At 42.9% G+C, this 119,210-nt stretch overlaps 1 protein-coding gene across 3 annotated transcripts; it reads right to left on the bottom strand.

Moving 5' to 3' along the window:
* Positions 1–12,077: 12,077 nt before the first annotated feature.
* Positions 12,078–101,746, bottom strand: bnc2 (basonuclin zinc finger protein 2). 3 transcript variants are annotated; one of them, XM_085459101.1, is made up of 7 exons: positions 101,199–101,746; positions 99,841–100,194; positions 54,084–54,186; positions 52,040–52,275; positions 20,959–23,357; positions 15,333–15,406; positions 14,178–14,239 (listed from the first exon to the last, which is right to left on the bottom strand). In XM_085459101.1, exons 1-6 carry the CDS (start codon positions 101,199–101,201, stop codon positions 15,376–15,378), a joined length of 3,126 nt encoding a protein of 1,041 aa, XP_085315227.1. In that variant the 5' UTR covers positions 101,202–101,746; the 3' UTR covers positions 14,178–14,239; positions 15,333–15,375. The 3 variants fall into 3 exon arrangements, with proteins under 3 accessions (XP_085315226.1, XP_085315228.1, XP_085315227.1); XM_085459100.1 differs by lacking the exon at positions 15,333–15,406 and having other exon boundaries at positions 12,078–14,239; XM_085459102.1 differs by lacking the exons at positions 15,333–15,406; positions 99,841–100,194; positions 101,199–101,746 and adding an exon at positions 96,140–96,219 and having other exon boundaries at positions 12,078–14,239.
* Between the last annotated feature and the right edge of the window lie 17,464 nt (positions 101,747–119,210).

Raw genomic sequence — 119,210 nt, 5'->3', positions numbered from 1 at the left:
TGCATGATTAAAAAAATATATGCTCACTGAGGCGAGTTTTAAGCCTTTGGGTTTTTACATTTTATTGTCTATTTCCTGTAGTATGATGTATGATGATGTAATCAACTTAATATCAGCAAAAATAAACTAATAAAAAAACAACTTTGGCATAATCCTTAAGTGAATTCACTTAGCATTTATATATAAATTAGAAGAAACACAAAACCATAATTACAGTTGTCCAAATCTGTAAAGCCTGAACCATAAAGTAAAAATTTATTAAACCCTTAAAAAAGGAAAAATAAATCAATTTGCATGTATGAGCTTTAATTTGTATCATTTCTGCTAAATCTGAGATATTTGTGCAATTTATTTAGTGTTTCAGGGAAAACATTCACACTGATGATGTAGAGGTCACAAAAACCTCCATATTAAATGTGATACCCTCGGTGTCACAGGGTAAATGTTTTACCAAAGACATCAACAACACTAATGAAGTAAGCTTTTTTTGTTCGTTTGTTTTTTTGATATTTAAAAGACTCTTGTGTTATTTTCTGGGTGATGAAACAGCATTTTTACACACACACACATAAAAACCTTTCCAAATAAGCAGCAGGGAAATTAGAATAACAAATTAATATTATAAACCTTTAGTGGGAGACCCATTTTCAAGTCTTCTTTTCTTTTCAGCAGTACCTGCTGCTGTTTTCACATGGTTGCTGCTGCTGTCAATAATCCCGTCTTCTTCTATCCATCATCTGCAAAATAAACACAAGAAACCCCCACCTGTGCCCGACTTAGAGGGGCGAGGACCTGTTAACCTGCTCTCACAGGCCACCGGCTGGGGCTGCCAATTCCCGCCTCTCTGTTTAGATTATTTCCACGGAGGCGGGTGACTCTCCTGTGTCACTGATAAGAGCGCAGTGGGGTGGTGGCAAGAGGGTCAAACCACAAGGGGAATAAAAATAGTTTAAAAAAATCGCTTTATCCTCAGGAAAAAAAGTACTTTTACCCCCTTAAACTTCTTCACCATGGCACAGGGCTATTACACTGATAGAAATTCTTCTCCCTCCTCGACAGTCTGGCCCTGAGCATGCGAGGGGCCAGAGTCTTAGCCACATCTCAAGCTAATTTACAAAGATCCCAAATTATTCTCTTATCTTGGGCTTTAAAGGTTGTAAGGTTGATTAACAAGGTCCTGTCCTGTTTATCAGTTTGGGGCTGGGTGTGGAAAATAGCCTGCGATAAGTGCACAGACCATTAAACATTCTATTTCCCCTAATATTTGTCGGCAACCATCTGCTTAACTGATCTCCCTTCACTTTAATTAAAAGGGATTCCCGTCTTGTTGGGGTCATTATGTACTGGCGGACGCCAGGAGAGGGGTTTGTGATGAGTTCAGCGTTCCCTCTGTCCCTGGGTTGCCAGAGGGCTTTTTTCATCCTCCCTTCCACCCTCTTCTGAGTTAACCCCTTCCTGTCCTCCTACACTTCCAGCTCGTTATTTAGCGGGTGGGGCAGACTAAAAGCCTTAGTAAGTCCAACAATTCCAACAGAGATCCAGAGTCTGCTGGTGCAAACTTTTCTCTTGGCTGGGGAGGTACATAGATATTCACACTATCTCCCTCAACGCTGGGGCATGAGAATCTGGCTGTAATGGTTTGATTTGCCCAACACTAGTTGGATCGATGCGGCTGTTTACAGTTTCTCCCTCTCTCATCCCTTTTGTCTTTTTTCTAATTTAGTGTTCCCAAACCATGGACAGGGGTCTGAGTCTGTCTGCTGTGCTTGCATCTTCACCCTCCTCCCCACTCTCCATCACTGTCCATTGATGTTTTTCCCCTCTCTTTCTTTTCTCCTCATCCTCTCTCCTTCCTTGGTTGGTCTTGGAAAAAGAGCTGCATGCCTCCACACTTCTGGACAAGACTGATGGCTCGTCAATAGCATTAGCCAGCATTGCAGGCCTCACTGGTGTAGAACCAAATCAATAAGGCTCAGTAAAAAGTCTTAAACGTGTATGCAGTCCATTTCTGCCAATGCTCATGTTACCACAGATGAGTTTTTATAAGAATTGAGGAGTAGCCATCTATTTCATTCCCTAATTCCACATTTCCTAAGCAGTTCAAAAGAAATCAAATAAATAAAAAAATAGTTTCTGCTTACAATTACCCAGTCTCCATAATGCTTTCAAAAAGAAATGTTGGTGTTTATTGTTACTCTAAATATGAATATTTCAATTTTGCAGGTTTGCATTGACATATAAAATGGTTTCTGCCTTTATTCTTTAAATTCTGGTCATTTACTTGTTTATTTTTTAATTTCTTCAATTAGTCCTCAATGAAAATTAATTTCTATTTCAAGGCTATGGCAGGATGGTATTGGATTCACATCCTGTAAAAAGTAAAATTACATTCAATATAGGGTCTTATTTAAACTATAACAGTGACAGCCACAATGTTAAAACCACTTGACAAATATTTTGTAGGCCAAGGCATGAATATGAAACTTGTGGAGGTGTTTTTTGTTGTCTGGCAGATGATCCTTTGGGTGCTGTGGATTGTAGGGTGTGGGTTCTGTGGATTGGGCCTATTCCACTGCATCTCCGGGATGCTCCGTCAGATTTTAAAGTTTGGATGCTTTATCAGCGCCTTGGGTTGTTTGTCATGTTTACACAATAGGGGGGTCCTATTTCACTGCAGGGCAACCTGCACGTGGCGAATAAAGCCTTGATTGATTGATATATTGATTGATTAGGTTGTTTGTCATGTTTACACAACCTTCAGCTGTTTTTATGGTAGGAAATGATTGCCATTGCCATTGCCATGGGTCTGCAACAGTATAGGTGGGTGTCACATGAGTAACATGAATGTCAGGATCCAAGATTTTCCAGCAGGAGATTCGATTGTATTGTGGGAAAAACAAAACAAAACAAAAAACACACCAGTGGTGTGGGGATGGAGAGCTTGAGACCTCTACTGCTAAGAGGTCAAATCTGACAGTGTGACCCTGGGAACTGTTTGGGAAACAGTTACATTCAGAAAGGCCTTCAGGTTCATTATACTTAGAGATGTGTGTGTGAGGTCATTAAGAAACTGGTTTATTTACATTTACTTAGAAAAAGATTCAGAGCTGTTAATCCATTCGACATATGTGGCTTACCAGTGTAAAGATGGGCTACCAAGAGGAGATGCAATCGAATCAAGTTCATTTCATAGGTGTAACACACTCACACTAAGGTGCCGTTTAGGCCAGGAGTGCATGATTAACCACAGCATACAAAAAATTCCAAAAGCAGCCAGCCAATGTCACTTTCAGACCCTCAGCTTCTGAATGAAAACAAAAAAGTTATGAATATTTCTAAAACCTAAGCGTGAATAAATACATTATCAATAAAATAAGCTATTTCTGTAGTTAACCCTGCTATTGCAACACACTGGTGAGCCACAGCTATAAAAAAGGCATCCTTCCAGCGGTGGAACAAAAATTTAAAAGAAACAAAATTCACAAACCAAGAATAAACTAAATGACTTAGAGTTTGGCACAAAACAAGACCAGATTTCAGTAGTTTGAGGTAGTTAACCACACACCGTTTACTCTAAATTTAACAGCAAACAATTGAATACTCTGAGATTATGACAACGACCTTTCATGTGCGGCACACATTTTTCTCTTGGAAGGGCTTGAAGATTTGACAGATTGCACTAAATTCAATAAAATGTTTCAGAGTCACCGCTTGAGACTAAGTTGGCTGTGAATAAAGCAAAAAGCCGACTGTAATGTCCAGGTAATTACTGAAAAGGGGAACAAACTATAATGCAACACAACCCAAATGAAAGAATGGAAACAATGCAACACTCAAAACAAAAAGTGAACGAAGGAGCTTTGCTGGGGTGTAGGTCAGAGTAGCAGTACAGCTTTGCTGTAGGGCTGTGAGCCGCCAACTTAGTCATTGTGAGACCTCATAAAGCAACAATGACACCAAAGATGATGAACAACAAACATGCATCCAACCTTGCAACAACTAATGATGCATACAGAAGGCATCTTCCGATGCAGGAGGGAGGCGGTTTATACGAGGTAATTATGCTATGACTTGCAACCAAAACACCTGTTTCTTTTAACAGGATGTAACCTCGAGCACAACTAGGCTCAGAGAGGGGCAGCCATCTCCCACAAAGTGATTAGATACTGATCAGGACAATAACACGCAAAATAATTATATAATTATTATTATATAAACTGGGGTTAGTTTTTTGTCCACCAAATTGAATGAAAGGAGCATCCACAGAGGAAGCGATTTGCTCATCCTGCATCACTTTGTCGCTGATGATTGGACATTCAGGGCTCCAGTTGACTAGACAACCCTCTATTTTCCACCTTGTTATATATGTTAATAAACTGGATCATTTGAGGTCCTTGCAACTTCAGTTGCTTTCCTTGATGCTCCTATTTCACCTAAGGTCACTTGAAGTTGCCGAATGTTAATGACTTTCCAAGGTCTTTGCTTTGCTACATCGGTATGGAGCCCCATCTGCGCCCAACACCATTCTCCACTGGCAGTGCGCTGGCAGGCCGTAAGGAACTAGGGACAGCGTGTCTAGCTGCTGAGAGCATCTGCTGCCAAATCGATGCAGTGCCCAAAGTATGTGGTTCAACCAGTCCTCTGTGGGAAATGCTTGCTTGTGCTTTTGTTGGTAAAGCAGTCACCTGTGGAGAAGAGAGCAAAGTTATAGCTGAGATGGCACTAAAAACCTTGAAAAGTGTCTGCTTTAGCCACAGTTTGTTCTTTTCATGTACTTTTTTTAAATCTTTCATGTTTTTGGTGAACTCTGCTGTCACTTCCTTACCCGTCAGCCAATCACCATTTGACCTACGCTATGCACTGATGGGTTTTCACAGGACTTCCGAACTTCCGACTTCCGAGGTCATCCGAACGTTTCCCAACCAGAAGCCGTGGGTGGATAAAAACATCCGTGACGCTCTGAGATCACGCACCGCTGCCTACAATGAAGGGCTCGTCTCCGGTAATATGGACCTATACAAGGCTGCGTCCTACAACGTGCGCAGCGCGGTCAGTCACAGCTACGACAGTGCGACTCTAGGAGCCTGTGGAAAGGACTGCGGACTATAACGGACTATAAACGACCAGCTTCTTCAATGATGAATACCGATGCTTCACTGGCTGATGAGCTGAACACGTTTTATGCTCGCTTCGACGCCACAGCAATTAAAACAACAAACGGCTGCGCGCGCTCGGAGTGCACCAGTGAAGAAAATGCATTCGTCATCACAGAGCATGCCGTGAGGAACACCTTCAGGAGGGTGAACACCATGAAGGCAGCAGGACCAGATGCAATCCCTGGCCGGGTCCTTAGAGCCTGCGCTGACCAGCTAGCACCGGTGTTCACGGAGATCTTCAACCTCTCCCTGGCCCAAGCTGTGGTTCCCACGTGCTTCAAGCAGTCCATTATTGTTCCTGTTCTAAAGAAACAACAGCCCACTTGCCACAATGACTACCGTCCAGTAGCACTGACTTCAATTGTGATGAAGTGTTTTGAAAGACTGATGAGAGATCACATCACTTCTTCACTTCCTGCCAGCATCGACTCACTTCAGTTTGCTTACCGGACTAATCGTTCCACAGACGATGCCATATCTCACCTGCTCCACACATCCCTGAGTCACCTGGGCACTGGCAGAGGTAATTATGTTAGGATGCTGTTCGTGGACTACAGTTCAGCATTCAACACAATAATTCCCTCTAAGCCTTTTACCAAGTTGACGGATCTAGGACTCAGCTCATCACTGTGTCAGTGGATCCTCAACTTCCTCACAGACAGACCCCAATCAGTGAGGGTGGGAAAACAAGTCTCCCCCTCCATCTCACTCAGCACTGGAGCGCCTCAGGGCCCCCTGCTGTACTCACTATACACTTATGACTGTGTAGCCACATCAGACACCACCTCCATTGTCAAGTTTGCTGACGACACTGCTGTTGTGGGCCTGATCTCCGACAACATCGAGACGGCCTACCTGGAGGAGATTAGGAACCTGGAGACCTGGTGCCAGGAGAATAACCTCCTCCTAAACATCAGCAAGACTAAGGAGCTGATCGTGGACTTCACTACAAAGCAGGCGTGGAATTACAAACCCCTCATCATCAGTGGCACGCCAGTGGAGAGAGTGGACAGTTTCCGATACCTGGGTGTCCACATCACTCAGGACCTGTCATGGTCCTGCCACATCAACTCCCTGGTTAAGAAAGCCCGTCAGCGTCTCTTCTTCCTCAGAAGACTTAGAGACTTCCATCTGCCACTGAAGGTGCTCAAGAACTTTTACTCCTGCACCATCGAGAGCGTCCTGACGGCAAACATCTGCACCTGGTTTGGGAACAGCACCAAGCAGGACAGACGAGATCTGCAAAGAGTGGTGCGCTCAGCCGAACGCATCATTCAATCAGAGCTCCCTGACCTGCTGTCCATCTACACCAAGCGGTGCAAGTCCAAAGCTAGGAAGATTATGATGGACCTCTCCCATCCCAACAATGGACTCTTCTCACTGTTGAGGTCTGGGAAGCGCTTCCGCTCCCTTAAGGCCAAAACAGAGAGAATGAGGAGGAGCTTCTTCCACCAGGCTATTCGGGCCCTGAACCAGGTGTAGGACTGGACTCTCCCACACATGTCACTATAAGACTGGACTCTCACACACACCACAACACGCACCACCACACATTTCCTATAATCCTATAATTCCTATAATTTATAATCTTTATAATCTTTATAATCTCTTCTGCTATTTGCACATTATTTACTGTAAATTCCTAAGTTAATTTGTAAATTTTGTAGTAAACTGTAAATTGTAAATATTGTAAAACTTTTCTTCTGTCATTTAATGGTCGGGCATTGTACAGCTACAAGCATTTCACCCCCATGTCATACTGTGTATGGTTGTGTGTGTGACAAATAAAATTTGAATTTGAATTTGAATTTGACTGTACAGGAGCACATTGGCATGGGTTGAAAATCTTTCTTCGTAGGCTCTCTGTAGGCAAACTACTAAAATGGGCACAGCTGTGGTGCCATAAAAGAATCATTAAGTGTGTCTTAAGTTGAATTAATCATAGGTCTTTTAGGACATTTTTTTACACATTTTTTACACATTTTACACAAAGGTTTCCTTTGGACTATGTTGATGTACCCTGTAGAAAAGACAATTCTACTACTAGGTTTACAGCTCAGACTCTGATTTCTTTCTTTGAGCAGTTTTGTTTTTTCTCAGTTGCACGAGGCACATTCGGTTCTACTGTATTCTATTCTTACCTTAAAATTTGGAACCAATTTTAAGTCTATCACAGTATTTTAGTTGCCTGAACTGCTTTTTAAATGGTATCAACCTGACACAGATAGTGAGTCTGGCTTCTCTTTTATCTTCTGTGTATAGCATGTCAGTGCTGAATATATAAATAAATATAAAACAATCACCTGATAAAAGCATGAATATCAATTTGGCTACACGTGTAACTGTACTGCATCATTTTTCTGCCTCGAATGTTACTGTCAGTGATAGTGCACATATCATCTATCAGCTAGCTGCCACACAACCAGAACATTGTTGAATCCTGACTCTTCTACCAAACGCATTTGGCTACACACTGGACTAACTAATTATTAATCACACAATTTTTATCGTCAGACAGACAAATGAGGTGATGGACATCCTTGCCTTGTCAGCTGTTCCACATTTTACAGTTTAGACACAGCTAAGCTCACCCTGGCTCTCTTTCTGTCTCTGCATCTCAAAGGTTAGCAGAGGGCTGCTGTGTTTGTCAGGCCAATCGATGGCCTGTCGCGCCCGGAAATGTGCTCAGTTATGTAGCGGAGTCAGCCTAGTGACCTCTTTGCGACATGGTGAAAGATCATCACCAAGAAAGGGACCGCATGCGTGTGTGTGTGTGTGCGTTAAACATGGGTGGATATCTGTCAGAAGCAGGTGGGTATCACTTACTAACTCTGCATATAATCAATACATTTCAAAGCTATTATTCTGAAAAGTGCATGTGCGTGGTGCACTTATTAACAGCAAGGGAATCAAAGAGCTGGTGTGTGACAAAGAGGACTGGTGTCTAATTCAAGGTCAATAAGGCCTGTGTCACTCCTGCACTTTCACAGACGGGAGGGAGGAGGCATTATGTTCTTGTTGGTTACCAGAGCAAACACGACATCCCTGCTGGAGCTCATATCAATTTGTAATTCGACCCTCGGTCACATCAGAAAATGTCAGCACAGGTTGCTTGTGCAAAACAACGCCGCATTTGTCCAGTGCTCCTATCGGTTATCCAATGCTGTGCCATTTAAATGTTTTGCCTTTGTCTGTTGTACACATTCACAGAAGTAAATATTCTTCTCTACGTTAAGTTTTAAGCTGCTCTATTATGTATTTCAGCCCATTAGTAATTCCATCAGCTGTTCTCTTTTAATTTAATTTCAGCATATGATCAGACAAAGCTACAGTGTGTCTTTTATTTTTCTCTTTAAGTGACCATCTTACTTAATTTGCTAACACCAGCAGTACCTTCTCCTCATGCCCGTACATATTTAACTCTATTAATCTAATCGTCTACTAATTGGTCAAGATAGCCTTTTCCCTAATGATTTTTATCATGGGGTAATTAATGAGCGTGGTAAAGCTGAAATCACAGTGTCTTGTTAAAATGGCTTGATTGACACATTGTTTCTGGGGTGCCATTTTTCACTTTGTAGCATGCTTCATTCGAGCTACTTTAGGTAAATAACTGTTTAAAATTGATACTATTTTTAACAAGACTTTATGCGTCCTTCGCCTTTGAAAATATGCAATGACAAAATGCCAGTGAATGATAAATCTTTAATATAAAAATTGTACAAGAATTCTGATACAAATTACAAGAGGTATTTGGACAAAATATGAATAAAATTCCATTTACATCCCAAAACCCTTATGCATTTTATGCAAAAACCATAGACAGTTATGATACAGAAACAAATACAAGAAAGGCTTAAAAGAAAGAAAAAGAAGTCTCTTAAAAAGGATCTTTTTTTTTCCTTCTGTCTGTCTGCTAATGGGGAACACCTCTTTGGGTAACATACAGTATTCGTGAGGCTTCCAAATCACCACTTTAACACCAAAGTGACACAAGCTCCTCCGCTCTGTTTGTTCTTTGCAGTGCAACCATGTAGCCATGCAATGCTGTTGAGTGCCCGTGCTGCAACACGGGCTTCTTAAGACACAGACACAAATGCATTAGATACACACACACACACAAAAAAAAAAACAAACAAAAAAAACAAGTGAAAGTTAAAATCTAAGTTCACTAGCTCTTCAAGCTATTTATACTTTAAGACTGTAAAATATATTTGAAAATACAATGGACAACATTTTATGGATTTACAGCATTTTTTTTTGTTCAGGATAACTGACATTTCACAGGTTCCAGTTCAAATTAACGAGGGCATCCTTTTTAGAACATAAGACATGAGACTGAAGCATCTATACAAACCCACGTGTGTAATTTTTATCTAACTGCATATTTCTAATGACATCCTGTTAAATATTTTAACCTCACTTTGTTCCATAAGCTACATTAACTGAACAGGTTGCACGCGTTGTCACCGCTCGTTCTCTCAGCTCGCATCTTCTACTCTATCACTCTGTGACGTGAACACAATGGACAGCGATTAACGGGTCAGGCATTTCCGCCCTTTGCCATCCTTTTCATCCTCAGTGTGCTCGGTAGAATTGCAGAATAATTGATGACTGATGCTGCTCTTATCAAATATTTAAGATTCGCTCCAGCGGTCTGGGCTGATGAGCAATCTAAGTGATGTGTTCCTGCTGTCCCAAAGCATGGCCACTAGGTAGCACAGTGCACCCAGACCCATGTGGTTAAAGAACTAAGAAATTCAAAGACTGGATTTCTCTGAAGACAGAAAGGAGAGGAGAGCAGAGTGTACAGGAGAGGGGTGGATCGACTGCTCTCCAACAGGCAAAGAAGAAGAACCTAGCAACTTGTCCTGGGGAGCTTTTTTCTTTTGTCTTCAACTTTTTACCCTGCTTTGTTAAGTGACTGCTGCAAGGTCCAGCCTCACCACTTTTTAAACCCAGTTCCCTCTCCAGCATCCCGCACTTATCTGTTCAGCTGGGGACAGCACAGTCATTTGCATTTTTTTATTTCAGCCCTGTTTCATGACCCTTAAACCTCTGCTGACATAGCTGCAGCCATCCAAGACTCTGACAGAGCCTGAAGTAGTTAGTGGACGGTGTAGTAGGGGAACTTCTTCCTCTGATGTTCAGTTTTTTTTGGTATGTGAGACAGCTCTGCACTTGATGATTAAGAAATGGACAATATAGAGCAGAACCTAAGGAACATGTTTGTCTGAAGCTGAGGTTGGTGACAAGAGCACATTGTGATGTGTGATGATTCTACTGAATTCAAATCAATCTGTCAGCTTGCTGACCTCTTCAATAGACTTAAAAAAATAATGTTTTCAGGAGATTCATATTGTCTGTGTTAGACTTTATTCCAACTTGCATCAATAGTGTGTCATTTCTGCTGTGAGAATATGTTTCTATGCCCCTTTTTTGTCTTTCACTGGAGGTTAACAAGTCACCTAGGTCTTGTTGTGTTTCTGCGTGTGTGCCACTTTCATCTGTGTGTGTGTGTATGGTTGTGTGTTAGAGAGACAGCTGTCAGCAGGGTTCCTGGAGTAGCACTTTTTTATTTCTGGCAGAGTGAGGGCCGTGGGGATTGAATGAGTGAATGAGGCAGCAAGTGCCTCAGTGAAACCCACTCCTGGGAGAAGGCAGGGGTTCCTGTACTCAATTTTCCCTTCACTTGGGATAAACAGGCAATTACCCATCCCTTTTTCCTATGCCATGGCCGTCCACTGAACTTAAGCATACACTATTAGCGTGTGTCCCTGTAGGATCTGCGCTGTGGCGTGTAGAGGTGGTAAGTGAGTGGCGGATTGAAGAAATGGGTAAGGCGGTTGTTAAATGCCTGCGCTCTGACAGACAAAGAGAAAAACAGAGTGAGAGAAAGGAATTGAATTACCGGCGACCTTGACTAAGAATAAGCGTGCAAAGAAAATGATCAGATGAATTGAATTACACTTAAGCGAATGAGTCAAATTAAATTGTTCAAAGCACGCTCTTTCTTCTTTTTCTCCCGTCAGTGTCACAGTCTTGTCAGCAACCTTGGCGTCTGGCAGTGTAACGTAGTGACAAGTGAGTTATTAGACAGAAGAAGCAGGAATGGCGGGACGCCTCCAGGTAACAGAGAAACAGCACATTTTTAATGATCGTTTCTGTCATCCTTTCCTCCCTAGTCAGCCTCCCACCTCCGCAACCTTTCCATCAGACTCAGCTCTCTCTGTCTCGTGCTTTTTTATCTCTGAGAAGAGAGAACTAAAAACTGCATGTGTCATATGGGTGGAGTCTTAAAAAAGACATGAAATATTTCAATAGAATAGGTCATGTCTGTATTGCAAAATGGCCTAAGTATGAAATAAGTGGAACTGAGCACTGTTATGGATGTAAGGTGTTGTGAATACTGTACAGCACACCGCATAACACTGCATATTTTCCCACTGTGTGTAGCACCAGTCAAGTAAGAGTAGATCTCCTTGTACAGTAACACATGGCATTGCTAATACATTGAGAAATAAGTCAAACTGAGGAACGATCTCTACTTTTTTGTCTTTTTACAAAGAAAAATATAGCGGACAAAAAACATTTCTATGGAGATACATCACCCTCTAATAAATACCCCTTCCCTTGGCTACTTTGCCCAATTACTGGAAATAGTTGTACCGTAAGACACTCATGGACATGTTACAAATCGGTGCAACTAACAGCCAAAAAAACAAAACAAAACATGGCAACATTTTTATGCTCAGCAATGGAAACCAATGGCGCAATATCACAGCAAAATGTTTTAAGACTCAAGTGCATCATATCAATCAAACAGGGCATGATTTAAGTACAATGTCACACTGAAAGAGCTTCTTTTTTCTTTTTCTTTTTTTAGCAAACACTTATCTTTTGGTCACAGTTGAAGGACTATTTTCATTTTTCCTCTCCTTTTTTTTTTTTTTTTTTTTAAATCTGTGGGACTGTATGTTCCATTAGGATGCTTTTTGTAAGAACAAACACCAGCTCTTGCACTGACTAACATGCTTTCTTCTACAGAAAGCAAGCGTTAAACCCCACATTGCTTCTTTTAAGGAAAGAGAGACTTTATCAATATTTACTCCCTTGTGTTTATGAAACAGCAGTTCATAATGATCAAACCTGGTTTTGTTTTGAAGTCACTTTTGTCACCTTCTGAATAAATGGTTCGGCAATGAGGGCAGATCTCAGGTTTTGTTCAGGGAGGCGAGATGTTTTCTGTCATCAAACTGGGTTTGACATTGAAACGCGTGCAAAAAGAAACTGGCACAAGTTGAATGTTGAAGGTACTGTCACTTCCATTGGCACCGCAGCCATCGATGACCCCAAACAACACCTAAAACTCAGCATTGCAAAAAATCCTCATTATATTAATATTACACATCCCCTTGTATAGATGCAAAGTGCAAAAACTGAATTGGTATACTAAAGCTCATAAACATAACAGACAAAAAAAAAAATCAATAGAAATACAGAGAATGATATCAGTGTAGGAGCCTAAAAAAGCATGCCGGCAACCTCTGAATATCTAACAAGTAGATAAAACAAGTCACGTGATATTCATTTTTTTCCTTAGGACTCAGTTTAAAATGTGTCTTTGAAGCTAACATAAATGAGTCAAGCTAGTAAGATGCTACCGCTTTCTTGCCTATAGCTGGAAGTATTTTACTGGACTGTAACATAAAATCCCAAAAAGGGAGAAAAAAAAGAAGCAAACAACCATCAACACAACTCTTTTACACCAAAAGCCTTTTGGGACATTATTTACAAATGAAGCTATCATGCTTTTGTAAGGGGTTCATTTAAAAGCTATCATTACACAAATACAACGAGAACATTTTAAGTTTTTTTTTTCAATACTATCATATCTGAAGGCAAAGTCACAAATAAGAGTTTGAATGGATCCTTTGGAGATGGAAATAAACACAAAGTGGGAGAAGTTAGAAAGGAAAGGATGGAGGGGGCTTATGAAAACACAACTCTCCATGCTCTAGAGTGTTATCCTGTTCTTCCAAAGAAGGAAAAGTCAAAGGACACAATAATAAACTGTATTTAGAGTCAATTAATTTTATACATGGAGATAGAAATGTCTCGCAATGACGTTCAAAGGACGGTCATACAGGCATTTAGCTTGTATTTGATGGTCTTGGGCTGGGGTTAAAAGCTAATTTGAGGAGGAATAAGGATGAGGAATGAAGGGAGTAGCGGGCATTCTGACAGGAGGGCAGAGTGACAAGTCATTTCTTTAGTCTATTATTGTAGAGAAGGGCATATTTTTATGGAGGTTCGGGTTCTGAGAGTGTCGGTTGCGGCTGCGTACAGAGCTGAACACCATGTTGCAACCGGGGATTTTGCACTTGTGCATTTCGCGTAGGTGCACAGTCTTGTAGTGCACACGCAGGGTCCCTTTGTTGCTGTACATTTTGTGGCAGATGTTACAGAGGATCCCACTGTTGCTGCCATTACTGCCTCCAGAGGACGAAAGGAGGAATGGTGAGGAGGAAGGGTCCAACCCCTCACTTTGTCCATCTTTTAGTTCTCTCATCTCATCCCGATATGCCCCATCAGCCCGCCCGATGGCACGCTGGGAGAAGTCCTCTCCCTCGCTGTTGCCCTCATCCTCTTCTCCCTCTTCCTCCAGATCATCCAATAGGATGCCTTCATCGCTTCCCTCATCTGACTCGTGTGAGGAGTGGATGCTGCTGCTCGATTGAACGCTGGATGTGGTACTCAGGTCCAAAACCATGTAGTCGTCTGGCTGGCTCCGAGAGAAGCCATTGGTATGGTGGTTTCGAAAGTCTTGGTTGAGAGGATGGTGAGGATGATCATTACTCATGGGGGAATAGGGAATGTGGTTCAGCCCGGCAGGCCCGAGACTGGCACCTCCGAGGCCCATGCCGGCCATGGGGTCCAAGCCCATGTAGTGTCCAGCGTAGATCTTGGCCAGTAACTCAGCTCGCAGGTCCTTGGGCAGTGGCGTGAGTTGGGGGTCCAGGACAATGTCGTCCAGCTCTTTGGTCAGCAGTTTGCGGTGCAGGTTGATGTTGGAGCTGTGCCTAATGTGCAGGGGGACAATTAGAGATATAACTCAGAATGCTGCCAGTATATCAATAATGTAGATTACATCTCAAATAGAAATAGGAACACAGTTGAAATACACGCATTTGTATTTACAGTCATATATTTTAGATACAAGTTATTTTACTTCTGTGAAATGGTGCCAAGCTTAGAAGATTCAATATCTTTGGAAGCACTCTGTCTGTAATTATTGTTTCTGTCAGGAAAGGTACAAAAAAAGGCCCGCACACAGACAGAAATCCATCCGATAGCTCTCCACTGAAAAAGTGTACTAACATAGCAATGAGAGAGAGCATCCTGCTAGTGTTTACCACTGTCAGCATGTCTGCACTGCACAGCCCTCAAATCCAATAGAGTCTGACTCAATTAAATACTCCACCATATTGAATGGGAGTTTATCAATTGATTCGAGCTGTGGTAATGTGATAATCGAGGGGAACTGGATAGCATATTAGCACTAGGCCCTGACAGGATTATCGCATTCGTTCCCTATTGGAGGTGGCTTAATCGAGCACCTCAATGAACATGTCTTTATGTAGCCTTGGATTTAATTAAGATGGGCATTTTTTCCAAAAACAAGGTGCTACAGCTCATGAAGGAAACCAAGTAACAAGTGCCATGCTTAAGCCAGGATACAATTAGTGGGGATTTCAGTTAGCACACAAGGCCATGCTAGAGGATGCAAAGTGAAATGGGCTTGAAAATCAAATGTATTCCCTTTATTCTATTTATTCCCTTTAAGCTCGTATTTCACAGTTGCAAAGTGACACCATGAGAAAGGGGACCAACAGCACACACGTCACAATAAAACTGTGTAACACAGAAAAGAAATTTAAGGACCCAATTACCAGTGCCATAATATAGCATACACACGGCCTCTCTTCTCACATCAGGCCAACAATTAATTAAAATAAAAATATGCAATCACTCAGTGCCTTTAATGTGAAGGGTTTCCATGCAGGGAGGGCACATGTGTGTAAAACAACACAAAAATTGAAAAGAAAAGGGAAAAAAAAGGTCGTCCTTAGCAGGACGGGCGAAAATGGAGTCACAATGGATAGTAGAGCTTACCAGCAGTGGCAGGGTTGATGCAGTCAAAAAGGGTCCCTTTCCTTTAATTATTTACTTCCCTATCCGACATTGTCCTGCAAGAGGTAAAAATACATTCATTTGCGGGACCCTTTTCTGTGAACCAAGCAACCAGGAGCCCGTCCACTCGAGCATCGTCAGCATTGTGGAGAGCGTGGCAAATCGATTGGCTGTGGCTCTCACTGTGTGTGTGTGTGTGTGTGTGTGTGACCATGTGTGTCTTTGCACGTTCCTATCTCTGTTTGTGCGTGTGGAAAAACAGAAAATATATTCCGTTTTCCACGTCCTGCAATCAAAAAGATTTTATACATCCCTTGTTCTTTTTTTTAATCCTTTGAATATGCAGTTGGCGTTTAACTAATGGCTGAAATACGGCCGTCGTGATTCAGTGTCTGCGTCTCTAAAACGCATGTGTGGATGTTTGTCTGTGAGAGACCACAGTGTTTCTGCGTACAGCAAAAAAATAAATAAAAAATGCTGTAATCAGTGATCAGTGTAATCGGGAAAAAGGCCACAGTTTGTGCAAGGGTGCCAACCAACACTGAGATGTGACGAGGGGCCACACAGATTTGCTCTGTTAAGCCTGAGGTTAAGAATGCTGTTGATGATGCTCAGGTAGGCAGGTCCTTTGCAACATGTCTCCATCTGTATTACAACACCTTCTCACTGCTAATAAGCTCTAAATTAACCATGGCTATCTAGTCATACATGCAGTAAGTAGACTGCAAAATTAGCTACACCAAATCTCTTTAAAGCTATAGCAGTTAAATGAAAAATATTGACAATTACCACTAGAATCTTATCCATTTTACTGAAATCCTCAAATAAATTAAACTGTTACTTTGGGTCATTTGTAACCATTTACAAAATTACAAGAACTGTAGAGGAGAAAAAGAGCCAAGTTCATCTTCATTATTATTTAACCCTTTTGTTTGCAGTGCCTCCTTGCCCTAAATACTCAACATAAGTCAGCTGAATCCACACACAGTGGACATAATGCCCTCATCCCTTCATTTATCAGATTTAGACTTTCTGCCCCATTTCCCACTCCCCTCCGTCCCTCCACCTCCATCACTCCTCTTCACTGTGCTCTATTTTTCCTCCCCCAAAACCAACTCCTCAGTTCCCTCCTTCCTCCATCTCCACCTCCCTGTTGGCCAGTAATGCGGCTTGCAAACCAATTTGACAGTCTCATCTTCGCCCAAAAGACGGGGGAGGCCTCCAGAGAGCCCATTTTTGACTGTGCAGAGGAGGCAGAGTGAGAGTGTGCCTGTCCCAATCGGCGTTAATCATCTTTAGGTTCATCTGATGGCCCTTGCCCTTGCTTTTGTGTCAGCGCTTATGTGTGTATATACACGTGTGTATGTTTGTCTAAATGACTCATAATGTGTAAATGAGATAGAAGGCTGAGTGGCACCAGTGGTTCTTTGTCTTTCCTGTCATTTGGGGTACATTATGAGGTTTTGGGTGTAAGTGGGAGGACAAGAGTTTTAGTAACATTTATCACTCTCTGTCACTGTTATAGCTCCAGCCTCTCGAACGGCGCAAGCTGCACACAATGATTTTGAGTACTCCTGAAGAAATGAGTGAGTGGAAATTAAATATGCATTTGATACCAGATAAAAACAACAATTTATTGTACATGTTCATGTTTCAGCTTGAAATCGCTTGCAGTTTTAGAACTCGTTCTGATGATGACAGTCAGCTTGCATGGGCGTCTCTGTGTTATTCATCTAAGAATAAAATAATTTCCCTTTATTCTCCTCAAAATGAATCACAATTAAGCTGTCAGTATAAACCAAGGGGATGTAATGCTTGAAGCTTTTTATTCAGCAGATAGTTTAATGTAAGTGGCTTTTGCTAACATATTCTCTCTATTAGCAGCATGCCCTTTGTTTAAAAGGAGACAAACAGAGAGCTGATTGTGGAGTGGAGGAGCCAGGCCCACATGCTGTGAGGGGACCAAGGGAAAAGGAGGGAGACAGAGAGAGGAAGAAGAGGGGAGGAAAGAAACTCTCCAACATAATTAACCTTCACTCTCTCCATTTGCAGTGGCCCATGCAGGGACCATGTGCTGCGCATGGTTGCACCATGGGAATGCGAACGAGGGAGATCACCTGCTTGCTGCAGCGACAAAGAAGGAGCAGGTTAAAATGTTTCAGGTGAAGGTTTAAAATAAAACTAGCGTGGGCTGATTTTTATTTAAAAAAAGAAAAAAGAAAGGTACGGCAATCTTGTCACCAGATAAAAATGATGATTAAAAAGGCTAATAATGGTGATGATTACTGGTACCTGCCTTTCAAGCAGTTAATTATGCAGCTTCTTCAACACTTGTGCCGACGCTGCTCACTCCCCACAATAAATATGCAATCATTTACCCCCGTGCAGCAGGCAGCCAGGAGGCTGAGGGAAAACACCCCGCTTTAAAATCACTCTCGCACACGCATATGCACACACGCACTGCATATTGCTCTGTTTAACACTTAAAAACACACACATTACATGCTTGCTCAAGGGCACTTTAAATGATCCTGTTCAATATGTATGTACAGCATCCACGAGCAGGGATGTTTTCATGTGGATTTGTATGTCTCGCTGTTTATTCCACATTGCCTGAACACCAGTGATATGTTTTTATGTGGTGGTGCATTCGCATTGAATCCTGCTCTGAGTGTCATCGACTCTGCAGATCAAATGACCTCACCTCTGTTTTTCTTCTTTACTTTGATGCACAAGCTTTTGATACTGGTGTCTGATGCTGCGTTTACGCGCATGTGGCTTTTCACTCGGTGAGTGGACTTATCAGAGATGCAGAGGACTTTCCTGTTGCTGTATCATGTCGTAATCTCTGCTGTAAAGCAATAAATAAATAACCACTGCTTATTTTTCGCAGTGGGTTAAGTATTGTTTTAGCAAGTCTAACGCGAGCCACCCGAAAGAGCTGCTTATTAATTGTTATTACCGATTGTGTCTGCATAAAAAAAATTTAAAAATCTAATTGGGAGAACGAATGTAGTTTGACTTATTAAATTTACTAGTAATAAATGTTTGAGATATTATTTTGAGCAAATACATTTGTACGTGCAGTTTCTTAATCTTATCAGAGCAAATGCTCTGATGAAAACAGCTAAATTATATTCCCGTTTTATTGCTACCATTAAACTCAAACATACATTATGTCATTAAAGGATTACCCAGGGACAGATCTGATGAGAGCACGGCTTGTGTATTGACTCGTCTCAAAGCTCAAGGATTTCTCGAGCTATGCGGTGCTCTTCTGTCTGTTGTTTTATTCCCTGTTTGAACCTGCGGCAAAGTAATTCGCCCCACATGCTATCAGGAAAAATATGGAAATAATAGTGTATTACACATCTACAGCTGTACTGTGCACCCTTGGCTTAGATGCACTATTTTTACTTAGTCCTTGCTGCAAATGATCTCTGTCGTATATATGTATGTGTTGGAATGACATTTACTGTATATGTTGGTGTCAAACTGTTTCACACACACATGCACACATTCATTCTGACACAGGAAGAGGGAAGAGTTCACATATAGATGCTATCTTTTCTTTGTGAAGTCATCTTTGAGCTTGTTATAGCACCAAATTCAACCCAGGTTTTTGTATCAAACTGTGTATTTGTGAAAAGACACCTTCCCCACACAAGCGTTCCTCCTGTTTTTTTCATTATTCTCCTCACTGTTGTCACCTCATTTACTTCACAGAAGTCTGTCGTCTGCTGTCAAAACTATTATGTGGTTGTGTCAACAAATTCCAGTATGAAGGGATTCAATTACATAATTGACCAAAAAACAACTAAACAAAAACCAAAAAAAAAAATCTGGGCAATATCTGCAGGTTATCAGTGGCACGGTTTCTTTTTTGCTTACTTCTGTGACATCTGTTTAAAATCAGAGCACTTTCTTGTGTTAGATTCCACTAATAAAATGTCTGTGAAGTTTTATTTCAGCTTTTGAAAGTTCAGATAAATTACTTGGTTGTTTTTGTCATACACTTTGCATCATTAAGTGGTTAAATACTTAGATGTAATATGTATCAGAGCAAATACTTTTCTTTTTATCTATTTGTATATTCCCTTATGTGTGCAAGAGAGTGTGAACGTGTGAAAGTGCAAATGCTGCACAGCAGAACAGCCCTGCCTTGGGCAGGAGAAGGGAGCTAACGCACTCACTGGTGGCAGTGCACCACACCGAGGCAACGCATGTTACGATAACACGTTCTGTCATCTCGTTGCTGTCTGCACAGCTGCATCAGGTAAGCAGCAGGTTTGCACCTTTGCGGACGCTAACTTGCCTCTTGTTCTCCTGCCTCTGTTCTCCTCTCACACCTATTCTAATAGAGTCCCAGGATCTCTTGCCTTATTTACATGCTGCTAATTAACAAAAAGTGCTCAGAACAGATGCCACAGAAACAGCTTAGGGTAGAAAAGGAGGGGAGAGTTTGGTGGAGCGACAGAGCGAGTGATGAAGGGATTGTGTGAGAGAGACAAAACTGTGAGGAAAATCTAAAAGTCCCTCTGGAAAGAATGAATTTTACAATTGCAGTCAGCTTTACTTGTTGCGGATACTGGATAATAACGTTTTCCATCACTATCTCCATTGCAGAACAGAACGAGTAACCCTGGTATATATAGCAGATGGGTTTTTATCAAAGATACAGTATATGAAAGCATGCAACTGGTTAAGACTGAAAATGCTGGAGTTTTTTTAGAGTTGGAATTATATTTTAAGGGTCATTTTATACTTTATTTTGAATGAGTGCATAACTTGCCCAAGTGAATATAGTTGATTAGTTCACTGGCCAATTTTCAGTCACCAGAAATATGAATTCATGGACCGCTGATATTTATGTATAATGAAAATGATTTCAACCTGTATATAAAAGCCACTCGTTAAATTGAAAATTGAAAAGTTGTGGCAAAAAAGATTTCTATGTCTTTTCCTGGGAGCCATTCCTTAACCAGGACACTAGTGACGTTATGTACCTCCACCTGTCAGTGTTTCTACTGCATACATGCACAGTTCATGTGTGCCACTGATATGTGCTAACAAGCCCATGTGAGTAAAGCTAGCCTCACCTTTTAATGCGCTAATAAATGCAGTGGTTTGACAAACCGCTGTCTGTTAATGTATGCACCTTCATCTCCCGGTGACAAGGTGAGGTAGTGAGGGCAGGTAAACAACACACTGAAGCTGGAAGCTTGATAGGTAGTGTGTGTTTAAATGTCTGTGTATGTGTTCCTGCTTTTCTAAACTTTGACTTGACACTGAGCAGATGTTCACGAATCCATTTTAGTTTCAAGTTAGCGAACAGATGTTAAGTGGAGGCCAACGAGGATAATGTCATATAGTACTGAAATACTGCATCTTCACTCTCATTTCATGTTAACACGAAATGAAAATAAATATCTCTCACAACAACTGAACTACATTTTAAAACAATGTCTTTTTAATTAATACGGTTTGATCCTTATAAAACAAAACCTTAGACCTACTGTAGGTAATTATTAGATGATAAGAATCCAACCTACCTGTGATTGCCAATGTTAAAAAATATATAGTAACTTTTCAAAGTTGTGCCACTAACCTGTCTCTGCTCCGCCGGGAAGGGAAAGCAGCATTGCAGCCAGCCACAGTGCACACATGCATCTCTTTGAGGTGCACGTTCTTGTAGTGCAGTTTCATGCTATAGGAGCTCTTGAAGCTCTTCTTACAGACATAGCAGATCTTGGGGTCAGGACTTGAACATGGATCTTCCTCTGGTGATCGAGAAGAAAGGAATTTGGGTGGGCTGGAACCATAGCCCATCGAAGTGATGAAGCTCTCGTGAAGCGCAGCCATGCTTGCAGCAGTGGCAGCAGCCGCTGCCATGCCCCCATTATAGAAGCCATACTGGCCCATGCAGAACATGTCATAAGTTGGATCGTTGAGTTCTTCTTTGATCTTGATGGGAGGGTGATGAGGGGAGGGTGAGGAGTTGCCCTTTCCTTCCATTTCCTTTCTCAAATGAGCTTCCTCGCTACCCTCATCATCTTGTTCCTTTTCCAGTCTCCTTCCAACCCTGCTGTGCTTTTGCTGATCCTCCACATCCATCAGCTCATCACGGTAAAACATCTTTGAATCCGAGTTTTCAGACTCATTCTCAAAGTCTCTCTCGTGGTCCTGATCCTCAGAGGTAAAGCTGTCCATGCAGCGTAGATCAGCAGCTCCACCTCTGCTGTCACTACCATTTCCTTCGTGGCATTCATCTTCGCTTTGTCTCATCATTCCTCTCAGAGCTAAACCAGGGCTCATCTCATCCTGGGAAGGGGATTGCTGCCCGCTTCCACCACTGTGGTTCCCATTTCCACTAGCGCTGTTGTTGTTGCTATTACAATTTCCGTTAATTTTGACATTGTTGTGAAGAAGAGATGACTGGTGATGGTGGTGATTATGGTGCATGTTATCGTCGTCATCATCGTCTTTGTCGTCATATTCATCAGCCACATCAATGACTTCTTTCTCAATCTTTACTGGCATGCTTGATTTACGAGGTTTCTTTTTGGGCGTGGGGTCACTGCTGCCATTGGTGAGGTCGTGATTGGCACTAGGTGTTGGTAAACGGTGGGACATGGGTCCTGCATCTGACACATGAACATTATTATGAGAGGCCACAGCTGCAGCAGCCAGGATCTGCTGTTGCTGGTCCATCAGAGTAGTGCTGTTGGTAGTGGTGGGCATGATGGGGCTGGTGGGCAGTGACACTGGAGGACTAACAAGGTCTGCAGGGGACAGTAGTGTTCGGTAGAATGGGGGCACTGGTTGAACTGGCTGCACTGATTTCAAGGAGGGGAACACCAGTGGACTTTGCAGAGGCGACTGAAGCATAGGGTCTACAGGTGGAGTGGTGAAGCCCAGTGGTGGCCTTCCAGGGCTAGTGAGTGTGAAACCACCGTTCTTGGTGCTCGAGATGACAGGTGTGCCAGTGGTAGAATTGGCACGGATGAGGTCCTTGTCACGGTTATTGCGCAGCATGGGCATGTGCAACCGTGGATTGGGATTTGCACTGTGACGATTGCGGCTGCGTAGTGAGCTGAACACCATATTGCAGCCCTCGATGGTGCAACGGTGTTTAATCTTCAAGTGTACAGCATTATAATGTATCTTAAGTGTGCCTTTATCATAAAAGGTTTTTCCACAAGAGTTGCAGACAACGCGACCCTTGCGTGAGGTGGCTCCCATGCGGCGCATGCGATGCATCTTGGAGGAAAAGGAAGGATGGGTGATTGTTTTTGACTGCTCGTCCTTTATGAAATGGTGGTGGACCGGGTGGTCACTCAAGCTGTTAGGTTGCTGAGGTTGATTTTTGGACTGCTGTTGGCCCTGTGGCTGTTGCTGCTGAAGCTGTGTCTGCTGTTGCTGCTGTTGAGCCTGCTGGGTGGAAGGGGTTGGTGAGATGGGAGATGCCCGGTTGTTGGGCTCTGTCTTGGGTTCGGCGTTGTTGTTAATGGCTCCCAGCGCTCCACGACTAGGACTTGGACCTGTGCGGAATGGTGATAGGGACACTTCTGACTCGCTGGTTTCCACTTGTTCTCCTTGGTTTGGCAGACTGGGCTCCCGGAGCCGCAGACCAGATTGCTCCATTGGGAGGCCATTGGGGGGCAAGCCAAGCATGGGGGCAGAGACTGGGTTGATGTACTGGAAGGGCAACAGGAAGGCTAAGCTGTTGGGGATATTTTCAAAATGGTGGATGCTGGATGGGCTACTATTTTCCAGATGTGTAAGGAGCCCCGGGCTACGGGTCCTGTTGTTACTTTCAATGAATGTCCTTATCCCGGAGTCTGTCTTGGAAGAAGGAACTGTAACTGCCTGACCTTCCTTCTCCTGAATGGCCATCAGCTCCACAATGGACTTGGTCTCACCAAAGCGCAGGAACTGCTGGAGGGTGATGATCTCTTCTTCTCTGGACATGATGGTCCAGCGGTCCAGCACCTTGCCTGCAGCATCCTAGATGCCCCAGAAGAGACAAGAGAGAAGACAAAAATACTTTATTGATCGTGAATAATCAGTGTGGTCAAAGGAGAAGACAGAGCAAGGGTTAGTTTGTGAGAGCGAGCATTTCTGCTCATGAAATTCAGAGGCCCCTGGAGCGACAAGTAACTAACAGAGCTTTGTTGAAAATCTCCCTCCTCCACTGTCCCTCTTTTCCATATACTCTTCACATATTCATTTTTAAGAAGAAATCTTTCCTGAAAATCTGCCCATTAATCACACTGTGATGAGAGTAACAAGTTCAATAACGTTTTAAGCAAACAAATCAAAAGCACTGAGGTGGGTCTTTTTAGCAAGTCTCTGTGACTCAAAGCATTGGAGGCATATTAATCTGAGAGAAAGAACTGAACTCTTGCAGGGACTCCCTCTGTACACAAACTACACCTAGGGATGTTTACAAAACTGTGGGAGCCAGAAAGAAAAAAAAAGAAAAGAAGAAATAATAGAATAATTAATGCAACTCACTACCATACTGTAGTTCACATGCAATTTTCTTAGTGCTTTCTCTATCTCCAAGGCAATGAAATGCTTGAGGGAAGACACTATGCATTTAAGGAATGGGTTTGGATGCTCAAATAAAAGAGGTAAAAACTCGTGTTTCTTCAAGGTGCTTGATGATGCCTTGATAGCAGCATTGAGATCGTGTTCCTATCATTGGGCAGTGTAGTTATTTATCATGTGTTTATACCAGACGTTTTAAATGTTGTGCAACCTACGGAACTATAAATGGAAATCTGATCAATATTTCAATGAGATTAGAGGAATACACAGCTTCTTTTACTTAAAATACTGAAGGTGAAATCCTGTGTAATAAATATCCATGTTGTTGTCAGTCTTTAACCAATTATTCATTTGACAATATCTCCCAATGAAAATAGCAAAAGTGTAAAATAACAATATTTAACAATAGATAAATTATTACATCCCATGTCATTTCCAGTCCTTGTGTTTTTAGAGGTCTGGGAATGATGAGAAACATGTTTCCATCCTAGGATACCAGAACCGCTCCAGTGGGAAATGGGCTTTACTCCAACTAGAGCACTTTGCTTGGCTAGTGTCTTTTGGAGATGTGCTATTAATGGCTGAACATTAATAAGAAACTCAGACTCGTTGCAAGTGTGCACACTGTCACATGTCAAAAGACGGTGAAGGACTTTGGAAGAAGAATCTTGTCAAATCTTGAAAATGAAAGTACGACCCTGTACTTTTGTCCTCTTCTGTGAACCGTTATGTCTTTCTGGTTTGAAGCACTAATGACGGCGTTCGTCACTTATGCCTCCTCTGCTGTTGTTCTAAAATGTGACATTTGTGTGAACAAGATGGAAATAGTCAGGTTGAAAGAAAGAGAAAGTGTAAATACTGCAGTTCACACACTGGTTCCTGAGGGACCAGGCGCAAGTGACATCAAGGGAGCAACACAAGTGATGACAATTAGTCACACTGAAATGGTAACATTTCTTTAGAGCTCCTAGCTGCTGGCATCTATAAAAGATAAATGGCAACTCTAGTGAGTAAAAAGCTGTAAAAACCAACATCACAAAGCACAAAGGGCCTGTAAGGAGAAAACAGAAGATAAATGTTTAAAGAGAGACAGCTAAAGAGAGAGAGAAAGAGCACGGGAGAGACACAGAGGAAGAAGAGCAAAAGCGCAGAGAAAATAAAAGTGTGAGTGGTTTCATATCATGCCCTCAGATATACTGTAGAAATAGATTCTTCTGAGACGAAACATCAATAGTCACTGGGGTATTTGTTGTTAAATATACATTAAAAAACACTTTACACTTTCATTCTGTGTGCGCTCTGGAGTTTTAGCCTGGAGGTATGACTTTAAATTCTAGCCTGGACACTATTATTTCGTACTGCATGGCCATCTGGGCATTAGTACTTCCATCTGATTTAATTGAAACAAAAAATGAAAGCAAATTAGAAAGTGAATCTTTAAATAGTTACACAACCAGGATGTTTCTTAAGTAATTGTAGTTCTAAGAAGTGCTGTGGTGTATTCATATTTCCTAGTGGCAAAAACTATATATGTTAATCTTTGTTATATGTTGAAACACATCAAGGTAACCTACAGTTACACCTCTGATTGCAGGCAGGAAATATTTTAAATGCCGTTTTAATGTTGGCTTAGTTTGAATGTTGCCTGTTTTGTGAGCAGTAAACAGCAAAAGAATATTTGCATTTTATGGATTACAGCCAGGCAATGTTTAATTAAATTAAATGAAAATTTTCCTATTTTCTCCACTTTGATGTTCAATTCATGATTAAAATAAGATTCATGAGAATGATAAGTTAATAACAAGGAGGTAATTCTAATGGAAGTCTGATTAATAAATGCCAGGAAACAGTCTGAAGCTGTTAGCAATATCATTAAATAAAGCTGCTAAAATTTACAGGTTCATAAGCCTCAGTGGGTTACGATTTTCTGACCATCTCAATCATTGATTGAGTAAAACAGAACTTAGACATGGATTTAAGTCTCTGCTAGTCCAACCATGTGCATTCACTTCCCCACAAACAAAAGCCAAACACAATGACACAGGCCAAACTGCAACCCATTAGGGCCAGCCAGCTGTCAGAACAGGTCAGCAGTTCTGCTATGCACTGGACCCTGTCTGAGTGGAGGCTATCCAGGCCTTCCTCGTTCACTGGTCAATTGACTTTTGGAGGCCAGTCAACATGCGTTTGGGCTGGGTCAGCCTTGGTGCAGCGTCAACACAAATCCACAACTGGGATAAATCTGATGAGAAAAAGATGCACGAGGACACACTTGACTGAAGTTCACTTCATGTATGTGCAGCTATGTATCTTTAAGCCAAAAAAAAAAACATTCAACAAACGTTTTGTGTGTGTGTGTTTTAAAAAGCCACTGCAGATTGTAACTGATGAAAAAACATATTTTGCAAATATCACAGCAAAAAAAAATCCATTTGAACCAAAAATTTAACAATGACAATCAATGATTTTAATAAAAACAGGTTTCCTATATTAAAACGAGCATCTAATGTGTGTGGACGCACGTTTGCAGACAACCACAGTCCCCTGTATTCCTCACTGCCGTAAGTGTCACAACTCCACTCCCCTGCATTAGCCCTCTGATGCTGTGAGAGAAACAAATATGCCATTAGAAGCACTTTTACAAGTAGGCACTCATCTTCCAATTAGCTTAATGTGGCCCTCTTCCCCCTATATTTTCCAGTCGTGCCCCACCTCTTCTTGTACACTCCCTCCAATAAAATCTCATTAATCCACCCCTCCCCCATCTCCCCTAGTGCTATGACATATTAGTCTGTCATTATCCATCCCAGAGTCCTTTAAACAATGCAGCTAAACCTCTGTTTGCCAGGTTAATGACTATTAGCCAATAATTACAGCAGAGAGACGATGGGGTACCCACTTTATCTGGTGGACAGCTTCTGCTGTTAGTTTATTTTATCTGCCTCCCTCCACGTCTCTCAGAATTAATCTGGCAACTGCTGTATTTATTCATCTCTGCACTGCCGCAACGCATTCTTAATTCACCGCCGCCTCTATTACCGTGGTGGTGCTGGATGTTGTGTAGTGGGTGTGTAGTTGGGCATCTACCTTGCAGATTGCTGACAATGAGGATGAGCAAATGATGGCCTTGTCATGGGCCAGTACCAGTGTCAGTTAAAACAAATCAGGCAATTATGCAATTAGAAGTTTATGTGCTGGGCTGTATTAAAAGCTGGGGTGAGCAGCATTGTTATAGTGGATGGTGTGCATTAGGGATTAACAGCTTAACATGTATATGCTTTTCACTAATCATCACCTATCATACTCACTGACCGAGTCTCTTCAGAAAGCAGTAGAGCGAGAGAGAAAGAGAGAGAGCCAGGCTTTGGGGGAAAAGGGGGAATGTTACAAATACACAGTGTTACACTTATACTTTTGTATACAGTAGAGACGAAGAAGGGATTCAGGTCGACTGCTTGATTGGTTTACTGACATATTATTACTGCTGATGTCCTGCAGTGTTACTGTAATGAGGAAAAAAATTCATTCTTTTTGACAGTCAGAAGAAAATACCCTTTTTGTACTATCTGTGAAGAGGGTGTAGATAAAACTCCAAGCATTTTTTCAGTTTTGGGAAACTTAATGGAGACAGCTTGGTCTAACACACTTGATGTTTAGTCGACATTTAATGACTGTTTAGTGTAATCGCTACCTTAATTTGGCTGAAAAGGCATTGTATAATTTGTTAACAGCGTGCAGATCACGGTGCAAAAAATATCCTGTTTGGGAATTATTGAATTTATTGCTCTAGAGATGAGGCTGGATTCATAATATTACTAGTTCTTGGGCAGAGTGGATACACAGTGTAGCGGTTTACGCATTTCCCAAGCAAGCAAAAGCTCCCTGGTTTGATCCCGGGAGGAGACATAAATCCATTTACTGCTGCATCAGGAAAGGTGCAAATCAGCAGCGACCCACTGTGGCGATCCCTACTGAGTAAAGGAGCTGCAGAAAGTAAGCTAGTAGTTTTTGGGCAGGGATCACCACTTAATATCACATAAAGAGGGGCAGGAGCTCATTGGTCAACTCGACAGACCGTTATTCTGATCTAAAAAGGTTAAAATGATTTCATGTGCTGCAAATAATTGATAATTATATTTAGTATCCATAGGCTAATAAGCAGATAGAATATAATGGAGTTAATCTAGAGATAATGTGATGATTTTTCTGTCCCTGTTTGCAACTGATTCATCAAAGATCAGATAATTGGGTTAACTAAAGCACTATAGTGTGTACTAACTTAAATGGGAGGATGCCTACCCTCGTATAGCCCACTGTTTAATGTAGAGTCTGTGCATAAAGATGGCTACACTCGTTCACAAAAATATCTGTACTGATCATAAGAGCATTTGCTTGTATTAGTCAGGATCAATTTTCACAATGGCAAACCAAACCATGGGAACCACATTGATTCACCAATCACCTTACAGTGAATGCAATCTCCATTTAACCTCGGGGGAATCCCCATTGATCTCCAGTCCTGCTTTCAGATCCAGTTCTTTAAAAAAAAACAAAAAAAACAACAACCCTGCTCTATTCCTGTGTCCGCCACTTCAATGGAGGTTAAGCAGAAGTTCCTTGTGATCTGAGAAGGTCTTGAACCTTCATGCTTCCTTTTCCATATTCTCTTTCTCTCCCCACCCTGTATTGGGCTGTATGAATAATGCAGCATATCTAGTGGCAAGCAGTGCCATGGGTGATGGGTTCACGCAAAGCCCACTGCCTGGAGCCATCACATCAGAGGGCAAGAGCTCCCAAGACACAGGACGCTTCCCCATTGGCTTCCCAATGGTAGGTCAGAGGTCATGTGTGAACAACCAGCTCTACTTCTTCCCCTGTGATGAACCACAGGGAAATCAGTAACAGTAGCTACGTCCAGACGTGGGTGGAGGACATTTCAAAGAATCGTAGAGGTGGAAATTTGAACTCTGTGATCTTGGTAATTTCCTCATTTATGATCTGCAGATCAGAAGAATTTATTTTGACCACGTGTATGCGCCCTATATGCTTGATGTTTTCAATGCTGCAGAAGCTTGAGTTGCATCTTATATGGTGAAAGTTAGTGAATGCACTACTATATATTTATTAATATAAGTAGACACACAGCAGTATTCTGGTGGAGCAATCAGAAATCAGTGCATGCTTATTGCAGGGACAGGCATTTCACAAAGAAGAGTAAGATATGTATGTAATGTGTATGACAGCTTATAGTACTTTAGACTGCAAAATGTAAACAGCATCCATTCATGTGACTGGAATTTCACAAACAGCTTTACTGGGATACTTTAGAAATGGCTAAATAAAAATAATTTTCACAAGTACCAGCTTAGTTTGGAATAAAATACTGGATCCAAAGATCTGATTGAAAGAATGTTAGATTTTACTAGGCTTGAACTTACATTACTGATTAGAATCTGGAACATATCTGTTCAAGTTTTATGCTTGCTTTATCATATAATTAACAACCGTGCAAAGGGCATTGCCTTGGTCAATATAATTCTCATCACTGGCCGAGAGCGCTGTTTGCCGGGCTCTGGTGTGAGTAAATATGAAGAGGCCACGGGGCTTATTTAGCTATACCAGACACACTGATCAAGCAGCAGGCCACAAGATACCCTTCTTTCACCTCTCAACCTGATTTAACTCAGGCTTTGGTTAAAAATTCATGACTGCGTGTTGGTTGTTGCTAAGGGCACACTAATCGACTGGAGTAAGATTTATAGTGTTGCGGATGACGAGGATGGAGGGGAGGGGAACGTGGGGGGGTTATTATAGAATACTTTACCACAGACAGTGAGTCACAACCTGGCACATACAATGTTCCAGGTGGCTTTCAGTAAACAGTTTCCATTTCGCTCTCCGTCTTTTTTCATTATCTGTTTTTGAAAAAAAATCCGTCATTTTAGGTCTCCTAACCTCTGACTCATCTAACTCTCCTGACATCCACCACCACCATTGTGCTTGTTAAAAGCCGGCACTCAGTGTCTTTAAAAAAATGGAAAGGACAGTCCTTTGGCCACAGCCCAGCAGAGGTGCAGATGGGGCAGCACATGGAAGCCATTTCAGGCCCCGGTGCACTGCAGAGCAATGTCGGCTGTTCTCTAAGTTCAGAACCTCTGAAGAACCGCCTCGCAGCACTTACATGTGAGCAGCATTTGGGACTGGGCTGATGTATTGATTCCCTGTCTCTTTGCACAAAGTGCACAATAACACACGCAAAAAACACTGGCTTACTTCACCCAGCTGTGCTAAGGAACCGTAGCTGTGGTCAATGCGTAAAACTCAGCAGACCCAGCACTGAGCTAGAGGGGACGCCTCAGAGAAGAAGGGTGGAGTGATAGAGGCAGCGAGGGGATGCCTGATGGTTCACATTAATTGAGGATGATTCGTGTGATCTCCTGGGTCGGGCTACAGCAGCCAGGTCTGTCGTGGGCCTGGGAGACAGATGTGGGGGCCTCTGCGCTCCCTCCAGGGCCAATGGAGAGCAGTGAGGCGGCTGAGAAATGCTCTGTCTGTCCAGTGTGTGTGTATTGGTCGAAATGCTTTCATTTCAGTCTTATATCACATCTCCTTTGTCTTGATTACTATTTTGGCAGGAAGCAGGCATATAGAAGGTGTATTAACATATGCTCACAATTTGCTCTTTGGCTACATGCTTATATTATTGCACTGTGTCTTGATGTATAAATCTTTTCTTTTCTTCTTTTGTGTAACACACGTTATCACATTCTATCGCTACTGTAGGTTAGTAAACACACTTAAACTCAAGTAACGCTTAAACCTAAAGGGTCTGCAGCTAATACAATCAATATATGATAACTTGTCCACATAGGTATATGACCTACGTCCCAAAATGTCAGCAAAAGTCTCAACAACATAATCAACACATCACTTCCACGTTAGCGTGTAAAAGGAAGCAGAGAACAGATAATGGATTGCAGGTAAACTTCCCAAGTCATTTTGTTTTGGTCTAGCTGGAAACAGATAGAGGTGTCTGTAACATGCAGACACACTGCATTAGAAGAGCTTTTCAGCTTTCTCCTGTGCTTCTGCTGTGGAGCATGCAGGAGGAAAGAGAATAAGCTAATGGACTCTTTATTTAATGTGATCAGAGCCATTATTGACATGCTGCCAGGAAGATGCAAGACCATTAACTCGAGCCTATCTCTCTCCGGTACCTTCCCCTCCACCCCACTCCTTTCCCTGACAGTATTTCACTGCCAGACTAAATCACATATGGAGCAAGGGCCACTAGGGGGTCTGAGTGCCCCAAAGGAATCTGTGTCTGTCATATTAACTAAGAATCTATGATACAGGCTGTTTGGAACTGGCAACAAAATGTTGCTCGGGACTCTGTAATTATAAATCACTTATAACGCCAGTATATTATGCTGGCCTTCAAAAAATAAAGGAGGAACACATATCAGTAACTGCTGGATAAGGGCTCGGATTTTTTCGGATTTTTCAGTGCGTTTTTATGTTTTGGTTGGCTTCGCAGCTGACCATGCAAATTCGAAATCCTGGGGTTTAAATCAACTGTTATTACTCTCTCCGATACTGTCACATTCTTTCTGTTTGTTTTTACTTTGAACTGTCTAATAAAGCAGACGGGCCAACAGTTAATCTTTGAAAGGACGGTTTATAAAAAATAAAGAAGAAGAAGAAGAAAGTGGAGGGCCTTCTGCAGGGTATTCCTGTATAAATCTGTATTTGAAGTCTTTTGCGGTGTCACAGTTTTTCAAGACTGAAAATATATTTTTCATTGTTTTTACGTGTGTATAGTTGAGGGGTGAGTGGGAGAACAGTGACTGCATCAACGCACAAATTAAAAATGAAAACCATTTAGAAATGTATTTTGTAAACTGAAGAAAAAAGGCTGAAAGTAGTTGTGGTATGCTGATTTGTTTGGTTGTCAGTTAAACTGAATAATCATGTGAGCGAAACAGACATTTTAAAACTGCGCTTTGTTATTAGAGTGAGATGACATGAGACGTCAAAAGCAAGTATCTGAGAGTGGAAAACACTAGTAGCACTTCCGTAATTATGACGGACGTCTATAAGTATGTGTAGAATATTGTTTTTGCGAGTGAAATAGCGCCCCGACAAAGTAAAATGCTCCCCACTTGCAAACGGCGCGGTCTTCCTCTTTTAAACTCCCTCACTAGAATTGTTGCCTGGCATGTAACTTGGCTCATTCATCTTGGACGTGAATGGTGCCAGTGTGGCTGCAGTGTAATTTACACTACCCCAACCTATGTGCCAGAGCACATCTATCCCTGTGGCCCAGGGGCTCACAAAGCCATTGGCCCAGAGGAGGTTTTTTTGCGCGTGTGCATGATTGTGTATGTCTGCGTCTGCGATTATGTGGGTACAACAGGAAGTGGTGCTCAGGTCTCACGGGGAATGGTTCCAGGTCCCTGGGCCTGTCTACTGTCATAAGTTCCAGAATGGTGATTACTTACTGCAAAAATAAACACCATTACCATCTGCTGCTGCCTCTTTGTACTGTAACTTATACACCAAGAAAAGCTCTAGACCATCAAAACATACAAAATGGAGAACAATAACAGAAAAAGAGAATCAAATATGCGCTCTAAAATTTCAACGCACTTCTTTTCTTTTCTTTCTTTTTTTTTAAAAATTCTCCATACATGTTTGTGGATATATGCCGTGTCACACCTCAAGCGAATAACTTTCATTTCTAGTGCTCGGGATGAAGCTAAACAGTTAAAAGATGTGTCAGCTTACATATAGCAAAGTGCGAAAGTTTATCATGAAGCATGGAGAGAACGGGTGGATGATTGGGAGGGGGCATTCAGGACTCAAAGCCAGCAGATGTTTGATCCATCCACAGCACATCTGGTCCTCAACACACTCAATCCATTTCACTCAACTTCTCCTTTTTAGATTTTCATTGTTCCTCATGGTTCACTAAACTCTGCATTTCCCCTTGCGGCCCACAAATATTCATTCACCATCATTCATACTGACCACTTAGAGTAATTTAGATTTTCACATTATTTGTATTCTTAGGATTTGACCTTTTTTGCCTTCTAATCAAACATATTTTATACTTAGCTGCAAGTTTGGGCTCTTTTTAAAATGGTTTATACCCTAAACCCTGTACTCTAAACCCAGTGGCACTGTTCAGGGGAAATGGAAGCTGTCATTCTCAGGGGGGTCATACAGTGCTTAACGGAGTCGTTGTTTCTTTCATTGTTGAAAACAGAGACGGGTGTGTACCGCGTAAGTCTCTGAATTCTACAGTGCAACGTGATGAGAGGACTGTCAACTCCCCGTAACTCTCCATGCTACTTCCTTTAATAAATGTCAACTCTGTGACCCAGCAAATCCCTGGCAGGCCGGGTGGGCCAGACAATGTCTGCACGTGGCCCCGGTGACATGAGGGAAGTGGAGCAAACCACTGTTTTGTTTGTTCAGAGAGGGGATATAGGACCACCTGGAGGCTCAGCTCCAGGATCGCCAGACCAAAAAATAATAATAATAATAATGATAACCTGTGAGCGTGTCTATCAAAAGTTGGGACAGATTGCACATTTGTTTTTGCACAAATATACAGCAGAAATTTGCATAGAAAACATTTAGAAATGGGATATGATAGCATATCAGAAAATTAAATAGTTATCTAAAATTTAAGTGCAAATTGAATGTGTTTGTGCTGTGTTGATAACGGCGTAAGCTTCTCTTGATTTAAGTGTAATCCAATCTTCCTGTGTTTGGGTCTGCCCTGGTCTGGTAGTGCTGTGCAGTGCAATGCTATTGATCTCTTTAGCCTTGCGGTCCACAGGGTTCCTGTCAGTAAACGCAATGAGCCAGAGCACCTTCCATTCCCCATCCCTCTCTCTTTCCCGTGTAGCACTACAAGCTAAACAGCCATCACTGAAACTCAATACAGACAGACCGTGCCCTAGTCGTCAGCTAGCAGCAGTGCCCTACAACATCCCGTGAGGCTTCGGCTAAGTCGATTTAGTGTCAGCCTAGCATCTCACCTCGTAGACCTGTGCCAACCTAATATGTCGCGCTAATATGTCTCTCCATATGAATTACAAGGCTGTGAGAGGAACCCAGATGCAATAAGTATGGATTAACTAATGTCCAGGTTCTGTCTGCGTCTTGTTGGGATGGAGCGGGGGGGGGGGGGAGCTGACGATAGTAATAGCATCTAACTGGGTGTCTGGCTGTGGCTTGGAGGTGAGATGGGGGCATGCAGGCTTCTGGGATTTCTAAGGAGCTCTGGGAAATAAACTTTCCTCCCTACACCAGAAGAAAGGGGGAAAGGGCGAGGGAGGCAACATCGAGAAAGTGATTAGTGTAGAATAAGAGAGATGGAAAGAGTGCGAGGGGCCGTTAATGCTTTTTTTCTGGCTATTGATCAACCTGGAGGGCTAGAGGTTTTTGGGTTAGAGGTCTTGGAGCGCTTACCTTGTCTGCTGTGTGTCTGCGTGTTAATTTGTGAACCCATTGATTTGTATTGTGCTCGCATAGTTGCCCTGTGTGTAGGCCAAAGCGGCTGACAGGGGAAGAGTGGGATGGGAGCAGAGCTTAGAAAGGCGAAGAAAACAAAAAGGTGGGCGAAGAGGTGAGTGTGTGGTCAAATGGGGGCGTAATTAGAAACCACGTTACCATTAAACTCTATATATTGATCAGAGATTATTCACATATTATCTTCCCCTCAGCCAATGTGCCTCAGTGTTTAATAATTTATGTTGCATATAAATCTGTACCTGTTTATACTGTATGTACCTATTTGGCTGAGTCCAAAACACCTTTCTGCATCCAATTTTCCCTCCTATATAGCAAACTAGTGATTATAAACACATGTTTGATTATTAATAGTGCTGGGAATTGTCTGATCCTTATGCTGCTTTCAGAGAGAGACACAATTTCCTGTTTACGCAACATTGTGATTATTAAATAAAATGATTGGAACCTGGTTTTGGAATAAATGTGTTACACTCCATGATAAATGCTTGTTTTCTAGCCCCATATTTTGGCAGACTACAACGAAATAGAAACTGAGGCCTTCTTTTTTGTTTGTTTGTTCGGCTGAAATGGCTACAATATGACACTTTGAAAAAAACAAAAGAAAGTTGGGGGTTTTTCCTCTTTCTTTTTTTTTCCACTTCCACTTGCTTGCACAAAATGTGTCGCATCACTAGTTGTAAACACTCTCTTCTCACACATGCGGCAGACAAAAAGCATATGTTGTGTTTTCCTTGTAAGCAAACTCACATTATACACACATGCACTCACAGAGGCCATACTTGCCATTGGCAATCCCTGCAGGCAGATGTGGAGTGTGTGCCAGCGGCCTGCTGAGTGAATGGGCAAGTGTGCCTCAGTGCTGGGCACTATACGCTGGGCTGCTTTGATGTGTGTGTGTGTGTGTGTGTGTGTGTAAGGGGGAGGTCAGTGAAACAGCAGAGGGACTGTGTAATCCTCTGACATGCCTGTGGAAAAATACAAGGCTCCCTCTGACAGTGGCTGAACTAAAGGCTCAGAGGACGAGTTAGTGTGTCTACAAGTTCATGTGCATAGGATTCACTGCAGGCCGTTTCTGCGATACAGAAACACAAACACGCGGGTCATGCGCTAGCACACATCTACACACAATTAACATTCACCGTAGGGTTCAGACTCGGTCTTTGTAGTGAGGTTTCTGGCTTGGTGACACTAATTCTTTAAGGGCTATGTCACTTTTAAAGACTGTGGTGTAGCCATGTAAGGTGCAGTCTTTGACTAATATGGCGTTGTTGTAAGCCCTCATCCTCGTGCGGGAACGCAGAGCATTAAAGCGAAACAGCATGGTTTTGCCGCAGGAATGCAGGAGGACAGACGACATGTTTTGGCTCCGTCCTCTGTGCTTTACACAATTGGAGCTTACGTTTCCTTTAGTCTGAAGGGATGTTGAAATCTACATGGTGATGGGAAGCAGGTCTGTTCATCATTAGATTTTGGCAGAAACCGGCTGCCATATGCGAATAAGGTCGCACTACAAAACAATGTGTGTATGTGTCTGTGTACGCGTGTGTGTAAATGTCTTCATCATTGCAGCATGTAGCTGACAAAAAAAGGGGGGCAGATAAAAGGACATTAAGCTTATGAATTAGCCACAGGTCTAATGTGAGCTCTGTGAAACAATAAGCAACACAACAATAGTAGACGTTTCATCTTCTTATTGTCTAATCGCCCATCTGACTGCCTGTGCATTTCCCCTCTTAACCCTTGATATACTCGCTAATGGCCCTCACAATGGAATTATTTACTACCCAAGGCGGGTGGGGGGGCAAATGGGTCAAAGTGTGTTTGTGTGTGTGTGTGCAAGAGCGCACACTCGTGCCCCTTGTAGTCAAGAGTGAATGAAAGGGAATGATGGAATCATTGAAGCACGCAGGGACTGAGAGAAGAGGAGAAAGAAGAGGAGGACTGAAGGAGGAGTACTGAGTGCTGCCTGCTAAAGTGAAAAATCATGCCATGGTGCAGAGGGGCCTGTTTTTGTCCACAGGGAGAAGTGACTACATCTATGCTGGCACTCAAGTGCTCTTATATACCCTCCCTTTTACCCGGCCGCTCCACACACTCCCCCGCGCCTCTCTCGGTCCATACCGGCCACTCTTTTATTCCTTCCCCAGTTGTCCCCAGCTCCAGTCCAGGTACAAATGGCTATTTGCTGTACAACTCCCAAAACATGTTTGTGTCAGCTCATGCTTGTCCCTAACAGCATGTAAAACAAAAGAAGAAAATAGGCCCTTTCGTTATTCATAAATTGCTCCCTAGGACACAAAAGGACTCCTAAATGGAGATGTCAAAGTGCTATTAGAAACGTCTGCGCCGGAGGACGCCGCACTGCCGCTCTGTCAATAGGCTTTAATTCGCCAAGGAGCTGGGAACAGTCATTGTGTGAGCCTTTGTCTGTGTGTGTGTGTGTGAAGTGATTCCCCCAGCCATCAGATAATCTGCATCCTACTGAGTATCTCACCACCACAGGTCAATCCTCATTAAAACATGCAGGAATTACGTTAATTATATGTTTTCCGAGTGCGTTTAATTTGCAGATCTTATTTGAGTTAGTCATCAAAAACTGTTGTTAAATTGTTTGTACTGTAGCAATGGCCTTTGTAATGAGAGCGACTGACAGGGTGAAAATGATCAATTCACAGTTTCATATCCCTTTCATCCCTAATTGTGTCATGTTGAGACAAGCGCAGCTAAATCAAGAAGTGAGCACTCCAGAGATGAAGGCTGTCTGTGTAAAAAGAGAAAAAAGGGGGATCAACAGTGCTGCTAACCGTCACCTGCTGGGGTTAACCCTGCGGTTGCCAACACTTTCAGAACATACATGAAACAATAGCAGACGAGCCTTTGATTCTCACACCTACACTTTACAGCAGCCTTTCTGTCAGCTGCGCAAAACTGTGCGCTCGCGTTTGTACAGGGCGCATGCATCGTAGACATATTTCCCCCTCTAATTAGCACAAGGGAGTCCTGGGGGCAATCAGACTGGAGGTTAATGAGAGGGGTGAGAGAGAGAGAGCGGAAGAGAGAAGGTAGGGGTGGCAAGTAACTCATGTCATGCTGCACGGGTGCTACAGTATAATTCAGCCTTCTTATCAAGCTGTCACCCTGAGGGGGCATCATCCTCTTGGCACCCGCACTGACGTTCAGGCCTGTGACATTTCACGTGCGTGTGCACGGGAGCGACTGCGAGAGAGGTCGCGTGTCTGCGCCCAGGTGATGCTTCTGCCCATTTTTTTCTTTTTCTGGAAGGCCAAGATGTGACAGCATGTTTCCCAAAGCAAAACAGAGCTGCACGGTCGTCTTGGCATCTGTCTGTTCTCAATTGGTGTGTGTCGTTGTTAGTGAATGAAAATCACAATCTACCAGATGCTGTGGCTGAACATTTTCCAGGCAGACTTCGCTCTGGCTCGCACCATAAGGCAGTGTGACCAGGAAGACTGCTGCTCACAGAAAGATTTTCGTGGATTTTTATATTTGAAAATAGAAAATTATTTTCAGTTAATAAAATGTTCATTTGAAATCTGTAACTGTCAAACTGGGGAGTACTTGGCTAACTGCAGCTCTGCGGTCCTCCTCAAACTCCTGCAACACATTGTGTAGTATTAGAACACTTTTATGTTAGTGTTTTGTTTGTGTCTGTTATTTTGTGACCAGGATATTTTTTATTTTAGTAAGACAAATGCTCAGACCTGTGCTTTTACGTTGTAAAGGTCTATAAAAACTAAGGAGTTTTATTTTGAAATGACTTTTTTTGTAGTGTAATGCATGGTTATTCTCTCAGGAAGGGAAGAATAAAATGTTGGCCAAATCAAATCTTCAATTTGGTGAATCACAACAACATGACTGGTCTTTGTCTTGAGGCTCTTGTTTAACTCACTCCCCCTCTTCCCCCAAAAAAATTCTTAATTTGACAAATTACTACAAATTTGTAAGTTGTGTTTCTTCTTTTTGTATATCTGTTTCAGTGTAATGTCCTCCTCCCGTGTTCTAGTCTTCTAATTGTTACTGCGTGTTTAGTTGGCCTGAGCGGAAAGGGGACGCTGGCTGTCACTCCAAACATGATGCGATGTGGAGGAGGGACAGAGAAAAGGTCTTGCATTATTGAAGAAGAGTGCTGCCATTAGCGACATTTATACAGTAGAATGACACAATCAAACATTAGCACAGATGTATACACACGTGTCGGTTCACAGATGCATACACACACCCAGAGTGTGGGCCACATTAAACAATTTCCAGAAGGAAATGACAGGAATTGTAGTTAAAGCTGATCAGATTTTTTTAAAGCACATTTTTTCTGACATTTTCAGGTTCCCATGGCGACTTTGTTTTCATATTGTTGTATTACAGCTCCCCGTCTTTTCTGATCAGATGATTGCTTCAGATGTGCCTTTGTCTGTCATGACTTCATGTCACGCTGGGAATACAGGTAATTTTCCCCCACGGCTATGCACAGAGCCCACCCCCCCCTTTACCCTTTTGGTGTGTTTTTGTCTCTCACCGGTTAACAATAACACTCAGGGCGTGCACAGATGTAAAAAGGTAACAGCTATGCTAAAAGAAGAAAAGATGGGTGGAAAAAAGATAGAAGATGAGAGAAAAGAAAGCAGACGGGTAACGCTGCTCAAAAGCATCACTTGTCAATTTACAGCCGTTGCTCCCTGAACCGCACTATATAAATTTCCAGTGTGACATCCGTTTCTACTGCTTCCAAGCCGACTCGGGCTCCGTCCCACTAGATCTCCTCCCCAGACACATACTTGGAAAACTTAAGAGCAGACATTGTGCCAGATGTAGTCTGCCTTTTCTTTTATTTATTATTTTTTTCAGGTTTTGAAATGTTTGACTTTTATTTTATTTTTTTGCTGCATTGGAATCACTGTGGGGGGATGTGAATGGATGGGGTAATGTCTCAGAGGAGTGCTTCTTTAGTGTATTTGATGTGGCTGCTGCCATGCAAAGATCACATATGTACACACACATGCACACAGACTGACTCACATCCATGCATAAAGGCACACAGATGAGAGTTTATGACAGTAAATCATGGGTGTGATGTGTGTGCGAGTGGGCTATGGATGAAGAGAGGGGCCAAAGAGCGCCAGGGGAAGCTGTGTATTCAACAGATAGAGAGACAGAGAAAGAGGAGACAGAGAGGAGCTTGGCACTGCTCATCTTTGACTGATGGTAGTTCTTCAGGGTTGAGACATGCCCTCCCTTTAATCTCTCTATCCTAAGACATAAAAATGGAAGAAAAGGCAAGAGAGAGGAGGGTGGCTGAGGGGACCAAAGCCGAAACCTTCGCTGGGTCTTGTGCCAGATTGATTTTTAGGCTACTTTATATCTCTTTGATTTTAAGGCAGACAGTAACACTCACCTACCTGCTAACACGCACACAGCGGATAGAGGGGGAAAAGAAAGAAAGAAAGAAATGATGAGCTGTGACTCACACTGGACGTGACTTTAGTCTTGACTGGTTTAGTGTGAGCACATGGATGCTTTCTGGAGCACTGACGAGTATATCTAACCCCTAGCAAGTCGATATATTAAATGTCACCCATATCAAACCAACTTTAATGTTCCCCTTTCTTTCAGTCTCTAACTCATCTGAAACAAGGTGCCGGCGTCATGGCCAAGAAAGGAATCTGCAAAGAAAACACAGCTTTTGTAGGAGTATGCGCTGAGGTGCTTGCAATAATACAAGATTGTGTTCTAACTGCAGCACCTGTTTCAACTTAAAACATGCAGGCCAGTAGCAAGATTAGCAAAACATGACCATAAAGGGAGAAGGTGGCTGGGCTGACGCTCTGATAACAGCAAAAAAAAAAAAAAAAAAAGGGACTGTGTGCTGCATTTATTTCAAAGAGCTGAAGCAACTGATGTGGTCATAATACCGAGGAATTCATTCCACTGCTGCACAAGGGTGAGCTTCTGACGCTCAGCCAGAAACGGTGCCTGGAACTGTCTATTTTTAGCTCTCAAATCATACTGTGTTGGAAAAAAAGGCCACAATATGCTTTTTTCATATCCCATAAGATATCCTTGATACAAACATTTAAGTCTCGGAGGTCCTCAACCTTTACAGCAGTCTGCATAACAAATAGACAAAAGAGATTTTGCCTAACTCAAAAAGCAAACCAGACATTTCCTACCCTGTAGCTCAGGTGGCTGTAGCTCAGGTGGTAGAGCAGGTCATCTACTGATCGGAAGGTTGGTGGTTCGATTCCCGGCTTCCCCTAGTCTGAATGCCAAATATCCTTGGGCAAGATACTAACCCGAAATTGCTCTCCGATGCATTCATCGGAGTATGAACGTGTGTGAATGTCAGTTGTGCTTGTGCGAATGGGTGTGAATGGGTGAATGCAGAAGTTGTGTAAAGCGCTTTGAGTGCTCAGAAGAGTGGAAAAGCGCTATATAAGAACCAGTCCATTTACCCTGTAACAGCTAAACCTGTAAAGTTAAAGCTATGGGAATTTCAGTGACATGCTCAGTGTTTAAGCTTAGGAATCCTGCAAATCAGTGGAATCTTGAGATATGCCTTTCCTGAGGGACACTGGGTGTGCAGCTCACAGTACTAAGGAGACTTGATCTAGGACTGATCCCTGGAACTTTACCACAGTAATTAGGTTTGTCAGCTTGGCAAAGTAGTAAAAACGCTTTGTACTGTGTCACCTCAACGGGCTGGATTTTTGTCAGGGATCAAGATGTAGAAAGCACACCCCATACCTAAGTAGGCCTTGCTGCTAGACAAAGGTGTGATTCAATCACTAATGCGAGGCACTGCTGCTGACAAAGTCATTGTCAAATTGTCAGACCCCTTTGGCACATTTTTCACCGTCTTGCTGTGATTATATTGTCGGCTGGTGGCAAAGATCTTGACAGCAACTCAAAGAGAAGATTAACACCTCCGTCTACCACTGTCTCCCATCACAAAGTTAGCAGTGGTTAGTGCTGCAGCACTGGTGAATGGCGGTGGGACACAAAACTGAGCTGCTCTACTCTGCAACTGGCCGTACATAAACACAAACATAACTGCACACACATGCACATAGCCACGCGACTGTGGTCTCCCAGTAATAGCTTTGTGCCTCTTGGGGCCTTGCACAGAGCGTTCCTGCTCTTATCTTTGTTTATGTAAAGGGCAGATCATCATGTCCAAGTGTGTGTGAGTGCCCGTGCACAAACTCTTGCAACATGCTTGTTTAAAGTGCACATTTAAGTAAGAATGTAAGTGTGTGTGTATGTGTACTGGGGGAAGGTGATAAGGCAGTGCCTGGCACCAAAGCACCACCTGGCACTGAGCCTTGGATCTTGAAGACGAGAGAGTAATATTGGTGGGTTTGAGAGTGCACACACTCACACACTCACACAGAGCAAAAGATTAGGCAGAAAAACACAGAGGAGCGCAAACCACAAGAACTCACTGGTGCCTACGCCTGAATAATGTTTTTGGGTTTTTTTGGGTGATCTGGCATGCGTGTGTCTGTGCTCACTGAGGTCAGTCACCTGTAGCAGTCTATTGATCCTCCCCCTTCTCAGAGCCCAGTTGTCTTTGTTGATTACAACCTTTACCTTCCAATGTGCACACTTTCAAGCCAGAGTTGTGGGAGCCAGTACCTTAGATGTGCATCTTTAACTAAAATATATATGTGTATATATATATATTAATTTTTTTTTTTTTTTTTTTTAAATCCGGAACTAGAAAAGACTTAGCAATGCCACTGGTGAGCTGTGAGGGCCAGGAACTGATGTATCATCGTGATTAAAACCAGTATTTTTGGTGACCGTGTATCATATCCTGTCTGTGTCTGCAGCACTCAGCCCACAGAGAGCAGTGTGCCAGTGACAGCACAGCTCACTTGGTGGTCCCAGCACTCAGCCACTTACCCATTTAATAAGACAGACTTTAAGAGGACTGAGCCAAGCATATTCACAGTGCTGCAAGAGATTTTAATTTTTTTTCCCTCACTTTTTACAAGAGTAGTTTTGTAGGCGGCCCAGGGGCTGGCATTCACCAAGGCTGCGTGTGTGTGTGTCTCTTGCTCTCTGTTAGGTATACATTTATTAGCCATTTATTACTATTATTAGTTGCCTTTTCTCTCTCTCTCACTCGCCTTCACCTTAGTGAAATTCTAATAAACAATCAGGGTAGCACCATGCTGAGATGCTTTGTAATGGGCTCCTAATTAGGGACTCCAAACACAGAGAGCAGCTGCTTCACGCCTCGTTTTCTGCACTCATCTGCGCAAAACTGGATGAATTGATTCCATTTGCTTGCCACTTAATGCGCTGATTGTTTATTGGCATTGCTGGGAATAAAAAGAAATAAATAAACAGAAAAAATGTCTTTAAGCTTCAAATGCATGCTAATATCAATCACCATTAACAACAAAAAGCAAACAAACGGATTGACCTATGATGGAATTCGACTTTAAAGTTTCTTCCTTAAAAGTGAAGTGCACAGATTTGCCCTCACACTGAAGCATCACTCTAGCCCCAACCCCTCCTTCCCCTACCCTTCCTCAAACCCTTTGTCCACTTCTCCTCTCCTGTCTCATGTGAAGTGAAGCCAGACCAATTGGTGCTGGAGAGGCAGTGTCTTTCTTTAGACCAGTAGCAGAGGGAGGAAGAGAGAATGAGGATGTGGGGTGGGCACGGGAGTCATCGCCTTCTCCTCACACCTGCATGACAGGTCATCCTGCTTAATAAAGGCACTCAGGCAAAACGCATCAGAGAGAAAGAGAGAAAGAGTGAAAGGATTAGGGCTTTACAATACGCTGGTGAGGTGCTGACCTACAAAAATGCACAAACCAGTCACTTAAGTCTAAACTCAAATGGGTCTGTTCTGTTTCAGCAAACCATCACACATTATTTTGTATTCGGCGGCAAACTTCCACAGGTGTCTCACCACTGGTGTCGGTTCACGATGGGGTCAGTTAACATTTTAACCAGTGCCGCACAACACAGCGGTACAGTGCAAGCTGTGTCCTCTCTGCCAATGACACCACAGCATCACGTAGAAAATACAGGAAGTCAAACACAGCTGGGGCCACTGGTGAAAAATGAAACGGTGATAGAAATGGTGCAAAGGACAACTACAGTACTCTCCAGTGTGTGGTTCACCGGCATGTGTGTGTGTGTGAGGTCCTCCGATGTGTGTGTCACACTCCTTTCCCTCCACCAGTCTGCCTAGCTCATTTCCTCCACAAGCCGCCTCCCCGCTACTTTATGAGTGAGAGCTTCTACATCTCTCACCTCAGGACACACTTCAGTGTCTAAATGTTTCCATTTGTGGGGGAAGTGACACACATTCACTCACACCGTGGGGCATTTACCCATAACTAACCATCTTGCATATAAAATGCAGGCAAATGAAAGTGATTGGTTAAAATTCTCACTCTCAGGGAAACCTGTATGATGTGAGTATTTGTGAACATTTCAGCCTCTAAAGGGACATTTCCACTTTGAGCTGCCATACGAACCGTCAGATAAATCATAGTTTCTCATCGTTTGAGAATTTACGTATTGTCCATTATTGCCGTGATTGTACTTCTTCTACTTCTGTCGGTGCTTTTTAGTCTGAAATCTCTATTTTTCTGTCCACAAAAGTCCCCAGTCAGTGCTTATTCTACACAAGTAATTTCCACAGCACTCCCTAAACAATTCAGTGTGACAATCAATGCAGGACTGGAATATCTCATGTGGATCGATACAGTGGGATGCTGCTAGACAAACCAGTGCTACACGGGATCAACACCTTCCCACACCGTCATTAGTGTCGCTGACCTTGAAGTAAAATTCAATTTCCCTCTGCAACAACAAGCCATCCCCAGCCCCCTGAAAAGCTACTTCAGAATTCAGAAGCCATTTCCTCCTTCCAATGCAGGCAAGACAGGATATTATAACTTATGAAAAGGATCTATGCAGCGAGGGATGCTGACAGAAAGAGGGGGGATTCTGTTTGAGGAGGTAATTATAACATGGGCTCCTTTGAAAAGTAAAGAGGACAGAGGCTGGCTGAGGTAAATAAAAATTCCTGATAACAGCCTGGTAGATCCCCAGTTTCAATTAGGGCGTATGGATGACTGTGGAAGTCTCTCCTGGGATGCTTCGGCTTCCAGCGAGGACCTATTGAGGGTAGTTTCCTGGGACATGGACACTGGGTAAAAAGAGAAAGGCAAATGCGCTGCGAGAGAACCAGAGATCCCATTACACTGATCAGTGTAGCGCATATCACATGAAACCGCCGAGGAGGAGGAACGATGTGTTCAGAGGGGATAAAGAGAAAGAGGGCGCCCATTAATATAGGCAGAATATTCCTTTTTTATTCTAATTATGACATGCGGGTGGAACTTAGGAGGGAAGAAGAAAAGCACCGGTGGCCCCTTTTCTCCACTTTGAGACAAGTGGACAGCGATAGCTACTTTTCTCAGAGAGAGGCTGAAAGTTCGTAGAAAGGAGGGTGTGTGTGTTAGAGTGGGGTCCATGGGAAGAGATGGAGCCAGGGAATCAAACCAGCGTCTCAGATAAAGCTGTAGCATTGGCTACTAGACTTTGAAGTCAGGCTGATCATGGGGATTTGAGAGGGATATACCTTGTGTGTATGTGTGTGTTTGTGCGTGTGTGTGCCTGTGAGTGTGGTTTGATAAAAACCCCAACTGGGATCCCATTGGAGCCCCTAGACCTGACCATGTATGCTAAGCATATCATTTTCCCTTGCAATGTTTGCCCTGCACAGCATGTTGCCTTCCCAATCAGATTCCTTTAGATCCATCTCCTCAGACATGCACACTCAAACACATGCATCACTCACATATTTGGACATTGAATATACCTGATTTATGAATTTGATTACAGACTGGATCACCCTGTTTTAGTTAAAATAATATTTTGAAGTATACATATGGCCAACAAGCATGTAATTGATGCACTTAGGGATTTTTGTAATGTGGTGTAATTGCTTGAAAATGATGTCAGGTCAGTGAATGAGTCATGTCATGGCACAACTGAGGTCATGCTTACAGGTAACTCCTTTCTGTCATGACACACTGCAAAAATATCGAAAATATATCCCTAATATTCTGCCAAAACAAAGACATGAGCAGAAAATATTTTAAAATGCAAGTAATCCAACACGTTCAGTCAGCCAGACTACTGGTTAAAGACGACACACTACACGAAACACTAGAATATTCTTGTTTTTCTACCTTCACTGCATGACACAGTCAAATGGGCTTAAACTATGTAAAACCAAGCAGAAAAACTGGTTTCATATCATTATATATCATTTTTTTTCCTCTGAATTTGTGCAGCAGCTTGTGAGGCCTTGTTGAATCTATGGTAAAATTCAGACTACCTTCCAAATCCAATATAAGAGGAATTATTTCCCAAATTCCTGCATACAATGTAACCTGCTCATAACCTTTCTTCTCCAGCTTGAATTCATTTGAGGGCTCGGGCTAAGGATTCAAGAGTGAGGGACTGAGGATTTGGCATGGGCAGGTCTTGTATAAGGAGCTGGCTGCGAGCTCTTCAAGCTGTGAGAAAAGGGACAGTTTAAAGGTTTACAGATTCTGCAAACATTGCATAATTTTTCGATTGCATATTATCACATGGTGCGTGTCGGACTGGACGTTTCTTGTTGAAAAGTATTTTTCAACATGCAAAATTGGCTGTGTTATCAAATGGTGTGGTTTTAATGCCTTACTGATAATGCTGATCTACCTTTCTCTGGCTGATCCTCTTATCTGAAATCGCATCCTTTTATCTCTAGCTTACTAAGAGGTGAGTGATTGAGAATAAGAAGGAAGAAGACACCCTTAAGAGCCCTAGGGAGGACAAGTGTGTGTCTGTGTGTGTGTGCATACAAAGGGGGTAAGAATCACCTTGATTCAGTACACCGGCTGTCTTTGAAGTGTCTGGAGCCCAGTACGGCCAGCACAGAGCCAACCATAAGCCTTCCAGCAAAAATCGAGCCTGACCTCCCCACCAAATCATAACCATATGAACATAAGAATTTCCACCTTAGGAGAATGCTTTCTCCCCCGTCCATCTCCCAGGGTGAGGCATTAAGTTGTGATAACAGAAAACAGGTTCTGAGAGGGGGTGGGAGGGGGGCATTTGGAGGTGATGGAGGGTGGAGAGGAGGACAGGAGGACAGGAGGAAAATGGGGGTTACAAGTGTGCCGTATGGAGGAGAATGGAGAAGGGGATTGTGTCCAAAAAATGTTGTTGTGCACAGCCTGACTACCTAAAATGGAAGTTTCTCAGGCGAGGATCAAGAGATATGGTGACCTTCACAGTTGACAGAGTGAGAGACAGAAGACGGGAGGGGGAGTGGAGTGGGAGAAAGGCAAGAAAAAAAGGAGACAGAAATTTTGAAATGTGACTCTAACTCAGTAAATACCTTTCTAAACCACTATAGAGAAGCAGAGTGGTACCTTCACTGAGGCCTTAGGACCCACCTGCAACTGGAAATGGTTTCCTGCCTTACACAAACACTGTTGCACCCTAATCCATGTAATTACATCCCATATTCCACATGTGTAAGTACACATGTACAACATTACAGTTCTTTTTTTTTTTTTGTTTTCTCCCAAAAATCTACACCTAACTTCGATGTGAAGACTCACAGGGGAAGCAACATATTTACCAAGTGAGTAATAATAATAATAATAATAACAATAGAAAAAAATCAAAGATGTTTTACAGCATAATTCACATTAAACACATCCTCGTGCATGGACGTCTGCCACTGAAACAAAGCCCCATGTTGGAGAGCTTTTCGGGTGGATGAGTGTGATTTTGTGGCTGTATGTGTGTGCGATAGTTTGAATAAGCATTCCTCTGTGTGTGCGTGCAATTAGGGTAAGGCTGTTTGTGTGTGTGTGTGTGTGTGTGTGTGTGTGTGTGTGTGTGTGTGTGTGTGTGTGTATAGAGTATGTGCGGTTGTGTGGCGGTGGTGGTTGTTAGCGGTTCCATCTGGGTCTCCTGGAAGCTATGTGGAGTCAGGAAAACCACATCTCATAAAAGCGGAGGCAGCCCAATGTTCTACAAGGACAGAACATTACTGAAAATGTCGCTCAGGAAAACCCTGGGCTTCAGCCCACATGTTGGCTGCAAAGGCTCTATCTCTCTCTCTATTTCCACTCAGTCTTTCTCTCTCTCTTTACTTGTTTTTTTTACTTGGTTACTTGGATAAGAAAGAAGAAGACAAAATAGACAGCAGGGAGTGTGGGAGACAGAGGCTGAGACAGAGAGAAGCCAGCGCTGATAGCAATTCCATCTGTCGGTATCGAACAGAGGAGTGAGCAGTGACAGGCTGCGGGATGGGGCGGCAGCGGCGGCGGTTGTCTTGGAGGGGTGGGGGCATCTGGTGCACATTGGCCGAGGGTCTGTCTGGAAGCAACCATGGGAGAGGAGGGAGGACGGAGGGAGAAAAGCACGAAGGCCTGAGCAGTGGACAAGGTAAAAGTCCTGCCAAGATGAAGGGCAAAAAAAAAAAAAAAGATCCTGGCAACCAATAAATGTGTCTGTGTTGTTCACATACTGCCTTGGATTGAACCTGAAATCAGGGGAATATGGGAGAAATCGCAGGGAGAGCAGCTTAAAGGGTAAAAAAACCCACCACAGGCACACGTGCATAACTATCAGCCATCACTCTCTGGTGGAAAACCTCTTAGCTCCAATTTTGATGATTCCACAGACATTTTAAGGTTATTCAATGTCAGCCTATAAAAAAAATAAAAGGAAGAAAGAAAGACAGAAACACCATTTGATAAGTTGCTGAGTTTTTATCATGGGTAAAATATAGAGTTTAAATGAACTGAATGCCTGAGACGTTAAGGTTTATTTATACAGTTAAGTTGAAATAAAACACTATTTATAATATTCCTTTACTGTAAAGTAAACGAGTCTGCCCTGCAGGGTAATCAAGTCTTGATTTGAGAGGCTGTAATCACGGTAGTTAACCCAAACGTTCTTATGCAGAAGCATCCACCGATGCTTCTGATATGAATGAACAACACATGAATGATTGCTGATGTTTATTTTTGTACATCAATGTATACTGTGCGTAAGGTATGTAGGTGTTTGGCTCGCTCGCTGTGATCATACTCAACCTACTGGGACAATCGTCAGTTCCTACTGGAAATAATAAAGGCAGAATAAGCAAGTTTAAATAAAAGCAGTCCACTGCTGACGACCTTCAAACACGCTGTAAAATGTGCGTTGACGAGAGGCTTCGTTACATCATACTAGTTCCGAAATCATGCACGCATCTTCTTGGTAATGGCAGTAATTTATATCATATCTTATTGAAATAAAAATTAATTCCGTTACTCCTGTGGCCTCAGCACCTTCGTTCAAATCCTACATCAGTACAAGCAACCCTTTGAAAGCCAGACTGCCAGGATTACGCTAAAGTAATTTATCATCGAATAATGTCCCCTGACACGAGTATAAAAAAAAGACAACTTATTATCTATCATCTGCAATAAAGTTCGTCTCATTTTTATCTCTCATTTAGTGCGATGCAGCGGTGGGAAACACGCCCCTGACATAAGGCGTCGCCCGGAGGCTCGGTGAAGATGATTGAATTTCATAGCTACTTACAGGCTAATAGGGCCGTACAATGACTACTTACTGTCCTTAAGTGACTGGCTGCTTCTCTGTGGCCGCGGCCCCTTTGAAGCCCTTCCGAGGAGATCTAGAGGATTTAGTCAGTAGCGTGACATGAGGCTGAGCAGTTGAGCAACAGTGATCCCACCAGCTGACTATTAGAACCAGCTGATAAAAACACAGAGGCTACAACTATGGGAAGCACCAGCGCTCCAGTGGTTGCTCAATGCAAGGCTTTCTCACACTGCAGACCTCACGCAGCTCCAGCTATTTCTTGACAATAACAATCTCTATGAGAAGTTCCAGTCTGGTTTTAGAGCTCGGCATAGCACAGAAACCGCCCTTCTGAGAGTTTTTAATGATTTGCTTTTAACTGTTGACTCTGGTTGTGCTGCTGTCTTAGTAACCCTGGACCTGACAGCAGCCTTCGACACTGTTGATCACAACATACTGCTATCCCGCCTTCAACATTGTGTCGGTTTAAAGGGCACTGTCTTAAAGTTTTTCCAGTCCTATTTGAATAATAGGAGTTTTTCTGTTCACCTTGGTGAACTGTCATCTCCCAGAGCTCCTTTAACCTGTGGCGTACCTCAGGGGTCCATACTAGGCCCCCTGTTGTTTATTTTGTACTTGCTCCCTCTGGGCGATGTGCTCCGTAAACATAATGTGTCCTTCCACATCTTTGCCGATGATATTCAGATCTACCTCCCTCTGAGGTTGAACTGCAATGTTTCTTTGCAGCCGCTACTCTCCTGCTTGTCTGACATTAAGACTTGGATGACTCTTAACTTCTTACACCTTAATGAAAGCAAAACTGAAGTCATTGTGTTTGGGCTTCCTAAAGATCCCAACTTCTCTCTTGACTTTTTGGGACCCCTAACCTCCGATTGCACTTCTTCCATTAAGAGTCTTGGTGTTATTTTTGACAATGCTTTTAAACTTGATAAACAAATCAGCTCTGTAGTTAAGGGATCTTTTTATCATTTGCGGATTTTAGCCAAAGTCAAGTCTTACCTTTGCAGGAACGATCTAGAAAGAGTGGTCCATGCTTTTATTACTTCACGGCTAGACTACTGCAATTCCCTCTATGCTGGCCTAGATCGTTCCTGTCTACATCGCCTTCAACTGGTGCAGAACGCTGCCGCTCGCCTGTTGACCGGTTCAAAAAAAAGAGACCACATCACTCCGGTTCTCTGCTCTCTCCACTGGCTCCCAGTTGCCTTTAGGATTGATTTTAAAATCTTATTGCTGGCTTTTAAGGTTTTAAATGGCACTGCACCTTCTTACCTGTCAGAACTCCTTAGAACTTATCGCCCCAGGAGATCTTTGAGGTCAGCCGACCTGATGCTTTTAGATGTTCCCAGGTATAAATTAAAGACAAAGGGAGAGAGGGCGTTTGCTGTGGCTGCACCCAGACTGTGGAACAGTTTACCTCCTCACGTCAGACTCTCCAAAAGCCTAGAAACTTTTAAAACCGCTCTTAAAACTCACCTCTTTTCATTGGCTTTTAGAAAGGTTTAATTTATTTGTTTTATATATTTTTATTTTATTTTTATCAGCGAGGTGTTATTACGAAATTGTGTTCTATTGTATTTTTATCTGTATTTACTGTACAGCACTTTGGTCAGCCTTGGTTGTTTTTAAATGTGCTCTATAAATAAACTTGACTTGACTTGACTTGACTTAACGCATTGAGTCAGGTTTCTCAGGGAAAACGTCGGGTTAGAACGATGAAAAGGCGCAAGGGGATTTTCAAGCTGACGCAGCCGCAAAAAACAAATCACTTAATTGCTGTTATTCAATGGAGCAAAAATCTCAAAAATCTAGTTGTTTTTTTTAGCTTCTCAAATGTGGCACTTTGATGCTTGTTTATATTATTTAATAGGGTCAATTCTCAATATAAATGAAAACTGACTTAATAATAACTAGTACAGGCGCTGGTGTTTATTTTGTATTAAATATGACAGTCAATAAACATGTTTTTTTAGTTTAAAAAAAATCAAAATCATTCTATTAGATTTAGTTTTATTTTATTATCATAATATTGCCAGGCTGTACGTCCTTCCTGTAACGTACAGATTGGGAGTATCGTAAGACTGCCGGATTGTTATTTTTTGCATGTGTATTTGTGTGTGTCCTAAAGAAACTAACTGAACTGGTGAGCTCGTTACACACAGAGGCTGTTTCCACATACAAACCACTTTGTCCTGATCATGCTGTTCCACTTACACTCTTGGAAGACCAAACCATATATGCATGTGCACACATATGCACACACAGACACACAGCTAACCACATGCACATGTTCACTTGCTCTTAACTAATTCATTCAGGAACACTTTGGTTTGGGTTTCAACACCAAAACTTCTGTACCTTTGATTGAGAAATGTGTCTGACTGCAATTATCTGGGAGGGGAGGGTGAAGGGAGGGATGGATAGAGAGAGGAAACGTGCTACAGCGGTTTTATAGCTTGATGGCGTGACATTTTTCTCTACATTTTCTTTTCTTTTTCTTTTTGCCTCCCTAAAAAAATCCCTTCCATTTTTCCAGAAGAGGGGCATAGTGTTGACAGAGCAGGAAAAAGGGGGCACACTGAAGTAGAAGATAACAGCAGGGAAATGGGAAGAAAATGGATGGACAATGGGACTGAAGTGGCCGAGATTGTCAAAGCTGTGCTTTTGTTCACTAAAATTGAAAATAACTGCAATGTCAGGGGAAATCTTAGACAGATTTGGAACTGATGGTAATGATCACCACGGATGATAAGAGCCACTTTAAAAACATTATGGAAAATTGTAGGCAAATAGAAACCTTTTGCAAGGACAAATCGGTGTGTACGAGGAGAGTAAATACTAATATATAGTATCTGGACTTTACACTAAATCCATATGAATGCTTTGTGTGTGACACTATAGCATATAAGCCGCCGGTCACTGACCTGCAGTATGTAGCCCCTGACGTAGTCTCGGAGGGTCCAGCCCAAGCCATGCAGGATGTGCAGCACCTCCTCCTGCTTGAGCACGGAGAAAAGGCGGTCGAGAAGGATCTTGAGCCTGACAGGTACCGCCTGGGTGCCGTACAGCATCAGGCTACTGATGTCAAACACTACATTGGACTGAACGATCTCCACCTGGGTCGGGTGGTAGAGATGCTGGGTGCTGAGCTTGTCCAGAGCTGCATGAGCGACCCGGCAGAGTAAGGGAGAAAGAAAAGAAAATGCACACACACACACACACACATGCACACATGCACACACACACGCACACAGATACACACACACACACACACACACACATGCACAGTTAATGACTATCAAGTTTCTCTCCCATCTCAAATCTTTCCTCTTAGGCTACTGCGTAGTCAGCACTAGCTGATAATAACATATCTATCAGATAAAAGCAGTGGCATTAACGCTATTATCAGCCATTTATTCCATTGAATCTATAATGTCTGGCTCTTTCACATTTACGCTGTCCTTGCACCTTTGTTTTTATTTGCCTCTTTTGTCTTGATGTGTCACCCCAGTTTCACCACGTTTTGCCTCTAACCTTAACACCTTTTGGCTCACTTATTATTATTCAGAAGCAACGGAGCCAAAGTTGCATGGTTACTGGGTGCATGTCATAGGGGTTAAAGGGTAACATAGGATTTCTTTCTACTGTGTTGGACATTTAAAGATGACAAGAAGCAGGAGGGACATAATTAAGTCAGTGGTTATCCTGTTTTGTTTTGTTTTTGCAAGACATATTCATAAATGTCTTGCAAATAAAATTTTGCATTGACTTTTTATGCTGTTTTTTCATATTAATGGAAGTATTACAAAGAAAAAGCAGACTATACGAATTGTTGGTATTACATAATTATAAATGATATGTCTACTGTTTACTAAAGAAAAACATGCTGAGGAGCCCTGCATCTACATGCAGCTACCAGCAAATTTCAGCAATAACCTGCGACAGCTTGTTGGTTGCACTCCCCTGAGGGGCAAAAATGGGGGCAAAAAGTTGCTCTCTGTCACAGCAGCTCGTAAAGGTTAACAGTCAGTGCAAGTTACAGTATAGGTTTGTCAATACCCCCACTGTTGCCGGCTCACTCACCTCTTCCTGCTCCCTGCCTGGGTGACACCTGGTGAACTCTTTATCTCTTCTCCTCTTTCTCAGTCCCTCTCTCTTTCCTAACCCCCCCTCCTTCTCCCACCCCTCTTTCCCCGCCTGTCTGGGTGACACCTGGTTGGGTCTCTCTCTGATCCCGGGACGTTTTTTTTTTTTCCTGCTGACGAGGGCTTTGCCTGACAACACAGCACAGCCAGACACGAACATAATAAAAAATGAAGAACTACTTGTCAGAGTCCCTGCCAATGCCGACATGAAATGAAAAGTGGGGGAGAGGAGAGATGGGTGCTTGACAGTTCAGAGGGAGAGATTAAAAAATAGTCAATGGGGTCCTGTGCGATCTGCTGAAGGGCCCATGGCCTGCGCTTCTGCGGACGCAAGCCAAACAGGTGTTTTCTTTTATCTTCACCCCCCCCACACCCTCCTTCTTCTCTTTGTACTTTCTTGCCTCCTCTCCCTTTTTCTTTTACCCGCTTGAAAAACTCATAAGGTGTGGTCTCTTGCTACTCTATCTCTCTTGCGGCTGTAGAGTTTTTCTTTCTTTTTTTTGATCTAAGATGCAAAAACAAGACTCTTTGAAAGCAAAAAAAACAAACAAACAAAAAAATCAGAAGCAAACGAACTGCAAAGTTACTTTTACTGTGGAAAATTAGCAAAAATCTTTTGGATTTTAGTACAGTTTTAGTAAAGTTAACAGAACACAGATAATATTAGTTGTACTGTGATAATTTCTATATAGAGCCCAGCTATATAGAAACATAAAGTAGTTTTATGAAAACCCTAAAGGATGAATCTATTCATTATTTCAATAACTAATTTTGGTAGATACAACAACAACCTTAATGATTTATGGTCATGTGATTTTCTCACCATGAGCTACCCAGCCATGTTTGCACTGGTCACATGTTCGTAGGTGAATCTTCCCTGGCTGGAAACACTCACACGTGCAGTTCACCAGTGTGCAGCGAATGGCCTGTGGAAACACACAAGAAAAGAAGAAATCCAAATCAATTACAGTTTGGGTAAAAAGGAGAGATAATGGAGCAAGACTAACAGAGAGCAGCTTTCAGCTAACAGCCGTGAACTGAAAAAAAAAGAAAGAAGTTTAAGAAGACTGCTGCAGGTCAGCAAAAGCTCAAAGCTCATCACATACTGAACATAATGCTTTGACTGTTTCTTTAAAATGTGACAACAGCGAGATAAAGACCGGATCCTACATATCCAACTACTTTTTGATTCCATAGTGCGACTCCGCCTCTCCGTATACAGTAAGAATCCGGAGATCACGTGACCCAACAAAGGGCTTTGCTTCCTGAAAACATAGAAATGTAACTTGTTTTGACTGAGGCTCCATTACTCAACACTGGAGTTGCACTTAGTCTGACCCCAGAAAGCTTTTAGTAGGGAGAGGTTAAGTGTCCAGACTTGACAAGGCCGACTCAGTGCAGTGCAACACATCGTCTTCTGAGGCTTAACCTCCCCATAAAAAACAAAACAAAACAGACAAGACAATGTCCTGTTAGATTTTAAAGGTGTTCACTTGATCACATATATGAGTCTGATTGTTCAATATCGCAAAAATTGTATAAATGAATGCAACTTCATCACCCAGAAGAGTACAACAGCTGCAAGCTGTAAATGTCAGGCTGGCACGGGGAAGCAAGAAGGCAAGAAAATGAATTAGAAATAAGAATCTTTAATAGGAATTGTCAGCCTTGTGTTTATCAGACATTTTTTTTTACATTATCTATATGAAATGATGAATAAAGATCCTAACACCAACCTAAACTGCCTGAGGGGAATCAAAAGCTGTAGGAGGATCAGTGCAGCAAAATGTCTTATGGGAAGAAAACACTCATGACATCCAAAGTTTTCTTTGTTTTTAATCAAATATGTATTTTATTTTATTTTTTTACTTTAATGTAATGTTGGCTGCTGTGTGCAAGTTGATAGCTTCCTACTCCATGAGGCAGTCACTGTTTATGCTGGTGATGCATAAAAAAAGTAAGAATAATAATAATAATAATGATTAAGGGCTAAATAATCATTATGCGATAGTCTAATAGTTTTGAGATTTCATTGCGGTAAATGCATTACCTCGTTTAGTCTCTCAGACTCATTACCATCATCCATTGAACTGCAAGTGCAGATCAGAAATCTTCTCACTGCTTCACAAATTCTGCACATTTTATATTTACAGAGTTTACAAGTTAATATAAATAGAATAAAATATTTTACATTCAGTATGGCGGCGGGTCTGTGCCGAAATGCTGAGGATATTCTTCCTATGTGTTCTTTCTTTAAAATGATAAGAAGAAAAATCTGTAATTAAAAGTATTGCAAAGAAAATATGTCAGGTGTTCTTAATGCAGCACATTGGCTGGAAGGTACAAAGGGACTGCAGCGAGCTGCTGCGTATTTACTCTGATGGGGAATTTCAAATGATGCAGAAGCTTGTCAGATCAAAATGCAGACATACCTGTTGGTGTCTGTCAGAGACAAAAAAAAAAAGAGGAAGACAATATAAAGCTAACTGCTAGTTCATAGACCAAACTTTACTTATCAGCACACTAAACTTTATGAATTTATTGTCTGCACTGAATATGTTATCTCATACTGTCTCAATGTAATTTTTACAAGGTAATGGTGGGACAGTTTTGTGGGTCGTAGGCTGGAGTCCATCTCTGTGCCACCAGCCTATATTTCACAATATCAGAAGCAATCAGCACTTTCAGATAGACAAGGATTAGAGGCGCAGATCGGCCTTTGCATCACACAGCTGAGGTCAGCGCACGAGCTGCAAAAGACAGAATTTTTCTGCTCTTTGCTTTGCAAGTAACATTCACCCCGTCTGCGGATTAGACCAATATCCTGCAATTCAAGATATAAAACTCGCCTCACTCACAATTAACTAAGGGACCATAAAATCTATCAGAATCCCCCCCTTTGCTTGCCCTGAGGTGTTGTAAACCAGATTAGTTACTGGAGGTGTCAAAATGAACACGGGCTAATCCAAGATTAAACACAAAATTACACCACTTCTAACCATGTCACCTCACAGTTTGACACCAAATGAGACAGGAGACAGAGATTATTTGACTTCACACCATTTTTAAGCTCTCCAGGTGCAGGGATGGCAATCCTCGCAGTGTGCGAGGATTACACGCCGTGTGTCAGTCGGAGCAAAAGTTAAGCACTGAGCTGACGTTCTAATCCAGAGCAGTGCGCATTAAACGAGTTCAGTGTTCCTTTAGTCAAGGACACATACTAACCAGATGTAGGAGCTCATAAACATTCAGAGGTAGTTAGGGTCAAATGCGTGACCTTTCAGATAGACAGACAAAAAAGGAGAATTCTTCAGTGGTATGTTTTGAATAGTTTTCCATAAAATTCCTGATTTAATGTAACAACTTTGTAGCAACATCCATGCTCATGTAGCCACTTACAGCCCTTTTTTACTTCCTAATCAAATTTCCATGTTGCCAACATATAAGTTCCCTGCAGCCTAGATTACAAGACTACTCCCTTATTCACAAAGGGTCGACACAGTGCGTAGCACAGTTTGATCCACCTGTTTAAGTCAGATTCCCTTTCTGACGCAGCACCAAAAGGTTGGTGTCGTGTTAGGTGAAGGTGTAAACGACTACACTACTGAACCACCTACAGGCCTACAAGAAAAATATTGAAATTATTGTTATATTTCAGTGGAATATTTTTTCTTTAATACATTCTTATCTAGTTAAACTGATATCCTGTTCAACTAGTGTTGAACCAATGATTACAGTGAAATGTAAGAAAAGTGCTACTGAAGTGCTTTCTTAACAGTCAGACCCCCAATTATGTTCAGAGCTAAAAAGATTTGATCAGTGGAAACTCAATAAGCAACATCCTTGATGACTGATTGATGTTTTTTTAAGGTTCTGACTTTTCAAGTTTGAATTATTGCTTTACACTTTCCCGAGCATGCTTGACTATTTTATAGACATAGTCAAGCAGATCATTTTGTGGTCCTGTTATGTTGTACACACTTCATCTTAATTTTTGAGTACATTCTTTGGCTTAATTGCACTTCAGTTTATTCTGCTTTTGCCACAGAAGACTTTCCTGCATAAACTATGAAACTCTCCTCACAAAATCTAATTTAGAGCAGCCAAATTTAGCACGATGATGTCACATAGCACAGGCCTTTTTCTAATTACCTCTCTGCGCGGCACCGCTAACAGCAGAAGATGGAAACAAACAAATGGAAATATCAAATGCACCTCTGCTGTTTACGAGCTGGGGTCTGACAGCTGACAAGATACTTAAGGGGCGTCTAATACAGCAATTAGAGCGTGCCACTGTCTGCAGGGCTGCTGCTGTGACAAGGCGCCCTCTAATCACTGACTTATTACGCTGGCTAGCAGCACCTCTCATATCTGGCCCATTAAGCAGACAACAGCATTAAGAAGCATTAAAGCAGCAAGCCCCTCTCGACTGAGGAGGCACTGACGGGAGAAAAAGGAAGGGAGGGGACGCACAGTGCCTGTTATTTCTCTGTATTAATTTGTGCATTGTTACGCATTTAGTTTGGAACATGTAAGAGGAGTGAAACAGAAGAAATGTTTGTCATGTGACTGCATCAAAGCTGATTGCGCACAATGAGATAAAAGACTACAGAGTGAGAGGCAGCAGACGGATGTGTCAAGGATGGCCATCAAAAACAAGATCAAGATGTGAGTTGGCCTGTGCGTGTGGCTTGTCAGAGGAAATGAGAAAGACAAAATCATCAGACTTCTCTAAGATGCTCACGTACTTGCAACTCCGCTTCTGTGGCTCTGGATTGTATTTGACCGTGGTTTAACCTGTGTCTGGCCTGTGCTGGGTCAGGGACGAGCTTGGGCCCAGATCCCACCGCTACACTCGCACATATTTGTCACAGCAGGCCGGGGGAGGAGGCTGTGTTATCTGAGGCCCGGCCAGATACACAACATTAGTCACTGTGCTAGTGTCTCGCCAGGGTTTCCTCTTTGGCTCGCAACTAAAGACGACGATTGTGAGCAAAAGGACAGAGGAGTGTGCGTTGGGCTTCATAAATCACAAGAAAACTTAACAGCTAAACAGCAAGCTGAGGAAAATCCCGACAAGGCTTCAGCAATTAGACCCGAAACAACAGTCAACTCTCTCCCAGCTGTCGCGTTACCACTGTGGTCAACAACTTAACCTAGATGCAATCAGAACGCATCATTTCCAGCCCCTATCTGGCTCAAGTGTGTGCGTCTCTCACTGCTGGGTTTTGTTTAGCTCGAGGCTTGATGTTTCATGGATGTTTTGCTTGGCTCACAGTCCCTGTCCCAGCCCAATTGTATAAACACTGACAGTTAGCAATGGCCAGCATCAGACTGGGGAGGACTCTCAATTAAAAGGCTGTTATTGGGACAGATGGACTGAAGAACTGCAGGAAAGGGGAGCTGCTGAACAAGATGGCTTCATCTTGGACTTTAGTTTAGATAATCAGTCCAACTCTAAACCAAGCAGCAGCATATGTAAAGGTCAACCAAGGTACTCATTTGGTGCTGTGAAACTAAAGAACTGACGGCGATCCTAAACTAATATCCGTTATAACTGTATTCCTAACTGTCATATTTGAAGGTTGACATTGTAACTATATGCTACCAAAAACACCACAAAAGCACCAGCTGCCTAGCCCGTTTCTGCCTCTCTATATCCTCTCTAGACTTCGTACGACGAAGCCAACACAGACAGCTGCTGGATGCTGGGCGGGTATTGTTCCTTCTACTTTAACTAAAACCTTTATCATGTTCAACACACAGCCACAGACCACATTTCTTGTTTGGTGAGTTAAGCAAAGCCGAGATTTAAATGAAAACCCCGTGCGTACTTGCACATCATGTGTGCATGTGTGTAAGTCTTTGCAGCAGCAGCTTGAGATTTAAATTTGTCTCTGCTTAGGGTCACTGTAAAACACTGGGAGCATCTTGTCCTCTCTTCCACCCACAAGATATTATCTCATCCATGAGTTAGCTGCTGAAATGCTGTCAATTTCCTGCCAGAAATGTGCAGCCAACATGTGTAGGAAAAGAGGCACGGCAGCTTTGCGTGTCATAAAACGGGCCCTGGATCCGTCAGATAGATCAGGACTTCACAATGTCCATATTGGAAACAGGTGACAAATAAAACACGGCGAATAAAGAAAGTCTTTGTAGTCAGACACAGCATGCCGCAAAATACAGGGGAGCAAATGCCTCATGCCAGGGCTAATCTTTGCTTGTTTGATTTCATACATTGGATTTGGCTCGAAACAGAGCTTTCTTGCTTTACAAAGTGGTACAAAATAAACAACGATTAATCACTTGTGCACTAGCTTTAGTTTTCAAACACTTGCTCTAAACTGCAGTCCACAGAATAGAGACTGTTTTCCACAGAAATTCCCACAGTGTGAGGCTCGTCCTCCGTGTCAGCTCTCGTTTTGAGCCCACCGCCTGGCAGTCACAGAGCCAGAGGTCCCTGTCCTTTGTGCAGCTGTGCGTCTGGGCTTTGACACGGGGCAGAGGGACCAGAACTATGCTAATAGGAACCAAATGGGGCGTGAGTCCCCGGTGGATTACAGAAGGAGAAGAGAAGCATGTGTTTTCGTGTATTCATGTGGAGATCTGGGACCCCGCTCTTTTTTTCCTTTCCACCCCCCTCTTTCAGTCAAACAAATAGAGGCAGCCGTGTCTGTTGTTTGCACGCACTCTCAGCTAATGACCTGACATATTTTTTATTGTCAATCAGTTGGTGTATCCCTAGCCTGATCAAATAAATACAAAAGGCTAATATGATGTTTGGATTTAGGCCTTTTTCAAAGGCGTCTTTTGTGACACACTGTAAACTTCTTAATCTGAAGTTCAAAAGGGCCAAGTCTGAAAATGAAGTTAGAACTGAAGTGAGCAAGGAAAAATAAACATCGAGTAAAGACTAGTGAACGTCCACTCTGAAATGTTTCGAATCAGATCGATGATGAAACCTTCGGTCTGACTTACTTGCATGATAAATAGCCGAGCGTGTACTTCTGGACAGTCGCACTTGTTTATAAAGTGGACGGATAAAGGACCCAGCTGGCTTTGATATTGTGAAACACAGAGGAAGAGGGAGCATAATATAGAAATACCGGATCAGAAACACAAGCCTGTGATCTCGCTCTGATATGCCATGCTCTCAGACAGTGCAACCTATAAAGATGGAGAAATGCACCACATGGTTAACACAGAACTACACTATCAGTTCAAATACCTAAGCATCAAGGGAACAGCGGTTTCTCCCATCTTTTGTGTAGACAGCAGGTCCATGCAGAGGCCCCCTAGTCCAGGCCGCTGGCCCCTCTCAGCTCTCCTCAAAGCAATTCCCCTGCCAGAGATCAAACCACCTGCCCAGTGACAGACCTTTGGGTCCACAGACACAAGGCCAGGTTCAAAGAAGAAGTGCAAGGGGAAGCAGGGATGGAGCGAGAGAAGGAATGGGAAGTGGGGAAAGAAAAAAAAAGTGAGATAGCAAGGGAGCAGGGGGTGGTTTGGGGGGAAGAGGGGTTGTCAGGTAAGGTAGTTTGTAGGAAAGGTGGAGAAGGAAGGGAAAGCTAATGAGGGGAGGTAGGTAGGCTTAGAAAATGTTTTGCAAAAGATGCTAAAATTCCCAAAAGAGACAGCTGTTTGAGACTTTCTTTTTTCACCTCATGTGAATATCTGAAATACTGTATCAATGCTAATATTCAGGTCAAAAGCCAAAGAGGATAAAGCTGCAAACAGCAGCTGTTTCTTTAATACGACCCAAAGACATGTCAGCAGAGATATTACCTTTATATTATTGCAGACATATCTCTATAAATGTACAGAATTCCAGCATATACAGTATAAAAATTGAAAACATGTAGTTATGATGCTTATTTTCACTTTGAATAGCATTGCTATTATTCAACCACAAAACATCCAACCTTGTAGATGTGTTACATTTTAGTAGCAAATGACAGGATTTTATTAAAAATGTCAGCTTTAGTTTGATAAGATGTTTACTGGATGTTTATAACTTCTATTAGTATTAATTGAAAATAGCCAGTATCAGTTGCACTTCAGTAATTATTCCTTTTCAAACAAGCAGGAATAATATTATCTGAACTGCTACTTTTTTGGCAATAAAATAAAAAACCAAAAGCCAGTCGACACTTATTAGTCTTTCTGCTTTTCAAGCAACACACTTCCCCTATCACTAGCCATTGTGAGCACAGGAAAGGGAAGCAAATAAAGACGCCATTGTTGTCAATATATTCCACCGTCGCTGCGACCTTCAGCCTATCACAGGGAGGGACGAACGGCTGATAAGGACAACTCCCTGTCAGACTTGACACCTGCACTGGCTGGCCCACTGATTGCCCCTCGTCGAATGCAACTATCACAGCGAAGGCCTGCAATGCAACACTGCATTCCTGTCTGGAGACTTGAGCGAGTGATGTGGCCACACAGTGCGACCAGACGCACATTTGTGTGTGCGTGTGTGTTGTTGGGGGGATAAAAAAAGGAGAGAAAACGGCAAGGTGTAAAAGGAAAAGGAGGGTGAAAAAACAGGAAGAGTTTGTAAAAATGGAGCAACAGAGGAAGAAATGACCAACAATGGTTGCTCTTTGTTTCTTCTATCAATCTCCCCCAAACACAAACAGAAAGTATTAGTCACATCCCAGACATATTGCTGACCCCTCTCCGTGAGGGGACATCTCCATGGTGATCACTGGTTGGTGTGGGCGACGGGACACACACGATGCGGGCCTGACCGCAGCGTGACGACAGGAGGCCAGCGCAGGAGAGACTATCGCCAAATTGACATTTAGTCATCACACTAGTGTAGAGGGTGGGACTCGCTACCTCCAGTCCTACCTCTCAAACTACACACATACAAGCGCCCACACATTCTCCCACATTCCCTCTCATGCAACCCTGTGTACACTCACACACTAACACACGCACCCGTGCAGTGAATTCCCCTACTCAAACTCGCTCCCAGCCAGCAAAATCTTGGAAGAGCTCCTAGGTTCCATCTTGCCAATAGCTCTTTATTTTCTTTGACCATTTTTAATGCAAAAAATCATGTACTAATTGTGTGTAAGCAATCTGCAAATTATGTATATGTTTTTGTCAACCGAACTGAACACTACTGTAGACACCATTGGCTGGTTTTCAAGACACACGACTGGGCAATAATATTTGTTTCTTTCCTCATAGTTTTGTTCAAACAGTGTGTCAGCAGCAGTGGTTTACTTGTAAACACCTGGGCCTGCACACTCAACAGCTGTGGAAATACAAACTATGTATAAGCTATGCTGAACAATGATAACGGCATTATTCTGATTATTCACGAGGCGCTAAATCTAGAACGCCACCACCTAATAAAAAGGAAAAATCACTTCATGCTATTTACAGATTTGTGCTTTTTCTTTCTTTTCTTTTCTTTTTTTACCTCAGCCAGCATAGCCAGAAGACTGCTCCTGATTCAGTTTTGTAGCTCCCTTTTTAGAAACAACCCTCCAAGAAAAAGCTGAAACGTCCATGAGTACTTGCAGTGTCAAATGACACAGAGAAACGGGACACAAGACAGATACAGACAGTGAGGGGAGGGAGAGAGCATTTAACCAATAGTTACATCAGTGCAGTGACAGCAGTGTCACTCCCAAAGCCGCACGACGAGGAAGAGAACCAAGGAGTGTCTTTGCAACAGGACAGCGAAAGAGGGAGGGAGACGGCAGACCAAAGGAAAGTCCATCTGGGTGTTATCAGTCTTACAAAGTTCACAGATAGAGGGGCTGAAGTGGAGGCTAGACGCCGATGCAGAGTCACAGGTCACAAAGAAGACGGAGAGCTCAAACAGGTGGAAAAGGGAGGGAGGAAACAAGAAAGAAAGAAAGACAGAGGAAGAGACTAATAATTGCACGAGAACAGCGAAGCCAAGCCACAGTGATTGCCATCCTACAATCGACCTGACCAAATTGCGCGTTCCCTCTCAGGACCCTCAAAGTCCGCTTCATTTGGCGAAAGCCGGAATCCGTATTTCTGCAATTATAAAGCTATTGACTAATTCGACATATGTTAGCGTGTCTTCCAGCCCTTGAGTGCTGGTGTGCCATTGAGTCATTAACTTTGACAAATTGTGACAGACTTTTTTATTGCCACCCAATCATGAGAAACAAGACTGTGGCAGAGGAGTTAATGAGCGGCGGGTTTCTCCTCTAAGCCTCCCCTCTCTGCCGCTGCCACCTTACGTTCGCTTTCCTCTCCTCTCAGAATTCCTGCACCCCCTTTCCCCAAATCCCCCTCGCCCCTCCATATTTATAATTTTACCACATCCTAACAATAACACGGCCGGTACTCAGCGCAAAACACGCGGGCCCTGGCCTAATGAATCTCATGCCTTTACTGCGGTAAAATGGCCAGTAAGTATTACCAGCTGCGACACTCTCGCTCTCTCCCTCCCTCATTCTCTCTCCCCTTGGCAGTGGCATTGAGCTTGGGAGAGCAGGGGTGATGGGGGGGAATTTGGTGGGCCGGTGGGGGGGGACCGTGCAGACACATCTGAGTGCAGCTGGACCAGGGAGAGAGAGAGAGTGAGAAGCTGGGGGAGAGGAGGATGAGGAAGAGGAGGATGAGGAAGAGGAGGAGAAGTGTGCGTGTCTTTGTGGTGGGGGGGGCACAAGTCTCCGTGTTTCCAGCTGCCTTTCTCAGGGGCTCGGTTTTCTCTCCCTCCTTTGGTTTTTCGCAAGGCCCTTCTGGTCCCAGCTTACTTGAAAAATCACAAACACACACGCGCATAGACACACACACACGCACACACACACACGCCCCAATCCACCTCCCCTCCATCCCTCACGTTCGGCCATCTTTGTTTGGACAGGGCTCAGGAGTTCCAGAAAAGCTCTCTCAGATGTGCTGAAGTAAGGGAAAAACAAAACAAACTGACCCTCACACACACGCGCACACACACTCTCAAAATTTATGTGAGCGCACAACAAGTACTTTACACTCACACATGATACCGTGTAACAGGAGAAGTTCACACACACACACACACACACTGCCGCACACATGAACAATTTCACTTGTGAGAAGAGCCAAAATACCAGCTTCAACCAGAGAACAAATTTGCAAAGAGATGAAAAAAAATAGATCGGAATATATTTTACCTCATTGAGGTAGACAGTCTGAACCACTGAAGGCATGCATTCTTTTACACAGTGTGTGTGTGCGTGTCCATGTGCCCCTATCCAGGATCACATCACAAGGGCAGGGCTGAAGCAAACCTTGACATGTGTTACCTCTTTGTAATATTGACTTTGTTATAGCTATACGAGTGGGAGAGTCGAGCCAAGAGCCCAGGCCTTGCAGCAGTGGGGCCCTCCGAGTTCGCTAGAAAACAAACACCCGGACAAGCGTGAAAACCGAAAAACAAAGTATCCACAAAAGCAATTTTGTAAAAAACATATTCAAGTAAATTGTAAAACGCCCCTCACTCCTGCTTGTTGACTCTTTGCATTTTCTCTAAATTAAGAATATTATTTATCTGATCCTATTTCTGGAGCGTGTTGCTTACAGAGCCTTTTGGATTTGGCTACTGAGAGAGCTTTGGCCTGGCTTCGTGTCTGAACATGTGTACTGGACCAAGTGTAAAAGACAAAAATCCTCTTTAGCTATCGCCTCCACTCTCTTTATTATTTAACAGCGAACTGCTTGTAGGCTTACGGAGACACACTGTAAAAAAACAATCTTTTTTCTTTTAAATCTGAAAATGAACATTTATCACAGCAACATCTACTCTGTATCTATTTTGTTTTTATTCTTGTGGAAACTAAAGCTGACGCCGTCTCACTTTAGATGACAAACACGAAAACAAGGCGAGAAAAAGTTACCAGAAAAGCACATATGCTGTTTTTTCTTTATTTGAATGCTGTGCAGAAATAAAAGATTGGTTATCATTTTTTTGCTCCTGCGAGTGTGAATCCCATCTTGTCTCTTTCCCCAGTGATGACTCTGCTTATACATTTGAATAATGAAGGCAAGTCATTTAAATATTCCCTCTGTATTTAAAAAAAAAGATGTTTTTACACGATGCAGCAATATTAGCCATGTTAATTGGGCTCTTTGGACTTTCCCAATAGAAAGGCTAAATTAATTACTTATGTCGACAAAATGTCAGACACGGTGATCTAATAACTACAACTGTTTCCAGCGGCGTTGTATTCAGCGTGTGCCTTTTTTGTCTCGCCGTTATGTATTTGCGTGATTGTGAGCGAACTTCAAAAAACTCGAGACTCGAGTTCGTCTGCCTGAGTTAGGCCTAATGAACGAGATGGGAACAAAATGCTTTGACATCCTCTCCATGTTTCATGGATGGCTCTTGAGAGTCCTTCTCCAATATTCATCCCCTCTTCTCATACTAATCAGCCACTACGGTATTGACTGTTTGTGCTTGCAAAATGACTTGTGTTAGTGTGCGTGTGTGCATGTGTGTTTGTGCTATGGAAACACACTCACGTGCATTATTTTTATTTTCAAACATGCCAATCTGTGGTCTACTTTGTAATAAAACATGTAAGAGCCGGAGAAAGTGAATTATTTGCAGGACATTATGTGTTTGTGTGTGTGATGTGTTCATTAGTGTGTGCGCGCCACACACTGCAGGGGGCTTTGAAGTTAAGACTTCTTCTACTTCTTTTTTTTTTTTTTAGCTTTCGGCTGTTTTTCAGTCTTGAAGAAGAACGGTATCAGCGCATTTTCCTCAAGTACGAATAAACATTAGACTTTAGGAAAGAAGGCGATGGGGAGACATTAAGAGCATCGGTGAATGTGAGATGATCAGATGGCGTGTGTGTGTGTGTGTATGTGTGGTATGTGTGTGTGTGTGTGTGTATACACGCACGTGCATTAGTTCACACAAGCGCACGTGCGAAAGCTAACAGAGAGGCCTGCTGATGCCATGTTTCAGACGACCCCTTGAAGTGGAAATGAGCTTCCTCGCTCTTATAACTAGTCCGTTCTCACAAAGTCAGCAAACTCCGCCACCCCTCCAAAGAAACGCAGACTCCTCCCCGCCCGCCCAGCCCTGTCGTCAGCTTTGCAGGGATGAATTCGGTGTCAGCCCTCAGAAACAGTCCCATCTTGCTAGATCTGCCTCGGGTAAAATCTCTAGCCGGCTTTTGTCCCAACTCATCTTGTTAATACTCTCAGTCGGAATAGAAAAATCAGTAGACACAGGAGGATTTGGCACAAGGTTTGCTTGTGAATCTGCCACATCTTTGTTTCCTTGCAATGTCTTACAACATATTTTAAGTACCATTGTCATGTCACATTTAAAATCAGTCAGGATTATCAACAACTATTAGTAATATCTAATAATCTTCCTTTCAAATATTTCATTTGTTTTAACTAAAATAAAAATGATCAGGAGTAAAACACATTTTAGATACACTAACCAGTAAATATTGTGATTTTTCAATTAATCAAATATAGTCAAGCATGATATTTTTGACAGGTTTTTTTAAACAAACCAGTTCAATCCTTTTTCTACACTCAATACATCATTTTAAAAGAAATCCCTAGCATCGATTTCATTTGTCCTAAAATATTTTCCTCTATTTCATTAAGTCTGTCTGCACGTGCACATTTTATCTCCATTTCTCTCATTATTACCATGCCGTGTGTATTCGTGCAGCTGGTTTGCTGAGGATCCATGCTGGTGTTTGAACCTGTGCGAGCACCTAAGGGTCCATCCCCAACCGTCCTCGGAGCAGAGAGCGACAGCTGTACGGTGATGCCGTAGCGATAGGCATCATCGGCTTGCTAGAGACTAATTGGTCCACGGCGCTCCTCTGAGTGGCCTCGCTAATTAATTAGAAAGGCAGTGGAGCTGAAATTTTTAATCAGGACACCAGGCAAGCAGGAAAAAAAAAGACACATCACCTCATCATTCCATGTAATCCACCTGACAGTGATCTCCCATGTTGTAATATGAAGGGTGTTGTGTGTTTAGGTATTCATGTAATCTGACCAGGGAATAAGAAATACATGTATTACGGGGGCTTGTTAAATCATTTTAATTCGGGGAGTTTCAGAAATGATGTGTCTCCTAATACAGTATGCATGACATGTATTTGGTTTGGACTCTGGAGAATGCCGTTAAGGTGGTCGTTTCCTCCTAGTGTTTTTGTTCCACGTGCACATATCATGACTTCTGCTTTTAAATCATGTAAAAGAGGCGTTTTCTTTATAAGAGAAAGAAAAATACAGATTATAAACTATGTATGTTACCACAAAAAAAGAAGCATGGGTGTGTGTTAAGAAGCTCTAGTTTCCAGAAACACGGATTGTTTTTTTGTTTCTTTTTGCTTTTCCAAATTCCCGTTACACTATAGAAGCAAAATATTATTTTTCCTTTCCCCCATCTGTACTTATCCAATTAAAAGCAGTCACTTAAACCAAAACCTTTCATCATAGAGAAGAAAACGGAAATCACAAGGTTGTTAAAAAAAAAAGAAAAAAAAAGAAAGTGGGGTTGTATTTCTCCAGAAAAGGGAAAGGATGAATCTAAGGAACTGTGATTTTTCATCACTCTGTCCCAAAACTGTGCACAGCCCACCACAATGAGTCGTTGTAAAGAGCTCGAGACTGGAGGGAATCAAGCAGATGACAAATTGGCACCCCTATTCGGAGTTGGAGTAAGATAATCACAGTGTGTGGACACTGAGCAGGAAATTACCATCAGTTTTACTGTGAGATCACAAACCTATTGTAATAAAAATAATACATTTAGGTGTCAATACACCCACACTGTAAAGAAAAAGGTATTTAGAAAAGGCAGGAAAGTTTTGGACACACACACACACGTACACAAATACCTTCACCTCAGGTAGTGACATTGAGTTCACGTGTGCCACAATCTCTGTGACCGCCTTGGCTTTGCTCGGCACTAATCAACCAGCTCTTATCAGCCTGTTGCTTTGGCCAAAATAAACACACACGCAGCCTTTTATTGCTTTGTTTTCACAGGTCATTAGGGGAAGGAGAGAAGACGCATTGATTAGTTTTCCAGACCACTGGATTATTGTTGTGTTATGACTATCATCATTAAGTTTCATTAAGGCTGCGGTTGTTCTTGTTTCCAGAAAATGAAGACGCTGCAGGAAAGGTGAGTTGGCTGGAGGATCCATAGCACGCTGCACGAAGAGTTAAGGGCAGAAAAACAGCAGCAACAAAAAGGACTTTGTGTGTGAGATGCTTGTTTGAGGTAGTTAGTCTTCAACTGCAATTTTACTGATTAGACTGAACTCTGACCTCCTTTTCACTCGTGAAACTGGATTTTAAAAGGAATTCCTCTGATCCTATCAGTCATATTTTTCAGGCTGCTCTAAAGCAGGGCCACATTCCACATTATTGCAAGTGCATAAAAGAACATTTAATGAAGCGGCAGTCCCTGGCTGGGTCCTCCAGAGTCAGCTTTGTTCTGGAGTTGCACATATGCTCCCAAAGCAAAGAGAAACTGGCTCTGTCGCTAGGCTAATTAGCATGTGTTAGATAGTTAGTAGAGAGGGCGGCCCTGTGTGATGTGTACTGAAGTGGAGTAAAACGGTGGGGCAAGGACTGTACTAATGGGCTGCTTCCTCCCCACGGGGAACCTCCCTGCAGCTCTGCACATGCTGGCATCACTGCAGCCACGGGGCACTCACGGGGCCTCTGCAGACCCCAGGGCAGAGGTGGCCGCCCAGGAAGACGCCTGACTTCCCTGGCATCGTTTTCAAGGAACGCTGAGCTTTCTGGGTGTGATGCTTTGAAATGTAACGGCAGGTGACAGTCACACACTCTAAGATACACATATGCGTGCAAACTGAGAGCGACATTCAGATTAACAGATTTGTCAGACTATTGAATAGCTCAGACAGCTGGTGCTGTTGCACTAGCTAACTCCCTGGCATGGGCAGATACATTATTTACAGGAGGAGCTCAGGCATTAGCAAGCTCTTTGGCACTTGGTTAGCAGGCGTAGCTGGTGAGCACCATCAGGCAGCGAGTGTATCTCTGTCAGTGTGAGTAAACAAACAGTGGGGACATGGTGTGACAGCGCAAGCGGCGTGCTACACAGACACACACACACGCTCAGACACATGCAGACTCATCAGGGAGCCGAGGGGGAGGGCGGCATCCATATTTATAGGGCCTTTCCAGCATTTGTCCCCAGGCCAAATGCTGCGACACTACACTCAGCTGATGTCAGAACAGCACTTAACCAGGCATTTGCAGTATATCAATGGGCACCGAGGAAGACGTGACATAAATACAAGATGAGGGGGGAAAAGAAAACAGAAAAACAAATGGAGAAAGGCAAGTGTGGAAGTGAAGTGAAATAAAATGTCATCATATTGTGCACTGAGATTACAGTTCGCTTAGGCCACCACCCCAACACTGGGCTTCCTGTTGCTTAAATGCACTCCCACTCAGAAGCATGACAATGACGATGAACATATAATAGAGATTTCACTGCAATCTAAGTGGACGTACCGGACTGCAGACGTACTAGGATCTCTCATGCATCTTCTGGTTTGGTTTATTTTTATCTGGTACATTATGTAAACCAGATATTTTGGATTTCTCCATCCAACGTTTTGTTTTTTCAGTGTGACTTGCAAAATTTTACTGTGGTGGAAGAGCTGCAGTCAAGAGTGTTGGCATAGCCTCCAAACACAGCATGCCAAATTTGATGCTGAAGTGATTTAGGCACAGTGAAAAGGTCAAAAAGTGTTGCCATTATATCATCGAAACGTCTAACCTTAATGCTCTCTTATTTCATCAAACCTGTTGACATCAGTGACAGTGTTGAACTGTCGTTTTTGGTTTTTTTCTGCTGGATTTGTGAGACGTTAAATGCTCTGTCTGGCATGCCATCGCTGGGAAGCTCGCAGAGAACAGCCCACTTCCCTTTGGTCACCTGTCCCCGACTTTATCATGTGTCAGCTGGGGCATTTGCCTGGCACTGAGCCCCTGGCACCCAAGGAGGCTGAAGGGCCCACGGGCCTCACTGGCATGTCCTCATTCACTGCAGATACAAACAGCATGATATCCCCAAAGAGAGCAGACTAAGCGGGTAAAGTAGCTCCTTTTAGCTCCCTCTGTCATTACCTCAAGTGGCACGTATTCATTTTGAGTAGCGAGCGCCATTATACATCCTCTGAGAACAAGGGCTAATTGTAGGCGCTTATGTTTATTCCCACTATTTTGGGGGGAAGGGCCAATAAATTCTACTGTTTATGTTTGGTTTTCAAATGATCATAGCACCCAGGGTAAAGTGGCAAAGGCCACAAAGTCACAAGCAACCATGAAACAAGACTAAAAACAAACTACATCATAGTCGTTTTTGACCCTCATTTCTGGTAAAATATCAAAAATATGCTACTTTTGACAGGTTAGTGTTGATAGATGATTTACTGTGTGTGCTATTATTTAATACACTTCTCCAAAAGCATCAAGTTGCACTCTTTAGAAATTGTGTTTTTAGGGCATGGGGAGGTGAATATCGACAGCACGGAGAGAGAAAGTGAAGAAGACAGATGAAACAGATTCATTAAGTTTGCGCAGCACGCGCACGCCTTCGAGCGGCTGTGATGTGTACGTGTGTGCGCGGTTTGCGCGTGTGTTATCTTTGCACAAACTGAAGGAGAGTATATCTTGTTAATCTTGATCAAAGATTTCTTTCTGTCTTTCGGTGGGTAGAGATAATACTGTTAAAGCCCTTGGATTTAACACACGGCGATAATGAAAGCAAGTGTAATTAGCAATTAGATTTGACCAAATTAAGGCAGACTAACAAAGGCAAAAAACATCAGCGTCAAGGCTGCTAAACAGTGTTATGGCCAAAGGTGGGCTTAATCTGTTTTTTTCCCTTTAAGACATGTTGAAATAAGAGGATTGAGAATAGGAGAATCAAGAAGGCTGCATGTTCTTATCTTCAAATGTAACAATAAACCACCTCTGTGTTTTTGTCTAATGACACCCTCAGTACTTTTAATGAGTCTTCTTTCTTTTTTTTTAATCACACCCATTCCACTGTTTCTGCTTTATCCATAAATGATGAATCTGCACCGCTGATGAGGTCGGACAAGGCTGTTGCCACTAGGATGACTGGATGCTTCAAAGGCCTGGCAATTGAGGTGAGACAGCCACTTAAAACCCCCTTGCACACATACGGTATTATTAGCGTTACCATATTGGGGCCTAACTGCAGCTAAGGGGAATAATGTGTGTCAAGAGAGTGTAAAATTAGAACCAAAACCAACACCGCTCTTTAAATTCACATCCCAAAGTCTTCCTTACTTATAGCCGAGCTTACGCTGTCAAACACTAATAAGCCAGCTAATTCAATTAGGACGCCGCTTCTTTCAGACTCACCAAAAAAGAGACGTTGTGAAAAGATTCCCTCACGACTCGGCATGGAACTCTTCATCATAAAGAAAGTGGCCTTTATTCATAAGTCTCAGTGTGCAAGAGGGGAAACTTGCTGCCGAGCTTGTTAGCAAAACGCCCTGATCTGAGGCGAGAGATGTGTGACTAAAGCTGGGTCTCTTAAGTGTCTGTCACCCTGATATAACCCAGGGAGAGCTCTTTGTAGGCTGTGTTTTCTCTTGTCTGTCTCTCTCTTCGCTGCGCTCCTCGGTGACTGGGGATGAGCCCTGCCGTGTAGCTGCAGGTGACAGGGAGCCCTTTTTGTTGTCAAATCCTGATGGAGCTTCCACATGAAAAACATTTCACTTGAGCTGCCACTTTATTTCCCTTCCTTCCTCTCTGTCTTTCTGTGTAGATCTCAAAGGCTACAAGTACACCAGTGATGCACAGACAGAGGGAGTCAATCTCGTGCTCCTTTTCTCCCCAACGTTTCTTTTTTGTCAGGCTTTTCCTTACTGCCGGGCTCTCCTGTTTCTTTTTCTGACCGGCCCTTTTCTTTTCTCTGTTCCTCCAACCCACCGCCCCCTCCCCTCTTTCCTTCCTTCCCTCCCTCTCTCTGATTTATAGATCTGAGTTGGGTCTCAGGAGGAAAATACAAGTCAAGCCATTGTCATTTCAAACAGTGTGATAACCAGACACTGGGCTGCCCACTGACAACTCAGGGGAACTGGCCCTGGCTTTGACTGTTAGCTCCCGTCTCTCTCTCTCGCTCTCTTGCTTCCTGTTCCTCTTTTTATTCTCTCTGTCTTTCTTTTCTTTCTTTTTCCTCACCTCCTCTCTCTTCTCCTTCCTCCTCCTCCACCCCCAGTCCCCCGCAGGAGATTTGGTAGCGCGTTCTTGTTTGTTGCCTGCCGCTGCTGTGTCTTGCATCTGCTCCTCTCTCTCTCCTCTCTGTGCCGTGGGGGGCCGAGGGGAATAGTTGTCTTAGTGTGTGTACCAAGGTCAGTGCTCTCCACATGACAGTTCTCTGCCTCTTGACAAGGCGGGAAATCAATACTTTCGGACTTGTGGCGCTGCCCTCGGTGTAACAACAACACTGCCCAGCACAGAGCGCAGCTCAGGCACCTGACACATCCCCAGCTGCCCTACCCCCCCCCTCAGGCCCCCACCAGGGAGCCCTTTCCACACCTCCTCTGACCCCTTCAGATTTCACCAAGACTCTGTGTATCTCTTTACTCCACCTTTCCCTTGTATACTTTATTTCTTCGTGGCCTCCAGCTTAATGTATCTTAGACTTTCTGGTTTTTATGGCATGCAAAACGTTTATTTTATATCTGTGAATATAAAACCGTGTCTGAAAAGACTGATCTATACTAAGATCAGGCAGAGGACCACAGACGAGTCTGTAAATGAGAGACATGAGAGACATGCTGATTGCAGAGCAGCAGAGGATACATACACATACAAAGCGGAGCCATGGGCGACATTTTTTAATGTGGCACTAAAGCCCAACGTGCCTCCTTATGCTTTTTCACTGTCAGATAGACGCTCAGAGGTTTAGAGAAAGCACTGGCAGTGCGCCCCTTACCGATTGTTAAGCTTGCCTCTTGGCCTGCCCCTAATGATGAGGGAGAGTGTGAGCAAGGCCAATTACGGCTCCCGTCGTTCGGCATTCATATGGAGTAAAAGTCAGTCTCTCCTTCCCCATAGAGCGGAGTCACAATCAAGTGAGACCCCCCCAACACCGATTGTCTCTGCAGAGGCGCACGCTGGCTCGCACTAGGGGGAACTTTGTGCGCGTAACTGGACATCCATCAACAGGACCGTCTCCCCTTATCCCCAGGCTTACTCCCTGGGTTCAGCTGGAGTAAGGAAAATGCATCAAATAAAACAGCCACTTTAATGAATTAGATATTGAGCTGTTCATTAAAAAAATCAAATTCCCTGAAGTCAGCAGGGGATACACAGTAACACAGTCTAACCTGGGGATGAATGCGACCGGTTTAGAGGAGTTATAAAACACGGGGATCTGATGACTTTACTGAATGTTCGCCAGAAACGTCTAATGTTCTGGAATTAGGGGACTTGTGAGACATGGTCTCCTTTTTTACCTGTCTTTATTAAGTGCTGCTTTTACACTGAGCTTCTACGGGCAAAACTTTAAACAAATTAAGCTTTTTCTATCAAAAACAGAACAGCCTGTGATTGGAATCTCTGTAGATGAAGACAAAAGATCTAGATGACTCCTCAGCTTTACATGAAGAAAAAAAAAACTGGCAAGAGTGAGACTACACATCTGTGCAAGCAGATACCTGTTTTTATTGGCTGAGAGTCCAGGTAGTGCTTAAACCCACTGCAGCAGTCTCTCCCAACACTGCTGACTCCTTGTGTTTCTACATGGACTTAAAAGACATGAAACACACTCCTGCTCCCAGACCAGAGTGCATTGCTTTCTGATCAAGAAAAATGAAAGCTTGGTCCCATTCAAATATGGAGCAGTCAGTCTACTGAATGGTACTGTGGAAGCAAAGGGTTTATTTTTTCTAAAGTGGTTTGATCTCTGGCAAACCACCATCAGCCTTGCCCTCATTTGATGGAGAGATTTAAAGGATGCTGCCCTCCTCCTCCTCCTCTGCTTCTCTCTAGATGAATGTGAGCTAAACAGCCACATCTCCCTACTGGGTTTTTTTCCACAGTGACAGCCTTTCTCATGAATTAAAAGAGGAACCCATTGATTTTCCCATTGCTTAAATTTGCAACTTAATCCCCAGATATGTCTAGAATGTAGTGCTCTGTCAATAAATGGCCACTGACGAAAGGCAAGCACGGATGCTCGCTAGAGACTAGAGGAAAAAAAAGGATGACAAGACAAAGGAGAGGAAGAGAGGGTGGTGGTAGGAGTAAGAGTGGTGCTTTTGGGGCTTTGGGTTCAGACTCTACACGATGCCACTAGAAAATGTTCATTGACTGTTAACTCCGATGAAACTCTACACAAATGATGCATCATCTAACCGAACATCCAGGAGAAAAAGAGAGCAATCCTGCCATGTTACAGCCACTTTAGTCCGCTGCTTTGCCAAAAAGGCAAACGCAGCACATCATTATGTTTACAAGGCTAATAAACCAATCACCATTGCACATCTGTACAGTGTAACCAGCAGTCCAGGATGGCTTTGCAGTGATCAAATAACATTATATAACAAAAAAACAGAAAAGCCAACATACTGGAAAGAAGTTGTCTGGAGCTCAGATGGAAAAAACACACTTGTCCCCTCTGAGTGAGGGGTTTGAGGAAGTAACGGGATATCACAACCTCACCCCTGGAGCAAACAAGGGAGAGAGCCCCTGCCCTAATTCACTTGAACACCATAATGTTCTCATCTGACTACTAATGTAGTCTATAAATCTGTGGTACTCTGCTCTACATCAGTGTAATGCTTGGTATTAATAGCCTGATTTGTACAACGAGTGCAGAGTAGCCTGCAGACCAAGTGTTGCTTTTTATCTCCACATGTACCAGATGAAAACTTTAGTTATTACTAAAAAAAAAAGAGAGAGAGAGAAAGGGAAACATGGAATTCCATGAAAGCATAGTAGAAGTACTGGACACTATATAAAATATAACACAGTGACCCTTACAGATTTTGCCCTCCTACACTCTGTGTCTGGTTGTAAACCCTATCCCATAAGCCTCTGGGGTGGTATGGCTCCATGCCAATAGCTGTGCTGTTGTTGGCAGTGGATTTCCTTTGTGGGCTCAGTTCTTGTCTAGGCCATAACATAACATGATACACACATAGACCAACAAGCATGCACCAGTGTGCACACCATCCCCACACACGTGATTGGCATATGCCGCATGCTACGCACGCACATCGATGCACGCAATCATAAAAAAAAAACCACAACAACATTATTCTCAGCGCTCATCTGGAGAAGACCTGAAGAATCAGGAAACAAGGAGGTGGGGGAGGAGAAAAAAAAAGCACAATGTATCCTTGACGAGGTTCATCTGTTTCCATTTTGGTGCAGATACTCAGGTTTTTATTGCAGCAGTGTAGTATTTCATGGCAGATTTAGCCAGTGGTTTGGTTCTCCGCTCGCTGCAGCTCTAATGGTGGCACATCTCTTGTAAATTGTGGCACACCAATAATCAACAACAGTTTGTTGCCGGATTCCACCAGCTCTCGAGCTCTCACTCTCTGTGGTGACAAAGAGCATGGAGTTCGCTGCAATAGTGCACACACTGTGGAGAATGTGGAGTTAATGTACAGGTAGCGCCTGGGCTAGATAATTGTCCTGTTTGTTGTTCTGACTACAACAGGCCTGCTGCTGGAACATTTACTTTTCTTCTCACTTAGTGGTGAGCCTATAATGCTTTTCAGTCCTGTAGACCTCATGTCAACATGCTAGGAAGCGTCACAAGGTTTAAATGTGTGTTTTGAATGTAAATTTTGTTCAGTTATTGTTAAAGTCTGTGCATACAAGTCAGAAAGCAAGTAAATCAACATATCTGCTCATTTAACTCACTCGTCATCTACTTCTGGTTTTACAGTTATTGTATCAATAACTGCTATTCATTGTTGCCAGATGTTGCCATGCTTTCTCCAAGTTGAATTTGAAATCTCTTTTGCGTGATATTGGAGCATATTACCGAGATTTTTCATACCTTAGTCTGTCCCGTGCAGTTGGAATTCATTTTAGTGCACAGAAACATTGGAAACCACCCTCACACTGGATTTTGTTTGGTTCATCACAAACAGAGCAGTGTAAAAATAAAACACTGGTCATTTTCCTAATACACTTTCTACAACCTGCCAGCCTCCACACATGCACACATCTATTTTCTGTGTGTGTGTGTGTGTGTGTGTGTGTGTGTGTGTGTGTGTGTGTGTGTGTGTGTGTGTGTGTGTGTGTGTGTGTGTGTGTGTGTGTGTGTAATGCAGATAGGCAATGACTCTCTGTCTCAAGACAGAAGTGTAGCATTGAGTGTCTCTTAACTGGCTCGTTTAGTCCTGATGGCTTAAATGATTTCATCACTATTAATGACAGCGACCGTGGCTCCCTGCGTCGCGTTGCCAGATGCTCAGGGACCGCTGAGGTTCCCCCTCACTTCTTCTTACACCCAGCCGCCTCTCCTCATCCCTCCTTCTGTGCAGTCTAATGATTGTCCTCTACATGCCCCCTACCTCTCTATTCTTCCTATTTTTCTCAGCCACTGTGCCCTCCTATGGGTACTAAAATGCGTGTAGCGATACGGTTTTGGTACTCGTATTGCATCAGTGCAGGGTCAGTTTGCTGCAAGGCTGTACCGCTGTTAAACAAGTCATCGAACAAGCGTGTGATTGTCATGAATACTTTTACCAATGTAGGGAAATTCAGTCAAAATAAAATAGTCAAGAATACACCTACTGTCTCTGTTTCGCCAACAAATCAGCTATCAGCCCAGTTCCCAAGTTACTGCAGAGGTCAGATAAAGAAGGTCAGTTTGCACCAGACCAGGCCGGCCTCAGAGACCTTAACTCCAAATGGAATCAAAAGCCTTTTGACAGATGTGAGCTATTGCCACACAGAGCCCCTGCCTTCATTAGCTTTCTCGTGTAATTGTCGGGCTAATTTTGAGACAGATGTAGGGCTTTGACTTGACTCATTTCTGTGATTTTCATTCATTTGGATAATGAAAGAATTAAGTACCATTTTGGTCTCTCTTTTTTACTCTTTTCTTTGTCTCTCCCATCTCGTCGAGCTCTTTGTTCCAGCTGTGTAATGACATTTTAGCTCAAACTGTGTGAGTGTGTGTGTGTGTGTGTGTGTGTGTGTGTGCGTGCGCACAGGAAACTACTGCTGTTCAGTAAATGCAGAAGGGCCTTTGTCTTTCCTGGTATTGTAACCGATAAGCTTGGTAAGGGTTACAGACACACAACTCGCACGGGCCTAAATAAATGAGCCCTCCTAAGAAGAAAAAAGCTCTGCGCCACAATCCGAGAGTGAGTCCTGTACAGTTTGTGAACTGGAGCATGTTACAGTAAATTAGAAATCACTCCTTCAACATGTGTTTTCACTCTGTAAAGTGGAGGTACAGTTTCCAGTCATATTTGGTCTTTGGATTTAATTCAGTAACTGATTGCTAATTTTAAGATCTGCCAAATGTCATGGGCTGCTTTTTGTTTCACACAGACTTCACTCCGTAGGTAAAAATCTAATTTCCTCTCAAATAAAGAAAAACAGCAATAACATTAATAAAAAATTTAAGAATAGCCATTGTTACACACTGTCAGTTTGTGTGTTCAAATGGGAAAAAATGCACACTTAACATGCAATGGATCTTGCAAGGCGGACAGAGCGTCCTCGTCTGAATGCTGTCCTGTGTGTTTGCGTGTGTGCACGCGTGCAGTTATAATTTCCCAGAGCCTAAATCTTCATTGATTCTGTTGCTTCTGTCTTCCCAAGAAACAGGGAGAGGATTATGCCTTTAAAACGAGCTTTCTTGTTGCAGATATTAGGTCATTAATTTCACAGGCTTACATATGAAAATATTGACTCTTCCCAGACACCCCCACTATATCGTCTGTTATCGCCGAGGCCTTGCATTAATGCATGTTTTTCAAGTATTCAACATTGATACGCCATTGATTTATTGCTTTAAGGGTTTCAGAAATAACCAAATGCATTGAATTAGAATTTAATTGCTAAACCTCCTAATTGATTACTGTGCATGGAAACTTCTGAGCACTTTGTGGGACTTTTAGCAGAATTTTACATTGTAGGATGCAAACTTCTACGACAAGATGAGAAATCTTGCTTTCCAAAAGCTTTAGTGTATTTCTGTAGTGTTTTCAAGGTGGCTCCCAGCTGTTCTGCTTTACTGTACTTGCCATATGAGTTCCATGGAAATCTGATGATCTGTCCCAATGAAATGCAAAAGGAACTGGATGACACAATTGTTCTTCTAAGACAAGTTGACTTGTCATTCCCATAAATGATTCAGTGCATAGACAGGGTAATCCCCCTACACAAGTACAATAAAATTATGCAGGTCCCACAGAGAATATTAAGATCCAAAAAGTGTCAGAAGAAGGGAATAGGGAACGGGTGGGAGATGGGTGCAGCTTCTTGTCCCCACATAGCGGACGAGGGATGGGCAGGCTTCAGGGAAACAATAGAGAGGGAAAGAAGGCGAGAGAGAGAGAGAGAGAGAGAGTGCAAAGGTTGTCACAGAGTAGTCACAGCACAGGACGAGGGGAAGGGGAGACGGGAGTATATGTTCCAGCCTTTCACATCTGTTATTCGTTTGTACCGAGCTGGGAAGAAAATAGCAGGAAGCGTTCTGGTTGTGGCAGAAGATGAAAAGACAAGAAGATTGAATAAAAAAACATGTGTCGCACATGCACTGTGGCTGATTGGATGTGTCCCATGAATTATCCCCGCGAGATGCTGCCAGCTTGAAAAAAAAAATGCAGCATCTGTTTACGTAAGCACAAACGAGCAAGAAAAAGAAGATTTTCTCCATTCATAAAACAATTTTCCATGCATATCCTCCCTCTGTCTATGTGGCACTGGGTCCAAGTCAGATCTGTGCCTGTGGCGTTGACACATTGGTGTCTAACCAGCCCTCCAAGTTTTGTTTTCTCCAATGTTACACTTACCGCCGCTACAGCTCCAGTTACACTGCCTACATCAGCTCACATCTGGGCTCCTGTGCTTTAACATGCTGTACTCAGAACACCAAAGCTTGTATCATTTGTCAGACTAAGTGGCAGTGTTTTGCTTTGTTCATTAAAGACACACCAGGTGTGTACAACAGATGCAAAAATAGAAACAGATGCAACAGCCATCGAAAACACGACATGACAATGGCAAGTGGCAGCCATTAAAAGCTCGTCACTCGCCCACTCGGTGGGACCTCCCATCGCTAACGAGCTGCAATGTGGCGGGACGCAGACAGGTAGGAGTAATGCTGCTACAATTATGCAAAGCACGCGTGCGTGCATTTGAATGCGCACGCGTGTGTTTTGGTGTGCACGCACGCATACGAGCACGCACGTGCGTGTGCGACATGCCACTTAGGGCCCATCCCACAGCTCATTAACAGTAATAAGTGACTGCCGCCACTTCTTTTTTGTCAGTGGGGATGCAAGCCAATCAATAGGGTCATTTCACATCATAACGGCTTACCAGAGCACATTATGGCACTTGTTCATGTCTGGGAATGGCTGCCATTAGTGGCATAGCCAGATTAGATAAGGGCTAGGTGGGTGAGGGGTTGGAGGGAGGGGTGGTGGTGGGGGCAGATGGAGAGAGAATTAAAGAGGAGGGAAGAGTGAGGTGGATCAATATATGGATAGTTATGGAGATAACATCACAATAGGGAGTCTGGGAAAGATAGCATTTTACAGAGTGCAGATTTTTTTTTCTTCCTTGTGGGAGTGAGATAAAAGTGTGTGCGCATGATGAAGTGGAAGTGTGTGTTTGCTCAGAGCTCAATGTGTTTGACCACTTGTCTATGAATGAGTCCAATGAGTGTGCGTGTGTACAAATTTGAGCAAGTGTTATGTGAGAGTCTGATTTAGAGTGATCTACTCACAAGTCCTCACCGTGTGCGTGTGTGTGTGTGTGCGTGTGTGTGTGTCTGGCAGCTTGGAGGTGTGTTTGTGCGTGCTTTACCTTGGCGTATGTGTGTGCAATCCTGTTTAATTACAGATCAGGCTTTGAGGCAGAGGCAAACAGTGCTATAATTACAGGAAACACCTCCTTTAATATTTTATCGAAATCTGCCTTGTGTGTGTGTGTGTGTGTGTGTGTGTGAGTGAGAGAGAGAGAGAGAGATTGAGAGAGACACTGAGAGAAATGTTAGTTGCACATATTTATTCAGCGCGTGAGCAAAAGAGAAGAATAAAATTGGAGAAGAAGAACCACGCACATAGACACTTTGTTCAGAATGAGTTCTGGTTCGTGCCTCATGATCTTGCGCCTCTCCTTTCATCCCTCCTTTTACTCTTCACAGTCTCTCATTTCACATTTGTGTTTCCAAGTGGTTACGCTAAATGCCCCCTTTTTCCCCACTTTTGAACTGCCTGCCTCTCAAATATTTATACTCCTTTTTACAGGGCCAAGAGACAGAGGGGTGAAAAAAGAGGGAAGAGACTTAGATCTATCTATTAAAGATGAGCAACATCTCAAATGCATAAAGAGGGATGATGAACACACTTGCTCAGGGATGGCAAGGTGTAAGCTGAGACTTAATGCTTAATGACATTCAGTTTACGTTTGATTTTTCTCACAGTGACGAGGAAACAGGGACAACAAAGCAAGTTAAAAGTGACACTAATAATCATTTTTTTCTGAAGCTATTTTGCTTCATAACCAAAATAACAGGTTTCAGACTAACAATAAAAAAATGATCATTGTATTCATTTGTTGATGATTTATATTTATATTTCCTAATTTGTTTAATTTTTTTAAGAGGCCAGGCAGAGGCTAAGCTGAACACATGTTCTTTCTTTCTTAGCCTGCAGTAACACAAATGTACACACACACAGACACCCACAATGGCAATATGCTAACTCTCAAACACTAAGCTAGTGCCCCCAACTGGGTCTGACACACTGGAGGACTGGGAGCAGGCTTTGCTGGTAGCATGCTTTACTGTTCTTTGATATGCACCAGTCATTAAAAAAAGATGGCGAGCAATCATTACAGGCATCGGAATTAATCTAATTAGCCGAGCGCTCTAGGCCTCTCTGGTATGGAGTTGGGCGGGTGGATGGTGGTGGTGGAGGGGAGGGGGGCATTCTGCAAACAGAGCCACCCAGCCGCAAACACAGCGTAAGCAGAGAGGGCTAGGACGCTACAGGGGCCGTGGCGGTGGGGGCATAATCCGCCTTGACTTATTAATACGCGCAAACAAGATTTAGCTCCTCAAAGCAAACAAATGAAGCATGTGCTAAAAGGAGGGGGGAGGGGAGGGGGGCAGCAACAGAGAGCCACATGGAAAGAGAGAGAAAGAAATCAAGGAGAGCAAGAGGAGATAAATTATTTAAGCTTGTGCGGACTGTATGGAAGCTGCCGCTGCTGCTGGTGGTGCTTACATTTTTTTTTTTTTAAACTGGACTTGGGGCTAGAAAAATGTTTGCTCTTCAGTTCAGGGCTCTACCTTCACAAACACTGAGTGTTTCCAGTGAAGTCACATCTTACTGTAAAAGTGAAGCCACCTTTTTTTTTTTTTTTGAAGCTACAGCAAGTCACAGCATGGGTCACGGGTAATGCGCTGACTTGTAATTTTCTCACAAACACCACCGACATACAAACATATATTGCTCGCTCACTTAAATAGATCACTATAAAGGTCACTGTGGGCAGACACGAGTCCTTTATTGACTCCATAGTCGATGGAGTGCTTAGGCCACAACCTTTCTTGACCCCTGTCATGGGTAATGACTGCTGCAAGGAGGTATGGGTAATATGCACTAAAGAGTGGGAAGCAGCCTTTTTTTCATACCTATAGGCTAATAACTGCCAAAGCATGGGTTCAGCTAAGCTAGGGTAGGTCGAAACACTGTGATTAAACATACCGTAAACATAACAATTTGTGAAACTCTTGGGATCTCCTGCCCTACTCTGTTTACTTTAGAAAGTTTTTTATTCATTTAATTTTTTGGGGGTTTTTTTGAGAACGTTCACACCAAAAATAGCACAACATGTAAAAAGGTGAGCTGTGTTCGTGCGGTTGTGTTAAAGGGACAGTTTACACAAAAACCAAGTTTGGGTATTTTTCTTCTGCCCTGGAGCGCTTTTTGGTTTGAATTGACCAGCTCTGGAGAACATCAGCTGCAGAGATGGCTGCCTTTCTCTCGATTATAAAGGAAATAAATGACCCTCGCTTTGAGGTGACCAGAGCACCAAAAAGAAAAAAAGACATCTGAAAAAGTCAGAAGCAGTGTGTCTTCCCAGAAATCATGACCCACTTATTGAAAAATACACACAGGAGGATGAGTTTTATCTAGGTACCATTTTTTTTCTTTCTGCTGAAGCTCGTAAGATGGGTGGACTTAAAAGGGGAAAACTTTAAAAGTCATAAGACAAAAATACCATCAGCATTGACATAGAAAAGCTTGCATATATTGAACAGCACACTGGCTGAAGTTACACTGGAATAAAAGTTAAAAGAGTCTGAGATAAAGCAATGCCAATCCAGTGGTCTCCTAGAAATTTATAAAACTTTTTGACATATTTTCTGTCCAAATACGGCCTTACTAGAAAACTATTTTGGGCTCTGAGATGCTGATCTCCATAAATACAAACAGGATTTTTTTTTATTAATGATAATTAATTCCCTGTATGAATTCCTCTTACTTCTGTGCTGTTGTTTGCAAGTGAAATCAGTTGAAAATTAGCCACTGCCGTTCGTCCTCGGGACAGCCAGAGGTGGCAAAGGTACTTTCAGGCTCAGGTTTGACACAGTGGCTAAGTCTTCTCTCTATGGGTTTTCTGGCCATTCTTTCATCCCATCTTCTCTAATGCTAACAGACGGTCATTACCATCTCTTTCATAGTAGAGGTCCCAGCTGTGTTCAGGGGTCTAATACCCGTCAGCCTCTGTCCCAGTCTCCCCCTCCTTCCCTCCTCCATCAATCCCTAACATAGCACAGCCTCAGCACAGTCTGGAGGTGCATCTGAATAAAACCCACAGGAGAGAGAGACAGAGAGAGACAGAGAGAGAGAGAGAGAGAGAGAGAGAGAGAGAGAGCTAATACCAAATCTCAAATGACCCAACCAAACAAAAGTCTATCAGAAGCCAGCTCAGCAAACACAACTGCCATACTGATGAGCGGAGAGTAGCACAAACAGGGAAGGTGGCAAGGACAGAAGGCTGGAAGCTTCGTTTATGCAGCTCTCCAGAGGAAACGTGTGACTCATTAGCAGCAGTGGATTGAAGGCAGCGCTCATCTTATCCAAATATCTCAATCCATTTTTTTAATCCTTGTCTTTAAGCGTTGATCAGAGCTGTAAATGGTTATTATTTGATAATGTATTTGATATTCTTGTACCTGCTAACAAAGTGTGAATAGCAAAGATTTCATTTCCTCCTACCTGTAAAAATGTCACATATGCATTAAAACTACAGATTGTACACAAGATACAGGAGATGTGTTTGGGAGTTTTTAAATTAGCTTGTAGTCATGTGTGGTGCATTTTTCTAAATGGAAACTTTTTTTGTTGTTGTTGCCATTATTTGTCTACACACACACAGAGTCACACAAATGGAAAGAGAATTAACAGAACTGTCGGTGAACTGTAGCGGTAGGTGCCACGCAGAAAGACACAAGCCAGAGAAAAACCGAGAGACAATTTCGCCAGTGCCTCACTCGCACGAAGGACATAATAGCGCTGAAAGCAAAACGACTCAATGAAACAGGAAAAGTGTATTTCTTGGAATCCACTTACACTCAAATTACAGTGACATTCTTGGCAGAGCTTTCTGCGCAGGGGTAACAAAATGTACTGCAGCAAAAAGAACATTAGGGACACTTATCAGAGCTACGACACACACACAAAAAAAACTATTAACATGCAAAAAGGCCAAAATCAAATAAACCAAAGAAAAGACAAAATAAGGGGCCTATTTTCTTGGCAACATTGCGCTCCAGCTTCTTGTGCTTTTCTTCTTTCTTTTTTTTCCCTCTCCCCCTCCTGCCCTTCGTCACTAGGTTAAGTTACAGACATGAGGTGAAGGAATGAGGGAGGCAATGTGGTAACACACTGTACCATGAGGAGCGAGATGCTGGCTCTCCCAGACATGGTGTGCACCAAGCGAGAACCCTTCTGTGGCCCCACATAGGCAAACACACACAAAGAAACACACACGATACTTGGGTAGTATATGTAGTGCACATATACAGAACAATCCACGAGCATACAAGCAAATGATATGATTGCATTCTCCTGAGGATAGATACGTGCACGCGTGCGCTCTCTGGTTAACTTCCTTCCTTCCTTCCTCCCTCCCTTGTCGGCTCCACATGTGTCCTGTCATATCTCCTTCAGACCATAATTGTCCCAACTTATGGTGTTTCTTCCTTCAAGCCACAGTTTAGGGGAAGTGAAATCCTTCTAAGTGACTGTCACAATGCATCAGCCTCACTCCCCCCCACCCCCATCTCTCTTCTTCAGTCCCCTGGCTGCCTTCTTGCATCCCCGCTCACTATCCTTCACTTTAAGTGTTTTTTTCTTACTGAGATGCTACACTGGCATTTTCACTTTGTCGCTCTCTGTCACTCTGTCTGCTTTTTTCTTTTCTTTTTGTGCAGTCACCCTCCCGTCACACGTCAGGTCTTACCCCTGTGTCTTTCCCTGAAATCCCCCCCCCCCGTTTGACTTGAATGGAGAGCTTTAGTCACAACATCACGCTGCCATTACGCCCTCCCTGTGACTCACCTCTTTGCATAATCCTTGTTCCCCTGGATTGCATGAACCGAGGTACTTCCCATTTCCTTTGAAGGGACAAGTGACTCCTTGACATGCTATTGCACACAAAAACATGTGGCACAGAGACGAGCCAAGGGCGACAAAGGTCGTGACCCAGTGCAGCGAGGCATGTATCACTTCTGCTCTGCCTCTAACTGTGTTGCTCACTCCCCTGTCACCCAGCAGAGAAGACACACAAACACACTGTATTCACATAATCAACGGCTGGCCTTTCCTATCAACCAGACATACTTCTCATTCCATGTTGTTTTTGTTTTTTTGCAGACCACTGTATTAGTATCATTCTTATTTGTGTTATGGTATATCGATAAATCTGGCATTTGTTGCTTCAGTTCACCAATTAACAGTTTGGTCTGTAAAATCAGAAAAACAAAAAACTGTTTAAAACCCAGAGACGTTCAGTTTGATGTCATATAAGACTGCCAAAACACAACATATGAAAGGAGGAGCCAACAAGTTGTCAGTGTAGCCATTTAAACTTCCAAAACCAACAATTGGCTAAATTACTCAAACTTTTTATAAGGATTAAAGGATTAGATTAACATGTCAACATGCAAACTAGCTAGTGAGGTTTGTGCTTGCTTTTTGTGCCACAGTGAGGTGCACGTGTGTTTGCACCAGTGTGTACTGTATGTGTGCTTAGGTGCTTTCTACTCTTAGGTGTTTTTCTGGCACATTATTGAGTATTTTATTGATACTATGAGCAGACCAGTCGCCCATCAACCTTTCATCGGCCAGTCATGCGCAGTGAGGGAACGGACTTGTGGCGGGGGATCTGGCATAGATGGATACTTGGCAGGGGAGGAGGGGTAGATGGGTGGTCACTCACTCATCACTTGGATACAGTCCGACTCTTAGTGTGCGTGTGTGTTTGTGTGTGAAATCACAAGAAGGTCAGTCACTGGTCACCAGATGTTAACTGTTGGGCTGAATTACAGAAAACTAGAAAGTGGGGGGACAGTCTCCGGTTACTCCGCTCACTCACTTTCTCTCTCATGCACTTGCACTCAATACAACAAACCATGAGAGTGATGGGTGATAATGGAGCAGACACTAACAAATCTGCACCTCTTGGCTAGGGACTCGGCCTCAGAAAGCAGACAGCCTGTCCCACTCGTAAGCCCAAGTATAACACAGCACTCCACATTCAGCAGACAGAGAGACCAGTGACCCTTACTGTACACCGCTCGGTTTCCAGAAGCACTCATTTGTTGTCGAATGACATTCACACCGGTGGAATTCGCTGCGGTTACCCTGTGGATGTATAAGCCATTGCCTCGCTCCACAGGAGCGGGGTGAGTTTTAAATACAGCGAGCTGCTCAGAACCTTGTCACTGTGTGTGGCCTTACAATGTGCAGGCTACTGCTGCTCTGGATATTAACTCTTCTGTATGTCTGGCTATTAAATACCAATCCCCAACCACACACATACCACTTCCCCTTTAAGTCTCAAACTCAGGGACACAACAGTTTTGGCTAGCGAGCATAGTGTGGGCCACGAGAAGGAGAGAAAAACCAACTGTTCTCTTTAGGTGAGACCTTCCAGCTGGAGAGAGGACTCGAGGAAAAAGCCAGGACAACCGAGGGAGCAAAGTTTGGAGCACTTGTGTCTGTGCAGTAAAAGAGTGTGTGAATGTCTTTCACACGGGGAGAGGAGTCAAGAATGTGGAAACAGAGCAGAAAAGGAGGGAAAATCAGCGTTTGAGTAAGGCGAGAGAAGTAACAAGGATGGTGTAAAAGAGGGGGGAAAAAGGGTAAAATTGTCAAATCAAAAAAAGGAAAGAAAATAGAAGAAAGACCAGCAACTGGACTGATCCTGCTAATTCAGCACTTTAACAAATCAATGCCACTTGAGGAGAACAATCCGCACCCTGAGCTCAGCTAGACGCATCAGTGAAACTGGAGGCGTGTTTGTGTGTGTCTGTGCGCCTGGAGGGTTGATGATGGTGGTGTGAGGTCGTCCACAATAGTCCACATTAAGGTCCAGTAATGTGTTAATTTATAACTCTATCACCCCAGACGCCTGCATTATCCATCTGTGTCACACGCTAGGCCTACTGTATCTATCATCCGGAGGGGGAAATGACCAGTCCAGAGAGATTAAGTCACCGGTCGCACAATTTCTTCTTTTCCCCCCGCTTCTTTCTTTTCCCTTTAGCCTTATCTATTGCATTCCTCTGCACCCCCTTCATCTGGTACTTAGTTCCCCAGGTCAGGGTGATCAATTAGGGCTTGACAGACTTCTCAACCCCCGTCTCACTGGAGCTCCAGAAGCCCTGCCGATGTCCATGTCTACCCAAAGACAGAGCACTTACACTTGGCTTTAACACCCTACCCCTCCCCTGGCCCTGGAGGCTTGTACGGTGGCTGTTTGAATATCTGTGATCAGAGCCCGAATTACATTTCACCATAACCTCTGTGAACTCAGAACTTGTTATCACTTACGGGAGATTGAAAAAACAGATTGTAATAATAAATTTGCGTGTGGCTGCGCGTGAGCAGAGAGCATAAAAATTGGCCCCATTTGAAAAGACCCTTGACGCATATAAGTCATTGACACATAACCCAGTCCGTCATAACACTACTAGAGCTGTAATTTTACAGGTTTCCACCACCGGGTCTGGGCAATAATGTTGATATTTCCATAAAATATTATGTAGTGGGAAAGTATACTTTTTCCCCTATGATGGAATGCATTACATTTGTCACAACATGCAAACAACATACTGTATTTCTTCAGTAAACATAGCAAAGTGTGTATGTATAGGTGTGTGTGTATGTTTGTCAGTTTGCATTTGTGCCGGTGGTTCACATTCTCTATGTCAGTAGCAGCAGGCACTAATAACACACAGGGGTAAATGATCAATACTCGCCCTCTCTATTCAATTTCACAAGATCACTGCTATCACCGGACACACACAAACTCCGGCGCACATGTAAATGCACCGAGACGAATGTAAAACAAAGAGCCTTTCACTAACAAATGTAGCCAGAGGGCTGGCTAAAACAGGAGAATTGGCTTTGTTGTGAATGCAAGCAGAGCATTAATATTTATTTTCTTAGAAATGCTCCCCTCTGTCTTGGGAGGACGGTAGTGAACATGAGAGGCAAAAAGAGGCTTTTGGTGAAGGGGGAGTGATAGGAAAGACAAGCTGGCAATTACACCTTTAAAGAGTGCAACAGTCATCACTAGAGAAGAAAGGGAATCTGGCCATTAAGACTAAGTGGATGTCTATTAGATCATGGAGGTATGGAGGTGGGCATTTACCATCAGTCCAACTCAGAGACAACCTTGTCTACCCCTGGATCACGCCAAAGGCAGCGAGTCTAGAGCAAAGCCAACACGTTGGCATCATTTAAAGTTTTTCATAAAGTTAAAATGCGTTCCGTTTTCTTAAATAATCAGCTGGCTAAACTTTCGGAAATTCGCCCGCTCTCTTTTTAAAACTATTTATTCCAAGAATGTTTTCCAGAGACATCACCTCTGCGCATTGAAGGCAATTAAAAAACTATCAAAGTCACCACCCAGTCCTATGAGATCAAACCAACCCTCTGCCCTCTTTCTACTTCTCTCTCTGTCCCCTTCACCCCCCCGCCCCCTCGTTCCCTAGTGTAAACCCCCCCCCCATTCTTATCACTGCGGTACAGTTAATCCTCCGCCTCTCCTCCTCCTTCCATCGCAGAGTCCCTCAGGGGGTACGCGGGAGGCTAAAAGGCGGGAGCACATTTGCCACTTGCCTGCGACACATAATACGGAGCAGGCAATCAACTTTGGCTTGACATGTATTTGCTCATCTCTGGGACACACACACACACACAACACCTAGTCCCACCCTCCACCCCCCCACAACAAGGACTGCTGGGAAATTGAGGGGTGAGGGTGGGGGGATGGTTTGAGGGAGGGTTGGGGGGGTAAGACTAAATTAACACTTGACATTCAATACGGTCAGGTCCTTAATTGGCCAGGGCCTTCCTGAGAAGGCAATTTTCTATTCCCTAAACTGCCCCCGCACTGCGCCATGTGCCAGTGTCATCTGTGTATGTATGCCTGCGAGTGTGTGTGTGTGTCTGTGTGTGTGTGTGAGAGAGAGGAACAGCGAAATTGTATCTGTGTGTAAGTATGTGCCAGAGAGGAAAACTAAGTGTATGCATATATCTGTGTGTGGCTGTGTGTTTGAGCCCGGGCCCCTGTCCTGAGAGAGGCCCTCTCCGGTCCCTTCCCTCTCTCTAATGAGGCTGGATGAATTAGCGCTACGTGACATGATTTGAACAGCGGTGGCTGCCCCCCAACACCCCCCTCCTCCCTTCCTCGCCCTCCCTCCTCTCCTCATCTTTGTCCTTCTCTCCTTCTCATCCCCTTGCTCTTTTTTTTCCTTAAAGCAGTGACAGGCATCTGGTGGCCAAAAGAATGCCAGGAGCAACCCCGCGGCTCTCGCCTTTATGCATGCTGCCACCGCTTTATACCACTCACCCACACACACACACCACACGCACAGATGCGCGCACAAACACATACAGAGAAACCTATGTAATCTACACAGAATGAAACACTTTCGCCTTCCTCACCAGTCCTTTTCCACTCACTCGCACACACGCAGTCTCCCTTGCACTTCCCTGCGGATTCAGTTACAGTTGATGTTATTACAGCTTTCAACCTGAGAGGTATTAGGCTTCCTTTAACAGATCTGACAGCATTTACAACACAGGCAAGTCGACGCCTCTAATCGCCTCTGTGACTTCAGCCTATTACCAATTGATCTCAAAGAGAGCCTCCTCCTCACCTTCTGACTGATGCACAAGCTGTCGGCTCCTTTTCTTTTCCTTTGTCATAAAGCACTATCTTCGCCGCCGCATCCTGTAAACTCCACTGCTCTTTAAATAGTGTCATTTCTAATGACATTTTGTATTATTTACGCTCATTGATCAGGCAGAAAGGATCACCTTTGCCCTAATGGGATTTTAGCAATGGACAAGATGGTGAATTTATGATGAAAAACAGCGGTAAATCTAGGTGATAAATCCTTTTCGGCCACCCTTTACAAATCTAAACTGATCAACAAGCTGTGAGGTAATGGCCTGAATAAAAGAAACAAAAGCTGCAGATTTTTTTTTCCTTTGGATTTGGCGGAAACATATCAAATAGATTAAATGCCATAAAATATTAAATGCTAGTCAGAGTCACACACATCATGCAGCAGACAAAGCTCTAACAAAGCACTTATCGCTAAGAGTGTTTCCCGACAAAGGAAGAGGCAGCTCAGGCCATTTACAGAGAAAACATCAGCACCAAGAAAGCAAGCGTATATATATATATATATATATATATATATATATATATATATATGTGTGTGTGTGTGTGTGTGTGTTTGTGGGGCCGCTTGTGTGCCTGCCAGTGCACAAGTAAACAACGGAGATACATCTTCCACTTTTAACACACACAAAAACTGCGTTTTCCTTACAAGAATTCTCACTCCATCCAGCTGTTTGCTTTAGTTGCACAACAAATATCCAGAAAGTGTGACGCCAGAGGTCATTCATGGTGGCTCGCCACCACTGGGTTGACCAATTGATGTCAATCACGGTAGGCAAATTAGATCATTTGTGACTTAACTGACATTACAGACACTGCTGCTCAATATGTGATCACGTTCAGTCATTTTCTGTTGTGAGTGTGTGTGGCGGGGGTGTGGGGTTGTTGGGGGAAGGGGGGGATGTCACACTTAAATGAACAGGTATGCTCAGTGACAACACACAATGCTTCTTCTATCTAGCCCACACACACACACACACACACACACACACACACACACACACACACACATACATACACGCACGCACACAGCAGTATTTCACTGCACGGGCGCATACACACACACAACACGTACTCACAAAAACAAAAAGCCACCCAGAGTCTCAGCTTGCCAGAAAAAAACACAAGCTGTGGGATGCCAATGCAGCTGCATTTAACAGTGGCCATTAAACGTTATTAATCCAACAGCGCAAACATCTTTACAAAGTCAGCAGAGAGCACAAACAAACGCTTACACATGTTGCTTTAACACTTTGCTCACAAGGAAAAAGAAGGCGAGAGGGAAAAAAGTAGCTAACGGGTTTAGACTCGAGTTTAGAGGCTTTTTATTCAGTGGGTTAAAATGACAGCATTGTTAAGAAGCAATTTACACAATCTGCACAAAGAAAATCACTGTACTTTATATCTGTGTGTATGTGCGTGCATGTGTAATACGTGCGCACTATGTACATTGGCTACAAGCCTACCACAGCCTGTACCACTAGCCTCCCTTCTCCAGAACCTCCCTAAAAAATCCTCCCTGGGCTTCGAGCAATCAAACCTCCATGGTAAGTTGGAGACAGAACAGAACGGAGCGGGGAGATAGATGGAGAATAAAACATTGGAGCACAAGAGAGGAGGAAAAAAAGGAAGAAAGAAATGAAATGAAACAGAAAATAGTGAAAGGGGGGGGGGGGGGGGGGCCTCCTCCACCTCCACCGTTCACAGACACGGTTCCATGTATTCATTAAAAGATGAAACATATTTATTCTTGCCTGAGTGCAGCTCTCTTCACCTCACATGTGAATTGTGGACATGAAATCTGTGTTACCTTTTGGAAAAACCATTTTCTTTGAACAACAACTTTGGTAATTTGCCAACACAGCACTGTACAGTAGGCCTGCACGCACACACACACACCCATACACACAGTATATGTCAGATTAGCAGAAGAAAGAGACAGAGTCAAGTGCGAGACCTGAACAAAATTACCATCATTATCCATAACCATAAATAAGCCTGATGATGATGGTTTTAACAATAATAATAGCAATTCACTCTGAGTGCTTTTTCAAATAACAGTGACAGCATTAGCTACATCGCCAACAGAAAAATGAAAGGCTCGGTGCCTTGAGAGCTCTTCTTCTTTGCCACTGCTGATGGGGCAAATTGGCAGGCAGAGCGAATAGACAGGGGTCCTTAAAGACGGATGTAAAAATAGTAGGCTTTCGATTTGCCCGCTGCGTTGGCGCAACTCCAAGGAAAACAAAATAACAGGAGTTGAGGAATAACAGGAAAAGGGAGAAGCCATGGTGAAAGTATGCCCAAGTTCCTGTCACTTAGCACAGGTCACACCTAATGTCACCTTCCTCTGGATACAGAACAATGTCTCTACCATATGGCCACGTCTTAAAATACCACAGGCAAAATAAATGGATTTCTGATGGTCCACCCCGCTGGTGGCTCGGGTCACCTGTGGCAGCGCCGTCCCTTTCCCGGCTCTCGACGCCACAGCAACCCCTGGTAATACCACTCGCACAAACACACACTTACAAGAACTACACTTCAAGCCTTTTATAGCTGCCTGGATCCCGGTGACAGCTGCTGCATTCCTGCCGTGTCAGTGTGTGTGTGTGTGCTGCTGCCCTGGCCCTGTATTCATGTCCCCCTCATTAGCCAGTGGTGGGGTGGTGACATCCTGAGCGACTAGCCCTTCAAACACACACATTTCCTCTTCACACCGGCGACTTCACCGTACTGCAGGAAACTGCCCAAAGACAAATGACTCACAGCCGTGTTTTGAAAGACACGTAGAAAATGAAAGAAGGAAAAACACAGTAAAAAGACGGGTGTTCCACTGCTTACGCGGACATCAGCAGATAAAAAAAAAAAAACAGCATAAAGCGTTTCAATGCAATCTACATGACAACAGTTGTATTTAAAAATACATAACACTGTAAACCATTTTCCCAGTGCCGTAAGAAACTAATCACACACACACACCCCACACACATGTGCTGCTGAGTATAGCTCACATTTTGAATAACCACGCTGATTTATTCCAAATGAATAAAACCTACGTAAATCTTTCTGGCCTGAAATACTTCATGAATTTCCTCAGTGCTACGCGGTGTTGACATCTTCTACTCAGATTACTGGTATTTTATTGATTGACTTTGTCAAAAAAAAGCGACTCGCAATAAATAAAGAACAACAGAAGGAAATGGAATACTGTATTTCTTTGATTTTACATGCCCACACAAGAGTAAGAGAGGTCCCTGGGAAAGACTCAGCTCCAGTAGATTTTACCACTCATCCCACTGATAAAGCCAGAGCATATGGCTGTGCATTTCTATCGCTCCTCACCCATAAAATGCACCCTATGCTTCCATATGATACAGACCCCCCCATTCACCATGGTGGTGAGGCACCTGTCTCCTCAGGACAAACAGGAAACAGCTGACATGGAGCCTGTGAGTGATGCTCACATGATGCTTATTGATCGTTGTTTGCCCCAGGTCTTGCACACAGAGTCAGGGTCAGTGCTTACCCATAACGCTGGGCCTGCAGGGCATTATTGCACAGCTACAGAGGTTCCTGCCTGACCTGAGATACACGAGATCAGGGTGCCGTATTTTATTTTTGAAAGGACAGCATATAAATGAATTGAAAATTAAAATCTATCATACGGATTTTAAGATGGTGAGTGAAAGAAAGGAGAATATATGTGCACGCGTGAAGAGTCAGTCAACTGTCCAAGAAATAGAGTGGAAAATGGTGGAATTAAAAGCGTGGCTATTGATGTTACCCACTAGACAAGCAGTATGTAAAACAGAAATTTAAAAAGCTGGCATAGTTATCGTATGTATACATGTACCTTCAGACATACTGGGCGATGCACTTTCTGAGAGAAAAAGATTTTGAAACGCCAGTTGGAACTAGTTTAAAGTAAAAATGTTGTGGACGTCATATCTCCCTGGTTGGCACTTGGGTAAATATAGTGGGGACCGCAGCATGAATGGGACCTTGTGCATCCTCCCACCTCATCAAACCAGATGGGCTCTTACTAGAGCACGCATACAGCAAATATACTAGTAGCCGTGCCCACCTTCCTGCTCGGTCTTACTCTCGTATTGCTCTCCTGCAGAAATAACGCCGCCTTTACAAAACGCATCATCATACACACAAAGACTGCGTTGGATGCCAGCTCGCTCAAAAATCACAGCGTCCATTCTCAGCTCTGCCTATGTTATCTGGATGTTCTTAACTGGTGCGCAGCAGTAATACGTGAATTAGGCAGTATAAGAGGACAAGTTTAGATCGAGGGATAAGCGCTTTATCAGGGTCATCTATTCTGTTGAAGCTTTGAAGCTTTTCCAGTCAGGTTACCAGACCAAAACACTGATTAAAAAGGCATAACCAAGAAAACACTGTGCTTCTTCTGTCCTTGTGTCTTATGATGAGTCGTAATCCTGCACGGTATATAAAGTGAACACGCTCAAAATGTTCCCCAGTTACACAGATTTAGTCTCAGGAGCCTTTTGTGCAAAGACAGTAGCTGCATAAAAACCATCTGATTTCGTCTTTGAGCATTCGATCTGCTGCTGGTGAAGAGTTTCAAGTGAGAAAGACAGTGGCGAAGAAGACACAGAGCAGAAAGTGTGAAGGTAGGGGAAGAGGAAGAGGGCTGAAAAAGCGAGGGCAGAAGAAGAAGCTGTGAGAGACAAAGACGTAAAAGTAGAAGAAGAAAAAGAAAAAGTAGTAATGGGGGAAGTGGTGCGTGTCTTTTCTGCAAATCTCCTCTTTCACCTCTGCTCTCCTCCAGCTCTCCAGCCAGGGCCAGCCAAGAGACACTTCACCTCGCACCCGCACACACATGGAGCCCGATCCAATACACAGAGACGCACACACACACACACACACACAGGGAGGATACACACACACTCTCACATCCTTAGTAACACGCTTACACTCACACAACTGGCATATGAGTGCTTAGCCACCCACTCAGAAAAATAAATGGCAAACCCACAGACACCAACTCTTTAGCGCACACATAAACGTCACGCACACACACACACACACACAGACACACACTTGACACCAGATACATGTATGTATAGACATCCATATGCTCCGTGTGCAACGACCCATCAAAGACAGACATGGAAATAATAACAGCGAGTGTAACCACACACATGCGCACACGTTCACCGATTGTGGGTAATTCTACACATATGCATCAAATCACTGCCTCCAAGTCCAACACAACAGTAAGAAGCAATGCATATGCACCACATATGCAACATACAACACGACTTTACCCCACCGTGTAAAACAACGGTTGCCTCCAGCCTCCCTACACACACACACGCACACACACTGCTATAAATCTATCATTGTGTTAATAGGCAGATTAGCGTCTACTCTGAACTGCGCTGAAGAGGATAATATCTACCTAATTTCTTCAGTCAGACAAAACCAAGCAGAGCATGTTTTTCCACAAATATGTCCATCATCATGCTCTGAGCGCTAACAGAATTCACTTCCAACCGTTTGGCATAAACAGACAGCGCTGGGCTGGCTGCACAACGCTGTAACGAAATATATGGAACAAGGGAAAATCAACCAACAGGACTGTGATGTTGATCCAAGCGAAATAAATAAATAAATAAACATGACAAAAAGAGGAAAAGGAAGAGAAATGGAAAGAAAAATTGTAATATTAGAGGAAATAAAGTCAGGCTTTCAAATCTTTGAGAGGATGTTTGGAGACAAGAAGCCAGCAGATTTGTAAGAATTAAAAAAGACATATAAATATATATATATTAGTTATAAATTTAATTTACTGACATTAAATTAAAGTAATTTCCATATCCTAAAATTGTAAATGCTACAGTGAAAGAATAAAATGCTGCAAATCTGAGTGAGTGTTTGTTTAAAATATTATTTTAAATCCTAAGAAAAAAATTGCCACAAAAAGCTATATAAGATATAAAATTTCTGTTATTATTTCTATTGTTTTAACGCTGATTATTATTGGTATTTGAATTAATTTTTTGGCGTTTTTGTGTTATCTAGTTATAAATGATATGTCTGTGTTATCCACCCCTGCTGTGTCCATAGGTGGATAAAAAGAGTCTCGGTGTGAGATGAAGCAGGCAGCACTGAGAGCAGACAGAAGTCAGGCAAGCTGTAATGCCACTGTACCTCTTCCAGATCTCGGCCCATAGTCGACCTGTCGCACTTCAAAGGAAGCCGCGTTACAGCACCCTTGCAAAAAGAAAAGGAAGAGGCTATTTTAGAGATGGTTTTAAACTGGAGATATACACTGATTTTTTCCCCCCACCCCTTTTGAGGTCTGCACCGAGCCTGGGTGGCTCCATCAGATCCTCAGGTGGAGATGAAGGCACATTTTTACAAGCTTCTCTAATCCTTGACTTGTTCCCACGTTCCTCCGACTTGAAGCGGAGAAGACAATAAAAAAGGGGGGGAAAGGAGAGAGAGAAACGCGGCCTCCGGCTGCTGTATTGTGGAGGAAACATCCCTGATGAGCCAATTAGACTCGTAGTATCACTTAACTCTGGAGTTTTTAACTTGCAGAGGGTCGATATTCATAGCCACTCATGTACAGCAGCGGGTCAATTAAGGCTCCAAATATTATCACTCCGTAATGCCTGGAATTAATTACACTCGCGACTAATGTTTGTATTTTTTCCGCCATAAAAGCAATTAGGAGAGTTCCCTTCTCGCATTGTTTTGTAAAATGTGCACTGATTTTTTTTAACACGAGGAAGCTGAGAAAATAGGTCGTATTTATTGAATCCATTTCATTGATTTCATTTAAATTGCATGCTGTTTATGCCCTTTCCTGTTGACACTTGCGTGGATTATAGAGGATGTAAATCTCCTGCTGTGTGGCTTAGAAAAAAAAGAGTTTGCTCAAAGATTAAAAACCTACTAAGGCCTTTTATGAAAGGTGTAAATTTGTTCGACTGCACAAATGCCTCAATATCCAACGCTGTTAATTTCGTTTGCTTTAGAAAAATCACGCAACGATTTAAAAATAAATAAATAAATAAATAAAGAAGAAGAAGAGAAAAGAAAAAGGAAAAAAATACCATTGTATCAATATGCAATCTCACACTCCACATTTAATAAAACATAAGGAAAAATATTTAATTCACCTGTATTTTTCATTTGTTTCTTCAATCCAAACAGCATCGCCTGTGGCCAAATATTTTTAAAAGAAAATGCCTCGTGTCTTGAAAAACATCCAAGTGAATATGAAATAAATACATTCATTAATTGCCAATAAAAATCTATGAAAAACGATTAAAATTCGGCAGCAATACAGGCATTATTTATTAAATTCAAAGTGGTTTTTAAATATTTTCTTTAGGTTTAAGCAATTTTCTCCACGCCATATAAGACACGTGCTGCTTTTTTATGATGAAAAAAATGAAACTAGTGATTCGGATTTGGATGCAACAGAAAAAAATAAATGTCTGTGCTTCACTTTCTTTGCACTCTTCAGTCACGGATGCTTGTCCACGAGCTAATCAAACACCTGCTGCAAACCGCAGGTTATTTACGTAATTAACAGGATGGCTTTAAAATAGGAAAATCACTGCCTTCCTATCACAAGAGACATTTCCTACGTTTCGACAGTGCTTCTTTGTGTGTGTTTGATTTACAAGGAATTCCAAAAGGTATTGCCAAATGGGTTTTGTTGTTGTTGTTATGTTTTGTTTTTGTTATTTTGGAGATGTCCCTGCATCTCATCACAGCCGCTTCTCCAAAACGCACTGCGCACAAATCTTTTTTTTTATGTCTCTATCGATCAGATGGAGATGTGATGTAACTAAACTTTTATAAAATCCTGCATCTATCTGTCACCTGGTTGATCTTTACGGGAGATGGGGTTTTTTTTTTTTTTAACACAAGCCCATAACGCATTTCTCTCCAACACCCCAGGGTGCGCCAGGCTCGGCAAACACAAAGTCATTATCGGTTAGATTCCAATAAGGCGAGTCTGTCAAGGAACAGGCTTCCTTCGGAGAATTTATGTCATGCCTACTAAACATGAGAAGATGTCTTCTAAGTAGTGCGAGGAAGGATAAATAACAGCGAGTCCCACAGCTGATTATATTGAAACAACGGTGCGCATTTGTAAAAAGGATTGGGGACGCAAACTTGGGGTCCCAGCAGATGCTGAGCGCAAGGGCCCATCCACCTGCTCGTACCGGGAGAGGAGAAGAGAAGCGGTTCGCTGACCCCTGCAACCCATCCACTAATTCGTGTATCAATAGTTTGCATGATCGTTACTTTAGGAAGATTTTGAGGGGGTGGGGAAGATAAAACGTGATAAGCACGAAAGGTGTGAGGATGTAAAGGGAAACACTATTGATTTACGTATCTAATAAATTTGAGGGCTTTAAAGATCAACCTGACTAAAACAAAAAAAAGGTGGAGGTTGTTTTTCTCCTAAAACTATTTCGTGGAAAGCTGCTTTAACAAAATGTGTCTTTACTAAAAGTTACACCGGGATTCTTGTTCTTTTTTAAAAAAAAAAAAAAAATCCCAAAACATCGTTTTCATCTTCACGATTCGACCTCTGGGGGTTAAACAAAACAAAAACAAAACGGACTCCAAGTGCCGTCAAGGTGACAGAATATGTTTCTCATCACTTACAGCACGGAGCCGCGGCGAAGCTGTTGCGCAAGAGCCGCTATGGCCCGAGTGCGTAACAGCGTGTGCATGGTACGGAGAGTCTGCAGGTCCCGCTATGATTAACTGCAACCTAACAACCATCCTCTATCTTTACTGTCTTCCCCTCACGCGGACGTGTGCGCGAACGGACGCACACAAGCACACACGCGCGCGCGCACACACGCGCGCACATACACTTGCTCGGAGCTGGACATTCCTATCCCCCCTCTCCGTACCTGATATTTATCCAACGAAACCACTTCATCCCTGTCATGTTTCTAACTTTAGAGACGACATTAAAAACCTAAAAAATAAAAAAAAGGCTACAGAACGAAGAGGAACACCAGCGACAGCAGCAGAGGAATGTCGGGAGGAAATCTTCGACTGTCCTCAGCCGCTGCGGGCTCTCTGTTATCATCACTACTTTTCCTGGCCAGCCAGGATTCATTCATGGCTCCTTTGCTGTTCCGTAGCCGCGCGAGGGGCTTCCTGCTTCGGCCACACGAAGTCAATTAGCCGGTCCCAGAGGGGTGCCCCTTCCCGAGTCTTTATCGGCGCTGGGGTTACCAAAACACGCCTATAGCTTGCTTTTTAAAACTCCTCTCCGCTCTCACACCAATTACTGAGACAGAAGGCATGTGTGTAACAAGAGGCAAGGAATCATGTCGCAAGCTGTGCAAATTTTATATTAACATGTTTTTGCAAATACATAAAATGTGCTATTTTTTGCCCTTTTTAAAAAAATAAAAGAAAATGACAAATGCATTGAATAAATTTTGAAAAAGTGACAGATGACAGAGAGAGAGGGAAAATGCATGAATTGAAATACTTTACAGCAGGTTTGTGTAAAAGAGCAACACAAAAAGCATGAAATCAATGTTCCAAAAAGAAAAGGGAAAGTTACAAAAAATCTGCTGCAAAATTGACTCTTAACTTAAAATATCACAAACAAGACACCACGAAACCACTGGTTCCCCCCACCACCTCCACCCACCCACCCCAACATGAACTTACACATACACCTACACATGCAGACGTACACCAACACTTTCTTGGATCAGGAACCAGTAAATACTGTGAGAGTAAACACAAATCAGGAGAAGGAAAATGAACATTTGGCCTTAAAGATGGAAAAGAAAGAAGGAAGACAGGAGGAGGCAGAGATGGAGAAGATGGAGGGGTGAGGCTGAGCGACGTACCTGCTGGGACATTCTGTAGAGGAGGTTGCTGTCAGTGCTCTGTTGCTGCCATGTCCCCATGAAGCCCGGCTGCTCAGCACTAGGCGGTCTGGTGCTGAACTGCATGGAGCTCGCGCCTGCTCCCTCAGCGCTGCTGCTAACGATGCTTACGCCACCCAGACCACTTCTGCTGCTGGTGGTGCTGCTGCTACTACTACTGTGGCTACTTGAGATGATGCTCGTGCAAATGCCAGCTGTGTCCGTGGGTCCGTTAGCCTTAGCTGGAGGTGGCCTGGGCGACTCTGGGTCTCTGCTGGGCTCTGGTGGGACCGTGTCACACTCACTGCCTCTCACATCCAACTCTGCCTCCTTGGACTTAGACAGAGAGAGGGAGAGACAGAGAGGGAGGGCGGCAGCGATGTGGGAGTGTGAAGGAGGAGAGAAGAAAAAGAAGTCAGTGAAGGTGGGTTCTTTTGGGGTTATGTTGCCTTTTAAAAAAATCTAGCTTGGTTCCTGCTTGCTGAGGAGGATAACAGCAAGAGGCAAGATGAGGAAGTAGATGTATGTGTGCGTGTGTATGTGTGTGAGGTTTCTTGGCAGCTCCGGTGGCAGAGCAGTGAATGTGGAGTTAATTCTCGTGAAGGGAGAGAGAAGAGGGCTTGTGGTGAATTTCCTCGGGGGCCTCGTCTTGGACAGGGGAAGATGAGCGGAGCACTGGAGGTGAAGAGGGACGAGGAAAAGGATGGAGGTGAGGAGGGAGGTTGATGAGAAGGTGAGCAAGAATGGAGTAAAACAAAAAAAAAGGAGGGGATTATGGGAATTAAGGCGAGGGGGTGCATGTTGTTGCCTTTGGCCTGACTTTTTTTTTCTTTTCTTTTTTTACTTTTTGCTGTAATCCATCTGTCAGTCATTTTGTACTTGGACACGGAGTGAACAGAAACACACACTTGGATGCAAACATACACAGTGGAACGCATGTTTACCTGCATGCACACACATGGACACACTCACGTAATATTTGAAGAAGAAAAAAAAAGAAAAGTAGGAAAGTAAAAGTTAAGCAACCTGGGAAGTGCCACCACCAGACTCAGCAGTGAATATCCACACAGAAATACAATCAGAAATAAATTCAAGCTTGAGAAGGCAACAAATAGTGTGCTGTAAGTACAACAGAGATATATCTTACACTCTAGACTTTAAAAAAAAAACACATACAGCAAAAAAAATTGTGAAATTTAAAAATACTGTTTCACTGTTTTCCCAAAAATTTGTCAAACAACCAAAAAAACATATTTAAAGTCCAGTTAAAAAAAAAAAAGTCCCATAAACGTCCATGAAAGCAAACAGCCGAGCCAATAAAAAGCTTGAATTTATCTTACCATCAATTCTGTGTCTGTCCCAGCAAAGTGAAGATGAGGTGTGGGAGTGAGCCACCAGCAATCCAGCTCTCCTTGCCTCCCGCTCCTCTCTCTCTCTCTCTCCTTTTCTCTCTCCCTTAGCCTCTCTCTCTCTCTGTGTCTCTGTGAATGTGTCCCTCTCTCAACGTCTGTGCTGCCGACTGTCCTCTCTCTTTCCCTCTCCTCTTGCCTCTCTCTCTCTCTCTGACTCCTCTGTACTCCGCCGCAGCCACGGAGGAACTGAACTGAGCGCCTGAGCGTGTGTGTGTGTGTGTGTGTGTGCGAGAGCGAGCCAGTGAGAGAGACGGTGGCTCGCTGAGTGTGTGTGCGAGACTGAGAGAGAGAGAGAGAGTGTGTGTGTGTCAGGCCAGTGCAGCTCAACTGAGTCAACTCCGCCGCTCCACTGTGAGATGCTCAGTGACATCGTGCTGCACACTTCGACACACTTGCACGCAGACACACACACACACACACACCCCTCCTCTGCTAGACGCAGATAGGTGGGGGCAAGCTCCCTCACAGATCGGGAGGAGGGGAGCGTTTGTCTCCCCCCGCCTTATTACCATTTGCGCTGCGAGCGGCCAGCACGTCTCAGAGCAACTTAGTTCTCCTGTGGGACCGTCCTGCCACACACGCATATGAACGCACACAGACCCCCCCCACACACACACAGCTATACACAGTGCTAAGCAAAGGAGCTGAGTTGTTGCCTTCCATGTGAAAAAAGAGCCACTTCTGTTTGGTGTTTTCAAGTTTCTTTGTTTCAGGAAAGAAAAATCAGGTTTGTATTCTGCAAAAAAACTGTTTGTTTTTTTTTATCACAGCTGATCAATATTTTTTGGTGTTCTTTTCGTTAGATAATTATAAATATATCTTTCTCTCTATATATATATATTTTTTAAAACAAGCAAAGATGCCAGCCTTGATACATCTTTTAAAACTCTCGTGCCTTTGTTTGATTTTCACCGACTCTAATGAAAGACTAATGGAACGCAGGCAATCTGCCACCAGCATGCACACGAACACACATGCTCACAGGCACCTCCTCTCTCTCCCCTCTCCTCCTCCTCCTCCTCCTCCTCCTCCTCCGCGGAGGCTCTCAGATTTTAATTAAGAAAAAAATGAGGAAGAGGTTCCATTTTAGCCAAATTGGTCCCCACAGCAGCAAAGGTAAGGGGAATAAAATGAGGGATGGAGGAGTAAAGGGAGGCAGACACAGAGAAAAAGACACACAGGAGGATAAGACAAAAAAAGAGGGAAAAGATCTATGCTTCCTTTGACACAGCATAGGACACATCTCAAACAATGAAGACACCCATCTCCCTCCCTCCTTCCTTCTCCTTTCCTTTCCCCTTTTTTTTTTAAACTTTAAATCTCCCATCTTGTCTTCTCCACCCCGTCTTTTCGCCCCACTATCATTAGAGAAATGACAGACCAGGTGCCTCAGTCCGCAGCGAGAGGGAGATGTCACAGTGATCTTTTTCATTGCCGAGGAACAAAAGAGAAAAGGACACGGACAGAACTTCTCTCCTCAGCTACATTAAATGGCTTGTGATATATAAAGTCACTTCAAATTTTGTGGTAAATTGCGGCAGACAGCTTCTTGGTTGTCTGTTAAAAGCCTTTTGTACTATGTACTAATGGTGGTACACCGTTAACCTTATGTACAGGTGATTTCTGCCAGCAGAGAGAAAAGTGTGCAGTGTGTGTCTCGCCACTTTGAAAATGTGCAATTGTGTCTTTTGTCTCAAGCTCAATTTACATCTTCGCTCCTTTCTTGCTGCCTGCCTACATCTTCATCCTCTGCTTTTTTGTCTCTTGTAATTTTTCCCCCCTCCACCTCTAAATACCTTCCGCTGCTCCCTTCCTTTTCAATTCTTTTCTTCATTCATCTTTTTGCATGCTGGCCCATGCCTTGTCAGTAGCCACGAGAAGCATTGTTGTAAAAGGCATAATGTGTCACCTCTTGTCCATGTACCACCAGCTCTGCTCTTAACAACTTATTGAAAAGGTAATGCACGAGGCTTAGGCTAATTATATTAAGTGACAATTTAGCCGCCAAGGTTCCTTTTTGCTTTCCAGTTTTTTTCTCTTCCTCTCTCCTTCTGCTCCCTCCACCCCTCCACCCCATTCTCCTGTAAATGTGCTAGTCTGTGGGTTTTTCGAGTGGCACTCAGTGTTTCAAGTCAAGCTGGTGGCTCAGCTTCTGACCTGGCTGGTTAATGGCTGTTATTTGTGAGAGGGAGGAGTGGACTCTGCAGATATTGCTCACTCTTCCTCCACATTTCTTTCCCCTCTTTTTACCCCCCTACCCCGTCCACCTTGCTTCTGCCGATAGTAAATGGTCATGATGACAGCGGAAACAAAGAAAAAAAACACAGAAAGAGAGAGAGAGAGACAGAAGTAAAAATACAGAGATGAAGAAATTTTGAAGGGGGGGCTGGAAAGAGGAGGCAAGAGGAAATAGAAAGATGAAAAATCTGTGAAAGCAGGAAAAGGGTGGGAAAAAAGGGGATACTGGAGATCCTCAGGCTCCTTTATTAAAACTATTATTGTGCAGGACTTGAGAATTCCCCCCGGGGCAGGGGTCCATGTCGAAGCCCATATAATTAACTAGAGGCTCAGCTACGGATCAATTACCAGACAAGCAAGTGATAGCTGAATCAATGGAAGATCATCAGGCTCGTTATCAGTGTTGCAACTCATTAGAGGAAAAGTGAGGTAGAGAAAGAGGCAGAGTAAAAAAGAGGGGGTGGGGGGTAGGGGGGGCAAGAAGGGAGAAGGGGGTGCCTGGGTGAGGCAGGAGGAGAGGGCAGAATTGTTGGCAGTGTGTTATCCCAGAAGCTGATGGGTGTGTGTGTGTGTGTGTGTGTGTGTGTGTGTGTGTGTGTGTGTGTGTGTGTGTGTGTGTGTGCTGTACTAGTGTGTGATGGGCTGCTTTTCCTCATTAGCTGCCACCGACTGGTGACAGGTGGGAGTCCTGTACCATGAGCGAAGCCTGCTCTGTAGCAACAGTCACTGAGGCTTGCACGGATCAATACTGGCGTGCACATGAGGCTAAAGCTCTGCCACAGCATTCTTACTCCCCAGGTACTCACAACCTCAGTCTCGGGTACAATTTTGCAATTTGAGCAGTCAGAAGGGAGGTGTCAACAATGAAGAGTCGCAGAACAAAGGAGCAACAACTATAACCAGAAATTCAAAGCAACGCCAGAGTTAATAACCTCTTTTAACAGCAAAGTGACATCTACGTATGAAGACGTTAGTTTGAACTCTTGTAGGGTTGTGCTCAAAAGTGATTTAAAAAAAAAAATGCAATCAATTTTTTAAAGTAGGGCAAAAATGAAAAAAGTACTATTAATATGCGTTGTTTCTATTTTGCATTCACCTAAGTAGAGTTGAAGTATAATGAAATGCGCTATATAAATAAACCTCCATTGCCATCTGAACTTTGAGGATTCAGTCATTTGTGGTGATGTCACATTTGCACACTGCTTTGCATGCGTTGCTTGATTTATGTTTTAATTCTGATTTTCCTCTTTCATTTGATGTTTAGAAATTGGTGCCTTTAGAGATAAATGACTGAATCCTCAAAGTTCAGATGGCAATCGGGAAACAATATAAATCTGTGACCTAAACATCTGCCAGTAACTACCGGGGATTGTGCTGATATCGTTTCAAACAACACAAACGTGTTTTCTCATGATTTGTGTTACTTTTTTCTATATTTATCAATATTATATTACATCACCTCATTAATTCTTTTACTGTTCACTTATTTTTGGCTTGTATTCTATTATTTCCATTCTGATTATATTTCAGTCTTTGTTAAAGAAAAACATATAGAGCACGTCGGGTAAAAGAGTCCAATAAGAGTGCAGAAAGTGAGATTTAAAACATTCTTGGACTCTTTGTACTTTAACTATGGCACCATCCATCACTAAGTCCACACTTTTATGCCCATCAAACCTCTTAGCACTGCCTGTTTGTTTCCCAAGCACTGACATCTAATGGGTCAAATAGCCCAGAAATTGGGTGCGACAGCACTGAGTTGTTAGACCAGTCTGAAGAGAACCAATTCCCCTTACTATGCTCTTGAGAGGCAAAGTATCCAGCTTTTTATTTTCTGTGCAAAGTGAGAAAACCTGTTGAAGCAAACAACAAAGAGTACAAAACAAATACAGGGAGTCATCAAAGAGTCATAATTACGATGCTTTGCTGCTGTATTATTTTTCTGTTTTGTGTTGCTTTTTTTTTTCTTTTCATGACAGAAAATCACAACAACAAAGACCAGCTCGCACAAAAACTAGGCCAGAAAGGGAGAGGACAACAAGTGGAAGGTGGAACGACATAATTTGTGCAGCGGCGGCGATCATGTGCCACAGAAACAAATGATCTCCACCAGCAGAAGGAGCTTGATGAGCACCCTCTCTTTGCCGAGCAGGATGCTGGCTGGTGAAACACTGATTCTTTTCAGGTTGTCACATGAAAGTCACATCTAGAGTTCATCCTATCAGCTGTTCAGTCATTCCCAACTTGTTTTCTCTGCTCGTATAAAGCTTTCCTATCATCTTACATTCTTGTTCGAATAATTAAAGGTAAACAAAGCTAAACAATAACATTCACGGCGAAAGAGTCGTGGAAAGTGACCAAAAAAAGGGTCAAAAAACCAAAACGTGAGTGCAGCTTTTCAGCAGTACACTAAAGACGTAAGCAGGAGCACATGGCTAAGGGCTGGTACTGTCAGTGACCTGATTTATGATCACAGTGCATGTGACAACGAGCGCCGTGTCGATTAGATGGCGCAGGGATAGAACTGTCACTGTTCTGCTACCACTACAGGGCCACAAGACATCATATGACACCAACAGGAACAGCCCTCCACTTGTGATAGCGTTAGAGACAGACGGAGAGAAAGATGGAGAGAAAGGCAGATGAGGGCACCAAAAGGTCTGAGAGAGAATAAAGAGAGCCACATGATTGCCCGTGTCACTGATCACTGCAATCTGGGCTCCACTTATAAGTGCACCTTTGTGAGCGAAACAGTATAACAAGATGAGTCTAACGAGTGTTCTGAGTTATTTACAATTTTCAGCTGTATTTGTGGTAATATAGAAAGGCAGAAGGTTAATTGCTAAGAGCATCATTTGCTAATGCCTGTTTAGCAATTTGTGATCTAATGACATGTTATGCATAACAGCGCTCCACATCCTAGTTTTTTTTCTTCAAAGGGCAGGCTCCACTATCCAGGTCGGGAGATAAAACTACAATTTTATCAGCATCAGCATGGACGCACACACACACACACACACACACACACACACACACAAATACATATACATATACAGTGCTCATTCACATGTTCACCTCGATCCCAGCAGGCACCAGACCACTATCCTTCCTTCTCACCAAATCTCTGAACAACTTTCACATGACGACACATAAACACACACACATGCAGAAATTCACTTAAGCTCTCTATATCTGAAAATCTCAATTCAAACATGCGTGGTGTTTATATTCTTTATATTAGTGGGTCTGCAACTAGTCACTGCTTTTATCATCAGTTAATCTGACTGGTGCTTTCCTGATTCGTGATATGATACAGTTTTCGTAGTGCAACAAATAGACAAAAGTGGAGCCCTGCAGCGTGCATGCTGTTGATTTAATAATTTGGCAGCGATTAACAATTCAAAATATTGAGAAAATAAAGAAAAAAACAATCAAAAAATTAAATATTACTTAGAGCCAACAGTCTGAAAGCCCAGTGATATTTACTGAGATACTTAAGAAACTAGCTAACTAGCTAATCACAGTAAACAGACTGGTGGATTTCCAGCATCTTCTTTTTCAAAACCTCTTTAAACTCTGTGTAAAGATGCATTTCAAAACAAATCATACAAGCTAGAAATTAAGTGTTTTAAGATGCTGTAAAAACTGAAACATTTCAGCAATTTTCTCTAGCTCAGTATCAATTAGTTCTGCAGCTTGCAGTTTGCTAGCTAGCAAATAACTCACACGATGACATAAAAAAAACAGGGAGATGGGATTATCTCCAGCATCAGCTACATTCACCAGCTGTTAATGGAAAAGGCTATATAACAACTTTAGTGGGAGAAAAAAAATGACTTAACTCTTTAAGTTGTATAATGATTCACAGATGTCATTGTTATGGATTGTAGGATTTATAACAACTAATTAGAGTCACTAAAGTGGCCCTACCAATGGTTTCTGGTGCTGGTGCCAACTTATCTGACAAATACTATGGCTTGTTGGAATGTTTCTATAAGGAACAAGATTTAAACTTAAATTTAACAAAATTTAGCATGACTCCAAATGCACAAATCTCTGCTTTGTCCAGTGTGATTAAGGTGGCAGGAATTAAGAGGTTGCGTTGTTCTGCGACTCGGGAAGGGAGTAAAAATATCAAAGCTGCAGCAGAAAATACTCCACACTCACACTTGGATAATTCTCTTCTAATCATCAGTAGCTCTTCTCCTCCTCCACCCTCATTTACTTCTCTTATGTTTCCCTCCTTTACAACTCTCTCCTCACCTCATCAGACAGGCCTCTGCCTCACCCCTCCGCCGCCTTCATCCCTTCAGTCCTGTCCTCTCTCACTGACCCGTGCTCCCCCCCAGTCACAGGGCGTTGTGTCTCTACCTGCCAGGCTCCCTGACAGCCCCACGTCCCCCCTCACCCCTGAGAGGAGACCGCCTGCCCATCCGGAACGCTGCCGTGGCAACTCTGCCCCCCGCCACCCCCACCTCACCGTCCAACCCAATATCCACCGAACCCAGTGGTGAGAGTTTGACAAAGTCCTTCTCGACAGTGTCTTCCTTCTCTGAACCTCCTCCACACTTTTCCCCACCTCTCATTATTCTGTTTTTACCCTTCCTCTCAGTCTTATAACCCTCAGATTTTCTCCCTTCCTGACCTCACTAATGTGTCTTTACCTGTTTTAACTTTCTGCTCCCTTTTACACTCACTGATTAGCTTCTCTCCCTTTTTTTCTAAAGGCTAAAAAGATATAAGTAGTTGTTACACTGCGACCCTTTAAAAGCGTTTGTTGTGGACAATAGTAAATATTGACACCCAACAAGTATAATTAAATCTCCACTGAGACCTAATTTTGCTTCCATTTTTCATAATTTTGCATTACAATAAAAGACTGCACAATAAGGTCATTTAAAAGTGGTTCCATCAGACTAATTACTGGCCAGTTCTTTCTTGCTATATATGCACTGACCACAGGCTGAATGTCAACCAACAAAATGTAACTTCTGTGAACTATAGGTCAGGCAAGCCACCAAAATATTGTAGACAACTGTCCATGCAATAAAAGAAAAAAAATGGAGGCTTGTTTTGAACATACAAGATGTGATTTAAAAAAAAAGTTCCACAGCATATATTTCAATTTGGCCCCTTCAACATTGTCTCCTTTGGCACTTTTGGACCTACCAAAGTGTTGGAAACAGCACTCCTATCTGTATTTCATTAATTACATTTAAAGCCCTACATGGCCAGGCTCCTGCCTATAAAGGTCTTTCACATGATGTCATGGTCACTTGTGAATTTTCTCCCATATTGGATGTGAAATAACCACAAGCTGCTAGAGAAATATGTGTATTTTCCAGCTGGTTGGTGAGCGGCTGCTGGAAGTTTCTTATTGCCAGCAGGTGAAAACAGTTGTAAAGAACATCCTGTAAAAAAAACTCTTTGTGCTTGCATTGATTGCCACGGTCACCTGTGGTTTATTTTTATGTTGGATAGTGATGGTCTTACAACTGAATAATACACCGGTTTGAAATAGATAATTTTAAAATTAATTATTATATATAAAAGCTGTGGTTATTTATTAGTATCTCCTTCCTGGGTATGACTGTGTCTGCAAATGTGTTTTGAGGAAAGTCATCAGTTCACAGCTGTGCATCTGCTCCGTGGTGAAGTAATGGGAATCACGCATTATACCAGTTAACCTTTGTGAGTAAAAGGGAAGTCCACGGCTGCTTTTGATGTGAAAAAGAAAAAAATCGATGACCTCACAAAAGCTGAGACGTGGTCCAACAAGCCTGTGTACCATCTGAAAACTCCCCAGAAAACAAATGCAAATCCAGAAAGGAGGTGGGAACAAAAAACATGTGGGTTGCATTAGCCAGGGGAGTCTTTATTTATGGCACACACATGACAAGGAACATAACCGCTAACACCACGACAAACACACAAACACTTGTGACGCTCCTCGCCAAAAAAAACACCCAAATAAATGTCACACAAATCATTGTGTGGTAGTAAAAGCCATTCGGCAAACAAGCAGAAAAGTTTTAGGTTTATTTCAGAGAATTTCTGCTGAGGAAAAAGAAAAACGAAAAAAAGTTTGGGTTAAATTCTTCTTCTGTCTCTAACTCTGGTCTTTCTCATTCATCTTTTTTTAGCCACACGTCTAAAGAAGAGAAAAGTAGGAAGTGTAGTTTCAGAAGCAATATATTTTTTATTTTTCAAGTTCTGTAGGATGTGTGCTCCAACCAAATGATCAGCACATTAAAAAGTCATTTTAGTTTCTCTTCCTGTGAGCCCCGTGGAGAGGTTCTAAGTGTAATGCCCGTTGCTGCCCTCCCCTCCTCCAAACCCCTTGTAATTGAATACTATCCCACAGCCTGGGCAAAAATCAGCTTAGCGAATGCATAAAGAGGAAAAAAAATAATAAAAAAAAATGATTATTATTCCACCATCAGGTTTCAATTACACAGAAGAGGAGGGTTAAGTGAACATGAAGTCATATTAAAGTATATAGAAGGCCACTGGCTTTGGGGTGCTTTGTTGAAAGCTCTCATGTATTAACACACATTCTTGCACGTGGCCAAGTTACATTATTTGCTTATTACAACCATAGCCACAGGTTTGGCATGCAAGCTTTGAATTCCTGCTCTCGCTTAGAACCACTTCCACCGAGAACAAGAACCTATTAGTCTGAAAACATTGATGAGAGAGAAAAAATATGTCATGTCTACATCTGGCATACACAGAGGCCAGAAACCTGACTGTGTGTGTGTGTTTGTGTGTGTGTGTGTGTGTGTGTGTGTGCAGCGTTATGCATGAGCATGTGTTCCATCTTGCATGTCTGTGTTTCATTGCTTTAAAACATTAGACACGCAGGACCAATTTAAGGTCAGAATGGGAGTGAGGCTGTATTCACACTTAAGTTGAGATTCGGAGCATCTGTTGTTCTTGTCTTCCATTTCTACAGAAATCAGCTTGTGCTACTTTTCTTTTTTATTCTTTCCTCCCATCATTTGGGTTCACAGCTCGGCTGTCTGGCCCTCTTTCTCATGCAGTCAGTCTTTCGCACTTTGTCCTCACACACCACCACACCAGATTCTGTCACCTGTCTCTGCTGGTTCAATCACTCCCAGAGAGGCAGAGGAATGGCCTCCACATTCCCAGAGGCAAGACATAAAGGGCTGTGAATGGATTGGTTGATGGCGAGGGGGACGAAACCAGCAGCTAAATTATTAAGTGACACTTTGCTTCGAGACACACAAACACACTCATAAGGCGGGAGGGTAAACGCATTAGAACGGTTAGCCCCCTGAATGCACCCGACAACTCGAGTACACGCTAACTCGCGTCAAAATCATCAAACCAGGCCTGGGGCTCTTAAAACGTCGTGGAGCCTGGGAGGCTTTCTGAGAGTGAGTGGCCCTGTCATCGCAGCCATCGCTGCCAATAAATAAGTAAATATGGGAGTGGAGCGGCTAAGCAGCATCACCACAGAGTTGACAGCACCCATCCACTGCAAGTTTGCAGCAAATAGGTATTCGCACCTGTGTTTATGTGTGTCTCTGTGGGTCTGTGTACTCTTCCAACATCTGACAAGCTCCAGGGGGGGAAGGTAGGGCCACGATCTTGGTCATCTCCCCAGCTAGAATGTGCCAAAGCAGGACTTCATTCACTTAAGTTCCACCTGGCCTTGATTTCCTGTGAACAAGGCTTGAGCACACCGGGAGAGCACAGGTCTAATTTGGTACATAAGGCGGCAGGATGATGGGCCATTTGGCCACCATGGAACCAGACTCCCATGTTAGCAGGGAGCACAACACAACTCCTCAAGTCTTAGCTTGAAGAGCTGCAACAAAATTACACAAACACTTGTATCACTGCTATTAAGTCATCTCCTCATGTGTCCTTTCATACATAAAATATGCAAAAAATAAGACGTAAAATGACAAAAAATGGCACCATCATTTGCGCTGATTATAAAATCCCCAGACAAACACACAGAAACATAACAAAGCCTTTAAATAATGTCAGCTAATTTTCTGCGTCCAACAAAGCCAGCCTTTTCTCATTTCTGCGTTTGTGTCAAAGAGGCACGGACAAAGTGTCCTTTGGCATCAGTGCACATGATTATCTCTCACTCCCAACTCATAACATACGCACACTTGTAAAGAATCAATTGGTGGCACGTTTAAAAGCACCGGATCGCCCTAAGCCTGCACTTTTTGTGTCTAAACTTCACCGGTGAGGGGAAACTAAAGAAAATCAGCCAACTGACAAACTCTCGACCTCTTGTGTGGGAATATTTGATCAGCAGGGATGAGAACGCTTTGACCAGGCGTAATGGAGGTGAATATAATTTTATTCATGCTGCAAAAAGCAAAAATCACTGCCAGATGTTTTCATTTAAAACCATCATCATAAAGGAATCCTAATAAAAAAACTATTATTTTTTCTGTGAGGAAAAAAAGAGCATTGCTCCTGGAAAGATGAACTGCCACTGGATATTCCATCCATCCATTCGCTTCCGCTTTTCCTTTTCAGGGTCGCGGGGGGCGCTGGAGCCTATCCCAGCTGTCATAGGGCGAGAGGCAGGGTACACCCTGGACAGGTCGCCAGTCTGTCGCAGGGCTCTGGATATTTTAAAAATGATTTAAAATGACCCATGGATTCAAATCCTTATGCCTAGCACACTTAAATCCTTTGCATTATAACTCCAATATAAGTAGAAAATGTTATTAGTATTTCAAATTTCTATGATCTGTTAAACAGATTTTAGCTGTACCCACAGAATAACGCCGCTTCAAGCCCATGTCACGCTTGTTTTCCCATCATTATGACCACTAGTGGACACTGAAGACAATCTGGTGTAGTTAGCCTAACAATAAATGCAATGGCATGGTGATACTTAAGCAACTGTAAACAGTGTTTGTGGGCTCGTAAATGTACTCACAGTTTGGATGTATCTGTATCGCTGTGTGTACACATATGTGTGCTCGTGTATGTGTTTATCTGTGGGTACGTTCATTGTAAAGCCTGCTAATTGCAGTTGAGACTCCTTTAATTAACACAAAGAGAGGTCTCTGGGGTATCTATGGGCACTGTGAGTGTGTCACGAGTTTATATCTAGCTAACCTGTGGGACACAACAGCCTAATCAGAGCCTTTTAAGTTCTGCCATGCTTACACTGGAGGATTAACTGAAGACACACTTTAGTCGTGGAAAATGAGACAACCGAGGATCGCGCTGGTCTGGCCGACAAAACAAGCAAAGGGGGGAAAAAATAAAATAAAAACCCACATGCGCCTGGAAACACGGAACACTTAGAACCGAGTACACAACGATGCTGACAATAAGAGGTGTGTATTTTAAGGTTGTAATGACTTTATTTAGCTTGAGTCTTGCTCAACTGTAAACAAAATGGTTGCCCGGCTGTTGTTGTTTGCAGATTAATGGTTTGTGTATGGCAAAGGGGCGCCACAGGAGACATGACACAGGATATGCCTCAATCTTTCTCTCTTCCCTTTGTCCACCCACCTCCATTTTCATTTGCTCGCTCGCTTCTCTTTCCTTTTTAAAAATAACTTGCGCTCTTTTTTATTATTCCTGCCAATTTGGACAGGAGCCGTGGTCAAAGACAGATTACACTAAGTCGCGTATCAAACCTAATCAATCTTCAGCCCCTGGAAGGCATCACTCTCCCAATGAATAATTACAGCAATCCAGTTATGAGCTGCCAGTGCCAAAATGTTGCCACCACCATCTTTTAGGATGCTGGAACCCCTGGCTGATTAACCAATGAACTTTGAGGGCGCACGTTCATGAGCGTGTGTCTGTGTGTGTGGTCCCTGTAAAGACAAAGTCAGAGGCAACAAAAGATGAATGCTTCAGTCATCACAAGCACTACTGTTTTTTTGTTCTTTTTCCTTTGAGAGTTAATAAAGTCATTTGAGCTACATTAAATCCGAGTGGCACCTGGGGTATGCGGAAGTGGGAGAGCTGATATGTGGGAAAGAATGAGAGTGATCATGTGTGTGTCGATCCAGGATTTAGGTTGGCAAGGTTGCTCTAGTCAAACTAAGGCCAAACTCAATTTGGCTTCCATACATCCTTAGTATAGCTTGCAGTAGAGGAAATGTGCTACACCACCCTCTGCTGCTCTCACACACACAGAGACACACACACACACACACACATGCAACGAGATGAAGATGATTAAAAGGAGAGAAAGGTGATGTTTTGTGAGGAGGGGAAAAAGAGATAAAAGAAGGCAGAGAACGAGAACTGTTTGTGTGCATGTGTGTGTGTGCATGTGTGTGTGTGCGTGTGTGTGTGTGTGCGTGTGTGCACGCATGAGGGGTGGGGGGGTGGGGGGTGATGAATGAACGAATCATTGTGTTGGTGGGTGCGCTGCAATCAGCGGGGAGAAGACGCTCCAGTCACACACTGTCAGTTATCCAGCCACTGATATGTGATGTATAAAAGGACGTGTGCACCATACAACATGACGATCTTTCATCAAGAGGCATGTTGAGTAGAAAATATTGAGAGATAATTGACAAGAAACTGCTTTTCTTCCTCGTGAGAGAGGGGAGCCACTGCGTTGTACATGAGAGGAAGTCAGCGGAGACAGTAGGGAGGGAGAAAAAAAGGGGGGAGAAGAGTGAGCGTGTAACTGCAGAGCAGCTGTATTGAGCGGAGGAGGGTGTCATTTAGAAAGTGGCTGGCTCAGCAATGGCCATTAGTAGCACTGTGACACAGTGGAGTGTCAAGCAAACAGACAGGAGGAAGAACCTGCACTGATGTGGGCAGACAGGCAGATTGAGAACGGATAACCAACGGATATGTTATAATGATGTTTATCAGTAAATCTTTACTTACTTAATCTAAAGACGATTATTAAAGTGGGAAAATATAACACAATAATAATTTATTTGAAAATGTTGCCCTTTTTTTGTAACTTCATTGTTTTTGTCTTTTGTTTGGGGGGGGGGGGGGGGGGGGCAGACTTTTAAATTTCAAAAATCAAATTTTGCTTTTATAAAGGTTTATTCAACATGCTCAATTCATTTTATTAGAATCACTTTATTTTTTTATTTATTTTTTGTTTTTATGTATCATATATGAAAAAACACCATCAACAGCCAGAAAAACTTTTTTGCTATAATTTCAGGCTTAAACTGTCTTAATTACCAGAGTATATGAACCAATATGACTATAAAATAAATCTTCAGAACACGGACATGAATAACACTAAATTGTTTGGTACTTGGTACTTGTAGGTGATGCTGGGCACTTGTGGTTTAGTGTATTTGTAAAGAACTAAATTTGATGAAGCAACAAGTCATAAAACACCATAAATTGCCTTTACAGGTAACAATTTTAAGACTTAGATGATTACTTACAATAATATTGTTTTATTTAAAATTTACTCTGCGAATTAGCAATTTACTTATTATTACACTTATTTGCATAAATATTTCATATACAAATGTCCATTGTGAACATTTTCTCTCCAGCATGAAATATGACATGTTATTGACTCAGAATAGCCTGGTACACATAAGTCAAAAACTTAGGGTTGCATGGAGTGTTTTTAATAAAAGTGCCTCAGAGCCAGAGACATCATCTTTGTTATTTCATTTTTTTTCTTCCTCCTCAAAATCTGGCACCTCCACCAATGCAAATCCACTGACAGTTCAGTAGTCCTTTACCACATATGCAGCACTACTCCACAAGATCTTTGTATAATCACTGGAGTTCCTTTTTTAAATGAGACGGTGTTATAGATCTCTCCAAACAGTATCAGCACTAAAACGCATTATTGAAAAACTGTAAGGAGGATACTGATATTTACATGGTTTTAGGTAATCTGATATTTTGAGCCAGGGAAGCCTCTTATAACACTGAAGTGAAACACTAGATACTTAATACAGGAATAATACAGCCATTCTGCAAACCACAAACTACCCAGCGCCACGCCACAAATAACTATGATTTTGAGCAAGAAGGAGTGGAAGAGTGTAAAGAAACAAAGAGAGAGAGGGCTGGGGGGAGACATAACTAAAAATTACTTAGCCCATGAAATTCCTTAGACAGCAGAACTAGCAGTGAAGGCTAAACACTCCAGAGTCTGGGTGTTGGCAGACACAAAACACCGCCACAGGATGTGAGAGAGCTATTGCAACCAATCAAAACTCTTAGTTCAACTTCAAGGACCAAACATATGATATCAAAGTAAAGGAGAAAATGCCAGTGATCTGATAAGATTAGACGTGCTCTCTGAGCTTCCCGTGATTATTAATTGCATCTACAATGGCATCGCTGATTTGTGACTCCCAACCTCTTTTCTCCTTTGTTTTAATTTTCGTCGAAACAATGCCATTTAATAACTTGCGGTTGAAAAACTACAATCGAGCCTTATTTATTTGCCTGGAAGACAATCTGAGCTTCCACTTCACTTTCCCACCAGTCCGTCCAGCTGCCCACTGCCAGAAAGCATTTTGCTGGGGACAGTGTGGTCCTATTGGAGCGACAGGAATTCACAAACAGAGGGGGCAAACCAAGGTTACTGAAACGAAGGGCCCAGGCACGCTCCCAAACGAGGCAGGCGGCGGTGCAGCCAGCGCAATCTGGGGTCCTTCTGCTGACTAGCCACACTAGGACTCATGGGAAGGGAATGTAAGGCTCCTTTGCAGGCCAAGTTTGAAGGAGTGTGGAGTGAGAGACTAACTGTTTGAAGAGGACGGAGTTAGCATATGAGAATGCTGCGTGTGTGTGTATGTGTGTGTGAGTGTATAAAAACCTTGACTCTGGCTGCCATCACTCGTCACTTCTTTGTGTTGGAAAAGACCGCCTTGCCACACCCGTGCTATTCTCGTGCAGGCCAAGTCTTCTCCCATTCCAATGAAGAGACATTAAGGGAAGAGTAATCACTTTGGACGTGAGCTGCCAATTTAGTCTGAACTTATTTATCTCATTTAGAGTCAGTTTGGAGGGATATACACATGGCAAATTCCGACTTCACAGTTCCCACAGACGTAGGAATTGAAACTGCTGGCAGGCCTGACGATATTCCTTCATTGAGCTTTGCATTACTGTAACAAGAGAGGGAGTGACAACGATTTGCCAAACCCTGACAACTGCAATCCTGTCACTGCCTGCTGCCAGTTTATCTGTGGGTTGTTTTTTTTTCAGTGGATGCTTCACCACTAATTCGATTTCTTCTGGTTTTCAAGCATTAAATTCTGAATTAGGATCTTCTGAAAAACCAGATTATCTATGCAAAAAGTCACATGTCCACACGCTCTCACACTCAAACAGGTAGACGACAGCGGCCCACTAGACGCAGAGACCTCCCAAAAAACTTACATCCTACATGGCTCTGGCTGTGCATACTAACTAGTAACTGGCTTTACATTGAGCATGCACGCATGTAAGTGCACACATGCACGGTTTACTCTAATTAGTGCTGGTATTTTCAGGGCTTGTTTGCACAAATTGGTAATGTGTGATTTGAATTAAAATATGGTTGCAGGGAGAGCGGTGGGGAGGAATTGTTCCCAATAAAAATAAATAAATAAATAAAAGAAATAGAAAGGGGTTTCACCTTGCCCTTTTGTTGGGACTCATACGAAAGTAATTTAATCCAGTGAGGGAAAAGAGGAAAGAGAAAGAGGTACAGAAAGAGAGAGGTAGCAAAAAAAGACAGGGAAGGAGAGACAGAAAGAAAAAAGGGGGAGGGAGATACATTCCGTTTGGGCCATAGTGAGAGGCACTGTGGGTGTCTGAGGGCCCTCACTGCCAGTAATTGCTTCCATATAGGACTCTTCCACACACATATACACACATCTACATGCACACGCGCAGTTAACATTGTAAAAGCAGATGTGGGACATCTACCAGTATGAAAAAAGAAAAAACATCATTTACAACAGATAAATGCATGTACTAAAAGTGTCAATTTATTTAACCATTGAACTCAGTTTTCATGGAGCTCGTCATTAAGCATAATACGGTGGATAGCAGCTCTCGATTAAGAGGATGAGGCACTTTAGCAAGGTACTTGCTTGTCCCCGAAACAAGGAGCATTTTAGCAGAGTATTCTGTTAATCCAGCTCAAAGCCGGACAAAGGACGGGCGACCGTGCTTGAATTGTACTATAAGTAGGTTTAAGCCACAGAGGTAAAAAGGAAATAGGGTGGAACAGTGGTGTGGCGGTCAGCATAGTTGACTCATACCAAAGAGGGTCCTGGGTTTGAATCCACCAGTTGGCTGGGCCTTTCTGTCTGGGTACTCTGGCAGACAAAGACATACACATTATACTGGGGACTGTAAACTGGCCATGTGATTCAGCTCATAACCTATATAGATAAACCTAGTTTCACAAAACTATGCAGAGAGAGGTGTTATGGGAAACTGCAGGTCACAACGAACTGGCAAAGCACACAAACACCAAATTTAGTTTGAAAGGAGCATGCAACTGATAAATAATGATGATTTTTCTCAAACTGACATTATTTCCAGTTTTCCAGGTCTCACCTGTGAATGAATATCCTCTGCTAGCACAGCTCCCCCGACACATTTAGGGACCTTAGGCAAGATCAGGCTTTCATGCTGCACAAAATGACCTACACCTGTGATCACAGAAAGACTGCTACAAACAGCAGTAAGCAACACCACTGTTAATGTTTTCACAAGTTTCTGTGTGTGTGTGTCTGAGGCTAAAATTTGGAGAAGAAAAAGCTCAAAGTTTGGGAAGAGAAAGCCTGTTTAACAAATATGATTTGAGATTTGTTTAGGTAGCCTGCAGTGTAGGCTTGTGATCAAGCGTTGGTTACATGGATCACTCATTAGGGCAGGAAGTGTTTATTCCATTATGTTGTCAAGAGTTCAGCTAATTATATTGTAACTAAAAGACTTTTAAGTTTCCGTTGATAATGTTGTTACTGTAACCACGGTTCAAACGTCTTTTCAAGCACCCTGCTGGCGTCCATGTGTGATGTTAATATGAAACATTCCATAGTCAGTTATTAATATGAGAGCAACACCATTAGGCAAATCGTTAGCATTAATGAAATGTGGACTTAGTAATGAGTGACTTCCAAACTGTTTAGATGACTTATTTTAAACAGGCCTGTGCATTTCAAGGTACTTAAAGTGCTTTGTAAGAAATTGTAAGTAATTTATGTCCATAAATATTAAAGAGATTTTCTGGGATTTTATTTAAATTCACTTTTCATTTCCATTCATCTGTTTTCTTCTGCTTATTCAGTTCGGGATGGTGAGGTGAGAGGGGAATGCAGAGTGGATGGGTCACCCATCTAACCAGGGCCAACATAAAGAGACAGACAAGCGTTCACACTTGCATTCACACCTACGGTCAAATTAGAATCACTAGTTAACCCAACACATGTCTTCTGACAGTGGGAGGAAGCTGGAGTAGCCGGGGGTAACCCAGACATGAGGAGAGCATGCAAGCTTCAAAGAGGGGTGTGTCAGCCCTGCAGGTGGATTTGACACCAGGATCTTCTTTCTGTGAGTTAACAATATTACCCACTACACAACCGTTAATTTTTATACTGTTTATTGAGATAAAATAACACAGTAGCTCAGTCCTACATTTTCTTCTCGTGTGTCCCCTTGTATCACATGAACGGCAAAGGTCCTGGTTTGATGTATGTCCGGGCCTTTCACCATGCACTGAGTATTATTTAA

Source organism: Copadichromis virginalis, linkage group LG6 (genome assembly GCF_057382275.1).
Source record: "Copadichromis virginalis isolate Kocher_CV1m ecotype Utaka linkage group LG6, C_Virginalis_male_GT1.1, whole genome shotgun sequence".
Classification (NCBI taxonomy): Eukaryota; Metazoa; Chordata; class Actinopteri; order Cichliformes; family Cichlidae; genus Copadichromis; species Copadichromis virginalis.
Note: the sequence above shows the minus strand (reverse complement) of the source record. Positions and strands in the feature narration are given on the sequence as shown.

What these genes read in the sequence shown, in the direction of transcription:
- bnc2 (XM_085459100.1), bottom strand. An exon ending in TCTACAGAATGTCCCAGCAG is followed by an intron (nt 54,187 to 99,840) that starts GTACGTCGCTCA and finishes GTGTTTCCACAG; the next exon opens with GCCATTCGCTGCACACTGGT. An exon ending in ACATGGCTGGGTAGCTCATG is followed by an intron (nt 52,276 to 54,083) that starts GTGAGAAAATCA and finishes TCGCTCATGCAG; the next exon opens with CTCTGGACAAGCTCAGCACC.